The sequence below is a fragment of the Mangifera indica genome, unplaced genomic scaffold, assembly GCF_011075055.1.
Source record: "Mangifera indica cultivar Alphonso unplaced genomic scaffold, CATAS_Mindica_2.1 Un_0020, whole genome shotgun sequence".
Classification (NCBI taxonomy): domain Eukaryota; kingdom Viridiplantae; phylum Streptophyta; class Magnoliopsida; order Sapindales; family Anacardiaceae; genus Mangifera; species Mangifera indica.
In genome coordinates, this window is record NW_025401112.1 from 275568 (window position 1) to 414114 (window position 138547).

At 32.6% G+C, this 138547-nt stretch overlaps 19 protein-coding genes, 4 long non-coding RNA genes and 2 pseudogenes across 33 annotated transcripts in view; 16 read left to right on the forward strand and 9 right to left on the reverse strand.

Annotated features, from left to right (window-relative positions):
* Nucleotides 1-2307: 2307 nt before the first annotated feature.
* Nucleotides 2308-4226, reverse strand: LOC123205958 (annotated as a pseudogene).
* Nucleotides 4227-5883: 1657 nt separating this feature from the next.
* LOC123205947 (stress-induced protein KIN2-like) lies at nucleotides 5884-6611 on the reverse strand. Its single transcript, XM_044623023.1, has 2 exons — nucleotides 6265-6611; nucleotides 5884-6180 (listed from the first exon to the last, which is right to left on the reverse strand). Exons 1-2 carry the CDS (start codon nucleotides 6391-6393, stop codon nucleotides 6106-6108), a joined length of 204 nt encoding a protein of 67 aa, XP_044478958.1. The 5' UTR covers nucleotides 6394-6611; the 3' UTR covers nucleotides 5884-6105.
* Nucleotides 6612-7064: 453 nt separating this feature from the next.
* LOC123205946 (pentatricopeptide repeat-containing protein At5g38730-like) lies at nucleotides 7065-9993 on the reverse strand. The gene has a single exon (XM_044623022.1). The coding sequence runs from the start codon at nucleotides 9869-9871 to the stop codon at nucleotides 8090-8092; it is 1782 nt and encodes a 593-aa protein (XP_044478957.1). The 5' UTR covers nucleotides 9872-9993; the 3' UTR covers nucleotides 7065-8089.
* A 124-nt stretch (nucleotides 9994-10117) lies between these two features.
* LOC123205952 (eukaryotic translation initiation factor 5B-like) lies at nucleotides 10118-14665 on the forward strand. Of its 2 annotated transcripts, none has more exons than XM_044623029.1 (7): nucleotides 10118-10340; nucleotides 11264-11368; nucleotides 11466-11600; nucleotides 11998-12147; nucleotides 12754-12851; nucleotides 13448-13658; nucleotides 14275-14665. In XM_044623029.1, exons 1-7 carry the CDS (start codon nucleotides 10268-10270, stop codon nucleotides 14358-14360), a joined length of 858 nt encoding a protein of 285 aa, XP_044478964.1. In that variant the 5' UTR covers nucleotides 10118-10267; the 3' UTR covers nucleotides 14361-14665. The 2 variants fall into 2 exon arrangements, with proteins under 2 accessions (XP_044478964.1, XP_044478965.1); XM_044623030.1 differs by having other exon boundaries at nucleotides 10120-10340; nucleotides 12001-12147.
* Nucleotides 14666-16086: 1421 nt separating this feature from the next.
* Nucleotides 16087-18769, reverse strand: LOC123205968 (S-adenosylmethionine decarboxylase proenzyme-like). The gene is made up of 3 exons (XM_044623047.1): nucleotides 18593-18769; nucleotides 17687-17843; nucleotides 16087-17595 (listed from the first exon to the last, which is right to left on the reverse strand). Exon 3 carries the CDS (start codon nucleotides 17395-17397, stop codon nucleotides 16306-16308), a length of 1092 nt encoding a protein of 363 aa, XP_044478982.1. The 5' UTR covers nucleotides 17398-17595; nucleotides 17687-17843; nucleotides 18593-18769; the 3' UTR covers nucleotides 16087-16305.
* A 3034-nt stretch (nucleotides 18770-21803) lies between these two features.
* On the reverse strand, nucleotides 21804-26509 carry LOC123205983 (EVI5-like protein). 3 transcript variants are annotated; one of them, XM_044623066.1, is made up of 10 exons: nucleotides 26311-26509; nucleotides 25252-25500; nucleotides 24921-25116; nucleotides 24117-24287; nucleotides 23914-24030; nucleotides 23425-23622; nucleotides 23241-23300; nucleotides 23064-23162; nucleotides 22555-22613; nucleotides 21804-22142 (listed from the first exon to the last, which is right to left on the reverse strand). In XM_044623066.1, the coding sequence occupies exons 2-9, from the start codon at nucleotides 25392-25394 to the stop codon at nucleotides 22581-22583; spliced, it is 1017 nt and encodes a 338-aa protein (XP_044479001.1). In that variant the 5' UTR covers nucleotides 25395-25500; nucleotides 26311-26509; the 3' UTR covers nucleotides 21804-22142; nucleotides 22555-22580. The 3 variants fall into 3 exon arrangements, with proteins under 3 accessions (XP_044479001.1, XP_044479000.1, XP_044478999.1); XM_044623065.1 differs by lacking the exon at nucleotides 22555-22613 and having other exon boundaries at nucleotides 25252-25491; nucleotides 26311-26507; XM_044623064.1 differs by lacking the exon at nucleotides 22555-22613 and having other exon boundaries at nucleotides 26311-26507.
* Nucleotides 26510-29253: 2744 nt separating this feature from the next.
* On the forward strand, nucleotides 29254-34811 carry LOC123205967 (probable inactive ATP-dependent zinc metalloprotease FTSHI 3, chloroplastic). Its single transcript, XM_044623046.1, has 4 exons — nucleotides 29254-30603; nucleotides 33313-33636; nucleotides 33937-34237; nucleotides 34391-34811. Exons 1-4 carry the CDS (start codon nucleotides 29500-29502, stop codon nucleotides 34588-34590), a joined length of 1929 nt encoding a protein of 642 aa, XP_044478981.1. The 5' UTR covers nucleotides 29254-29499; the 3' UTR covers nucleotides 34591-34811.
* A 2035-nt stretch (nucleotides 34812-36846) lies between these two features.
* On the forward strand, nucleotides 36847-38395 carry LOC123205981. Its single transcript, XR_006499929.1, has 3 exons — nucleotides 36847-37421; nucleotides 37724-37777; nucleotides 38151-38395. It is a non-coding gene; the product is annotated as an uncharacterized LOC123205981 (long non-coding RNA).
* Nucleotides 38396-45395: 7000 nt separating this feature from the next.
* Nucleotides 45396-47658, reverse strand: LOC123205945 (proline dehydrogenase 2, mitochondrial-like). Its single transcript, XM_044623021.1, has 3 exons — nucleotides 47011-47658; nucleotides 45678-46564; nucleotides 45396-45561 (listed from the first exon to the last, which is right to left on the reverse strand). The coding sequence occupies exons 1-3, from the start codon at nucleotides 47545-47547 to the stop codon at nucleotides 45522-45524; spliced, it is 1464 nt and encodes a 487-aa protein (XP_044478956.1). The 5' UTR covers nucleotides 47548-47658; the 3' UTR covers nucleotides 45396-45521.
* Nucleotides 47659-52613: 4955 nt separating this feature from the next.
* On the forward strand, nucleotides 52614-56864 carry LOC123205973 (probable 2,3-bisphosphoglycerate-independent phosphoglycerate mutase). Of its 3 annotated transcripts, none has more exons than XM_044623052.1 (6): nucleotides 52614-52837; nucleotides 53421-54036; nucleotides 54408-54553; nucleotides 54870-55146; nucleotides 55310-55582; nucleotides 56131-56864. In XM_044623052.1, the coding sequence occupies exons 2-6, from the start codon at nucleotides 53728-53730 to the stop codon at nucleotides 56611-56613; spliced, it is 1488 nt and encodes a 495-aa protein (XP_044478987.1). In that variant the 5' UTR covers nucleotides 52614-52837; nucleotides 53421-53727; the 3' UTR covers nucleotides 56614-56864. The 3 variants fall into 3 exon arrangements, with proteins under 3 accessions (XP_044478987.1, XP_044478985.1, XP_044478988.1); XM_044623050.1 differs by having other exon boundaries at nucleotides 53623-54036; XM_044623053.1 differs by having other exon boundaries at nucleotides 53697-54036.
* Nucleotides 56865-57684: 820 nt separating this feature from the next.
* Nucleotides 57685-59431, forward strand: LOC123205959. The gene is made up of 2 exons (XM_044623035.1): nucleotides 57685-58240; nucleotides 58321-59431. Exons 1-2 carry the CDS (start codon nucleotides 57924-57926, stop codon nucleotides 59171-59173), a joined length of 1170 nt encoding a protein of 389 aa, XP_044478970.1. The 5' UTR covers nucleotides 57685-57923; the 3' UTR covers nucleotides 59174-59431.
* Nucleotides 59432-61070: 1639 nt separating this feature from the next.
* LOC123205942 (protein FLX-like 2) lies at nucleotides 61071-70507 on the forward strand. The gene is made up of 5 exons (XM_044623018.1): nucleotides 61071-61170; nucleotides 61925-62500; nucleotides 62913-63058; nucleotides 63141-63238; nucleotides 69626-70507. The coding sequence occupies exons 2-5, from the start codon at nucleotides 61941-61943 to the stop codon at nucleotides 70175-70177; spliced, it is 1356 nt and encodes a 451-aa protein (XP_044478953.1). The 5' UTR covers nucleotides 61071-61170; nucleotides 61925-61940; the 3' UTR covers nucleotides 70178-70507.
* A 2016-nt stretch (nucleotides 70508-72523) lies between these two features.
* LOC123205974 (BRCT domain-containing protein At4g02110-like) lies at nucleotides 72524-77229 on the forward strand. 2 transcript variants are annotated; one of them, XM_044623054.1, is made up of 9 exons: nucleotides 72524-72605; nucleotides 72706-72845; nucleotides 72939-73072; nucleotides 73450-73618; nucleotides 74057-74203; nucleotides 74948-75508; nucleotides 75945-76124; nucleotides 76595-76787; nucleotides 76959-77229. In XM_044623054.1, exons 1-8 carry the CDS (start codon nucleotides 72557-72559, stop codon nucleotides 76769-76771), a joined length of 1557 nt encoding a protein of 518 aa, XP_044478989.1. In that variant the 5' UTR covers nucleotides 72524-72556; the 3' UTR covers nucleotides 76772-76787; nucleotides 76959-77229. The 2 variants fall into 2 exon arrangements, with proteins under 2 accessions (XP_044478989.1, XP_044478990.1); XM_044623055.1 differs by having other exon boundaries at nucleotides 74057-74191.
* A 1524-nt stretch (nucleotides 77230-78753) lies between these two features.
* LOC123205976 lies at nucleotides 78754-79486 on the reverse strand. The gene is made up of 2 exons (XR_006499928.1): nucleotides 79304-79486; nucleotides 78754-79227 (listed from the first exon to the last, which is right to left on the reverse strand). It is a non-coding gene; the product is annotated as an uncharacterized LOC123205976 (long non-coding RNA).
* A 4419-nt stretch (nucleotides 79487-83905) lies between these two features.
* On the forward strand, nucleotides 83906-89594 carry LOC123205957 (protein trichome birefringence-like 19). The gene is made up of 2 exons (XM_044623033.1): nucleotides 83906-84471; nucleotides 88594-89594. The coding sequence occupies exons 1-2, from the start codon at nucleotides 83953-83955 to the stop codon at nucleotides 89419-89421; spliced, it is 1347 nt and encodes a 448-aa protein (XP_044478968.1). The 5' UTR covers nucleotides 83906-83952; the 3' UTR covers nucleotides 89422-89594.
* A 703-nt stretch (nucleotides 89595-90297) lies between these two features.
* LOC123205953 (protein trichome birefringence-like 19) lies at nucleotides 90298-91996 on the forward strand. Its single transcript, XM_044623031.1, has 2 exons — nucleotides 90298-90989; nucleotides 91088-91996. The coding sequence occupies exons 1-2, from the start codon at nucleotides 90534-90536 to the stop codon at nucleotides 91850-91852; spliced, it is 1221 nt and encodes a 406-aa protein (XP_044478966.1). The 5' UTR covers nucleotides 90298-90533; the 3' UTR covers nucleotides 91853-91996.
* A 1168-nt stretch (nucleotides 91997-93164) lies between these two features.
* Nucleotides 93165-95108, forward strand: LOC123205936 (protein trichome birefringence-like 19). Its single transcript, XM_044623012.1, has 2 exons — nucleotides 93165-93865; nucleotides 94118-95108. The coding sequence occupies exons 1-2, from the start codon at nucleotides 93404-93406 to the stop codon at nucleotides 94901-94903; spliced, it is 1248 nt and encodes a 415-aa protein (XP_044478947.1). The 5' UTR covers nucleotides 93165-93403; the 3' UTR covers nucleotides 94904-95108.
* On the reverse strand, nucleotides 93586-99582 carry LOC123205937. Of its 2 annotated transcripts, XR_006499916.1 has the most exons (6): nucleotides 99259-99582; nucleotides 98489-98643; nucleotides 98092-98202; nucleotides 97842-97941; nucleotides 96720-96950; nucleotides 93586-93818 (listed from the first exon to the last, which is right to left on the reverse strand). It is a non-coding gene; the product is annotated as an uncharacterized LOC123205937 (long non-coding RNA). The 2 variants fall into 2 exon arrangements; XR_006499915.1 differs by lacking the exon at nucleotides 93586-93818 and having other exon boundaries at nucleotides 96487-96950.
* A 1700-nt stretch (nucleotides 99583-101282) lies between these two features.
* On the forward strand, nucleotides 101283-103929 carry LOC123205928 (probable endo-1,3(4)-beta-glucanase ARB_01444). The gene has a single exon (XM_044623005.1). The coding sequence runs from the start codon at nucleotides 101602-101604 to the stop codon at nucleotides 103834-103836; it is 2235 nt and encodes a 744-aa protein (XP_044478940.1). The 5' UTR covers nucleotides 101283-101601; the 3' UTR covers nucleotides 103837-103929.
* A 36-nt stretch (nucleotides 103930-103965) lies between these two features.
* Nucleotides 103966-105972, forward strand: LOC123205933 (annotated as a pseudogene).
* A 776-nt stretch (nucleotides 105973-106748) lies between these two features.
* On the reverse strand, nucleotides 106749-108608 carry LOC123205955. The gene is made up of 2 exons (XR_006499922.1): nucleotides 108496-108608; nucleotides 106749-107270 (listed from the first exon to the last, which is right to left on the reverse strand). It is a non-coding gene; the product is annotated as an uncharacterized LOC123205955 (long non-coding RNA).
* Nucleotides 108609-112701: 4093 nt separating this feature from the next.
* Nucleotides 112702-118317, forward strand: LOC123205965 (proline-rich receptor-like protein kinase PERK8). Its single transcript, XM_044623044.1, has 9 exons — nucleotides 112702-112919; nucleotides 113023-114252; nucleotides 114933-115343; nucleotides 115681-115767; nucleotides 116144-116214; nucleotides 116487-116569; nucleotides 116907-117054; nucleotides 117473-117634; nucleotides 117723-118317. The coding sequence occupies exons 2-9, from the start codon at nucleotides 113268-113270 to the stop codon at nucleotides 117951-117953; spliced, it is 2178 nt and encodes a 725-aa protein (XP_044478979.1). The 5' UTR covers nucleotides 112702-112919; nucleotides 113023-113267; the 3' UTR covers nucleotides 117954-118317.
* A 323-nt stretch (nucleotides 118318-118640) lies between these two features.
* On the forward strand, nucleotides 118641-120525 carry LOC123205966 (cinnamoyl-CoA reductase-like SNL6). The gene is made up of 5 exons (XM_044623045.1): nucleotides 118641-118963; nucleotides 119206-119378; nucleotides 119490-119675; nucleotides 119764-119917; nucleotides 119995-120525. The coding sequence occupies exons 1-5, from the start codon at nucleotides 118726-118728 to the stop codon at nucleotides 120285-120287; spliced, it is 1044 nt and encodes a 347-aa protein (XP_044478980.1). The 5' UTR covers nucleotides 118641-118725; the 3' UTR covers nucleotides 120288-120525.
* Nucleotides 120526-128176: 7651 nt separating this feature from the next.
* LOC123205980 (isoprenylcysteine alpha-carbonyl methylesterase ICME-like) lies at nucleotides 128177-133414 on the forward strand. 4 transcript variants are annotated; one of them, XM_044623059.1, is made up of 12 exons: nucleotides 128178-128413; nucleotides 128709-128905; nucleotides 129051-129122; nucleotides 129512-129581; nucleotides 130023-130103; nucleotides 130871-130945; nucleotides 131217-131318; nucleotides 131405-131542; nucleotides 131995-132060; nucleotides 132171-132314; nucleotides 132492-132582; nucleotides 132877-133414. In XM_044623059.1, exons 1-12 carry the CDS (start codon nucleotides 128355-128357, stop codon nucleotides 133036-133038), a joined length of 1257 nt encoding a protein of 418 aa, XP_044478994.1. In that variant the 5' UTR covers nucleotides 128178-128354; the 3' UTR covers nucleotides 133039-133414. The 4 variants fall into 4 exon arrangements, with proteins under 4 accessions (XP_044478997.1, XP_044478994.1, XP_044478996.1 ...); XM_044623061.1 differs by having other exon boundaries at nucleotides 128179-128371; nucleotides 129046-129122; XM_044623060.1 differs by having other exon boundaries at nucleotides 128179-128371.
* A 2883-nt stretch (nucleotides 133415-136297) lies between these two features.
* Nucleotides 136298-138547, forward strand: part of LOC123205934 (protein GAMETE EXPRESSED 3-like) — a 3144-nt gene continuing 894 nt past the window's right edge. The window contains exons 1-7 of the mRNA XM_044623009.1: nucleotides 136298-136480; nucleotides 136736-137059; nucleotides 137219-137465; nucleotides 137620-137967; nucleotides 138070-138195; nucleotides 138344-138376; nucleotides 138456-138515. Coding sequence (XP_044478944.1) covers nucleotides 136298-136480; nucleotides 136736-137059; nucleotides 137219-137465; nucleotides 137620-137967; nucleotides 138070-138195; nucleotides 138344-138376; nucleotides 138456-138515 — 1321 coding nt within the window. The remainder of the gene's footprint in view (nucleotides 136481-136735; nucleotides 137060-137218; nucleotides 137466-137619; nucleotides 137968-138069; nucleotides 138196-138343; nucleotides 138377-138455; nucleotides 138516-138547) is intronic.

A 138547-nucleotide genomic window follows, 5' to 3' on the forward strand; every position in this document is an offset into this window, starting at 1 on the left:
AATAAATTTTCTTCTTCCTCACAAAACTCACATAATAAAACATTAAGGAAGGAAGCCTAGGAAGTCCTTCAAGCAAGGGCAGTACAGCCGTACTTCACTGAGACAACACAAGCCTTATAATAAATGCTTGGAACTTGAACAATGTAAGACATCCTATGCAGAGGGCAAATATCAAAATAGAGTTAATGTTGCAACAACCCTCAGTTTTGTATACAAGTTTTAGTAAATATATATATGGAGACAAAACAGAGTGGCAGAGCTACTAATACTATTCATCAACCGGAATGAAAAGCAAGGTTACAAATATAACCTGGTCAATAAAATTAATGTCCCAGTGCTCTTCCACCTTGGATTATATTTCCAAGAAATGCAGACCAGAGGACTAAGTTGAAACCTCTTTATGATTGGAGCCCCATCCATTCTGGTCCAGCTTTGGATATACACCCAAGAATAGATCCAAGGAAGGTGGAAGCCTTATAGTACCAGAAAGCTCAAAGCTTTTTAGGCCTCACACAAGCCCATTTATAAAGTCTGATGAGTTTAGAAAATTATCCTGCTGCAAAGGAAACTAGATCATCTGATAGACCATCTCATGTCAACGTATTAAACACTGGCTTAGTGTCAACAATGCTGAGTAGCCAGGAAGTCCACATTTTCAGATCAGTTTGGTGTAACAGAGAAATAGGTTGGTAAAAATTTACATTCCTATATTGATTAGTAATAACACCAGGAATTTTCTTAAAAAATTAAAAGAATGAGTAACGTTTAAAGTACAATCTTAAGTTTTAGATGACAATGTTTATATCAATTACTCCGCAGATAGTAGATCTAAGCAACAAATTTGAAAAGGTAAGTTTGGATTTCCTTACTGATAAAGTATTACACATTCATATGCACAAGTTAACTACAAGTAGACGGCAAATAGAAAAGACCACCCAACAAAGATCATCAAACCAAAATAAAAAGATTCATGAGGTCCTAAAAGTTCTGCAATAACCAAACAATTCCCTACTGTGGTTCCATAAACTTTTTATTTCTATCTCCCAAATGTCTTATAAATTTGACAGTATCTCCCACTTAAATATCCCTAAGAACAACTCAATCTTAGATGGGGCTAGATTCGAACCGAGCTAGCTTGGCTCAGTTCAGTGTTCAATTTAATTTAAGTCAAATTCAAGGTAAATCTTCAGTTTGGTAGCTCGGCTCAAATTCCCCTTAACAATATTGTTTATCCTGCCAGAGACTATATATCCCACCCAGTGACACTATCCATTCTGCCGGGGACCTCCAATGACATCTCCAGTCAGTTCGAAAGAGCACAAACTTGAACTAGTCATTTAGAATTCGAGCTGAACTCAGACTAGCTCATGTTTGGGCTTAGCAAAGCTTGAATTCGGCCCTAACCTCAGATGAAGACCTTCAAAAACTGTCAAAAGAGTGAACAAAACAACCAGCAAAACAAAATGAATACAAGGAACAATAATTGTTATGATGATCCACCACCTTGAGCCCTTGTTGATACCGATCTCCCTCCAAATAACAATAATCTAATGGTAATTGTTCCAGCATTATCCCAATCCATCTAATATTATACTCTATTTTGTAAGGACCTTTCAGCCATGTGCCCTTGTAAGTTGTAACTGACTCTATCCAAAGGGTTTCGAGGCGATTAATGATTAAGACCAGTTTTTGGTTATAGAGCAGACACCAGAAATGTATAAATACATTTCTAATGCACTTCGGGGAAATATGGTCAAAGAAAGACATAAATTAAAACTAGTCACCCTAGAACTGACCTGGAAAGATCTAACCCTTATCATGTCTAATGCAGGTGCAAACAAACTGAGTTGACTAGTTCAACTTGTTAAATACAATCATTTTACCTCGTCCAAATGTTATTATGGTTCAATATCAAAAGCACCAAATAAACCTACTGATGAAGTACAACATAATCTAGAAAATAAATAAATTATTTAACTAAATTTAAACAAAGAGAACATGTCAGGGATTGTCACTTAAGAACATAGGCTCAGAAGTTAAATGCTGAATATAAACCTTGCAATAACATAGAAATTTCAAAGATGGTTCATGTAAGTTAAAACTTGAGGAAACATTACAGTTACACAAAAAAATAAAAACTTCACATCCATATTACAGATGAATTTGACAATTTAACTTCCATTAAACTATTGAATAAAATTGTAAGTATTGGGCTCTTGATTCAATTTAGTCATTCATAGATCATTGCGGAGTTCAGATACTATATGGGAGTAAAGGAACTGTAAGATAAATATCTAAAAAGCAGAATAAAACATGAAACTTGAACACCTTAAAATTTTGCCACTTAAAAAAAAAAATGCGGATGATGTGCCAAGCAGGAAACAGATGTGCTATGGAGTGTCAAAATTTTCATACCCAAAAAATTTTGAATAAATGCCATACTACATCAACCTCACAAAGTAAAAAGAAATACACAAAAGCCTAAGCAGCCACAGCAGCAGCAGAACCTCCACCAGATTTGCCGATGTAGAAGAGATTTAAAACATCAGCATGGTTGCGGATGTAACCTGGGCACTTATACAGGAAATCTTGTGCTTCACCATGCCTTCTGGCCTGGAAAAAGGCGTCAAACATGCGAAGAACCACAGATGTAGAAGGAAACGTCTTCGAGGTCATACTTTTAGGAAAGCAATAGCATCATCACCAGTTCCAGACTTTGATACATAATCAATAAATGGGTCAACAAAAGGTGGGAAACCATGACTCTTCATCAAACCCACAAGACTTAAAGCATCTTCAAACTGGCACTGAACCAATAACTTCTTTATCAATTCTCTGTATGTTGTATGTGAAGGCTGTAAATGATTTTCATCGACATGGTCACACACAAGCTTGCAAGCATCTGTTGCTCTGTTCTTCCTGCAATAAGCATTTACCAACAATTCAAATGCATGACCAGTGCAAGAGGCACCCTCTTTTCCAACCATTTTCTGGAAACAATCTGATGCCCTTTCAAGATCCCCAGCTACACAATGACCTCAATCAAAGACACCCACATCTTGTGGCCTGAATCACTCCCAGAAGTTTCTACATGATCCATAAACTCATTCTCCTTGTCCTTTTTACCACCACTGCTAAGTCTAAACACAATTTTGTTTTTTATAGTACCATTAGCTACAAACCCACCTCTTTCCATAGCCTGGAAGATCTTTTTGAACTCTTCCAACCTACAAACACTAGTCAAAGCCTTTAAAACTGCATTGAGCATTGAGTCTGTCAACATATTCCCATTTTCTGTAAAAATGCTTACAAACTTTGAGAAAAGACCCATATCTAACTGCTAACCGACCACTATTTTCCGCAATAAAAACGTGCAGCATTGTACAGAAGGCTAATTCTTACCAGCCATCGCAATCTCATACAAGTCCATGGCATCCTTAACCATCTTCCTCTTAGAAAGCCTCCCTAAAACCTTAATATATGTCTGCTCCTCCATCTCATACCCTCTACTCCTCAGCTCATCAACAACCTTCCAGAACCTATCAATGCAATCCTCCCTCCCCAAAACTCTTGCCATGGCATTGTAACTCTTCTCATCGTGCTTCGCCAAACCACTCCCCTCAGCCCATCTGAAATATATCAATGCTTTCATCGGATCATCACCAAGATTTTCCACTGCAAATTTAACCAAATCACTGGAAAATGTAACATTCAATTCTCGTATCGTAACCGCATCTCAACATCATCACCCCAAACCTCACTTTTGACAATCTTGCACACCCTAGAGCTAATCTTCTCTAGTGAATTATCAATCGACCCTGTAGCAAAGACCCCTTTTAACTTTTCTAAATCACTATCTAAACCCTCTTTCTCAAACTTTGCAGTCATTTTATTACGCACATGACCAGATACACCATAACCCTTTTTCTTCATAGAATCAATCAGAACCCAAAACTCGTCAATAAGCCCATTGGCACCCAGAATTTTTTAACATCAAATTATATGATTTCGAGCTCAATATCACAGTCTCTCTCTTCAAAACCCAATCAAAAAACCTCCGAGCCACGTCTGGGCTTGATTCCAGATTATTCAACACTTTCAACCCCAGTTCATGAGTAAAAAGAACACCACTCGATTCCAATTCTTTGCTAATATCTTTAACATCAGTATCATATTTGTAGTAGGGTTTCATATTCATAAAACTTAATGAAGAAATGTATTTTTCATAAAACTAACTTCTCATTTTATCTAGGGTTTCATATTTGTCCTCGTTAGTTAATTACAAAATTTTAAAATGTTTTATTTTTACCTTTATCTTTCACGATTTACAGAACATATTTTGACAACCTTTTTCCTTTGTCTCCAGTTGAAGGTTTAATCTATTGTTGGCATGCTCTCTCTCTCCAGTGATAATTTGGATATCTTTTTTTTTGGTTTTTGATTGTGACTTAGCAAGAGATTCGATGTTGTTAGGGTTTCGTTTTTCTGTTAACCAATGTTGTTGATCCATGATAAGTGGTTGTCGACCTTCCTCCTTCATTGGAGAGAAAAGCCACTTGATAAGGATGGTTGAAAAGAGAGGTGGTCAGACGTTACTAGCTTATACTAGTGGCCCATATGATTAGGCTTTGTGACTTGTTGTCGACAACCAAAAATGAGTCATCATGTCATTTTTTATTTTTTCACCATCCAACTACATGTTTCTATCACAACAACACCACAAGTAGAACCCTTACAACTAGGGGTAGATTCAAAGCGAGCTCGTTCGGGTTTAAAACGAGCTTTGCTTGAACGAGCCCAAATCCGAGCTTGCCTTGAACGAGCCCGAGCCCGAACACGAGCCTGAATTTTAAGCAAAAACGAATACGAGCCCAAACACAAACATTGGTTAAGCGAGCCGAGCTCGGCTCGCAAGCCGAACACTCAAATAAAAAAACATTTATTTCAAAGAAGAAACGACGTCGTTTTTCCTTGGAAATACGAGCCTAAAGCGAACCCGAGCCCGAACACTAAAATTATGAAACGAACCAAACACGAACATATGTTTAGCGAGCTCGTGCGAGCCCGAGCCCGAGCTTGGGCTCACTGAAAACGAGCCGAAAATGAGCTGGGCCCTGTTCGGGCTCGGCTCGGCTCGTATCCAGCCCTACTTACAACCAACAATTGTCGCCACAATGCAACAATATGACCACTCGGTTTGTTTCAACAATTATTTGTTGTATTAATTTGTGAAATGTTATTTGTATTTAATTATTCAGGCTCTTGAAATAAAAAAAAAAACACATATCCAGCGTGCCAACATCATCACCACAGTCTTTCTCAACTAAGATTCATACTTTCTCTTATTTCTTGTTTTTTTTTTTCAAATAATGTAAGATGATAAGAAAATGAAGTAAGAGAAGTAGAGAGGGTAGGAAATAATGAAAGGACGAAGACTAGACAAAAAGAGGTAAGTTTTCTACGAGTTGGTAGTGTTGGTTCTTTCTTTCCATGAAAATGAAAGAAAATGAGAGTAAAATAAAATCAAAGAAAATTGGGTGATTGTATTGTTTTTGTTTTAACTTTTAAGTATAACTAAACTTAGGAAGGGATAAAATTTTATTTTATCAATATTATTGAGTACAATGACAATCCAACCCTTATTTTCAATGGATTTTATAAACAGTAATAATTAATGAATGAGTATTCGAATTTTTTAAAATTAATAGGTGAAACTTTGTCCGTGAACTAAACAGGGTGGGAATAAGTCTTTTGGCCTTTCAAATTCTGTTAGAGTTAAAAAAAAAAAAAAACATGTTACCATAATTATGTTCATGCCTTGAATCTGCAAATCTTAACCACTCCATTTCTCATGGCAACAAGAAAATATTAGAAAGCAAGAAATATTAAAAGCTGCAGAATTGCATTAAACAAAGTACAAAACAAAAGTCATACTCTCTGGAAGTAACTCACTGACTAAAAACAGAAAGTGAGACAGAGCACTACACCATTAGAGCTCTCTTCTTTGTTTCTTAATTATAGACTAATATAATTATGGCCTAAACAAAATTATCTTCCATTCAGGCTTCTAATTTATTCCCTTGAACTGAAGCTTCAGCTGCTGCTTCATTTGTTCATGCCAGTGGCATTCTTCACAGCATCAGCTGCACCCTGTGCGGTGGCCTTCATTTGGCTACCAGCCTGCAAATGTACGCAACAAATACATCAATGAAATGAAACATCATCAATCAAACAGGCATATGAGTTAAGAGTAAAGATTTGAACCTCTTGCATTGATTCTTTTGCTGATTGAGCAGCATTGTTTGCCCTGTCCATCATGCCGCTGGCCTTCTCCTGAGCTTGGCCCTTGGCCTCACCGGCGTGGTAGCTCATCTTCTGGGAGTTGTCTGCCATTTTTGGGTTGTTTTGGGAAGTTGTAAAATACCCAGATAAAGCTTTTGCTGAGGATGATGAATGAAGTGTTTAAAGCTTGGTGATGATGGAGTGATGAAAGTAGGCAACATTTATAGGCTCTGGAGCCAGTCCTATGCTTGAAATGTGTAATGCTTTGTGGAAACCAAGCTTGACAGGTGTGTGATTTACCTCTCTTCTTGGGGTCCTTTTGACTAGGAGTTTTTTGAGCTGTTCCATGCAATGCAATGCATAGACAGTTATGGAATTCAGGGCTTTTGAAGACTTCTTTTAAATTTTTATAATAATTACAATTTTTTATTTTAAAAAATTAATTTATAAATTTTGAAGTTGTCAACAGATATTTTCAGCTTAAAAAGAAATTTAATGGGACTTAAATAACATTTTCTCCAAATTGTTTCATATCTAATGGCAATTCATAATATGTATAAATTTAGCAGAAGATAAGGAAGAAATGAAGCAGTTAATAATTATTCAAGTTGTTTGAAACTCTTTTCTACCGTATAAGCTGAAGATCATCTTCTTCTTTATACCCATCAAACCATATTCAGAACTGGACAATCAAATTCCATGAAACAGGCTCTCATTAAAGAGAATCCAGTCCATAACAGGCTGCATATATTCTCAAACAACACCAGTAACTCATTGAAAAATGTAAAAAGGAAAGGCCATTTAAATTAATTTCCCTTAAATAAACTTCCCTCTAGCATATTCTGTCACTTCAATGGAACAATGGTAAATTAAAAAAAAAAACCTCGTCACTCTGAATTAGTCCCCTCAACATCTTAGCATATTCTGTAATACCATCCCCTGAAGTCAATCTCTCCATTTCTTTGAATAACATTTATTTTTAAGAAATAATTAGAGAATCACATCTAAGATTCTCAAGTCTAGACCAGACAATTACTAGGTTGAACTTCCATCTGATTCCAATTGCAGCAATGACATTGCTGGGAAAGTATTCTGCAGAACACTAGTACATACAAGCAGGAAGGCCAAGGCTCCAACGAAGTTTAAGGTTCAAAGCTAAACAGCCACATTCCTGAAGCTTTGCCTTTTAGGCTATGCTGCCTTCTCTAATTCCATTATTGTCTTATCTTTAACATCGTGAGATAGCTAATTGCTGACTCTGTTATAAGTATTTTAAGGTGTACAATTCAGAACCAGAGGATGTCACAACAAATATATTTATCTAAAACTAATTGGGCCAGAGTTTATCACTGCTTCTTCACTGCATTTGTTGCAGCAACCATCAACTCTGGGAAAACTGGCACAAACAGGTCAAATGCGAGCTCTTTAGCACTGTCCATCTTCCACACCTTACAGAACCCATGGATCAGTACCTTACAATATACAGTCACCTTTTCACTGCCTGTTCCTCATCACTTGTTAAGATGATTCCATGACCCACTGAAAAATCCATACTCTTAAAAATTGACCCCCAAATATCAGCTATAAATCAATCCACATTTGCCAGATTACAATTCACCTTATCAGAACTTGCATGTCACTTGATTTTGGACAGAAAAGAACTGTAATTGGAACATTCCACCATCTGCTGGTTCCAATCCATGCTAACTAATGACTTATTGTAACAAAGAGGCTGTGCATGCTTGATCACCTTTTCAATGCATTGAAATTATAAGACTCCAACTTTGTTGACATTCCCAGATTTCCTTCATGTGTATAAATTCATCTGCTGCATTTCCTTTACAATATTTTTTGACATTAGGCCTCTTTCAACAACATGATTCCAAAAGAGACCCAAAATATTGTTGTCATTAGCATAAGAAGCATTGAAACACTTGTAAAGTTTCAGAGTTATCATTAACCTTCTCCTATACATTTCCTCTAACATATCTAAAGTGGCATTTGCTTTTCCAGCTCTCCAGTACACATATGCCAAACTAATATAAATAACACTATCCCCAGCTATACCATTTTTTTGCATAAGACTGAATACATGTTGAGCACAATCAAGCTTTTCTATCTTACAAAACCTCCTTATTAGTGCTCTATACACGGAGATGTCAACACAAACACCTCTTCCCACAAATTCATCCAGAAGTTTAATTACTGCCCCATCATTGCACTTTTTGCAATAACCATCAACAAGCCAACTGTAGGTGCAATAACTAGGAGCAAACCCAGCATCAAGCATGCCAAATAAGAGTTCCTTAGCACTGTCCATATCCTGAGCCTTGCAGAATCCATGGATCAATGCCTTGTAAGTAAATTGGTCTAGCTTCAATCCAGCCTCAAGCATCTTGTTCTTCACTTTCAATGCAGACCCCATATCGCCTATCTTACAATAAGCATTAATAAGAGTGTTACATGTGACATTATCTGGTTCAACATTCTTATCACTCATCTCATTTAAGAGTCTGTTTGCATCTCTTATCCTACCTTCTTCACACAACTTGCGCAAAATAGAATTATAAGTAACAACGCCAGGATACAATCCTTTAACCACCATTTCCTCCTGTAGTTTCAAAGCTTCTTCCAGATCATTCACTCTGCAATAACCATCAATCAAAGTAGTATAAGTGACCTGGTTAGGAGTAGCACCATTAATATCCCTAAACAGCCTCACAGCCTCTCTCATTCTACCCTCTCTAGAAAACCCATGAATAAGAGAATTATACGTGACAATATCCGGAGTCACCCCTTCTCTTTCCATCCTATCTTGAACACACAAAGCCTCATAATGCATACTCTTTTTACAATACAAAGCAATCAACGTATTATACGTAAACAAATCAGGTTTCACACACTTAAATTCCATCTCACTCAACAACTTCTCCACTTTCTCAACATCACCTGACTTGCAACAAGCATGAACCAAAACATTATACACATGAATATTAGCAACAACTCCAAGTTTAACCATCTTCTTATACACTTTCCATACCTTATCAGTCAACCTATCTTTCACCAGAGAACTCAACAACACAGTACAAGCATGCAAATGAGGCCTTAAACCATGAACCCTCATTTGGTCAAACACCTGTACAGCCTCAGTAGTCATCTTCGTATTAGCATAAATTATCACCAACCAACTCAAAACATGAGAATTCCCATCTGGGTCATCACGAACTTTCACTAAAGCATTCAAAACCGACGGACTGGATAAAAAGTCTCTATAAGCAATTTTCTCAAGCAGGTTCTGTGCAGTCTTGAAGTGTTTATGTTTTGTTAATAAATGAATCATAATCCAAGAAGACTGCAAAGAGTGTTTGTAATTGGGCAATGCTGATTCAATCCATTTGAAGAATGACCACGAGATGGAAGGAGCGTTAGTGTACAGAGAGAGATCTAGAAGGACCTTGTGAATGGCTGGTGTAGAGAGAGATGAAACGATATTGGGTTTCAAGAGTTTAGCCCAGTGACCCTTGAGTACAATTGCAGAAATGGTTTGAATGAACTTGGTGTCAGTGTTTAAAGAGACTGAGTTAGCCATTTGCAGAGATTGTTCGAGGGAATCGAATCACATAATATTATATTTTACGGTTCAAAAGAGCTCCGTCATTCTTCGTTCATGTGGAACTCTGTCACTCTCCAGCAGTAGACGAAAATATATAACCGGGCCAAAGTCAGTTTGAGTGTACAAGGGGTTAATAAAAAATATATATATCATGACAATTATAACCTCCACTATGTAGTTTGATATCATCAAGTAATTTAAAAAAAAAATAGAAGAGAAAAGCTTGAACCGGGTCAAAGGAAAAAATTGGACCGGGTTGGATTCATCAAAAGAGGCGTCGGCGTGGCGCCCTAAGCTGCTTGCTCTCTCGTATTAGCTCAGGGCTCTTAACTGCTCCAAAACTTCTTCGCGGCAACTGTTCAGTGTAAAAGCATGGGAAGCAACGAGAGGAAGAAGAAGAAGGTTAAGCCTAAGAAGAAAAGCAAACTAGAACTCTCTGAAAACGGCAAGTTGTTTTTCTCTTCCTTTTTTCTTATTGATTTATTTTTCTGGACGGGCTATAACTTAATCTTGTGTATTCTATCGTTGAAAAATCAATAAATTCCATCTGGGTTTGTTGTGTTTGGACTCTTTTTAAGTAAAAATTGAACCTTTTTATTTTCTTTGCTTGGTATTATTCTATTATTCGTTGTATAAAGGCTACTAGCTTCCGTGAAAAAAGCAGAGACACAACTGAAAAATATGTTAGATTATAATTTGAAAGAGGAAAAAAAATTATATGACCAGAAAAAAACGAAATTTATCTATGGTAAGTGAAGTTCGGAACATAGCCTAATTAAGTTCATGTAGTCTAAAGAGGACATGGTAAGTAACTTTGTTCTTCTTCTTTTTTTTTTTTTCCTTATTAGTTTAATTAGATTTTCACTAATAAAACAAATTATAGATTGTATTATGTGGGATTTTCAAGTGATTTTCTTGAAAATTCAATTAATATGCAATGTTCAAAAGTCTCAGCATAATTTGAGTAGTGTTTTGGAATTTTTCATTGAAGAATTGTGTAGTAGGACAATTTCATCTTGTTTCAACCATTTGCAATGACTGTTCGGAATTCTTAGTATAGTCTGTGTGATGTTCTGGAATTTTTCATTGAGGAATTGAGTAGTAGGAAAATTTTGTTTTGTTTGAACTATTTGCAAGGACTGTTTGGTAAAGTAGAATTAACATTTATTTTCTGTCCTGATAGTTTATTATATAGTAAACCACGTGTGTAATACTTAATACAAAACTTCTACTTTTTTTATTTTTATCTTTGTGGTTCAATAATTGTTCTAGTGAGATATTGTTGGTGTCATATGTATGATTATTGACTGTTTGAAGTTTATCACCTCTGATAGAAAATGCCTTTTCTGTTTTTTTTTTTTTCTGCAGATGAAATGATAAATCCACTGGAAGAAGAGACTGAGAAGGGTATACCTTCTATAAAGAAGAAAAGGAAAAGGGATAAAGGAAACACTGTTGATGTTAAAATGCAAGGTTGTAATTGAGTAAATCTACTTGAATTTACATTAGAATTACCTTAGATTTGAAATATATTTCTCTTATTGTTATGCTGCTTCTATTGGTTGTGCAGATCATTCAGTCAAAGAGATTGGAGGGGAAAAGAGGTACAAAACAAAGAAGAAGATTCCAAAAAGTGGCAATGCTTCAAACTACAAATTTGGTCAGCTTGGTGCTGAGGATGAAGATGGTATCAAGAAATTAAATGGTGTGTGAAAGTAAGCCCAAGTCATTTGGTTATTTTATTGTTTTTATTATTATTATTTATGCTGTCTTCCATCTATTGTTCTTCTTGCATGCATGCCTGGGGACAGCTTGTGGTCCTGGTGGATAGATTTCAATTAAGAGTGCCAAATTCCCTTTGGTGATCTTATCTTGTTATCCATTATTTAATTTGGTGGAGTAATTGCCTTTTTCTTGAAATGGAGCTTGCTACTCTCCTTTACTTACTCTGTCTAAAGAAATAAGGAAATTTGTAAATGTAGTTAGGTGTAAGTGATACTGCTCTTTTCTCTATTGAAAATTTTAACAAATGGATTTTAATAATCATCTGGTTATTGATACACAAAATATAATTTAATTGAGGCTTATTCTTTTGGTTGAAGTAGGTAACTCTAAGAAAGCTAAGAAGAAGGAGAAGGATCATGATGCATTGAAGAATGATGAAGTTTTAATGGAAAAGAGTAAAGAAGCTGATCAGAATGAAGTTTATTTTATTTCTTCAGGGGATGATGACAGCTCAAAAGGAATGAAAAGTATGAACCATTGAACTGGCGATATTTATTTGTTTTTTTAAGTGCCTGTGATCTACTGCTAAACTTGTTGACTGTCGTAGATTGTTAGATGGGCAAAATGTTGTGTTAGATGGTAAATAGTCCAAACCGTTAGGAGTTTGTATAACATCTGATTATGCCTTTCTCTCTTATATGTATATATAACAAACTCTCTATTTGTGGCTGTTAAACCCAATTTGTGCATGTATATAATCCTCCAATATCTATCCCTCATTTTTTCAGTATCTGTTTTCTTGGTGGGGTTTTGGAGTAGTTAGCTCGGTCATCTATGAGTTATATATGACTTGCAAGTTGCCTGAAAGAGCTTTAATTAATTTGTACCACTTTCTATTAACTTAGCCAAGAGGTCATACTATATCAGCTGCTCTAACCCCCTATTCTCCTTCCTGAGTTCTTAGTAATAAAGTTCTTAGTTCTGTTTTATGAAAAGGTTAACATTTATTTTTGGCTTTGCTTTTACAATAAAACTATGTGCACTTATAATGAGTACCAATGATGATGTGTGTCACAATGTGATGGGTGTGCTTTATTATTTAGTTTTCTTACTGGTGACTTCTTAAACTGCAGAATGGGTTACAGAATACCATCAAAGTAGACCAGGTTTGAAGGTCTTACAACAAAGAATTGATGAATTTATTACTGCTCATGAAGCAAAACTTGAACAGGTATATTTTCCATTTTGTTTAGTTATCATGACTGTTCACTGACTTTCAAGTGGAAGTTTTTTTGAAATTTTTTGTCTCTGCAATCCTTATACCTTTCCCCTTGAGATGGTCTTGTATTGACACACAAACTGTATATGTTAAGAAAGACAAGGGATCATGTTTTCATGTAGAAATAAGGACTTTTTGATAATTTTTCCCTTGTATCAAAACTTAAATTTTGGAGACAACTATGTTTCTTCATTATGCATGCAAAGTTTCTTTGAACATAGGTAAATGTGTTTTATCTGAAGTTAAACTGATTGACATACATATTTCAGCATCTGCTTTTTGTTTGTCTTGTCAAATGTTCAGTCATGTACATTGAATATGATGTCTTCATGCGCGCATAATTTGGTTTGTTGCACATGAAAATTAAATGTTTATGTATAAACCTATATTCATCAACTAAGTCTATTTTTATTTTTGTAATTAAAAAAAGCATTTCCACATTTCCATTTATCTTTCTAGATCTTTATTCTTCTTTTTTGGTTAGCAAACATGCAGGCGTGTTGTCTGCATCTAGCCCATAGTTTCTTATTCAGTTATGGTACTTGCAGGAAAGAAAAGAAAGAGAAGCTCTTGCTGCAGAAGCGGGATGGACAGTTGTTGTACATCATAAAGGAAGGAAAAAAACCACAGATTCTGAAAGTGGAACTACTGTGGGTTCTGTAGCACAAGCTGCTGTGGAGGATAAGCTTGCCAAGAAGAAGAAAAAAGAGGTTGGGCTAGATTTCTATCGTTTCCAAAGAAGAGAGGCCCAGAGGAATGGTATGACAAAATCTTATTTATAATTTATATCGTTTTCTTTCCCCAAATCGCCACTAGCATTATATGCTAGCCATGTTGGTTGGAAATATATTTTGGTTTCAACCCTTGGTTTTAAGTAAAAAGTTTCAGGTCCATACCCTCCTGGGCTAACTGAACTGCTGAGGGTGTTTGGTCTAAAAGCAAATGAGTTATTTGTAACACCTAATACCAACTACCAAGTGTAAAGCAAACCTAAGTATGTTCTTTTTAAACAAAAAGAAAAAGAACAGGGGAGGGGGATGTACACAATCACGTGTTTCAGTGATGCAAGCTAATTTAGCTTTTAGTCTAAGTTACAAATAAAATCTCACATATACTGTGAAGGATGGAATAATTAGAGTTCTTTTTCCAGTTGTGTGGCCCAGCTGATTGGCCAGGACATGGAAATAAAAGTTGCAAATGCCCATATCCGTTTTATTCACATATGAAATTGCTGTGGCTTACTACCTATGGATTTTCTCTTCATATTTTTGTAATTAAGATATATTGGATGATTTTATTGTGATTTGATCTCTGTATTATTGAATCATTGATATTGATGCATAATGCAAAATTTTGGTACTTTGTTTTCTTGCAGAAATTATGATGCTTCAGAGCAAATTTGAGCAGGACAGAAAGCGAATACAACAATTAAGAGCTGCTAGAAAGTTTCGACCTTACTGAATTTTTCTGAATCATCATCAAGGCATCGGACTTGAAACAACTCTTACAATTTCCTCAACATTACAATGTCGGAATCAGAGGGCACAACTGCAGAGGAACCTGCACTGTTCAATTTTTTGTGCTGCTTAAGTTTGTTAAGATATTATAAGTGTATCAATATATACTAATTATTCATGAAATGTACAACCTCTGCACAATCAGAATTAGAAATTTTGTGCTATTGCAGAGGAATCCATGATTCTCTTATGCATAGTTGTATGTTGGTTTTGAGAATGAATATATAATCAACCCATTTAAGATTCACAGCTCTTCTGACTTCTGAGCGCATTATCGGATTCTTCATGGATGTTGGCACAACTCTTATTGATTGCCATTTCCAGATTCACATATTATGCCCATTTCTTGCTGCCATGAGTCAGAAATCTGATATGCTCCTCAAAAGTCATTGAGAATATCACATGCTGGAAGGAAATTGACGCCAAAGAAAAAAGTGTAAAGTGGCAGGATTTATTTTACTTTATTGCACAACTTTCCTGCAGTCGGCAACAAAATATTGGGCAGAGTTTCCAAACCAAGTTGAATAGCCAAGTTGAATATGTAAATACAGTCAATAAAATTATATGTATTCAATTTTAGATATCTAATTAGATATTTAAATAATGTATCATTATATAATTCAATAATTTTTAAATTATTTTAAATTAAAAATAAAATAATATTTAATTATATAATAATATATAAATTAATTACTCAAAATTAGATAAGCATAACATTGCTCAACAACAATTCACAAGAACCTTTCCTTTCCTCCTTTCCTGGTGAAGTTGGTCATTCAGAATTTTGTTTTTCTATTAAGTGCTGAATGGTATTTATTCTTCATTCCCCATTGCAAGCTGTGAAAGCTCTGGCCCACCACTGGTTCTTTTCTTCCAGCACACGGTCCTGTCTTTTAGCTAAATTAAGTTTTCTTCCTTCTTTATGGTCAAGATTGGCAGCTGGGTCGACTTGCTTTTATTTATTTTCAGCATTACTATTCCCTCTTCCGTCTACCATATCAGGATGGACTTAAGAGTTAGCGGTAAACATGAGCCCACCAAAAAGGATGGCTCTCCTCACCACAAGTTTTTTTCTTAAAAAAGTAAAAATACCGCTCAAAGATTCTATTCATATAGAACGATTTAGTGAATTTGATGGAGATGGCATCGGAGCGGAAAAGGAAACAAATACTTTAATCTCTATTTCTGTCTCATTCCCAATGTGTAAATGATGAAGAATCTTGTTCCTTCTTCACAAGAACAAGTTATCTCTTTTTACTTGTGTCATCCTCACAGGAAAAATTTATATGTTATAACTAATTTATAATAATTCAAAATTTCAATATTTAAGAATTTAAAGAATATATACGAGAGGATTATCACCAATTGCAAAAATTTTAGTGGTTTCCTTCTCATCATTTTTGTTAATCCTATTGAAAAATCCTCACACTGAATATCAAACTGAATTGTCATCTCTATTTATTTGAAAACTATTTTCTTTTGTATTTGATATACTATTGTAAAGGCTTTAAGTGAGTACGTAGTTACACTTTTGGCGATGAAAGTATGCTCTAACAAGGTAAACTTGACTTCAAATTTTCCTAGTATATCATGCAGCTTTTGACATTAAGAAAAAACTTTTGAACATAATAAAAACAGCTGCAATGAAGGTCATCAAGAAACCAGAAAAGTGTAAGCAACAGAAATCTTTTATTTAGATAGGTAATGATTTAACAGCACTATGTCTGCAAATCTAAGAACAGAAATCCTTTTCAGAATGTCTAAAACAGTCGCCAATTGGCAAGCAAAGTTGCTAAAACCCTACAATTACTACATAACCCCAGAAAACATCATTTTATTTTATTGAAAGCAATAAAAGAAAAAAAGAGACAACAACATCAAATCAGGGACTATTTCCCTTCAACTTCCTCGTCCTTCTCGTCCTCACTCCAGCAGCATTTCAGAATGGACCTGGGAGACGATGAATCGTGAGCTCTGATAAAGCTGTAGTAGACCAGCGAGCCACCATTACCAAGCACTTCAAAACTCTGTTCTCCAATAGCATATCCCTTCAAGTCCACAGGGAACTTTGCTGCAAGTTCTTCACCAACAACGTTAGAATGCAAAGAGATGGAAAACTCAGCTGGCTCGAAGCAGGCCAGGACCCTCTCCAACATGGGTACCAATTTGACAACCTCAAAATCATATCCAACAGACTCGAAACTGGCATAACTGAAACCATCTTCAGGTGTGACATGTATGGTGGATATAGCATCCCCTTCAATACTATTCATGGAGTAGCCACAAGGATCAAACTCAAAATCACATATCTCAGATTTCGGAAAAATCTTCCTGATACCAGAATCATCAGTCATCAGAGCAGCTGAGCTTGCCTCAGTTTTATAGAAGACAGATGCCCTCTTCTTGTCTAAGCTAGTCATGCACATTTCAAGAGTGTAAACTGGGTCTAAGCGTTTCCCCAGTTCAGCAGAAGCAGAGTAAACATGCCATTTCTTGGTGTTATCAGGATCAGGTTTACCCATCACATAAGCTGTGCTGTCCAAACCAAACTTGCTGAAGTAACCATCCAGGACAGCTACTTCTTCAGAGAAGCTACGATGTGGAAATGGCTGAGCTCCAGGAAATATGAAGCTTCCGCGAGTGTACCTCACAGATTGAACCTTGAGGGAGAGTGAATCAGCCAATTTAAGTATGGCAGGGATTGAGAGAAGCAACTTTGTTGTACCACAAGTTTTGATGATAACTTTGTAAGGGTACACAAAGAGGCTAGATTCCGAAAGCACATATGAATCAAGAAACTCATTAGACAATGAGGAAACAATAGTGCATGCAGCTGATTTCAGTATCTCATCCAATTGATCTCTGGAGAATGAGCGGAAACCGGCACCTTCAGGATCAGCAAAGACACCAGGCTCGAAAAATGAAACCTCAAGCCTCTTTTCAAAACCTTCAAATCCAATTGCAGAGACTGGCAATTCCATCTTCCTTTACAGAGAGCAGCAAACGAACAACAATTGCAAAGAAAGAGCGAGAACAAGAGAACGAGGGAAGCAGAAAAGAAACAGGCCTTGTAAATTGCAGAATTGATGAGAAAAACAAAAAATTAAATTGCACAGAATGAAAAAGCCTAATGGGATTATGTCAAAACTTCGGGAATCTCAGGATGGCTTTCGGACGCACTGCATAAAGAAAATACAAGAAATAGTGTCAACTTCACAATCCCTTCATGTTAAATGTGTAGAATGAACAAAATCATGGGATGAAACTTACGTTGGAGTATGCAGCAGATCTGAATTTCTTGATTCCACCGTGAGGCCTAACGTCTTCAATGCTGTAACCGAGGGGAGCTTCATAAATCAAGGATTTACTACTACTACTACTAGACTTCTTTTTACCACCTTTGGTTTCCATTAGCTCATTCAAACTCCTGTGGTAAACCATCACAATATAAATTAGCACGATATCCAACACAGTAAATATATTGAAAAACATCCACAGAATGGTTAAGCCCATGTCAATAACATCAAAACACAAAAAGAAAATATTTTTTCTACAAGAATAAAACCGAAAAAACATGATGAACAGAAAAAGAGTCAACACCTACACAACAACAGCAACAACAAATCAACTAAATCAGATCCCCAAAATAAATTGAAGAATAATATATTTCGAACAAAAACTTAATATTCGATAACCCAGTTTCAGATTTAAAAAACTGAAACGTTTGAAAGATTCGCATGAAAACATGTCGGCTAAGAGAAAGCAAACATCAAAATCGAAAACTCAGAATAAAAACGTTTATACAAGAATTTAACAGAAAATTTGTAAACATAATAAAAAGGAAGATATAGGAAACAAATACGTGCGAAAATATACAATCGCTCAATTGGATCTTCAGAAATATGAAAAGACTGAATCGTTCATCCAAAAAGTCCAAAAACTATCATCTTTCGTCCAGAAACATTAAAAACAATTCACCAAAACAAATCTCTCTCAAACACAAACCGTTCTTTTCATCACCACATAAACCCACACAAAGATCTATGAAAAAAAACCCAACAAACCCCCCAAAATAAAAAACCATTACATGAAATCCGCTAACAGGCCAAATCATAAACAGCAAAAACCACACCAAAGGCAAAAACACGCAAAAATAAAAAACTTTCACGAACTCACAATATTAAAAAGAAGCCGCAGAAGAAACCCGTGAAGCGACTAAAAAAAACCCCTACAAAATATCAGAAGAAAGAGGGGATTTCAACTAAAAGCAAGAAAGCCGGAGGTGTTTAATTTTATATTGAGAGAGAGAGATTTGTTGAGATACGGTGGCTGAGTTTAACAACAATTTCTTCTCCTTCCGGCTTGAGGAGACGAGATCCTTTATATAAGGACTTGTCAATAATTGCCACCGATTTTCGAGATTATTACGGCCAGCTTTTATTATTTTTTATTATTATTTTGAAAATTAAATTTTAAATTTTTAGCTGTACCTGAATTTCCTCGAAGTCTTCAATACGTTACGATTTGTTGTGGAATTCTGAAAAGACATTTTTACCCTTCTAGAAAGTATCGACAGCCACACTTCTATGGGAATGTTAGGTCTTTTAGGGAGACCAGACAAGAGAAGAATCTTTGTGAAAGGTCGGACACGTGGAGGGAGAATAGCGGTTGAAAAGCAAAGAGGCAAGCAAACAATGATTTAGGCCAATCAAGCACCCATCCTAATAATTTTGTTTATGATTTTTTTTTTTTTTATTCTAGCCAAAATTTATTATAACTTTCGTTGGATTATATCAAATAAAATAGATTCTAAATTTAATAAATTATTTAAATTAAAAATTTAATATTAATATATCTTTATAAACTTAAACACATAATTTTTTATACATAAAATTTTATTTTTTATCATTTAAATTATTTTTTAAAAATATATAAATTTAATATTTTTAAAACTAAATCAATCTAGTGAAAGAGATGTTCTTGTTTAACTCATGGTTGACTTGTTTAATCAATAATTAAAAAAGTTAATTATTTATAAATAATATTTAAAATAATTTTATATAATTTAATATTAAAGATATTATTTTATTTTATCACCTAATATATATTCAAAATTAATAAATAAAATTTGAAATTTAAGTTTTAATAATAAATTTTTAAAATAGTTAATTTTTAATACAAATTAGCTTAAAGATGATTTTTTTAATTACGAAAATTATTTTAATACAAACCAAAGTCGTTTTGTGTGGTGGTGACTTTGTGACAGCCTGGTTTTTAAAATCAAATTATAAAAATATAAAAAGTGTAAAGCCAAAGGACTATTTTCCACCCACATTTTAATAGAAAAATAAATATATATTTACAAAATTTTAAAAATTCAAATATTTATTTATAAATCAAGTGTTTTGGTTAAAAATAAAGGTAAAATTATTATTTTATTAATAATATTAAAATATATATTTTATCTTATTTTTTCCATTGGGTTTTAAAAACATAAATTTAACTGTAGTATTAACTTTGAAAAGTTAATTTTTCTCCCCTAAATTCTTAGGATTTTCTCCTTTCTCTAGCGATGGCAATGGTAGCTACCACAGTCTCCACCTTTAGTCAAATTATCTCTCCTAGACAGACAACGTCAATAAAGGAGAAAAAGTTTGTCTTTGTCAATGAAGACAAAAGACTAAACAACTTCGTCTTATCTCTGTCGATGTCACCTATCAAAGAAGGAGATTATTAAGCTAAAGGTAGAGACAATGATCATTGCCAAAGAAAGGAGAAAACTCTAAAAATTTAGAAGAGAAAAAATAACTTGTAAAAGTTAACGTTAAGGGATAAAATATGAGTTTTCAAAACTTAAAAGAGAAAATACGATAAAATTATATTTTTTAATATTATTAATAAAATAATAATTTTATCTTTAATTTTAACAAAAAAATTTGATAATTAATTTATAGATAAATTTAAAATTTTTGAAATTTTGTGAATATATATTTATATTTATATTAAAACTTAGATAAAAAATTATTATTTAATCAAAGATTTTTATATAAATATTTAAATAATAATATGGGACGGTGAATAAGAATAAAAGTGAGAAGAGATTATAATGATTTTGGAGATGAGGATCACAGAGAGGATAAGATGGCGGTGTGGATGGAATAAATAATGACGCAAATATGTGATCTGGGGTTATTTTTGTCTTTTCATCAATCTTCTTTTGTCTTCAATCTCTCACATGGGTCCACAACATCAAACAAATTTAAAAATGACATTCGCGTGAGTTTCTGAGAAGGGGTTTAGCCGAATCAAACTGGCCGACGGATTTATTCCCGTCAAAAGATTTGTGCTTTTTTAAGTTTTTGCTCATCAATTTTGAAAAATTTAACTATTCACTTGTCCATTAACTCTTAAAATTAGTATTAATGGTCAAATGTTTAATTAATAAAAATATTTAAAAAATAAAATTTTAATTGTATTTTTTTAATTTAAAAACTAATAATTTCTCTTTACTCTATTCCAAGGTTTTGATGATAATCTCTTTTTCAATCGTCAATATTTTCCCTCTCCCTGTTGACTTTGTAAGAGACGAAGATGAAAACAATTTTGTCTTTGTGAGAAAAAGAAAATTATATTTTTGTCAGATTAAGGGAGGGTGGCAACAAGACCAAGAGGGTGAGAGAAGCTAACTGGAAGAGAGAACGTCAATAACTAGAAAGGAACGGTTCATCGGAGAGAGGAAAAAAAAACCTAGAGGGAAATGATAATTTTTTCAACCCTTGGGTGAGACGAAATTATTAAATTTTTAAATCTAAAAAGAAAATTGTGATAAATTTTTTACTAAATAATAATTTTACCCCTGATAATAACTCTAAAATTTAATAGATAAGTAAGTGTTTAGGTTTTTTAAAGTTAAAGGGAGTAAGCTTGAAAAAAGAATATTTTTTGGGTGTAAATAAGTACTTTGGTCGATCAAATTTGAATGTCCTCTAATTGGGGTTGATTCAAAGCGAGTTTATTCAAATTCGATTCAAGTTTTACTCGAACAACTCCAAACCTAAGTTTGACATATATAAACTCAAGCTCGAACTTGAGCTAAAATATTTTTGAAAATCAATCACAAACCCAAACTTAAGTCGAATACAAACTCCTGATCTATGAAAAAAATGGAACACAAATAAATATTCTCTAGGCTTAGTAAACCCAAACTAAGCCCTTATGAAAACAAGTTTCACTATGTTCGAGTCCGGTTTAACTCAAATCTAATCTACTTATAACTTTAATTCAATTTGATTTAAAAAATAATTCTGAGTCTTTTGATATGAATTTGCTTGGAATTTAAACAAAATAAATTTAAACCAAATAGAATTAACTTTTGAAACTGAACAACTTAATTCGGAATTATTCTCTTTTATCAGCTCCTTTCAACCCAGAAAAATAAATTCTTTTTCATATGAACAATACTGGATACAGAACCTTTTTCATACAAATTGACTTGATAAAAAGTGAATAAATAAATTTAAATACAGGATCAACTCAACAAATGCTAATTGAAAATAATGATGGTAAAAAAGTTAGATTGCGCAGATTGATCAGATCGATTGTCGTGAGCTTAATCTGAGAGATGATCCTTCATTGCAGCTCTTTTCCATTAGTTTCTGCTGATTGAGCTAATTTTTTCGTTCTTCTTATCATACTCAAGCTTCAGTTCCTCCAACCGTCTCGAGACCTAATGTTCCGCAACACATTTATAAGTCAAGCACAAAATCTAACTTAAACAACTATCAGTCGAAGAAGAAAGATGAAGAAACAATCTTGTTATCAGGAGAGTCTGCCTTAGGTGTCAAGATTCATGACTAAAATTCTACTACATGGGTTACAGGGAGAAAAGGAAAATTTTGGCACAATATTTGAACTGCTCTTATGATTTTCACCTTAAGATAGAGGTGGACTGGAATCTTAACCACAAGGGTACAATACTACCATTGCACTACAAATATATTGGGATTGCATAAACAAGTTAATCATCTCCAAAACTTAATGCATCAGTTGTGATCTGTCTATGACGACAGGAGAAAACAGATCAAAGAAGCATAAAACTTCAAACAAACAAGGAAATCCTATCTATGAAATAATCATACCTATGAAAAGCCCTACACATCCATTTCTAGTGTCCATAAAAGATGGTCAAGGATTCTACCCGAAGGGGATTAATAACTTTTATAAGAAAAAAAAAAGAAGAAAAGAAGGTTTATCCATTAGTGGATCAAGTTAATATAGATGATTTGCATTCATAAAATATGCTTAGTTGCAGATGCGATGAGAAGAACTCCTTGAAAGCAACTGGAAGTGTAGCTTCTGAACATAAATTTGAAGGGTCATAAATGTGTTTGCAATTGCCATTCAAGGCACATGTTAAAGAGATGGTAAATTGTGAGTTTCAGACAGCAAGCAGAATTAGCTTGAATTAACTCTTTATTCTCATAGGGGTAAAGCACTGAAAGGTATGCATTGAAAGGCATAGCAAATTAATATTATGTTTTAACCTTTCCCAGCATGTTGAAAGTTCTCAAAATACACATCTAACAATGGAACATAATGTGATTTGGCATTTAAGGATTCTCACAAACACAAGAACAAGAGAGAGAACCTTAATCGAGTAAGCCATTGGCAATAGTGTATCTGGATCCATGGAGTGCTCAGGGAAGTTACGCAAAGCATGTATGAGTTTCTCAAAGGGTAATTTTACCTGAAATAAAAAAATATCTATAAGCATAATATCCCTTTTTTCAGATCTGAAGTAGATTTTAGGCAATTAGTTATTCACCAAGTCATCATGGCAGTATTTTAAGAGGGCCAAACCAATTTTGAAAACAATCTTAACACCCTGTGGGGAGGAAAAAAAAAAGTAAGAAAACGTATTAATATATGCTAATATAACATTATTCAAAAAAAACAAACAAAATGAGCTTCTAAACAATTCATAAAATACTATAATAATGATCACTGACCTCAAAAAGGAAGACATCCCAAATTCGGAGAGCCAAATGGAATGGAAAAGAGTATGAGAAAACAGTTATGAACCACTGACTTGCATACATACTAGGATTTATCATTTCTTTAGTAAAATGCTCTCCAAGCTTTGGTAAGTGCTCCCGCACCAAGTGGTCAAACTGATACAAGTACTGTTGCACAAGAGGTAACCCCACCTATTTCATGGGCATAACATAAAGCTCTCAGGAAACTGTAGAATACTTCATCCCACTTTTGTGTTTAAATATATGTGTATATATAAAAGCTAACCCCAGATAGAAATGAATCTTACTAAGGTAAACAATAATAACAAGAAGTCAGTTTCTTCCAAGATTCTTTTTCAGATGATCAACTTGTAAGATTTAAGTTCAACTCCCACAAATCTTCAGTTATCAGCTAATTGATGGTTTTATCTGAATGCAAAACCTCAGAATAATTCAAAGAAGCACTTAATAGTAAGGAATTACCTGATACAATCCTTCCATAGGGGCATGTACAGCTCCTTTCAATAATGCAACCATTAACCAAAACACATCCTCTTCACTCATGTAAAGAAGTAAAAGACCAGCTAGAAACCCCATTCCCTGCAAGTCAAAATCTGAATTATCAATCGGTATCTTGTCAAAGTGAATGCAAAATTCATTAAAGCATTAGAGTATCTCAGTCAAACCTGAACATATCCAACATCTCTGTCATATACAGAATATGCCTTCAAAACATTATAAAGAGACCTTTGACCAGGTCCATGTCTCTGGCGGAAGAAAACATGAGAAGGGAATGTACGTGAAATATCCCGAATTATATCCAGTTCTGAAGCTGATGTCTCATATATAACTAGTTGCTGCCACAAAAAAGATTTCATCAGCTGCATAATATCAATCAAATTGCGAGAAACAAAGGAAGAAAAATATCAATTGACAAAATATTTGAAGATCAACGAAAGAGAAAACTGTGTATATGTGAAAAAAAAAAAACATTTCCATATATGAAACCCATAGCATCAACACAAAATACAAACAAAAAGCTGACAATGGCCATTTGATTGCTTAATATGTTAGAATAAGTTTATTCAGGATCATAAAACAACAGCAGAAAGGTTGTCCCTAGATTATGAATAAACACTAAGCTTTTTAAGGATTAGGAATGAAATTGATATAAATTCTCAACAAAACCCATTTGGTAATCCAATAAGACAGATAGATAAAAGAATGATCATACAAGGAATCAGGTGTAATTATTAAGGAAGCAGAGCAAAACATCATCACTATTACTTCAAATTTATGGAGGGGGATGAAATAGCAATTGAAGAAAGAAAGCAGGTAACTTTGCCTATGACTACTAGCAAGTTATATGCAGATTCAAGAACAAAAAGATATGGCAAGCAAATTCCATGGCATATAAGAAATAAAAAAGTATTTATCGAAAAGTGAGGACAATTTTCAATGCCATATATCAAAAAGAAGAATACGTGTACCTCATAAACACCAGGGTTCATCAGCAAAAGATCCCGACTTCCAGAGATCAACTGCCAAACAAGACCCCTTAAACAATCAGGAATTCCTTTCCTTACACGCCTTTTGACCACATGAGGTTTACGCCTAACATAATGCTTCCAATCACTCCCTCCAACCCCAATCATTTTTCTCCATTTTCTAACTCGTCTTTCCTCCCTGAAAATTGTTAATATCCACAGCAAACAAGAAATAGTAAAAGTTAATCAACTCAGCAGAAACACTTAACTGCCGTTCTTTACAATCATTCTAACCAAAAAAGCTTCAAATTTTGGCACTAAACAGAGTACATACCTCTCAAATTCAATGGCTGACCTGCTCTTAATTGCAATCTCAGGATAACTAGTTTGTTCCTGCTTCACAAAACCAAATCTATCTACTGCTCGAGGTGAAGGAGCTGGACCCGGTTCATGATCATCTATTCTTCTCCTTTCCATTCCACTATCCCCAACAAGCTATAGCATGTGACCAGGCAAATAACTATGCTTTACTTTACTTGACATGGTGATTCCCTAACCAATGTTGTATCAAAAACTGCAATATCTGACAGAGAGTGAATAAAGTATATGATATTATTTCTGAAGTCACACAACTGGGTTAGCAAATTTATCAATTGCAAATGCTATAGATATTGAAATAACCAATTAGTTGTTGTGATGAAAAATAAACTATAATCTGCAACCACAACATAATATTGATAAATCACCAGGAGTACTTCCTTCTGAGATGAAAGTACCAAGTACAAAGAAAAACCGAAGCACATCAATGACAACTTATATTAGTCAGAGAATTTCGAGACCAACAATGTTACTGTTAACTCATTATATAATAAACCTATAGCATAATAAAGATTACCAGAAACAACTAGCAACAATCCAATACCTCAAATCCCTCAAATTATAGTAAACAGCTAGGGAAGTAAAATCCAAGAACAAAAAACAACAAACAGGAGAAAATTTCAATACTGAAAAGGAAATGTCAATTTACTACAAGACAAGAAAATGAATATCATTCTTTAAGATACCCAAATACAACCTTCAAGCAAATCTCTTACAACAAAACGAATAATCATATATCTTCAACACAGTTATTGCAAGCAAAAACACGAATAAGAAACCAGTAAACGACGTTATTGCAGGCCTATCTTAGAGAAATAAACCAAACCCCAAGTGAGAAATCAAACAAACAGCTCCAATATCAAAAAAAAATTCAAACAAAACAAAGCAGCAAAAACACGAAGAAACCATGGAAACAACGAGCCAAAAATTGAACCACAGAAATGATCTCCATGAACATCAAATAGGTATCGCCTAAACATTGAATTGCCAAAAAAAAATTAAAAAAAAAAACAACCTGGGTAAGTATTATCTTCGGGTTTATCTGAGCCTATGAATGATTGATCCCTGTTCTTCTTTGGTTTGTTATAGATATCATACTAAAAAAAAAAAGAAAACTCTAAAAATGGTAGCTTTGATGTAATATAACCAAGCCAATAGAAGACCGAAGCGACGCCATGTGAAAGCGAACGATTTGACCAGAGTGAAACGTTCTCGAGAAAATGCGTGCGTATTTAACAGGGCACTAACAAAGCAACCGATGCGACGTCGTTTATGTGATCTTGCTATCAAATCGAATTACAGTTAAAAGTTACAAAATTGGAAAAACATAACAAATTATTGGGGCAGCTAAGCTTTCTTAGCCCCAAAATTTTCTCTTTTTTTCTTTTTTCAATAAATAAATATTTTCCACTAATGAAATTGAAGTTAAATTCCGGTAAGACATGCAACTGAATCAGGGTCTGCAATGGCTTCCGCGAGCTCAGACTTAACAACACAACCTTACTGGCCTCCCTCAACAACAGGCGCCAACGGGGAAAACAGAGAACCCCATGAGTCTCAAGAATATAAAAGAATGTTGCACCCAAGAAAACAACTTTCGGAGAGTGCCTGCCAGAGTCAATATTTCTTTCTTCATAAACGCCATGCATGAAGAAGAGAAAACCTGAAGTATAATGTACTTGGATTTTTCAGATTTTATTTCCTAATATTGTAATTTCATATTAGGAAACTGAAAATGATTACAAGTTTTTTGTCTTTCTTTCCATTAGGAATGTTTAAGCTTTTGTTCAAATTATTATCATAATTTCTAATGAGAATGATTCAATTACCATAAATCACCCCAAGTTGTAATTAGTTGGTCTGTTAATCAAGCTGGCAGGGTTGAAGCTGAAAAAAAAAAGGGGGGTGGGTGGCGTGGTAATAAACGAGGGTAGTCAAACTGCACATTGGATCATGTATCAAAAAATTAATTTTTTATGTCGTGTATCAAGTATTGTATCAATAATACAATTTTTAAAAAATAAAATATCAATAAAAAAAGAAATACTTTAATTAACACATCATCATTTTGAAAAATATCATTATTACCATTGAAAATTTAAACGTTTTTATATACGTTTTTTTTATATCATCATTTTTTTTTAAAAAGAATATAAATTTTTATTGATAATATCTATCGTATTGTAAGATACATATATATGATATGTCTATTATATTGTATTAATTTATTCCACCTCATGATATATATTATTTTATACTTGTATTGTATCATATCGTATCGTATATTATAAGATACTGGTAATTATGAAGTAAACAAAATTAAAGTTTGAATCAAATTATAGATGTTCAAAATTATTTTCGAGTTTTGACTAACAGTCTTTATTCAAGCACGACGCTTTAGGGGACGTTTAGTTAGAGGAATGTTTTATTACCAAAATTTGAAGAATACTTTGAAAGTGGATTACTTTGAACATTTATAAATATAAATTATTACTATATTTGATAAAATTAAATAGATATAAATAACTATTGTATTTGATTGGAGGTAATAAACTAATACCGTATAATATTTTATTTAAATTATCTTGAGTTTAATTATTATAAAATATTTTTATATTATTTGTTATATTAATTAAAAATAAAAGTATTTTTACTCTAAAAAAATAAATAAATAAAAATTTAATTATAATAAAAATTAAGATTATTTTAATATTTAAAATAAATGTGGTAATCAAATTAGTCTATATATTATTTATCGCATCATTATCGATAATAAAATATTACGGAAATGTATTATTACTTATAAATGAAATAAAATCATATATAATAGATTTATCAATCAACCCCATTTTATTGGATTGATCAATTTCATAGTAATCCTGAACATAAATTTCTTTCATTTAGCTCCTGCTCCTCCAATTGTTTACTCTCAACCACCCTTCTTCTTCGTCTTCGCCGCATCATCACTCTTGTCTATGCTCGGTGGAGGTCGACAAGTAAGCTTTCATTCGCAACCCTAACATGACAATCAGAGGTAGTGTCACTGTTTTCATTGGTAACTATTACCACATTGCTTGTTTCACTCACCTTCATTAGCAATCGAGATAATTCTAATTTCGAAATTGCTTCAAGTAATTTATGGGCTAGAGCTGAGGAAAAAATGTTCAAATAAGGGAGATATATCTGATAAATGGAGATTTTCTTTTTATTAGGATCAATCTAATAAAATCTCAAGCCAAAGATAAAAAATTTTTTATTTTGCTCTTGCAAATAAATTATATAGTAAATTTATTTTTACTGAATATTCACTATTAGGTTTTTAGGAATGTTGAAATATTATATGTGAACCGGTGATGAACTTTTTTATTAGTGGTAGTAACATAAGAGAGTTAAATGACTTTAATACCCTCTCTGTCCAAGTCTAGTAGCCCTAACCTTTCTCTTTGCTCGACCATTGTGAAAGTCTCACCGAAGACCAAATTAGTTCAACCTAAATCAATCTTTCCTCTTTTTATCTTCAATCAAATATCTTTACAGTCATCTTGAACTATCAAACTTCGAATTAATTAAACACCCTCACGTTGGGGAATGGGATGGGGTTTGCGCTAGTCGTGTGGTGGATTTTAACATATTTATTAATAATTACAACATTTATTATTTTTTTGCCCTTATTGCCAGTTAAAATTAACGATCTAGGACTAACAGCAGGGGGTAGGGGGTCCCTTGCTGTAAGTGATTCTTGAGGGGTTTTATCTGATTTTTGGCTATACCTTATAGAGTTTAGAAACTACCTCTTTTTTTTGTTTTTTTTTGGAATAAAAACTCCATATTCCTAAGTTTATTTTACTATTAAATGTATTCGTGTGCAACCAGGAACAGAGTTGAGAATCTGATTAACCCATTGACAGCGTGCCACGTAGACAAACTCCAGTGGACTGACTTTGATAAGATCTTTTACGCTTTCCCCCAACCGTGTCTCCTATCTATCTTCCTTCTCTTCGCAAACTCATTTCTCTGTTTCCACCAAAGCCAACAAGGCAACAACCCGCCTGGTAATCATTTTCATGTTCGTTTCATTTCTTTAACAATATTACTTTGTTCCAATCATTTAATGACGTTCTTTTTGTTTCTGGCTATTGCTTAAATTTTGTTTTGTTGATGAGTAGTATGACTATATAGTAATTGGTGTAGTTGTACAGAAGAGATGGCTTGTTTTTCTGTTGTTTGCAATAATGGGTTTCTGTCTACTCAAGATAACTTTGGACTTTATGGTGGAAAGACAAAGTCTTTGAGGAGATATACTAGTGCCTGTTATAATTCTTCTGTGGGATTTTATAATTGTTACTGGAAATCTTCACATTTGTTGCTTCGTAACGATAGGTTTAGGTTTCTTAACATTGGCAAAGGTGGAGTTTCTTTGTTGGGATTTTATGATTGTTGTAAGTCTCAACATGGGGTAAGTTGTAGCAATGGAATTAGGCCATTAGTGAAAGGAAGCATTGAAGATAACGGAACCCATGTGGAGAATAGAGGAAATGGGAAATTGAGAAGGAGACTTTCGTTAAGATTGCGTCCAAGGTTGCGTTTGTTGACAGTGAGATTGAAGAGGGTTTCCCTTAGGTTGGTGTTGAATGATATTGGGCTGTTTTTGAGGAAGAATATTAGGAGGGTGACTTTGTTTACTTTGATACCTCTCGCTCTTGGGCTGTGCTATTTGCTTGTCAAATTAACGACATTGCCATCACCGAAGATTGTTCCATATTCGGACTTGATAACAAGCCTTCAAAACGGGTCTGTTACAAAAGTATTACTTGAAGAGGGGTCTCGTCGGATATATTATAACACAGACATTAAGACTTCTGAAAATATTGAGATTACAGAAGAAAAATTACCAGTAGTAAATGATTCAACTGAGAATGTGGATCATACAACTGCCAGAAATGACGGTGTGAGAGTGGAACTGCCAGTGAATTTTAACATTTTGAAAAAGTTTTCAGGGAATCAATCTTCTACTCCTGAGTGGGAGTTTTCCGCTAGAAAAATAGATCATGATGAGAAATTTCTTCTTAGTTTGATGAGAGAAAAGGGAACAACTTATAGCTCAGCTCCTCAGTCACCATTAATGTCAATGAGAAATATTTTAATTACAGTGATATCTTTGTGGATTCCCTTAACCCCTTTGATGTGGCTTCTTTATCGTCAACTTTCTGCTGCTAATAGCCCGGCAAAACGTCGGCGACCCAATAAAAACATGGTTAACTTTGATGATGTGGAGGGTGTTGACACTGCTAAAGTAGAGCTTATGGAGGTATGATCTCTTCCTTTGAAATAGCATTGGATAGATAAGCTTATGTTCACTGGCTATGTTGAGGAATAGATTTATCATGTTCTTTCATTTTTCCTTAATAATATTGAGATATTTTGGTCTAGTTCAAATGATTATGAGTTCTATGCATGCCGGAAAGCCATTGATATTTTTATTTTTTGATAGTTAAGCAACTAGTATGTAGATATATAAAGTTTACAATGGTGGACCAGTTGTGCACTGCAAGAGTGCCAGATGTTTTGAAAATAAAATCTCAAAAGCATCAAATGCTTTAGTATTGGTCTTACAGTTATCTAGTATTCTCATATACTGTTATACTTCCTATGTATATATCCAAACAGTGATGTGGCTTTACTTTTGAATTACATGTTGATATTGCTTGAGATGCAAAAGTTGGGATATAAATTTGGGACGCGTAGTTGTATTCTTCTAAAGAATATAATCATGAATATGAGCTGGTATCCAAGTGAAAATCCTTTGTAAGAAATAGAAGTTTATGACAACAATGTAAGCCTATAGGAGCATCAGTGGTTTCATAAAATGAAAATGTCATAAATATAGTCATGAAGCATGTATTAAGCGTAATGGTAGCCACTTTTGCTGCTTGCAAATGATAAATTTGATTTATTCTGGGTTTGAAGAGACAACAGGGAAGGAACCTGATTTTGTTTACTGCCAAATTCTTCTTGTTCAGGATGTATTTTCTTTTGTATATGTTAGGAATCAAGCCTGTCTTCACCCAAAACAGGCAACAACTCATAAATAAACAAAAGAAAACATCTTATTCAGTAAAAGAATATTTACATGGATAAATTTGACACTTTGAGGAATCTAGGGCCTCCCATTTTCGACTATTTGAGAGGCCCTGAAGTCCTCCCATTATCATCTCTAAAGCTGCCCACAACAACTATTTTCCAAAACCCTAATTTTTTCTTCCTTTTTCTCTCCTTTAGATAACCCTAATTATCCTTTTTTATAATAAACCTAACCTATAAGATAGGGACAAGTGTCCCCTATCCTATCATTATCCACTCTTTTAAAAACCGCTTTGTCCTAAAGGTGGTAAAATTTGGATTTTTTCTTACACATATATATATATCAATTTTTTTCTCTCTTTTTTCATTTTTTTTTTTGCTGGATTTATTTTGGAATAAAATATTTCCTTATTTTTTGTTTTTTTCTTTCCCTTTCGTCACCTATGTTACAGAGTCTAAACTGGTGGGAAACTTTGTTGACGCAGAAGAAGAAAAACAACGTTGAGGCAATTTGATAAAGAATTAATACGGTGTTGTTAGTGTTAAAATCATATGGTGTCGTTTGATAGTTACTTTGTTAATTTTGTTTTGTTTAATACAGTGTCATTCTCTGTTTTTACAAATAAACTGTGATTGGCTGTTGGAGAGGCACGTAGTTAAATGCATGAAGGGCGTATTGAAATTTGAATTTTCGAATGCCAAACTTATGTGACTCTCTCTCTTGACTCTGACTGTTTCCTTTCTTTCTTCTTCTGTGCTTAACTTGACTTCCTATTTTTTGCACTTCTGATGATCACTTGCATCAACCTATCCAGATGAGGTTTTTTTTTTTTTTTTTTGTTTTAATTTATTTGGATCTTTACAACAATCCCTTTTTTTCTTTTAAAATTTTTTCCTCACTTCTCTTCTCATGTTTCTTCCTCCCCACGTTCTCTTCTTCTTATTCTTTTAGTTCTTTTTTTGGCTTTTTCTATGTTTGGCCTGATTTCCACCAAACCTGTCAACACTGCACTCACCTTCGCCATGAATCCCACCAGATTTGCCCATACTCTGCTTGATTCCGCTGTTACACATCAATCTCACCCAGACTTTAACTTTTCCTCCATCTTCTGATCATTTTTCACCTTCCACTACTCTTTTTCAACAACGATTGACCTTTCTTTTGTGATTCAGCGTACCATCACTATCCTGAGCTGATTTCATTCTGACAGCACATTCCAGCGTTTGCTCACCTTTAACCATAGACTATACGACTTCCTCACCAGTTCTGATCTCTTCTTTCGCCGTAATCGCAACAGGAACCCTGATCAAACCGCTCTCATACCATTTTGTTGGGAATCTAGCCTTATTTTCACCCAAAACAGCCAACAACCCACAAATTTAAAAAAAAAAAACTTTTTATTCATTAAATAGATTTTTGCATGGATAACGTAACAATTCAAGCAGTCTGGGGCCTCTTATTTTCAGCCATTTGAGGCATCAAAGACCTTCCAAAATCAGCCCTAAGGCTGCCCACAACCCTAATTTTTTTCTTCCTTTTTCTGCCTTTTAATAATCCTAACTATCCCTTTTTATAATAAAAATTTAACCTATAAGATAAGGACAAGTGTCCCCTATTGTATTAGTAAATATTGTAACTATTTTCAAAATTTTTATGTGGTAGTGTTAGTATTTCTAAGTTCGAATTTTTCCAGTTACCCTTGTTTCCTAGAGCATGTAGCAGTCTCCTTAAACAGGCTGCTGGGCCTGTGACTGATCTGTTTTTGATCTTTTTTCTGCTAAGACTTGTTTCTTTTTAACATTTTTGTGTAAAGTCGTTGAAGATGTAGTGTTTACTTGTGTTCATGTTTACATAATATGTTAACTGATCTCCTTTGTGGTTAGCCAAGTAAAGTTATTTTCTTCTATTTATCTTTATTGACATACTTGTATATAGATAGTTTCATGCCTTCAAGGAGCAATAAACTACCAAAAACTAGGGGCAAAGTTACCTAGAGGTGTGTTGTTGGTGGGCCCTCCTGGAACTGGGAAAACATTGCTTGCTCGTGCAGTGGCTGGTGAAGCAGGAGTGCCATTTTTCACTGTTTCTGCCAGTGAATTCGTGGAGTTGTTTGTTGGAAGGGGGGCAGCTCGCATTAGAGACCTCTTTAGTGCAGCAAGGAAATGTGCACCAGCAATCATATTTATTGATGAACTTGATGCAGTTGGAGGAAAGCGTGGTAGAAGTTTCAATGATGAACGTGACCAAACACTGAATCAGGCAAGCTAACATTGAAGTCTGTCCATCTTTCTTGTAATTTTCTTATTTATTTGAATTAATACTACTGATATTTCAATTTAATTCTGTTGAGTAATACTTTTCTTTACAAGTACTAACCTAATCCAGAAGAGCATTAACTAGTAAGTTCATTGAGTTATTTCAAAAATTTCTTACTGAGTTATATTTTGTGCTTCAGAATTATAATAAAAACTTATTTAACCTTGTTTTCCAAGTCAAACTTTATGTCCTCAAAATCAATTTCCTACTTTGAAATGGCTTTTGACCAATTTTCCCTTACAGTTGCTGACAGAAATGGATGGATTTGAGTCAGACATGAAAGTGGTTGTCATTGCAGCAACTAATAGGCCAGAGGCATTGGATCCAGCCCTTTGTCGCCCTGGTCGCTTCTCCAGAAAAATTCTTGTGGGAGAACCCGACCAGGAAGGAAGAAGAAAGATCTTGTCTGTGCATTTAAGGGGTGTTCCTCTCGAAGAAGATACGCATCTTATTGGTGATCTTGTTGCTTCTCTTACCCCAGGCTTTGTCGGTGCTGATCTAGCAAACATTGTGAATGAAGCTGCTTTACTTGCTGCTCGTAGAGGTAAGGTTGAAGCTTGTTTTTGTTGAAGTTTTTTTTTTTTCATTTTGTGGCCAACAAAGGAAATTTTTTAAATTAAGATTACTTTATGAAGATTACTATTTTGAGTTTCTGACCAGTTAATTGGAATATCACATCTTGATTTTGGGTTTGCAGGCAGTGAAACTGTGACAAGGGAAGATATAATGGAAGCTATAGAGCGAGCAAAGTTTGGGATCAATGATAGACAGCTAAAGCCTAGTACAATAAGCAAAGAGCTTGGGAAAATTTTCCCATGGATGCCATCTCTCGTGGGAAGAAATGACACAAAACCGGATAATTTGCAAGGGCCTTTAGGCTATCAAACTCTAAGCTGATGAGTATGTGTGCTTTCTCAGTGATTTTACTGTGATTCATCAGTTTCACTATTCACGAGGTTTTTCTAAGAAGCAATTTTGATTACTCTTTACAATCTTTTGCTCAAGAGATGTACCCATTGAAATCAGCAAGTTGTGTTCTTTCGCTTTTAGTTGTAGGAATTATGATCTTTCGTTCTGAGTAGGGCTTCAGTAATTTGAAATGGGCTATTGGTCCCCAACCTAATTGATGTCCAGATATCCAATGGCCATTTGTAGATTGAGAAGGTCATCATATGGGTGACAGAGGTTGCTACCATAATGACGGAGAAATGGGTGGCCTGTGGTTTATTATCCTGTGCTTATACCCATCTCTAACATTAGGGTCATAAATTATATATAGCATTTTAGATCAATACCAAATTAGTGCTACCCGGTAGATTAGATCGATATAATATAAGCCTGTGAATGTGTCAAGGATATTTCCCATAGAAGATCCAACTGTTCCATTGTTACTGTTTAAGCATATCATATATGATTTGAGTTTGATCATATATATTAGCGTAGTTATACATATAAGATTGTTTGACTTGCAAATAAAAATTCATAAAATTAGCTTATCATTATATACCAGTAGGTGGCTCAGTAAATTCCCTCTTCTGGATGTAGAATGTGTTTCTGATATTGAGGTATGTTATAACAACATGAGTTCACCAATTCCAACTTTCAAAAATACATCTTGCTGAATACGATTGGAGCTTGGCTGGTTTCTTCATTTTGTTTTTCCTTAAGTTTGTTAAAATATATTGGAAATGGAATCAGACTTTGACAGCAATACTGGAAAGCAGTGCACAAATGCTACTACTCTCTGAGTCCATTTTCACATACTTTATTACCCTCTTCCATTTTATTCTGGAAAAGGTTTCCATAAGGCAACATCACGGAATGTTTTGTTTCCTGCTGAATCTATCTCCACTTCTAATCTATATCTGATTGGCTGCTTTTCTTCATCCTCTTCCCTTTTCCCTGTATAATATTTTTTCCACATTTGAAAAAGTTAATCATTCCTTGAAGCTGGTTGGTTCATTCAATGAACACTTTGATTCCATGCTTTAATATGGGTGCGTGATGCCTCTGCGGGTTGTCATTTTCTGGAACATAATGCTACTTTTCTTGTCAACAGACATAGAGATTCTATCCTGACAAAACCAGTCATCTTACACTCCCAGCTGTAGTCATTTTAGACCAGAGCTTGACTGGGAAAATGTTAAAAGAACTTTCTTTCTGTTATGAATTTAATACGTAAGTATAAAAAGATAAATGATTAAAGAAGAATAGAGAAGGGAAGAGAGGAAGAGCAAAAGCAATTGAAGAAAAATGATGTCCGGATGAAGAAATATATATATATATAATGAAGTGAGGAGGGGCCTATTTATAGAAATCTTGGCCGCCCCTCCAGGCAAGCAAATTGCCAATTTTCAAACCAAATTTCCAAGGCTATCAATGCATTCACACTCTCTTGGCCAAAATTTCTTCTCCTGCGTCAGCTTTACTAATTTCTTCTTGCAACAATAAATATTTCCTACCACTTTTCTTGACTTGCTTTGGTGGAAAGTCACCTGCATCTGTAACACTTTCACCTTATTATGTATATTTATATTTTGTTTCTAAAGAAACCAGCGATATTAAAATTTTAATTGTATAAAAATAAAATAATAATTTTTATATTATTAATTAAAAAATAAGAAATTTTTGTAAAATGTATCCGTTTTAAATATAATAATGTAATCTTTAAAAATATAATTATATTGGCTTCAAATTTATTAAAATATAATTATTATTTTTAAAATTATTATAGTAAAAATAATATGTCAAAAAGTTTTGAAGACCCGAGACTTTTTAAAAATTTTTAATTACTCTTAAAAATTTTCATAAAAACATGATATTTCAAAAATTATAAAGATAAAAATATTTTTATTTAAAAAAAGATAAATAAAAAATGAGAGTAAAAAAAATAAATAAATAATTTATTATATAATTTAGGTATTTAAAATATTATTTTTAATTTTTAAATATATAATAAATTTTTAAAAATAAAATAATATAAATAAAATAATAATTTTATTTTTTAAAACTATTATTTTATTAACCAATCTTAATTCTAAATAAAAAATTTTGAAAAAAAAATTATTTCTATTAATTAAAGATGAAAAAAAAAATATTATAAGGCTAAACCTTGTCTGAGAAAATGTCATTCACTCTCTTATAAAACAATAAAAATTACAAACAAACAAAGTGCCTCCCGCAAAAGCTTGTACAACAATTACATGAAGAACTGCTCCCCTTGATTCAAAGGATTACGTAAACAACCGCAATTCCAGGAAACATACAATTGTGAACGTGACTTTGAAGATGAATGTGTGGGTTCCAGCTGTTTAAAGTGATAGCAGCTGTAGTGGAGTACTTTTTCAGCTTTGACAAAGACAATTGCTCGGAGACTTTCAGCAGCCAGCTGGGGAAACTTGGGGAACATTGCCAAACAGATCCCTCCACGCACCCAGCTGAATATCGTTCACATGAATTCATTGTTCATAGTCAGAAATCCGAACAATGAATTTCATCAGCATATTACGTTGACGAAGTTTATTTTACAGTAATAATTGTTCTATAGGAACAGCTGGAGCCAACTTTTTACATAATTGATATTCACTAGCTGTCTTTGCACTCCATCTTTGTCTAGAATCATTGGCTTTCCTCTCGTTTCTCTGTGTCTCCTAAACTTATTCATTTGTTGATGTCTGGAAGAACTGTAATGGTTATCTGGTTCTGAGTTATCCTTCAATCTTTTTCAGGTACTTCTAACTCTTTCTTTCTTTTTTTTTTTTTTACATAAATAGATGTCTGGAAGAACTGTAATGGTTATTTTGTTCTGGGTTACCCTTCAAAATTTTTATGTATGGGCTGCATGCAGGCTTGTATGTATTGTACTTAGTTCTTTAAGCATCTAACAAAATCAGTAAGGCTAATCATGCACATGAAATTATAAATATGAAAACTTTAAGAAAGTTTGAATGATTTACAGGGATTAGCTGCTGCATGACATCTTGTCCTCTGTGGCTAAGGAGATAACTAACCTTGAATACAATAATTTCAGATATGCTTGTTCGAACAATTAATTTTGGAATGGGAGGAGTTGGCAAGAATTCAGGTAATATGATGCTAATTTTGAATTATGTTTATTTATTCCCTTCTTGTATAACAGTCTAGAAACTGCAAATGGTATATCAAACGGATCTGCATAATGAAGGTCTCTTCTTGAAAGAATTTTCATTTTTTCCTTCAACAAGAATTTGGGTATTTCAAAAGAGGTTTTGGAACTAAGTTTTAGGATTTATTATTATTTGCTTATATACAATACCTGTATTGATTAAAATTGTTTAATATTTATAAGTTTTTATTTCTATAAATTTTGATTGTCGAAGTCTTGAATTTTTGTGGTTGATTTATCATAGCATATAATTTCAATATAATTTACACAGGTAAATATGATGGATTTACTTGATATTGTATCTTATCATTAGGTGTACATCACAAATGGAGCATTTGGTATTGTGTCAAGCAGACGGTGTCACCTAATTAGGTGAGGGTTTTGACGATTGCAGTATTTTTATGTTACGTTTTTTAAAGTATGACGGTTTCACAAAGTTTGGATTTTCTTTGCAAGTCATCCACTTCAATACGTTAGCATTCGGTCTTAAATTGTATTTTCACTATATTGAGTAGATTATAGATGTATATTTGTATTTATTATAAGTTATTTATATGATTTATGAGTTATGTATATATTTATTTATGATGGATTATAAGTTGTCATATTTTTTTAGATTTTTTTTTCAATTTTATTGTAACTTATTTGATAAAATATGAATCTATATTTAAATAATATGGACATATATTTGAAACATAAATAGTATTCATTCTAATAATTGGGTTAAGTAAAAATTATTTACACTAAATAAATTACATGGAATATAAATAAGTATTTAAATGAAACATTAATCAAATTATATTAATTATATTTTATTTTAATAAATACATAAATCATATATTGATCATGATAAATAGAAGATTGTAAAGATTTTTTTCTTTTATTTCTTCTAGATGACTCTGATGAGATGGTGCTTGACTTTTGCATTATGTTTGGATATATCTTAGTTGATTATACCGATTACAAACCTTGGGTGTAAAAATCTCACCTTGTAAAGAACATTGATTTTTATTTCAAGGAGACCTAATCGATAAGGATTAAGAGCAGGGGTAGGATAATTTTTTTTTTTCAGTTGGTAACCATTCAAATCGGTTTCATAGTAAATTAACAAGTACTTTGTATATTACACAGTGGTAATCGGTGGTGTAGAAAGGATGGCCTTATGTATAGACATTTGTGAGTCTTATATCTTATAATAGCAACAATACATTGGTGTAGAATACGTGAAAACTATATCTTTTTACATGTATAAACCATTTCATGAAAGTTTACAATGCTTATATATTTACCATTGTTTATAACTTGATATTGAACATTTGTAATTAGGTGAATCTCGAGACACATAACTTTAAACACGTGGTGACTGAGTTTCTCTTTTGTCCATGGGATAACATAATATAAGTATTCATCTGGAATTTGAAAAACATTGGTACATTTGTTAATAAACAAACATAAAGATAAAAACTCATTGTTAATTAGATCATTGTTATTAACTCTATATATTTACATGGTTTTTTCTCTCATAAAATTATTGTTACAATGTGTCTGGAATGAACTCGATAAACATTATAATTGACAAATCTTGTGCATGTCTAATGAGCGTATTAAATGATTATGTAATATTAATTGTTATTATATTGTACATATACTTTAAAAAATTTATCCTGTTTCATTGGTGAAACTTCACCTCATTTAGGTAAGTCCCAATTTAAAGATGTACCTCGTCAATAGAGTTTATCATAGATGCAAAATTTGTCTCTATATATGACTTGGAGGCTTTGTAGTATATATATGTAACTTGTGAATTTGTAAATAATACGAGAACTTCATTATCAAAATTTATAAAATTTTCATAAATATAAAAATTTTATAAATGCATAAACATGTTACTTATGAATTGCACTTGTACTTTGATTATAAGTTATAAAAAAAAGGAGATGACAAAAATATTCATGATGTATATCTGGAATGACTTCACTTATTGAAGAGTATATAACATAATGTTGATCTATGATTATTGTCAACTATGATATTTAAATGATGCAATTTTTAAGTTTTGTTAGAAACCAATACCACGTTTTATGATCTTCTTTTTCATCAATGTAGAAAGTAATTGAGTAAATTTAGTTATTATCGTTAAGGGTTATTGCTAAAAATAAATGTCTCAAATATCAAACTTTAAAAAAAGCAAAGTCAATACAAATAACAAGTCAAAGATATTGTTTAAATACACAGATAAAACAATTTAATGACATGAAAAATATATAAACTAATGTTCATCGTCTGATTCTACAACTATAATAGTTTCCAAATTAACACATTTTAAATTATAGTAATAATTGAGTAATAGCATAAATGACTCTTCTGATTAGCTGTTTAATGTATGTAATACTGAATTTCTTGTTTGTCAGGGCTATGAGTATGAAATATCGATTTTATAATTGTCAGCAATATCTATAATAATCTCTTTAGACCGATAAATATAATCGATCAATATAAACTTTGATTTTATTAATTAACCTAAAACTTAGACCTTAACTTGTCTGTGATATAAGTTTATCTAATCTACTAAGTATGTGTTTTAAAATTTTATAAAGATATGATATTTCAAAAATCATAATTTATACTTAATATGCGATTATAAAATAAAAATATCTCTATGTATAAAAAAAATTAGAGAAATAAAAGAGAAGAGTTAACAAAATAATTTTTAATATAATTTAGATATTTAAAATATTATTTTTAATTTTTGGTTATATAATAATTATAAAAAATAAAATTATATATATATATATATAATAATAAATTTTTTAAGACCGAGGGACTATTTTTCATCTAAAGTATTTTTTTATCTTAAGTTTTCACATATTAAATTAAAGATAAAATAATAATCAATTGTATGTGATAAATCATCTGTATATTTATTTTGTGTATACATAATTTTATTAATTTGCATATTACTCCACCCCATCATAATCAACTTCGAATATTGTTGCACGTAGTCAGTCTCTTCAACTCCATGTTGCTCTTACCATTCAAAAACAATACAATACTACATAAGCATCAATTCAAGCAATAAAATTATTGTGTATTTAATTTTGAGTATCTAATTAGGTATGTAAATAATATATTATCATATGATTAGAAATAAATATAGATTAGATCGAGTTTAAACATCCTTTGACTTGAGTTTTGTTAAAATAGAAAATTATTCGGTTCGAGTTTGTTGGCTTGGATGAATGAGGTTTGACATAAGTACAATCAGGTTCGACAGTGGCCCCTATAATAAAGAAATTTTATTAAAATTTTTAAAAGTTATTTTCCCTAACATTATTTTATGTGAATGAATGAGGTTAATAATAGGAATAATAAATATATAGCTCTTATGAAAATGAGGGTCGACTTGAGTCGGGTTTGAGTTTAAATTTAGGTTTGTTTGAGTGTAACTTAATTAAAAGGAGTCAATAGAGAAAGCAAAGTTTGGGATTGATGACGGACAGCTAAAGCCTAATACAAAAAGCAAAAAGCTTGGGAAATTTTTCCCATGGAAGCCATCTCTCATGGGAAAAAATGACCCAAAACAGAATGGTTTGCCAGGGCCTTTAGGCTATCAGGCTCTAAGCTGGCCGGTATGTATATATGCTTTCTCAGTTATTTTACTGTGATTCATTAATTTCACTACTCTTGAAGTTTTTCTTAGATCAAAAGGCTTAAGCGATTACCTCCGAGAGATAGTTTGAGTGACAATAGAGAAGACTCTATGCATAAAAAAGCATAGGTATGCTTAAGCAATTTTGATTTATCTTTACATTCTTTTGCTCAAGAGATATACCCATTGAAACAAGTGAAACCAATCTATTCTTTCACATTTAGCTACAGGAATTATGATCTTTCTTTGCTCAAAATTATGATATATCTCTACTTTGAGTCAGATCACTCTTCTATAGTTGAACCGATTATACCAAATAAGTAAAATTTTAGGAGTCATCAATTTTACGCTCAAGAGTTTAATTTTTGTATGAATTTTTACTTATATATATATTTTTTTATCATTTAAATTACTTTTAAGAGTGCATACTTAAATAATTTTGAAATATGCTGTTGACTCCAAAGCTAATAGATATGCAGTTAGTGCTTATAATGATGTTACATCAAATCAATATCATGGAATCTTGTTTCATGCTGAATCTATCTCCACTTTGATATCTGGTTGGCTGCATTTCCTCTTCATCTCCCTTTTTCCCTTTATATTATTTCTTCCACGCCTGAAAAAGTTAATATCATTCAAGCAAGTGGGCAACACTTTGATTTCATGCTTTAAAATGGGTGGATGATTCTTCGTCTGCTTGTCGTTTTCATGGACATAAAGTTGCAGGTCTTGTCAGCATACTTACAGATTCTATCCTGACAAAACCAGTCATCATACACTCCCAGCTGGTTTGGATTTCACTGGCTGATTCCGACTCCCACTGTCGTGGAGCTAGTTATTAGATTTACAATTTTATTTATTTAATATGGGTGATTTCATCTAAAAAAATAATTTTACAATTATATGAATAAAAGCTTTTTTAATAAATACAATCATATTCAACCCATAAATAATTATTATTATATAAATGGTTCTGATAATTATTTTATATATTATTAAATTTATTATATCATATTAAAATAATAGGATTTAATTTAGACTAAAATAAAATTATACTTAATAATAATAATAATAAGATATGTTATTAATACTGTCAAACTATAGGTTGTTGATGACATTTTTTATTATAAACTAATATAAACAATTCGAAATTTTGCACAAGATATATATGATAGTAATGATTGGAGTTTGAAAAGATTCAATAAATCTGTTACAATTGTCTGAAACTTAATATGAATATGAGTGTGAAAGTTGAGTAAATAAGAAATAATAATACCAAAACTTTTTATGTTGTTCAATCAAACGATTGAAATGTCTACATTTACAGTGTTCTCACTAGTCTATAATGTTATATAAGGATCATTATTTTTAATTTTTCTCTTTTTATATACATATTTTTTTTTTAGGGAAAAGACCTTTCCGGAATTTGTTGAGGCATTGATACTCTAAAACCAATCAGTTTAGCAATATGCACACGGCAAGATCCATATATATATATATATATATATATATATATATGTATGTATGTATGTATGTATGTATGTATATATAAAAAAAATTGTGAGTCATACATGTATATTTATAGTTATTTTATAAATATTTGTATCTTCAGTATTTTCTTAATCTAAGACACAAATAATACAACAAAATTATTATTATATTAAATAAGTATATCAAAAGGTAATGACAAATCCCACATATCAAGAGTATTTACCACAATCTGATACAACATACGAGTGTATATTAATTAGATATTTATTGTCTGACATGAGATTTCTAGAATATTTAGAATGCGAATAAATCAATCCTTGATCTTGAGATTTCAAAATAATCCCATTGTATATAAAATTTGACCCCTATATGATGTTGTAAAGTTCTAAATCGAGCTCCAAAGATCCTTACATAATTTTTGTTCTCCTCTAAAACTTCACAATATTACATTTATGCGAATGTTAACGTTAGCATAAGATCCTTCCCACAACCATGCTTTGATATTCAAGATAGTAGTTTAGTTTTTAACCATATAATTGCTTTCGCAAGATTCTTAATATACATAGATGGATAAGAGTGCAAGTGGGGAGTGGAATCCATGTCGTATACGATTTCAATTCAATGCACCTAAATTTTTTAAAATCATCTTATTATTTTGGTCAAAGGACTTTTTCCTACCCAATGTTTAATTTATTTTCAAATGCTTACTATAAAATTTTAAAAACTCAAATACCTATCTTTTTGTTAAAATTATTTGTTAGAGTTAAAAATAAAATCGTCATTTAATAAAATATTTTTAAAAAACTAAAATTTTATCTTATTTTCTCATTTAGTTTAAAAAATTAACTTTTTTTTATACAAAAGTTTGAAAAGTTTACTTTTTTCTTAGAGTCTTTTTCTTTTTTCTCCAATAATTGAAATTTGTTCTTGTTGTTGACCAACATTTCCACCATCTTTTTCTCCTATCATCAAACTTCCCACCATCTCATTTTCGTCACATCTTTGTCTGATGAATCATCTTTCTTTGGTTGACAATTAACATCTCTATAATCGTTTGATGTCGTTCTTTAATTACGAAGATGAATTATTTTTGTTTGGCTAAAAAGACAAAGATGATAAATCGTCTTCGTCTCTTCGTCGAACAAAAGTGACTTGTCTTTGTTTGAAGAAAATGAGATGTTGGAAAGGTCAATGATAAGAGAAGAAGATAGTGGAAAGATTGGCTAACAAAGGGAATGGATTCTGATCATCAGAAAAAAGAAAAAAAAACTATAGAGGGAAAAGTGAATTTTTTAAATTTTTGGATAGAGAAAAATTATTAATTTTTTAAACTAAACAGGAGAAATAAGATAAAATTTTAATTTTTAAATATTTTTTTATTACATAACGAATTTATTCTTAATTATAATAAAAAATTTTAATAAAAAGGTACATATTTAAATTTTTTAAAATTTTACATATGTGAGTGGAGCGTTTGTCAAACCTTGGGTGGGAATAAGTCTTTTGGCTTATTTTATATATATAAAATATATGGCACATGGGTGGCTGTTCTCCATTTCTTTTATTTTAATTTATAGGATTTGGCCTCCACATCATGTCTCATTCGGCATTCCATCCTTTTAGGAGGATGACAATTCCAATGTACAGTTCTACAAGGCGTGCCCATTCTTCCGCCACATGCAATTCTGTTAATTATATGTAGCGGCCACTGGCCATCCAAAAATAGGATAACGTAATTGATTAGATAAACAATATTTTCAAAAAGAATATCAAACTTAATTTATGTTGAGTTTCCAAATTCAAATTTAAATTTAAATTCAAATTCAACTTACTTAAAACCTAACATAACTTCGAGCCCGGACAAAAATGAACCTCTAACTATTGCGTCAACTCTAGTTAGTAAAAATATATATTATTTATGTATTAAATACGTTATTTTAAATTTTTAAAATTAAAATATATTAAACATATATTTTACACATTTTTTTTTGTATAAAACAAGTATTTTTGCTGTTTTAAATATTTTTTTATGAATTTTTAAAGTACAAAAATATCTATGATATTTTTAATTAATTACTATAATATCATAATTATATATAATAAAAAAAACTTAATTTTTTGTTATTTAAATCATTAATGCGTATTTTATACTTTCAATGGTTTTATGAACACAATCTACGGATCTCTTATATACGTTAATGATCTTAATTCAAATATTAATAAATTATAATATTTTAATGATGATTTGATAAAAAATTTATAAAATAATAATTTAAAGTTTATTTAATAGTTATTTATATTTTTTATATTTTATAAAAAAATTTATAAAATAATATTATTTTAAGGAGGTTGAATTTTTTATTATATATTATATTATATTATATTATATTTAATTGGCAACTTTTAGGCTAATAATCATAAAATAAAATAAGAAAATATTATTAAAAATAGCAAATTGCTACAAAGTCTGTTCTAACTTATTCATTTACAAAGATTTCCATTTTCCTAAGCTTAAATTACTCCACCACCACCTCCATCTTCAACTTAGAATATTGAAGCGGTCAGTCTTCTCTTCAACTCCTTGCTGCAATCACATTAAAAAACAACACAATACTACATCAACATCATTTCATATGCATTTGAAAATTTTTTCGAAAAGTATTCAATTGAATATTTAGATAATACGGAAATTTTCGTTACCTCATTAGTTGCCTATCAAGGCTTGAAGCTGACAAAAATCCTCTGTTCTCTTCAGCTCTTCTCAGAAGATAAGGCATAACCGTGTCAATTGGTCCATAAGGCATATATTTGCTCACTTTAAACCCTGCATTTCTCAGTCCAAACGACAACGCATCCGACATTCCATACAGCTGAGCGAATTCAACTCTCGAGTTTCTCTTATCGATCCCCAGATCCCTCGCCTTCGCCACCGCCATTTGCCCTGATTTAACATTGTGGGTTGCAAGAACAACGCCGCCGGAGCCATCGGCGATCTTATCAAGCATGAAGGAAGCACAGTCATTGAAACACGCATGAGTCTCCTCTATGCTGTTGTGAATCGGCGATTCAAACCCTAAAGAAGATGCGATCTTACTTTCGCTTGACATGTAGGCTCCTCTCACCAGCTTATACCCCATCGGAATTCCCATTTTCCTGGCGGCTTCCGTCGCAAGTAACAGTCTTTCTTTCGCATCCTTCAAATACGTTTGAATTGTGTTATATACAATCAAATTATCACCTTTATTATACGTAAGCGCCGACGCGTATGTTGAATAATCAATGGCGGGTTGCACCGCCGTGTCCTCCGCGTCCACCACCAACGGAATATTCCCTTCCTCGCACGCTCGACAGAGTTTTATTATTCTTTCATAACTCTGTTGGAGTTCGTTTTCTTCTTCTTGCGTCAACGGCTCTGGTTTTTCAAGTGTGTGATATAACGGGCTGTTGTCCGCGAAAATGGGAAAATCGTGGAGCTTCCATGGGAGATTGAAAGAAGAATCCTTCTGTTGCCATCTCAATAAATCGCTGACTCGCTTCAATAAACTCATTGGGCAAATCGCCGAGACTTTCAGTACCACAAAGCTCACCTGTTAAATTGAAAATTCAATTTCAGACATGACAATTCAAAGATTTCGTCGCGATTAAAGCTTTGACTAACAGATGTACAGAAATTTCTGCCATTATTTTAAAAATGCTGGTCTTATCCTGCCATGTCGGCCTCAAAATATTCAGTCTTAAATTGTACACGTCATTTTGAAAAATCTTGTTGACGGCGTTAATGGCGGGCTGTTTCTTTACTTTTCTTATCTGGAGATGACAGGAAGAAATCTGTCCGCTTTTTCAGCTCTCTAACCGCCGTCTGCCGGCGGAGCAAATAGCCTAATTGACTCAAGTTTCCAGAAATTTTTCTTGGATTAATTGGATAATCATTGATAATTAAGAAGTCAAAAAAACTAAAGATTATAACAATATATATATATATATATATATATATATATATATACTGAAATTGAAAGAAAAATGAGAATCTTACCGCAGATGGATCAAGAGACTTTGCAGATTCAGCTGTCTGTAGAAACCCCCGCAAATTTTTATCGCATTCATTTTTATCATCCGTATGTTCCACTGAATAAAACAGCATCCCTCTCAAACCGGTCTCGTTTATTTTCTCGATGCAACGTTCAGCCTCAGCGGCGGATTCGCCGGCGCAGAAATGTTCGTAAAAGGTGTGTCTAACGAGGCCAGTGATGATTTCGCGGGAGATATCAATGTCCATTAGCCTGGAATTCATAACCCACAAGCCGAGATCAACGACGGGCCCGACGGCTGCGATGTTGAGGTTCAACAAGGAACGTAGCAACTTGGCCGAGGAAATCGTTCGGAAAAGCTTCTGATGGTCGTGAGTGTTAAGCGTTGAGGAACATGGGTCGTGTTTTTCGATGGTCGGGTTGGGTTTCTCCGCAAAATTCAGTGGGGAGACGGAGGTTAGGGAGGAAGAAGCAGAGCTGAGCGGCCTTGTAAAGGAGCGGGCGTTGTGGAGGAGCTTTGGTTGGAGAAAACGAATGGCCATAGACGTTTGAGATCAAGCCTTTTCCTCCTCTGCTTTGGGGGTCTCTTTAGCTTTGGGAAACTGGAATTTCTCCGTCCGATTCTGCTTCTCTTTTTATAAATGTGAAAAAAAAGCAGAATGAGTTAAACGTTCGCAGACGGAGGGTTTATGTAGGGAAATTAAAGGTTTGCTGACGTGTAAATTGATATATATTTATAGTAAAAATAAAATAAAAATATGCTGGCTTATTGATTTCCTTTGGGTCCTTAAGGTTTGACTTAAGTACCTTAGGTCCAATAGATTTGAAATAGCATTTATCAAATCAAAATATAAATATATAGATGCTAGCCGAAAATTCTCGGAAAATCATTATTTCAATCTTTTACAAAATTATCTCATATTAATAATAGAGATGAATTTGAACCAACTTATCTTGAGGTCAATTGTTAGCTCGATTCATTTGAACTCAAACCATAAATTAAATTCAGGTTCAATACAATATTATTAAGCTTGAGCCATGTGAGTGTACAATTCGATAGACTCGTAAATAACTTAGGAATGTAGAAAAAACGAAGTTATTTAACAAATTCAAAATGATGTTGTTTCTGTATTAATGTTACGTTATATAAGCAACACAAAATGATATTATTTATTATATTTTTGTTCTAAATATATAGAGTCAAGTTTGAACATTACTTGTTGTATCGTGCTCAATTTATATCCTTCAAAACTTTTCAAAATTTAGCTTAGACTCAAGCCCAACTCCCCCTTTGCCAAGCCAAGTTTGAGCAAAGTTAAATTTGAGTATATCCTAATTAAGAGGGATCTAAATGTAATTATTAGATTATACTGGACCGGAAATACCTAAGTCAAACTTTAAGGACCCAAAAGATCCCTTATCATTATATAGAGTCTTGTAATTTTATTTTATTGTTGTTTCTATTTTTGTTTTTTCCGTTGGAGGTTCGCGCCTATTTCTTCTTGTTAAAGGACAAAATAGAACTACTTTCCCTCTTTTTCACAAATAATAAAATTATAAAATAATTTTAAAAATAAAAGCAATATTTGGAAAATTATAAATTACGGTTTGGGATTTTTGTTCCAAATTGAAAACTCATTTATTAGGCTTCATAAAATATAATAATGATAATATTTTTGAATATTTAATTATATAATAATATATATATTTAATTAAATATTTAAAGTTAATTAATATGATACTTAATAATATTATGTTTTTCATTAAGTATTCATATGCTATTAATTAATGTGACTTCCTTAAATAATGAGACCTTAATTGCCCAACATTTCCATTTTAAGATTAATATTTTTAATATATTTCCTTAAAAAAATTTAAAAAGATACTTGAAATTCAGTTGACATGTGTGTACCATAAAAAATTAATAAAATTATGTAAACAAATAATATATATAATTTTATATATAAACAATAATATATTATCATATGATCAAATATTTAGTTAATAAAAATAGAAATTATTCATATTTTCATTTAATTTACATTTATATACACCGCTTTGAATTTTTAAATCTAAAATATATTAAATGTGTATTTTATATGTTTTTCATATTAAACGCATATTTTTTTCTCTTTTTATGTTTTTTGTCTTTTATAAATTTTTTAAAGTATGAAAATATTCCTTACGTTTTCAATTAATTACTATAATATCATAATTATATAAAAAATTTAAACTTTTATCATTCAAATCCCTAATCTCTTCTAATAATTTTTTTTTTGCGATAATTGAATCTTGTTAATATATTATGTTATATTAAATTTAATAATTAATTAGATACTTTACATTTAAATTGTCAACTAAAATATCTATAAAAGGTGTTAAAATTATAATTAATATTATCATTTTTTTTAAGCATATTAAACCCGTATATATACGTTTCGTATCTTTTTTTATTTGAATTTTATGACCATTTTCGATAAACTATTTTTGACCATTTATTGTATTATACCTATATAATTTTCATACCATTTTTTCTGTATTTACTAACTAGGATTTAATGTTATTTTATTTTTAATTTAAAATTATCCAATCATATTATGATACGTCACTGTTTGTACACATAACACCGCTCTTCTTAAAAATGGTTGTTGCTGACTCATGCTTAGGTGGAGTTGCATCATTTGATAACTTTGAGATTAAAATTAGAATTTAGTTTCTGTAATTTTTTCCCAAATTGATAATTTACTAATTTGCCCTAAATTAAATTTTATTAATTGTAAGCTCTGGAATGGGGTAAATTCTAGACACAAAGACAAGTAGATGGTGGGCTTGCTGAACCACCCCATGTTCAACGTTGCTTCTTCTGGATTCATCTTTTTATTTTGATAATAAATTGAAGATAAGGTTTTCGATAACAAGATTCAAGTATGGCAGTTGGGGGGATTTGGTTGTTGGGATTGAATGAATGATTTCGTTTTCATTTCAGAAAGCTCCATTAATCATATACAAATTCATTTGGCCGATGGGAACAGCCTAATTTCGTATGTTTACAAATGAAGAGTACAAACAAGTTAATTTCAAATTAGAGTTTTAGTTTAATAGTTAGATTCAAGATTAATTTGTTGTTTCATTTTATAATACTATTTATTTTATCGATGATATTTTTATCCCTCCATTGATACTATACATCATATTGTTAACCCTCTAATGATATTATATATCGACTTAAACAAGTTCATACTAGAGATGATAAGTTTTACTCGAGTTTGAATTAGCCAGACTTAGATTAAACCTCCATGGAAGAGGAACAACAAGAAGAATTTAACATATCCACCCACTATATAGTTAAAGAGGATTTCTTTATAATCATCTGTGATTTGCTTTTATTGCCACAACTTAATTTGGGGTTTTAATATATATTAGGCATCTTGCACCATGGATAACTAAATATTGTGGCAAAAATAAGAATCATTTGACAAGTGATGCAGGCAACAATCAGACAGACCATCTCTCATCAGCCAAAAGAATCAGATAGACAAAATTGCCAAACATGTGTGGCAGGAAATGGAGATGTCTTAATTTACATCTTGACAGGTGCCCATCTTTTTCCAAGTCCAACAAAGAAAAGAGTACAGAAGAGCAGCAGGGGAGGCAATTTGGTTGCTTTGCTTTAAAGAGGATTGCAGTGACAATGAATATAGATAAGAAGTTGTGTTAGCAAAAGAGAGATTATTTTTATGCATACACATCGTGTTGATCAATATATATTACTGGACAAAGATAAAAAACATGTCTAAGCCTGATAGCAATGAAATTACATCATAAAATACCATACACAATCTGGCCACAGGCAATTTGAGGTAGAGAATTTGATAACTTCCCTCGGATTTCCTTTTACGATTATAGTTCTTATACTGTCCTAAACTCATAGAACTACAAGCAAAAAATCTTATACCATTGCAGTCACTCCAGCCATTGCACTCTTTAGAGAACCAGGTGAAGGCGGATCTCCTGCAGTTCAAAAGCAAGACAGTGTTAGACCTGATCAACAAGTTGTAAAAAAAATTCCTAATAAACTCCGGCCTTGATGCCAGATAACACTGTTAGTCCAAGAATCTTGATAAGATGGCCTCCCAGACCTATGAACAATAGCAGCAACAAAGTGCACAAACTGTTGAACATTTTTTAATAAATATACAAGTGTAGCTACAAGGGAGTGTCCTTCTAAATACTACTGGTTAGTATTTTTGCTCTGGGTGGAAATCTTATCTTTGTACAAATAATAAAATTATGCTGTCCACTTAGAATATACAAATGGCTACACATTTGATATATGTTATTAAATGATTTGGTGATTTTAAATTAAAGATAAAATAATACCCAATCAAATGATGACATATTATATATGTACTCAACTATACACAAAAATAGGTATGCACAACATTGCTCTTGTACAAAAGTGCAAATGTATCAAACATTACTAGCTAAGTTTACACAACTGTCCAGATTTCAGGTAGAAATATTTCTTGAAACAAACACTTTCATGAGGTGTGAATTCAAAGGCTTTACGGATTATACAGATTACCAGTTACAAGAATAGAATACCTGCTAAGACTATGTACAGTCAGACCACGCTCAGTCACTTCTATACATGTATGTGAGCCAACAAAGCCATTTCCACCAAATACAGGTATCTAAACAAAAAGAACGGCCAGTTATAGTTAGAAGGAGAAGCATTTGTAGTATGGCTCAAACGGAGAAACAAAATTCAAGAAAGCCCTTCAGTACAGATTACCTTGTCCATTGAAGGCTGCTGGTCCCCTAGTGCCCCATCTACCTTGTTTGAACCGGTTGACAACAATCTCCCGTTTTTAGACGCAGCCATTTTACTGTCTCAAATTATTGAGAAGATCACATTCTTTTTTCCACGCTCTAATCTAATGGGGTCAATATCACACTCATTAAAGATAATTTCACAACCTAAAACCGGATATTTCAAGCACATTTTCATCTAGCGTTACGAAAAGAAGCCAAACAGTTAAAGAAAAGAAAAAATATATAAAAACCCAGATGACAAACAAGCGTACACTAAAGAAAACAAAAGCAAATTCACAAAAAGACAAAAGGGTCACAAAACTCGGCCAAGTTATTTAGAAAAGAACCAAAAAAACAGTTAAAACAAGTAGCATAAGAGCATTTACAACAAGATTCTAGGAAGCGAAGAGTGTGAATCAATCAAACGTGAACTGAGAATCGATTTCATATTGTGGGATTTACTCTCTTTGTTGTTTCTTGGTATAGAATTGCGTTTTTAAGCAAAGAATTTATTAGCTGTAGTGCTTTTGTAACGGAGCAGCTTCTAAACTTGCAACGTAACGGAGCAGAGAGACAACACATGGCGCGTAACAGAGCAGGGACCGGACAAGTGTTCGATCAGATGTTTGGTTTAAGTCCATCTAGGTTGTTTTGTTTTTGCTACTTCCAAATTTCCGTTTGTTTTACAAAAATATTTTCTGAAAGTATTTACTTTTTATAACTCCAATGTAAATTAGTAAAAATACTCATCTCCTCATATAAATTAAGAAACTGAATTGATTCTGTTTAATATTAAAAGTTTATTCTGTGAAAAACAAAAACTTTTTTTTTCTATTTCCAACCTCTTTTTGGTCTTCAATTAATAAGAAAAAAGTGAACGGTGAGGTTTAAAGATTCTTTTTTAAGAATAATCAGAACCCAGAAACTGTAACCAGCTTAAACACAGTTTTCTCTTCTCTTTTCGACTCTAAACAAGCTTCAAATATTTAAACTTGAATCTATTCTTTATTTTTTGAGGTGAGTTTTCTTATTAATCACCTTATAACTTCACGCTTTTTGTTCATTTCTTAGTCTGGATCGAGATTTCCATTTTTCTTTTTTAGAGCCTTTGCTTGATTTCTTTGAGTTGATGTTGATGAGGGTTTCATGTTGATATATAGTTTTAGTTGTTCATTCATCCAATTTTACCTGATAATGCGATTACCCATTTGGATTTTGCTGTTAATATTGAGAATATCATCCTTTTCATCTTATCTTCATTAAATTTATTCAGAATTTTTTCTTTGCTTTCTTTATATTTAGTGGTTAAAAGAAGAAAAATGGATGCTTTATTCTTGTAATTGGATGTATTCTGTAGGTTAAGTGAATGCCAGCTTTTATTTCATTTTGTTTAATATTAATCTAAAGCTTGTGTGGGGTTCTTTGGCTTGGTTCTCTGTTAGTTTTGATGGCTATGTTGCATGCCCAATTGATTTTAATACTCTGAGTTTTTGTCTAAACTTCTAATCAAATGAATTGGATAGTTAAAATCTAGGAAAAGTTCTTTTGCATCTTTTATTTTGTGCCTGAATTTCACTTGTATGTGTCTCTTGGTGTTTAGGTCGCTGAAATGAATTTCACAGAACAGTCAAGATAAATTATCAAATTTTGAAACTATATATGACACCCATGTTATTGTGATCTGAGTTACAGTTTAGGTATTTTTACTTGTAACTATGTATAAATTCCAATTCTCCAAGTGTAGGGCAGAATTTCTTTAGTTACTTTTTTGTATTCTTAGGTTTTCTTTTCCTTGGCTGTAGCTGCTGTATCTGGTAATAGCTGTAATTATTGAAGTTGGTAATTCAAGACACTTCGATTTTCTATTCATTTTGGGTACTACGCTGAAGAAAGATACCTATATAACCATGAGTGGTCACCAGCAGCCCAAGAGAAGAGTGGCACTTGTGTTGATTGATGGGTTGGGGGATGTATCTCTACCAAGATTTGGATATAAGACTCCGTTGCAAGCAGCCAATGTGCCCAATCTAGATGCCATTGCATCTGCAGGAGTTAATGGTCTCATGGATCCTGTTGAAGTAGGCTTGGGTTGTGGAAGTGACACAGCACACCTTTCTTTATTAGGTTATGACCCACGAGTATACTACAGGGGACGAGGCGCTTTTGAGTCCATGGGAGCTGGATTGGCCATGTCACCTGGGGATATTGCATTCAAGGTGGGCATAAAATGAAAGCATGTAGTTCTGATAGATCTCGCATGATTTTAATTAGTAAATTTTTCTGTAATTCAGCAAGCAACTGTTTTTTAATAGCATGGCAGTATCTAGATTTTCACTTTTCTGATGTTTTCATTTTTATATGGAACCTCCTTTCTGGGTTTTCCCCTAAACATTCACCATGCTTTGCACCATACCAAGTTAGATCAGTCATTTTGAAGTGACAAACATAAATGTTGATATATTTTCTTTTAAAATTTCTTTATTCTTACAGTCTCTTCTATTGTCGTTTTTATCATTTGGTCCATTTTTTTTGTATAATTTGGTAATATATTGGTGTTGAAATTCCATCACAATTGTTCAACCTCCAGTCAAATTTTGCTACATTGGATGAGAAGACTGGAATAGTTACCAGTAGGAGGGCCGACCGGCATTTTGAAGAGGAAGGACCAGTCCTCTGTGCTGCATTGGATAGAATGAAGCTACCATCTTTTCCGCAGTATGAAGTTAGAGTCAGGTGCTTATGTTTCCACTATGATTATCAATTTATATGCATGTGTTTTGCAGTGCAGACGGATGATTTAAGAAATTTATCGTACTCAACAAAAAAATTCTAGAAACTTTAAAATATATTCTGGTCTTTGAACATAATTATTTATTTAAAAGTTCCTATGATTCAGAATTAATCATAATGTCTCTCCTATTAATCAAGTTGGATAAAATTCTCAAATTTTAAGGTACATCAAATACCTTAGTTTCTGGCTTGATGCCGTATGCTTCTAAATTTCAGATTTCATTTATAGACAAATTTAGCACATGGTTGTCTTTTGTAGGTATGCAACAGAACACAGGTGTGGGGTGGTTGTAAAGGGACCAAAATTAAGTGGAAATATATCAGGAACTGATCCTTTGAAAGACAATCGCCTACTACTGCAAGCTGAGCCACTAGATGATACTGATGAAGCAAAGCACACAGCGGCAGTTGTTAATGAGTTATCCAAGGAGATTTCAAAAATTCTTGTTTCTCACCCATTAAATGCAAAACGAGCAGCAGAAGGGAAGAACATTGCCAATGTTGTTCTTTTGCGGGGCTGTGGTATTCGAATTGAGGTGTGCTCTAATCTTGAATAATCTGTCATCATGTTATAATCTACATCTCTTTCTTTCTTCCTTTTTTCCATTGGGTCGGAGGGGAAAGGGCTAAGGAATGGTATTGTTTATAGTCTATATCTTGGGAAGAATCTGTTTAATTATACATATATCTTTTCAACAGGTTCCTCCGTTTCAAAAGAAACATGGGCTGTCGCCATGCATGGTAGCTCCTACTAAAATAATTGCTGGTTTGGGCCTATCACTTGATATTGATATCCTGGAGGCTCCTGGTGCCACTGGAGATTATCGAACACTTTTAACTTCCAAAACCAATGCTATAGCTAAGGCACTCTCAGCTCCTTTGAATACATGCCCTAATGTATTTGTACCAGGGGAGGATGAGCACAAACCAGGGCGACCAGACGGCTATGATTTTGGATTTCTCCACATTAAGGTCTTAACATTCTGACTGCTGGGTATAATTTTGTCTTTTTGTGTTTCCATGTGCCCTTTGCTTTACCACTTCAAACACTTGCATTTTATACCAGGGTGTCATTTTTGTTATTTATTTTTTTTAGTTTCTTCCCTTTCTATGAGCTTCTGTAATCATTGCTAGCCAAAAATCTTGTGAGAAACCTAAATTGGATTTGTGTCTTACCAAAGATGAACTCTTTTGCAACACCACCTGCAATGATGCCAAATGTCATATGTTATTGATTTTGGAACCTCTGAACTGAAGACCTTTGGGCATTATCTCATTGTCTTTCATAACAAGCTGTATTGACAGTCAAAAATCATTTCATTTTCTTGATTTTCGATGCTGATTTGTTTCTTCTTAGATGCTTAAGATGTCATTTTACCTTACCATTTCCTTTTTTCCCCTTTCTTTTATGGCATCAGATAATGGAAATCATATAGTTATTATGCTTATGAGCTTAAAGCTTGGATCAGAGAATTACCATGTCATGATGTTAAAGATTTTTTTCACAATTTGTATTTCAGGCAGTTGATGATGCAGGCCATGATAAGGCCAGTGTTTTCAAAGTCAAAGCATTGGAAGCTATCGATCAAGCAATAGGTCAGCTGGCCAGACTCCTCTGGCAGGCAGAGGGAACCAGGGATTTCCAATACTTCCTTTGTGTCACTGGAGACCACTCAACCCCAGTTGAATATGGAGACCACAGCTTTGAATCAGTTCCCTTCACAATGAGCCGGTTAAAAGACTTTGTGGGGGCAGTAGGAGGGGAGTCTACTGTCATGAAAACTTCCCTTGACCCATTTCCTCTTCCAGCCATAAAGGCTGGTGAGGACCTAACAGAAGATACAGAAACAGAGAAAGATAGAAGTAGCCATCAGCTTCAAGCTTTCAGTGGTGATTCAGTATGTGAGTTCAATGAGATAGCGGCAGCAAGGGGTTGTCTTGGACGTTTTCCGGGAGGTGAGATGATGGGAATTATAAAGAACTATCTTAAACTAAGCGCATAAACTTCTTTTCTGGAACTCAGAGATACCTCCTGATGACACATCGATCAATGCCTATGCTGGCTCTTAAGTTATCTCTCTTAAATAAAGATGATTTGAAACTGAAAATAACTGTGATCTTGTTAGTCATTGTCATCAAAATTTCGGCATCATTTTCTGACATTGTAGGATAACCGGATCTTTCAGTTTTTTGTCATAAAGATGTATAGAACTGCTTTGGTGAATTTATCTGGCATCAAATGTGCTTTACAGAATTGTTTTCAAATTCTAAGAACCTGCTTAGTATAGAATTGGCAAAAGAAAATTTATGAGAAGGAAAAATTTTCCTGATTGCGGAATGGAATATAAAGCTAGAAATGGGGTGGATACGAACTAAATTGAACTTAAACACCCTTTGTTCGAGTTCAATTTAAATAAAATGTAGTTTGGTTTTAGTTCGATTTGAGTTTGTCGAGTCAAAATTAGAGGTGATTAGAGTTCGGTTTGAATAAAAAATGATTTGGTTTGATTTAAATTTATAGTTCAAATTTGTGATTTGGTTTGGTTTGAATTCATGGTTCAATGTGGTGCATTGACAAATGATATTGTTTTGTTTTATTTAAATAATAGACAAAACTATCGATTCGAACAATAAATTTAAGTTGAATTAAGTTATAAAATTGAACCATTGATTCAAGTTATAAATTCAAGCTGAATTGAACCATGAATTTGAATTATTGATTTGAATAATAAATTTAAGTTGAATTTGAGTTAGATCAAATTGAACATTTCTTTAACTCAAGTTTGATTTGGTTTAAATGAATCGAATCTTCTAGTTTAAATTCGATTTGAATTTGAAATAAATGAATTTGATTTGAATTTAAATTAAATAAATTTGAATTAAATCAATTAAATTGAATCGATTTTTAAAATCGAGTCAATTTAGTTTGGATCTAACTCTAGTTAGAAGTGGATAAAAGCAACGCAAAAGAATATTACATAGTGGTAGAAAAAGTGGAAGCACCATAACAAATTTGTCTGTCCAATGTGCTCTACTTTAATTTTCTTCTAAATTGAATCTTCGGTTGCCAATTGTTTAACTCGACGATTTCATATCTTACTCTCTCTCTCTCTGCTGAAAGGTTGAAAAATCAGGCCCGCTTTGAGCATTCAAATTCAATCATTCATACGATCATTTACATAAAGTATACAGATCATGTCACCGCACCCAGGATTCCCTTTCTTAATTCTTAAGCAAAATTATCGCATAAACCCACTTTCCCCCTCTTCTCCCCTGCATCCACGCACACACAGAAAGGATAAGCTGAGCAGCCATGTATGTTACAAGGCCTTTATCCATGTACAGAAATTTCCCAAGTGCTCTTTCGGTAGAGCCACGGGAGGGCCCATATTCAGGTTTTCTAGTAATTACAGATGAAGAAGCAGAAGCAGAAGATTCTTTTTGCTGGGGTGCCTGTAAATTCAGAAGTGTTAAAAGGTTACCATTTCCTCAAGACAAGTTACTAACAGTTGTTCATTCATCAGATTACCAAGAGATTAGCAAGACTAAAGTTTTGTTTATCCCAGTTCTCGACCAACCTCTCTCGTCTAATCGCTACTATGTTATCAGAGCTAAAGGCAAATACAAAGGGTACTTATGCTCTTTACTGAACTTCTGTTCATATGGTTTTTTATTCAGAAAGCTAAATTTTTTTTTTTTTTAATTTGCAGGCAAGCTTGCAAAAGTTCAAGGGAGAATGACATGGGGATTTGCTGCTTCAACAATATCATAAATGATGAGAAACCAAAGCCATTTGATCATAGAAACATATACCAGCAATTCAAGATCCACCGTTATCAATGGCACAATTTCTTTGCCAAGTCCGCTGCTACTGATGGCCTTCCTCCAAGATTCCTGAGAAAGAAAGGCTGGGAAGTTCGCAACTCAAGATTAGTTCGTTCTCGACTAAGTGAAGCTCTAGGCCTTGATAATTCTCTCAGAGCACTGCTTCCAAGCTTCGACTTCTCTATAAGTAGCAAGCGTTCGAATTCAAATGTTGTAGGCACATGGTACTGCCCCTTCATATTTGTAAGAGAGAAAGCCAGACTTAGACACCAAATGAAGAGGTCAGTGTTCTATAAAATGACTCTTGAGCAACGGTGGGAAGAGATCGTTTCATGCCAGAATAATGGAAGCAATGTTGTGAATGTGAATACAATGGTGAAAAGGGAAGCGAGTTCAGTGTTTGGTATGGAAGCTTTAAGGGATAATAGAGAAAACCATGCTGGATTTGTGTGGTTTATAGTCTATGACAGAAATAGAGTGAAAAGGGCAAGTGTGGGATTGAGTGTAGCCATTGTTGAGAAAATGAGATGGGTGGAAGAGGAAGGAGGGTGGGTTGGTGGTGGCAGAGAAAAGGAAGTGAGAGTGCAGAGAGTTGAAGAGAATACAAGTGAAAGTGGCTGGCAGAGATTTGGCTGCTATGTGTTGGTGGAGAGCTTTGCTTTGAGGAGAATGGATGAAACTTTGGTATTAAGGTGTAAATTTATACATACCCAGCACATCAAATGCAAATGGGAATGAGGTTTTACACCATCCTCAACATCCGTGGCAAAGACTGTGAAGCTTGAATTTCTGTTGAGCTGTTTAGAAAAGTGCTTATAATGCTGCTGTAATTGTTTTCTGTTAGAATTTTCAGTTGTATCAAATGGTGCTGAACTCCATTGGCATGGTGTACAGTCTGACTAAAAATCACTGATACCTCTGTAAATTCAGCTGCAGGATGCTAAGATGAGGCATCGGCTAAGAGAAAAACTATAAACCAGAAAATCTATCTTCTCGGAAGCAAAACTTGCTTTGATTGATGGAAGCCCTGCTTCTCAATCGACAATTTCCTACCATCCCATCAACATAACACTTTCGCTGTGTAAATAACTCATGCCAAAAGTGTAAAGAAGTCGCAGGCCACCTAGATGCATGTTGTCACAAAACGCGAATGTGCAAGCTCCTACCTTGAAGCAACGTGGAGGGAAAATCTCCCTCAAATAAGAAATATAAGCCAATGGATCGAGAACACATGTTTAACATCAAATTGTTAGAATATGTAATTAGGTATAATCATCATTATACTAATTAAGCGGTTTATATAATATATAATAGAAGGTGATTGTATTATTTTAACAACACATTAAATATAAAGTGATTGAGTCGATCAAGTGACATGAATCATATTAAACGTAAATAGTGATATCACACTCAACAACCTTTAATGTGCATCAATTGACCATTCATGTCACCCAAATTATATGAACACGCAAACTTCTAAAAGCATCCAGGCTCCACGTGTCTCCAAACCATCACAGTGCCCTCACCTTTTGGCGATAAAACAAAGAGAGGAGGGGCAAGGAGGGATCTTTTGATCTAGGGTATATCTTTGGATCTTCTTCAAAAACCATTTCACAATCTTTTTGGTTCAAGAAACTCCTGAAAAGAGAGACGAGCTAATAACTCAAAAAAACTCTTTTGTATATTAGGGTTTTTGCTTAAAAACATCAAGGTGTTTACAGCATATGTTTAAAATTTTATTAAATATTGCACAAAATACTAACCTGAAGACCAGTGGTATGAATCGATGCAAAAACAAAACTTAAAGAATGAACAATTACAAATCAACATTGTTGATTCCTTATCTTTGTGATTCTTTGGTAAAATGCTTCAACAATCTTTTTAAGGGTAAAAACATCTCTACTCATCCACAAAACACCTGAGTTATCATTAATAACTATAGAGAAAGGGTGCGAGTACTTGGTAAGTGTTAATAGTCCAATGAAGTGAGAGAGAGTTTGTAATAAGAATAATATTATACATATTTACTTCGAATATATAAATAGATATACACTTATATGTGTCATCATATGAATAAATGTTAATTTTTCTTAATTCAAAATTATCTAATCATATAATAACACAATTAAAATATATATTCATTTACATACTCAAAATACGTATATATATATAATTTTATTATTTTTATAAATACATATGTGAAACAAAGATAAAGAAATGTCATTTTATTTATTCATATTGAAAACTAAAGTCTCACATCTAATAAATATAATATAAGTGAGTGATATATAAGTGTAAGAGATTAAACTTTAACATAAATAATTAATTTTGTATAATATAAATTTCAGTCTCCGCACTTATAATCTAATATATATTTCGACAATTCATAAACATAAAGCATCTAACTAAATTAGTAGGCAATATGAATAGAAATGGTAAAATCACTTTTCTCTAGCTCAAAACAAACTTCAATGACAAATGATTGAACTCTTTAATTGTGGACAAAAAAGTGGGAAAATCCCAGTCTCCAATACGGCGTCGTATTGGAACTTTTTAATCATAGTTTTAGTTTTTTCATTTTGGTCCACCTTTTTTTTGTGTATGCCAATTCCAATTGCCTTTTTGTAGGGTTTTACTGATATTTTAGTTTTTCACGGTGAGTTTAGCTTGCTTCTTCTTCTCTCTCTCAACTCTGGTCATTCTCTTGACGATTTTCCTCCTCTATCTCCGCCGAGGTAAGCGAAAACGGCGTCATTTCATCTTTTTCTCCTTTTCACTTTCCTCCTGAATTAGGGTTATCATGGAAACATCGATATGCTCATCTTATCTTTGTTATGTTTCTTGTATAATGTCTTTCACACCATTTGATTGCCATCATGTTGTTTCTGAAATTTTTTCAAATTTTATTTTCTGGGTTTGTAAATTTTAATAAATTTCACCTGTAGCTGATTTTTTTTTTTAATTTCTTTTGCTTGCTTGTGTAATAAAGAATATGAGTTTGTAATTTCACATTCTGGCTGAGTCATGTCGATATACATAATGTGACCCATTTTGGTCTATGATAAATTTCTCACTCAGGGTTTTGTTCTGCTTTAGGGTGTTTCTGTATTATATAGATTAGAGATGTCATGATTAAAATTTTAGTTTTCAAATGTTGTGCCGTCAAATTCTACTGTAATATTGAGGCAATGTGTGTGAATGAACTATTTTATGATTGGTTGAAGGAATATTTGTCTAACTGTTTGTATATTTTTAAATATTTTTTCTCAATGAGCTTCATCCTAAAGAGTTAAATGCATTACTTTTACATTGATATTATCTCAAATTTTGTATCCTTTTTCTCTGTATTAAATTATTGCTTGTTACTGTGTACAGTTTACGCCAGCATTTACTTTTTAAGCTCTTAGCAGCTAGTTTTGACTTTGATGCTGTGCATGTACCACATTAACTGTGATTCTGTATTCTCATAGGTTATATATCTTATTTCAGGTTATAACTTCTTGACATGGGAAGTAAAGGTCGGGTGCCACCCCCTCATCTAAGGCGGCCTCTTCCAGGCCCTGGCATAATGCATCCTGACTCATTTGGCCCTGGAAAATGTCCAATGCCAGGTGCCTTCCCTCCTTTTGACATGTTGCCACCTCTAGAAGTTATGGAACAGAAAATTGTTGCGCAACATGTGGAGATGCAGAAGCTTGTAACAGAGAACCAGCGGCTTGCTGCTACTCATGGAACATTGAGACAAGAACTTGCTGCAGCACAGCATGAGTTGCAAATATTGCATGCTCAGATAGGAGCTATGAATTCTGAGAGAGAGCAGCAAATGAGAAGCCTTACTGACAAGATTGCCAAGATGGAAGCTGATCTACAAGCTGCAGAACCTGCTAAGTTGGAGTTACAGCAGGCAAAGACAGATGCTCAGAATTTGGTTGTAGCAAGGGAGGAACTTATCACTAAAGTTCGTCAACTGACTCAGGATCTTCAGAGGGCCCATGCAGATGTACAGCAGATGCCAGCTCTGATGTCAGAACTTGATAGCCTTAGACAAGAATATCATCATTGCAGGTTTCTTTTGATATCTTATTTCTGATTGTCCCAGGTGTAACTTCGGTAGAAATTATCTCGAGATTTTTGACATTTTGAAAATAAATATTAATTTTAGCAGCTTAGGTGCATATCTTTTACACAAATTTCATTTTTCACACATTCTATTACTATTTCTTGATAATTGTGTGCCTGTATTTGTTGCTTGAAGTTGTAAACCTGGAATTAAAAGGTATTTTTATTTGCACCAATGATTTTATTTGGAGAAAATTGGATCCAAGTAATTAATTTCTGAACATCCCTGGTTCTGTAACATTTAATAATGTATCATTCCTTCTTGGAGTCATTTTTACAGATGCCTATTGTTATATTTTCTTCTTAATTAGCCTCTAGTTATGGACATCCAACGACCTTTTATCATATGATCATGCAGGGCTACTTATGAATATGAAAAGAAATTTTACAATGATCACCTTGAGTCACTTCAGGTGATGGACAAGAACTATATTACTATGGCAAGGGAAGTGGAAAAGCTTCGGGCAGAGTTGACAAATGCCTCTAATGTTGATAGAAGAGCTGGTATTTTTATTGTTTCTTTACTTCTTCCCTTTTGGATTAACTTTTTTGTTTCTTGGTCATGTATTTTATTGAACAAACATAGGTGGGCCTTATGGCACTGAAACTGGAAACAGTGAGAATGGTGCCTCTGGTCGTCCTGTGGGACAAAATGCTTATGAAGATGGTTATGGTGTTCCCCAGGTATGCTACTTTCCTTAGTTTTGGTTTACTTTCGCTGTTATTGAAAGGAATGGTGATTAAGCTATTTGAAAAGATAGTTCCTTTTTATCTCTATTTGATTAGATTTTTTTTATTATCATTTTTTTTTGGGCATTTTTTTAGTTGTCACTTCTGAGTAGAGGAAACAATTGAAATAATGTATCACAAATAGACACGTTAATTAGGTCGAATTGAATGGAGGTTTGGCCGAAAACACAAAAAAAGAACTTGACATGATAAGATTTGGTTTGACACTATAGAGTGTCAGGCAGACCTATGAGCCTGTTGGGCCTAGAGGTGTCAATAAGTCTGATCAAACTTGAAACCCAAACAATAATAGGTTGTCAGGTTGAGTTGACTTATTGATATATAAAGCTCTAAGGTCCGACCCATATAATAATAGGTTAGGTTGGATCGGGTTTTAATGTGGGTGAATTAGGCTTTAATTGGGTTCTGTCGGGGTTCGGTCGGATCGACCCATTTAATCAATATTTTTAAAAAAATTTTAAACACAAATTATTTTTTAATTATTAAAATCGAAGACAGTATCTCGAATATTTTATTTATAATCCCTCACTTGTGGTGGAGGAACATCATAGTTATATGATGAAAAATATTATAAATTTGATAACATAGTATAAATAAATTAATTTACATATTGTATAAATTACAAAATATAAATAAAATATATCTACTATATAACATTTATTTATTCATCTTTTACATCCAAATCTCTCAATTCTTCAAAGATATCTTTTCTCACACGATTCTGTAATTTGAAATCAATTTTGACCTAATCTTTCATGTATATTATCGCTTCAATCGTATTTGGATGTAAATTGGATTCTCTATCATCTAACACGCATCCATTGGTATTAAAAGTGGATTTCGATGTTACAATTGACATCGGAGATATTAGTAGATCTCCACCCATAGTTGCAAGAACAAAAAAAGTTTCTACCTTGTCTTTTCACTATGCTAAAATATCTAGTTTTTCAGCATTATATTTTCGAACAATTTCTGGATAATGGTCAATATTTATATAATTATAAAATTGACTATAATTTGTATTTTAGCTAACAGTTTGTTTACTGTTGCGCAACAGAGATCATATACGTGACTTTTTTTTATCTGAACTACTAAAACTTATCTCTGGTGTAGAATTTTGTTCAATTTTTTCATTTTTTTATTTATAAATATTATATATATCAAGTAAAAAATTTTGAACATATTCAACAGAATTAATATTACTATTAATTGATAAATTTTCATTAATAACATCAAATAAATTTTGTAATCCATTAGTTTTTGTCCTAAGATCTAAAACAGTAGTTACAGAATAAAGTAAAAGAATTTTACTGCAATATTTTTAAAATTTTTGTTCCATTTGCATACATATTTTGAAAAGTATGATGAGAGTGATGAGACTTATATTTTTTAAAAATATCATTTATTTTTTCCATACTATATATTATAGAATAAGTTAGATAATACACACTTGAACAATGATCTGCGGTTGTCTTCAATGCCTTTAACAAGTTTATTAAACCCGTAGCTATTTTTCAATATTGATTTGTCAAAAAAATAGGATTCGTCAAATCTTTTGATTGGGTATTGAAGTATCGTATTATAAGACCCTCATACCCTTCACACACTTTCAATATGATATATGTTGAATTCTATCTAGTTTTAATATCTATTTTAAATTTTGTTTCTTCTCAACCCATTAATCTATATAATTAATGATATGTTTGTACCCGTGACGGGGATGATAAAATGTATGCAATGACATGTGTAATTACTTCTAAATATTTTTTAACCAAGCTCAAGTATTCTTGAGCGATTAAATTAATAATGCGATATGCACATCTAATATGAAATAATTTTTCTTTAAATGAAGGAAATAAATGATTATACATATATTCAATAACTTTTCATTATCAAAAGTAATTGAAAAAATAGAATTATTAATTTTATATTCTTAAAAAATATTTGCTAATGCACGATAAATTGTAAGAGTATTATGCAAATATTTTAAATTTTTAAATGTAATAATTTTTTTACATAATTCTCACTCAGAATTAATATAATTGACAGTTGCACAAAGATACCTTATATTTTAATTTGTAGCAGTCCATAAATTAAAAGTTATTGAAATAACACTATTAAAATTACTTAATTTTTTAATAATTTTTATTTTCATTAATTAATAATTTCTCAATATATCTGATCAAAAAGTTGATCTAGGAATTATTCTAAATGTTGGTTGAATATTATTTTGCATAATCTATTCTAAAATTTTATCTTCTGCATAACTAAAAGGTTAATCAGAAGTAACTATGTACCTGTTTATATACTCTTACATCTTTATTTGATCGTATGTAAAAGTTGATATTTCTCTCATATATTCGGAATTTTTCGGCCTCTTGTTGAAGTGGCACCTAGACCAACGAATCGTGATATGGGGAATGCAATTTGTTTTTGTGTTTTGAGTTCATGTGAAATTTTTTTACAGTAATCAGTAATATATCGGTTAAGATGTCCCATACCACTTGTACTTACACATGTTAAACAAAAACCATAATGTTTACATACTGTTAGACGAATTAATTTTTCATCTATTGTTTTTTCTATTCTATTTAAATGCTCCTGTACTATTGACCTACGAATTCATTTGTAATGATAAAATAAAAATAAAAATAATTATAAAATTATAAACACAAATTATTATTATTTGTGAATTCAGATATTTTTTGAAAGAGAGTTAATGAAAGAAAATGAGATTGAAAATATAAAAAAATAATTGAGATTGAAAGTTTGAGAAATTTGTATTTGTAAATGAAAGTGAAAATAAAAAATTGAATAGTTTTTTATAGAAAAAAAAAAAGCAACGGTTGGCCAGTAGCCATTGAAGAGCCAATGACTTCTGCCGCAACGTAGAAGTTGTTGCTTTTATTATTTGGGAGAAACATCTTCTGTCGAGTGGCAAAAGAAGATTTGACAGAAGTAGAAAAAAATATATTTTTAAATTTTATTTTGTAAACAATATTGGGTCAGGTCGGTCCATCAGGCTAATACTAAATCTTGAAGCTGGATCCAACAGGTCATAGGTTAGTTCGACACTCAACAGTGTCGGACAAGGTCTTATGGTGTCAGATTCTTTTTTCATGTTTTGGGTATGCCGTGCATTCGGTCTGACCGAATTGACGTGTCTAATTAGAGCAGGGTTCGGTTTTAATATTAAAGTCATAGGTTGCCTCAATTTAACCCAAAACTGTATACAAAATAAAATTTAAAAAATATTTTTTTTTTCTACTTCTAACAAATCTTATTTTGCCATTTCACAGAAGATATTTTTGCCAAGTGGCAAAAGCAAAATCTGCCAAATGGTAGAAGCAACGACTTTTGTCTTGTAGCAAAAGTCGTTCGCTCTTCAACGACTACTGGCACCAACCAGTAGCAGTTGCTTAATTTTTTAAAAAAAAATTATTTATTTTTTTCTATAAAAACTTATTCAAATTTTTATTTTCACTTTCATTTGTAGCTACAAATCTCTTAATCTCAATTATTTCATTATATTTTCAATCTCATTTTCTTTCATTAATTCTCTTTGGAAAAATATCTGAATTCACAAGTAATAATAATTTATGTTTATAATTTTATTTTTATTTTTATTTTATTATTACAAATGTATCTAATGTCAAATGAATTTAATCTATTTAAATATTATTATATGGTGTTGATGATACACAAAGTGGAATAGGGGAGTACTAACGGGGGAAAGTGGTACAGGTACAAATTCATATTATTTGACAGAGAAAAAAAGAAAACAAATGTCAATGATATAAGAATACTTAAATAGAATAGAGGAAACAATAAATGAAAAACTAATTCCTCTAATAGTATGTAAACATTGTGGTTTTTGTTTAACATACGCAAGTATAAATGAGACGGGACATCTTTGTCGATATGTTACTAATTATTGTAAAAAAATTTCACGTGAACTCATAAGACAAAACAAATTGTATTTACCAGATTGAGATCTGTCGGTCTAGGTGCCATTTCAGCAGGAGTTTCGAGTAGTTTCGAACATATGGGAGAAATGTCAACTTTTACATACAATCAAATAAAGATGCGAGATTATATGACATGTACGTAGTTGCAGAAGATGAAATTTTAGAATGAATGATGTAAAATAATATTCAACCAGTATTTAGAAAAATTCCTCCAACAACTATTAGATCAGATATATTGAGAAATTATAAATTAATAAAAATAAAAATTATTGGAGAATTAAATAATTCTAATGGTGTTATTTCAATAATTTATGATTTATGGATTGTTATAAATTAAGATATAAAGTATTTTTGTGCAACCATCATTATATTTATTCTGATTGACAACTATGTAAAAAAATTATTGTATTTAGAAATTTAGAATATTCGTATGATGGTTACAATTTATCGTATATTAACAAACATTTTTGAGGAATATAAAATTAATAATTCTATTTTTTCAATTTTTTCTGATAATGATAAAGTTATTGAATATATATATAATTGTTTATCTTCTCTATTTAATGAACAATTATTTCATATTAGATGTATATGTCATATTATTAATTTAATTGCTCAAAAAGGCTTGAACTTGGCTAAAAAACCTTTAGAAGTAATCAGACAAGTCATTGCATACATTTAATCATTCCTATTACGGGTACAAATATATCATCAATTATGTAGATCAATGAGGTTGAAAAAAAAAAATAAAAATAAATGTTAAAACTAGGTAAAATTCAACATATCTCATATTGAAAGCGTGCGAAGGGTATGAAGTTCCTATAACACGACAATTTAATACACAACTAAAAGATTCGACGGATCATATTTTTTTGACAAATCAAGATTGAGAAATAACTATTGTTTTAATGAACTTGTTAGAGCTATTGAAAACACTCACAGATCATTGTTCAAGTGTGTATTATTCAACAACTTATTTTATAATATATAGTATGATAGAAATAAGTGATATTTTTAAAGAACATAAGTATCATCATTCTCATCATGTTTTTTAGAATATATGTATGCAAATAAAACAAAAATTTTAAAAATATTACAGTAAAATTCTTTAAAATTTCTGTTTTAGATCTTAGGGTAAAAACTAATGGATTACAAAATTTATTTAATGTTATTAATGAAAATTTGTCAATTAATAGCAATGTTATTTCTGTTGAATATGTTCAAGATTTTTTACTTGATATGTATATGAACAAAAATATAAAAAAACTGGACAAAGTTCTGCACCAGAGGTAAGTTCTAGTAGTACAAGTAAAAAAAAGTCACACATATGATCTCTGTTGCGCAAAGGTAAACAAATTGCTAGTCAAAGTATAAATTATAGTCAATTTTATAATTATATCAATATTGACCATTATCCAAAAATTGTTCAAAGATATAATGCTGAAAAACTAGATGTTTTAGCATGGTGGAAAGACAACACAAAAACTTTTCTTGTGTTTACAGCTATACCCGAGATCAACTAATACCTCCGATGTCAATTGTAGCATCAAAATCCGCTTTTAGTACAGGTGGATGCGTGCTAGATGATAAAAGATCTAATTTACATCCAAATATGATCGAAGCGATAATGCGTATAAAAGATTGAGTCGCAGCTGATTTCAAATTACAGAATCGTGTTACAAAAGATGTTTTTAAAGAATTTAGAGATTTTGATATAGAAGATGAGTAGATAAATGTTATATAGTAGATATTTTTATTTATGTTTGGTAATGTAAACAGTATGTAAATTAATTTATTTATACTATGTTATCAATTTATAATTTTTTTATTATATAATCACAGTATTATTCCGTCACAAGTGAGAGATTATAAATAAAATATTTAGGGTATTGTCCTCAATTTTAATAATTAAAAAATAATTTATGTTTAAAAATTTTAATTAAAAATATTGATTAAATGGACCAATCTGACCCAATTAAAGCTGACCCGACCTATTATTATATGGGTCAGCCCTTGGAGCTTTATATATCAATAGGCCGATCACTGTTTGGGTCTCGGACCGGACCTATTGACAACTCTGCTCACAAGCATGAAAAATATCAAAGTTACTTTGCATAAAATTGTGTGCATAGAACGTGAAGCTAGACCGATTTTACATATTGACGTACATAATATATGTTGAACAGGAGTATTTGAACTTGAAATTGGTAGGTGGCATTTTATGACTAAAACAGGAGGCCAATTCGTAACTTGGCTGAACCTGCCGGATGGGAAGTCTTGGTATTATAAGGTTTATTGTTGATTTTGGATGGAACTTAAAGACTGATGTCACCCTTCAAATTTTGTCTTATAGGGGCATGGCTCTCTCCTTCCTGCTAGTGCAGGTACTAGTACTGGTGTCAATGCGAGTGTTAGTGCTCCTGCTTTTGTTGGATCTCAATCTGGGCATCCTCCTCCAAGGGCTGGTTATGATGCACCTAGAGCACCTGGTTATGAGCCGTCAAAAGGACCCGGTTATGACGCACACACGGGATCTAATTACGATGCACAGAGGGGGCATGGGTATGATATTCATAGAGGTCCTGGTTATGATGCACAGAGAGGGCCTGGCTACGACCCACAAAGAGTAGCTGGGTATGATCCACAAAGAGTAGTTGGTTATGATCTGCAAAGAGCGCATGGTTATGATGCGCAAAGAGGACAAGCTTATGATATGCAAAGGGGACCTGGATATGATTCGTCTGGGGGTGCTAGCTATGGTGGACCAGCAAGAGGTGCCACTGCTCCAAATGGACAAATAGCTCTGAATAATGCACCTTACGGTTCTGCAACACCACCTGCCCGATCTGGAAGTGGGCATGACATACCACCTCGAGGTGGACATCCTTCTCAGAGATGGGCATGAGATACCTGCACTAGTATCAATATAAATATTGTGCATTATCATTTCTTCTATGGTACAACCATCACATTCACAATCTGCGGCATAGTGCTGAGTATATTGCCATATTTGGAGAATATTTGAGGCAGACTGCTGCCACTTTGAGACTGCTGACTTCCGAGCCATTTTTGTGATGTTTTACTTTATTTTTAACTTTTATGATCGAGTAGAAATTTACAGGCAGCCGGCAATGGTTTCCATCATTGTAGTGGATGTATCTGAAATATGAATACACATAAAATGGTATACGTTCTTAATTGTAATAATTTCAAATCTACCGTTTGGATGGGATCAGATGTTTTGTTATTGTACTCTTTTAAGTTAAATATTATAGGATGGTTTTGGTGCAATGGGTAGAGTAATATTATATATATTAATTTTAAATGTATAATTGATTATATATTTTTGTGTGTTATCATGTGATTAAATATTATTTTATTTTTAATTTAAAATTATTTAATCATATAATGATATTCATCATAACTTTCAAAGTCATATTAAAAGTAAAAAATAGGTTGTACTATTTTAAAGCTTATATAAAAGCAAGTTTGGTTAGATCGTGTCAACCTACAAAAATTTGAAAGTCGGGAACAAGGCACATTATGGTATCTTGTGGGAAAAAAAATTATTTATTTTATTATTTTTGTTTGTAAGGTTATCTCATAAACTTTTTTATGAAATTTTAGCCCCACTTGTTTTGTTTGCAAGTTGTGCCAAAAAAAAGTGGATCATATGGGCGGGCACAACACAACACTAGGGCTGGACTTGAGTCAAGCCAGCTCGAGCTCAGCTCGGTTGTATCGAGCTTGAGCTGACTTGGGTTGGCTCAGTAGATTTTTTTAAAAATTTTTTTATATAAAACGACGTCGTTTTGATCCATATATATTAAAAACGATGTCTTTTTGATAATGAAAAACGAGTCAAACCGAACAGAGAACGAGTCGAACTCGAGCCAAACCGAGTCAAGCTCGAATAGAACTCGAGTCGCCTATAAATAAACCGAGCCGAGCCCGAGCTTGGCTCGGCTCGAATCTAACCCTACACAACACAACACATTGTTAGAGCTAGTCACATTTTCAGGATGTATTATAATTTTTTTAATTATTGTTTAGGATGTATTATAATTGATTAAAATATTTTAATATTCACTTAATTTAATAAAAAAATAATTAAATTAACCGTTTTATGGGTTTGTACAATTTTATTTAGTCAACATGGTTACTCTCATATTTAACCCTTCAACACTAAGAAAAATTAGGGCTCTTTGATACTTGGCATGATATCTGATATATAATATTTTATATATTAAAAATTAAATAATATTCTATCATAAAAGGTTTTTAGATATTTAAAATTATAAGAAATTAAATAAAATTATCTAATTAGGGTTTTTGGTATGTTCGGTGTATTTTTAATTATATTATAATACTGTAATATATCCGGTGGGTTTTTTTAACCATACAAAAACATTTAATATTTGGTGACGCTTGAGAATAGAAAATATATGAGCTTCTATGACATTAAAGACAAAACATTGATTGCTTCTATGACATTTAATATTCCCTCATTTGTTTTCATAAAACCTCACGCGGGCCTTACCTTCTCCTATTCTACCCTTGGCCTTCCATTTCTCATTTCACATATTTATATTTCATGTTTCTCTTTTCAATTTTTAGTTTTTCAAAAACATTTACAACAAATACTAAAAACGTTTAAAATTACCTAATAATTAAATTGAATCGATTTTTAAATAAAAAAATCTAACTAAGAGATAGTTTATTTAAAAAATTGATTTAGATATTAATTTAAAAATATAAAAAAATCAATTTTTTGATTCGATTATCAGTTTATCTAATTTTTAACACCAGTTAATAGAAACGAATTAATTTTTAAAAAGTTAAATAAAAAATTAATAAAATAGTAAAAATATTTTTAAAAAATTAGAAAAATTGTAAAATATGATAATTTTTTAAAATTTGATTCAAAAACCGATAAATCAAAAATTCGATTAGTTTAGTTGGTATTTTTCATTTAATTTAAAATTGATTAATTTTTAAATCGGTTCAGTTTTGGTTTATAATTTTTTTCAAACTAAAAATTTGGTTCAGTTAAAAAAATTGATAAACTGATTTGGTTAATCGGTTTCGAACATTTTTAATGGATACAATGTTAAACAAGATGTGGTCAACTTGAGTCAAAATTTTCTTTATATTGGGGCAAATTCGTCCAAACGGTCATACAACTAGTCATTAGTGGTTTCGGGGAGATGATTTATAAGCGCGGCCCTAACCTTTTCCCCAAAACAAATTCAAAATTTTCGAATTCCCGGCATTTTCTTCAATAATGGAACTCTGTTCCGATTCTCAATTCTCTGGCCACAGCCAATCTGAAGGTAATTTCTAGTGTCTTTCACTCACTTATAGTACCTTTCACGCAGGCAAACAATCGGTTATTATTTTTTTTTTTAAATTTTCAATTGGATTCAAGAGCAGTTCGGTTCATCCGAGGAATGGATTCGGTGGTGGCGACGGTCAGTGGTTACAACGGCTCGGAGCGGTTCAACCTCATCAAGCTGATCTCTGAAACTGGTGCTAGTTATGTTGGTGCCATGTCAAGATCAACCACGCATTTGGTATGATTTGATTCCGAGAGAGCAAATTGTGTCTGTATGTGTTTAATTTTTTTTTTTTTTGAGTTCTGACAATGATTAGGGTTTGGTGATTAGGTGTGCTGGAAATTTGAAGGAAAGAAATTCGATCTTGCGAAGAAGTTTAAAACGATAATAGTTAATCATCGTTGGGTTGAAGATTGTATAAAGCAAAGAAAACGTGTCCCTGAAGCTCCTTATATGTTGCAATGGTGAGATTGGTGTTTGAAATTCAATTGAATTGAGATAAATTTGATGCTTCTTCTGAAGAGTTAGGACTTTAAATGGGATTTTTTGTTTTCTAGTAAAGGGGAGATAAAAGAAATTTAATGAAATGTGTTTGGTTAATATATCGAGGATAGTATTGTCGTATGTCTCATATTTATTCATTGTATCTTAATTTTTTGGTTGTGTTTATTTTCTTGGCAATGCTATTTTACTCTAGTATCTATAATTATCATGGTCAGTTTAGTAGGAGTTTTATGAGATAGTGATCGTTTGCAACTGTTGGATGTATTATAATAAGCTTGGCGCTTGCATTCAACCAAAAAAATTATGATTTGAAAGTTATGGTATTGAATCTTTTCAGTGGACGAGAGCTAGGGCCTTTGTCGTTGGAATTACCAATTGTAATTAAGAAGCATTCAGTATTTTCTGACAAATCCTACCATAGACTGGGAGACTATGAAAAAGAAGATGTTATGGATTCCGAAGGTGCTGACCTGGCTGCTTGGACTGATTCTTTTTTGTTGGATGAGGTAACTAGATATTCAGATGCTCTATGTGTGAGTTTTCTGTTTCAAGTGTCACTCAAACACTGAATTGATCTTCTTTTGGTTATCTGTAAGAACTTCAAGTGTTGATGTGGCATTATGGATGATTAAATGGAAATGAGTGGATGCTAACGTCACTCAATAATCAATAAATTGATATATCTGTCTGTTTTAAGCATAAAAGAATAAATTTGTTATTCAGACCGCAATTGATGTAATCTGATGAGCTATGGAGCACATTATTGATCAGTTTAGCTTGTGGCACTACATAAAGTGCAATGGTTTCATTTTTTCACTTATTGAATAACTCTGATTTTGAAGCTCCAATTATTTGCAGCTTCACTAGTTTCATAGTAGCTGTTTGGCATTTGATGGCATGACTGATGTTTTTATCCTTTGTCTTTTCTGTCATTTTTATTGCAGAACTTTTTACTGAAGTTTGAAAAAAGAAACGATAACTCTCAGAAATCAAAGGCAAAACCATTAAAAAGAACTTCAAGGAAGGAAAAGCAGTCAAGTGTCAGATATTGTTTTCAAGAGCCTCCTTTATCAGGATCGGTTAGTATGGAGGTCTGTTTAACCCTTATTTGCTTTGCATTTCTGAAACCTTAGTCAAATAGTTCCTATTTCTCTTCACAGTTTTAGCATATTAATTATGTTCTACTTTCTACAAACTTTGCCAGATGATATTTATAATAATGATATTGTAACTTTTAAATGTGTTGTGCTATTCTCTTTTTTCTGCTTAGTGCACCTGGGTCAGTCACTGCTTCAGAGATTTAATTTTCTCTGGCAACTCGAAGAGAAAGTATATTTTGAGTAGTTCATTAACATTTGCTAATTGTGGAATCAGTGTTGGAAGTAACCATAGACATTATTGGGACAAAATAGTTGAAGAGATTGGATACTTGGGATAGCTTTTCATTTAAGAAAACTCAGTTCTCCAATGATTAGCTAAGCGTGATGTTCATTGTTCCATTTTTGGGGTCAGCGGCATATGAACTTTAAAACATTTAAAACTTTGCATATCTTGCTAGTTATGGGATATCTAGCAGGTCATTTGATAATTTAGGAAACTTCAGAAACTTCCTGAATCTAAAACTGCTCAATTGAGTATGGTATTCTAAATCATGCTCTAGCTTTTCACTTATGAACCAAATTCTGCATTGCTAATTTTTGTATTTGCTCAATCCTCTGAAACTATCAGTTCGTCTACCAACAATATGCGCTGTTATTTCTTTCAATTCAGATGCATGATAACTTTGCTCATCATCTGTATTCTGTTCTCAATTTACATTGTAAAATTTTTTGAAGTATGGAGAGTCAAGTTCTGATTCTTCAATGCATTCTACGAGGGGGAAAAGGAAGATTTCAAAGCATCATGAGCCAAGTACTTCCTGTTTGCGTTCAGAAAGAGAGAAAAGGAAGATATCCATGGACATCAGCACCACTTTGGCTAAACCTTCTGGTAAAGGACGGAGACTTCTAAAGAAGAATATTGGTGAGAATTTTTTGGAGTCTACACTTTCAGATTCTGATCTAGAAGGGAATCTAATAATCAGAACTGGAGGAACATCTAATGATAGGTTCCATCAGCTTGGTGAAATAGATGAAGGTTTTCAAGATTCTCAGGACATACTGGAGAGAAATCATTCACATGGTCTGGACAGAATTTTAAGCAATGGGTGCTCTGATTTTGAAAACTTAAATGGACATGTCAAAGATGCCGATCAGACTGAACACGTTAATAGATTGCCTACTTCAATGGAATTATCATGTGTTATATGTTGGACAGAATTTAGTTCAACCAGAGGAATTCTGCCTTGTGGACATCGATTTTGTTATTCATGTATCCAAAACTGGGCCGATCATATGGTGTGCATTCTTGTCCTCCAAAATTCAGTCTATTTTTTCCCTTGGTTATTTGATTTTCATTCTATACTTATTAATTATATCCTTTTTATTACTTTTGTAAAACGCTTTCATTGTGTGCTTAAACAATCTAAAGTTATATTCTCATTTTGAACTTCAGATGGTACATTCTTTTTATCCCCTAGTTTGAACTTCTAATTTTTTATATTTTGTACTTGGCCTCCAACTGCAATCCTTATTCCTTTCCCCTGATTTTAAAGATTGTCTTAGAAAATAGATGTATGAGTTTGTCACAAGTTTCTCTTAACAATTTAGTAAGAGTTTTCTGGTTAGGAGCACTTAAATGGCACATTTTAAGGTTCTTTCTTTTATATGTACAATTTCTGCCCATGAAATGATTCCAGTTTGAAATTCTCATGCTGCTGATGAATGTATGCAGGCTTCAATGAGAAAAATTTCAACTTGTCCTTTGTGCAAGGCCAGTTTTGTGAGCATCACAAAGGTGGAGGATGCAGACACTTGTGATCAGAAAATTTATTCCCAAACGGTTCCATGTGCACAGCCTAGGATGGATATCTTCTTTGTCACAGATCAAGATAGAACCAGTATTGGTGCTCAGGTAATATTTTTACACATAATAGTAAACCTGTTCCCCTTGAGTTAATCTCTATTGATTCTGAATACCTCTGGTGAAGGGAAAACTTGAACATATATTCTTACTGTCTGACTGCATTATTTAATAGAAGTTCAGATTTCCCCTCAACTCAAGATTGTAAGCTTGAATGAAATACCGTAAATGGATTTCTTTCTTTGTCACAATTCTTACTAACTGACTGCATTGTTTCTTTTAGTATTATCACAATTGAAAATAGAAGAAAAGCATAGTTTTTTCTCCTTGATAGATGGCAAAAACATGTTGAAATGGGAACATGAAATATCAAATATGTTGTGTTCAACAAGTACTGCTGTTCAACTATAACATGGCTTCTCACGGTTGTGGTAGTACATATTATTGCCCTTGTGTGAATAAATTTTAGTATAAAGTTCATCTTTGTGCTAATCCTTCTCTTTGCTTTATGTGTCTAGCAGCCCTCTTTACTTCCATCATGTAGTGAATGCCGTTCACGGGAACCAGAGGAGCTTCTCGTCAGATGCCATCTATGCCAAATTCGTTGCATTCATTCTTACTGTCTGGATCCCCCTTTGTTTCCATGGACCTGCATTCATTGCAAGGATCTCCAGATGCTTTACCTTCACAGCTACTAATAACTTTTCACTCAAGGTTGAACCTTTATCTTTTCACTTCAAGAAACTGTGTGAATTTTGAGCTGTCTGCATCTTTTTAATTACACTCAATTTCATTGGATATGTTGAATTGAGAGCATGTTCAATAGTTTTTATTTTTTTTTTCTGAAAAAGTCCTGCACATTTTTTTGTTTTAATTCTTCCGTAGGCTTGCTGAAGCTTTGGATTTATTGAAGACGACGGAAATTTGGGCGTTTCTCTCCAAACGGCCCATATGGTAAAAGCAGTCTTTTGCGCCTCAAATGGTAAAAACAGTTCAATTTCTTTTCATATTAGATCATACTTGTTTAAATTGTGTCCCATCATTTAAAATAGTAGAATCAGTATAAAACAACCAGTGTATGCTCTGATATAATATTTGAAACTGAGATAAAGCAAATCTAGGCCGCCCCATCAAATATACAAATAAACCACTATCACCAAGGACAGAAACTCTTTAGTTCTCTTGAATCTCTTCATCAAACCAAATGTGTAAAACCCATATAATTTAAAGCTTCTGCTGACTGTAGAACAAGTAATCCAAGTCTAATCCATCTTTGTGCATGACGTGTTTCCACTTTTTATCTAATTCCGACGTCTAGATAGATAAAACCATTAGCACATCACTTATATATAGATTTCTGATTTGTATTCGCACCTTTGTTTTAGAATATTATTTAGATTATCCTAAAGCACCCTTGTCGCATTTGAAACTCGGTGAATATTCTTTGCTACAAAACATATAGTGGACTTCCTTTTCCTCTTTTGTGTCTTCAATTTCAGCCCCATATTGTCTATCTGTTCTTTCATTATACTTAAGCTTTACCTTTAGGTGTACCTACGTCAGGGGGTCGTTTTCCTTTTTCACTAGTTTCCAAATTGATTTATTGTTTTTGTTGTTAATGTATCATCTCTATTAGGTCTAGCAAACGAACGGCTAGGTGGGTATGGGTTGGATCAAATGGATATGAATTGAAATCAAATTACTAGCTTGTATCCAGTCTTATAAATACGGGTGGATCCATGGGTATTCGTATTAACCGACTGAATTTATTGCCGTTTTCCCCGTGTTCATATGCAAATTAAGCGTGCACTTCATTTGCTTTATTAATTACGTAAAGGAATTTTGGGTTTTGACTTGATTTGTACCTAGATTTTAGGTTGAGGAATAATGCAAAGCACTTATAGAAGCCTTTTCTCTGAATTTGGCTGTTTTATACTTCTATCATGATTAATATTATGTGCGTGATTTTTACATATAATTTTATATATAAATAATATCATACTATTTTATAATTGAATAATTAAAAATTAAAAATAAATTAATATTTAATTATAAAAAAATATTATTTATACACAAAAATGATATATATAGTTTTATTATTCCTCTCCTAATCAAGTAATTACATAGGGAGAGACAAGTCAATTTCGTCCTTCTGGAAGCATTTAAAATTCTATCCACCACTTTCATTTTGGTACCACAGTGTGCAACAAAACTAGTATCTTAGTCAAATAATTTAATATGTGTAGTTAATACTATGAGTGGTAGGTTTGCATTTAAATCAAATTGAGTTTGAACTCAATTTGATTTGAGTAAAATTAAGTTCGAATTTGAATCGAATTTTAACTTTGGTTCAATACTATGATTGATCCAAAAAGATTAATATGATATTATTTTGATCCTATTAATTAAAATAATATTGTTTTAATTAATTCGTATCAAAATTTTTTAAAGTTGTGAGTTTAACGAGTCGAATATTCCTAAATCTTGTGCTTAAAAATATTTAATGTTCAAACTCGTTTCCAATTTATTCCAATTGAGTTTATTTTTAAATTCAAACAAGCTTAGCTTGTATTCAACCTTAATTATTGCCCATAATAAAATTTTCTTTTAAGGTTTTAGAAATAAGAGAAACCTCCTAATTGTTGATTCTTAGATGTTAACATACATGGTAAAAGGGAAGTTCTATAAATATCTACTCATTTATTACTAATCACTACCATAGCCTAATAGATTGATACAAATCCAGTAAGGATTGGTTTAGAAAACAAAATTCAAATTGTGTACACGTAAACCAAGATAAAAGAAAACACCTAGACTGTAGTGACATTTCACAACTGCCAATTACTTGTTGAAGGATAGGGACCATATGTTAGTGATATGGCAATTGTAGATATGGACGTTTGAGATAACAGAGAGCAAGAATCAAATCTAAACACAAGTAACTGTGGAAATTAAGCAAAAGTTTTGGTCTTGGGAGAGTCAGCAATTTTGAGGGTGTTTTCTATGAGCCTCCTGGCCTTCCTGCTTCTGATTTCAACTCTCATGCTTTCACTCTTCTCAATCTTGTCGTAAACTTTCTTCATCTTCAAAGACCTTAGTTTAGACTTCAAGCTCACCATCAACCTCTCTAAGCCCATCGTCACCATGGCTAAACCTGTTAAAAGACTAACAATTAGTGAGAATTTTCTAATAGAGATGAAAAATGAAAGTAAATCAAGTTTAGAATTAACCTGAAGGAAGAAGCTTGAAAGTTGGAGAAATGGGATTTAGAGTTTAGGAGATTAATTGGCGTGTGGAGAGTTATATAAGAGAAAGGACTAAAGAGAGAAGAGTTAGGAGAAAGAGTGGAGGGTTTGAGGAGAAGAACAAGTGAAAGAGAAAATATGAATGAATATGTCGGTTGAAAAAGTGGTAGAAATATATATATATATATATATATATATATATATATATATATATATATATATATATATCCACCACTTTATATATTCTTGGTATTGTTCCTTCCTATGTTAATTTATCATCTAGGTACTAATATGTTAACAATAAGTAATGTTATATATATTTATTTTTAATAAGATAATTTAAATGATAAAAAAAAAATATTTTATATATAAAAAATCATAAATACGAGTGATAAAAGGAGCCCGGTTTCGGATTTTCGAAAGTCTAAAGATATAGGAGCCCAGTTTGCAGTTTTCACCATCACTTTGAACTTTGAAGTTAATGGACCAGGTGTGACACATAAATCCAGAATCCCGGGGAGGAATATGTAGTTTCACCTTATTGAGTTATTATATTCATTTAGCCCAATTGCAACCTGATTACCCACTTTCATAAGCCCATCTCTGAGTTCTTTTATCAAATCCATCTTGAGCAGCAATCAGCAATGGAGAATTTGTTCTTTCATCTAACCATGGATTCTTCACAATAGAATATTTAAGAGAGGATGAGGTTACACTAAAACTACAATAAAAACTGTGTATTCCGTTATGAATATATAATTAGATATTTTGATGATATATCGTTATATGATTTGATAATTTTAAATTAAAAATAAAATAATATTTAATTGTATGATGATATATTATTTGAGTATTTAAATGAGTACTTAAAATTAGGTAGACATAACATTATTACTAAAAATAACCGTCTCCAACTTGTATATCAAATGTGTTATATTGCAATTAATGTCATGGTTATAAGTTTATGTTCTAAATTAAATTAAATAATTATGTGTTTGTATAGAGGGCTAGATTTGAGTTCGAGTTTAAATGAGTCTGAAACAAGTTTAACTTAAGTGAGGTCAAACTCAAACTCAAGTTTGAAAGTTCAATATTTTTGAGCTCATAAAACTCACAAGCTTGAAAAAATTGATACAAATAGATTAAAATAATATTGTTTTTATCAATATATATCAAAACGACGTCATTTTAGCATTGAATTTAACTTAAAACTCAATTCAAGTTTAGTTTCTCTCGAATGAGTTGAACTAGAGTGAGCTCAAATTTAACTTTATAAAAATTGAGTTAAACTCAAATTTGGTTAGTTTTAAATCCAATCTTATATATATATATATATATATATATATATATATATATATATATTATGTTAGCGAAGATATAAGAAAAAAATGATATAAGTTGTAACATAACATATCTTAAATTCACAAATTACACAAAAATAGCAAAGATGTGTGAGAGAAATGTTTTATAAATTAAATTAGAAGTGCTTCTCTTGTGAAGAAATGCGTAGTTTAGTTTGCCTTCTAAAACTCTTAATAATGCTTATTTTGTGATCTCCAATTCCAACCCTTTGAAATTGTTCTATGTTTTTCATGCCAACCTCTAAGCACCGACACAACTGCTTTTTAAGTTATTTATCATAAAATTAATTTGGAGTATTCTACAAGAAACGAACAAAACATAACCACCAATAATATCCCCACCTTTTATTGATATCTCAAAATGATTGATGTGATTGCAAATGGGCATTATAACCAAGACATTCTAGTCAAATTTTTAAATGCTACAATAGAATTCTAATTATAATTATTAGAGCATATGTATTCAGTTTTATTTATTGAGAGATGATTTATCAAACATAATAAATAATAGAGATATCATATCATTTATGGGTATTAAAAAAATAAAAATAAAAGATATATTATCGTGATAACTATAGAAAATGAGTGATGGCAACACATCAAGAGTGTGAAAACAACGAAGAAGGCTTGAGACGTGTTAATTGCTTTTGACGTTACAATAAAACTGAATTATGAAAGGGGAATATGTTATATATTTATATTAGTATAAGGTAGTTGAATTAAACTAAAATGAGAAATAAAGGTTATATTATATGATGTTGTGGTCATATATAATATAAGATAATAAGACACATAAATGTCACTATATGTCTCAATCGTTAACATAAATGATCATTGACATATCATATTTGAAAAATGAATTTGCTGGTTATGACAATGAAAAGCCAGCCTATTTCTAGAGCTAAATCCATATTAAATTAATAAAGTATGACTGTAACGTAATACCAACTTATTATATTTATATATCAATAATATTATATATGTAATTTTTATATATAATTTTATATATAAATAATGATGTATTATCATATGATTGAATATTATTTTATCTTTAATTTTTAACTATTCAATCATATGATGACACGTTATTATTTGTATACATAATACTACTCTTTATATTTATATTAGATAGACAGTAGAAACAAATGTATTTTAGTTGGGTTATTGTTTTTATTTTAATCAAAATAAAAGCTTGATCAATGAGCAATCTTACATCATTTAATTTTTAATATTAAATTAGATATTCAGATAATATATCATTATGTAAATATGTTATTTTATTGTTAATTAAAAACTATCGAATTATCTGATAATACATAATTTAAATATTTAATTATATATTTAAAATTAGGTATATATAATTTTATTGTTAATAAATTTGACGGAATTATGTGTTAAAAAGGTAATTAAGGTTGGAAAATGATAGAAGAACGATATATTTATTTAATTATTTGATTTGCTCTTGTTAAAGTATTCTCATTTGTGACACATGTTTCTTACCATATGAATTAATTTGAAGATGTATATTAAGATAATTTATACTCAACTTTAAATATCTAATTAAATATTAAAATAATGTATGATCATGTGATTAAATATCATACCCAAGATGATTTATAGGTTTTCTGATTATTTTATCTTTAATTTAAATCCATTAAATCATATAATAACACATTATACATTATTTTACCAAAATAAATTATATTGCGGAGTTGTTGAGAGGCAACTCTCAATGATTTCATATAGGGTTACGTGCATTTTCAATTAATTTCTCTAATTAATCACATCATTCTTGACAATTTCAATATTCATGGCCATGACCATTTTGATTCTTAATTGATTTAAAACTTTTACTGCATATAGTATATGAAATATAATCCTTCTGTTCTTGTTGTAGAATGGACGGTCAATCCACTACCAACCAAATCGGCATTAAAAATTTCAAGGCCAAACGACTCATTTTCATCCAAGCTTTGGTAACCTAAATTCTTAAAAATTATTAAAATTATAATTAATTTTAAAATATTATATTTTTATATTTTTTAAGATATAATAATTATTATTTTTTCAACAATTGAGAGACACACTAACCTTTAAACACCGACACAATTGCTTTTTAATTTATTATTAAAACTAATTTTGAGTATTGGACAAGAAATGAATAAAACATCCAATAGTGTCACCACCTTTTATTAATATCTTAAAATGATTGATTTGACTGCAAATGGGCATTATTACCCAATCATTTTAGCAGAATTTTCAAGCTCAATCCATGGGATCCCATTATAATTATTAGAATGCCCGTATTCATAGAGTTAGATTTGAATTAAATTTATTTAAATTTGAATTTAAGTTTAATTTGAATAAGTTTGAAATGAGTTGATCTTATATGAGTTCGAATCAAACTTGAGCTCGAGTTTGAGCAACTTATCAAATTTTCTAATTAAATTTTTTGTTATAAAACGACGTTATTTTAACTAATATATATTAAAACAATATCGTTTTAATAACAAAAAACGAGTCAAATTAAATTTGAATCAAGTTTGAGTTTAACTTTCACAAATTCAAACTCGAGCTCAACTTTATGTAAATAGAGTCGAGTTTGAGCTTGACTCGATTTGAATCTAGTCCTACATATTCAATTTTATTTGTTAAGTTAAGATTTATAAGATATAATGAGTGACAAAAATATCAAATCACCATAGATGCTGAAGAACTAAGAGAGTAAAAGATTAAAACCAACAAGGGTTTGTACATTTTCGTGATGATCGTAAAAAATGAGTGGTTACAATACATTAAGAATGCGAAAGTATCTCATATAAGTTACATTTTTATTGTTTTAAAGGTATAATTGTTATTTTTAAAACTATTAATAGATATATTAATTATAAAATTTTCAAAAACATTCCTCGAATTTTCAAACAAAACTCATAAAAATTTTGTCAACATTTCTAATAATTTATAAATTATAATTTGCCCACTAAAGTTTTCAAACGGGCAAAAAATTAAAAAAAATGAAAAAATTTATGAAAATAATCTACCATCCTCATATTTAATGGACTTTATTAATGAAGTAAGATAAATGAAAATTTAATTTTTTAGAACTTAAATGACCGAACCTCAGTGGGAAATGGTCTTTCAGCCTAAATTAAATATGCATATCCCTTCCAACGTATTCCATAAATAGACTGTGATTTATTTTTCCTGGCTGCATGCCTACATATTCTCCTCCCCTCTCCTTCTCAATTTTCTTTTCCCTAACAATTTTTCTCCATGAAGCTTCATTTTCCCAGGAACCAAACAACCCAAAGAACCCCAAAAATAGTCCTTCTCATATCCTTCACCTTAGTTCTCCTCTCCATCATTTCCCTAAATTGCCCTTATCCAAAAAACATTTCTTTGCCATCCAAATCTTCTTCTTCCTCCTTCAGCAACAACATTTCTCCGTCGGACGATCAAAACGATGACCAGAAATCTGTGCCTGATCAAATCAAAGACTTTTTCAATTCTCGTAAATCCTGCGATATATTTTCCGGCGAATGGGTGCCGAACCCTGAAGCGCCGTATTACACAAACACAACGTGCTGGGCGATTCATGAACACCAGAACTGCATGAAATATGGGCGGCCGGATAGTGAGTTCTTGAAATGGAAATGGAAGCCATATGGCTGTGATCTTCCTGTTTTCAATCCTGCTCAGTTCCTGGAAATCATGAGAGGAAAATCTCTTGCCTTTGTTGGAGACTCCGTCGCCAGAAATCAAATGCAGTCTTTGATTTGCCTCATTTCCAGGGTAAGCCTCCTCCTACATCTACCTTTTATCTAAATTATACTAGTTGAAACTAAACTAATAAATAAATTATACAAAATTATTTATACAAATTGAATCAGAGAAGAAAACAATTACAATACTCAATTATAAGATGTCATCTTAGTTTGTACAAATGATTTTATACAATTTATTTATACATATAATTTTATAAAAAAATTATATGTACATACTTTTGATATATAATTTAGATATACAGATTATTAGATAATTTTGAGGTAATACTCAATTACATGATAACACATCATTTGTGTATCAAAATGTATACATATGACATTGCTCATATTTTTATTCGAGTAATACTATACATACCCAATTTTAGGTACACAAATAAGCCTACAAATTATGTGTGATTATGTGATTGAGTGTTACGTTAATTCAAAATCACTCAATCAGTTGATGACACACATCAAGTATATTTTTATTTATGTACTTCAAATAGATATACTTAATTTTATTGAAATTTATTCATACATTTAATTAATATAGTTGCATTAAATTTGGAGTAAGTGATTAAGTATGCCGATGATGATGAGTCTTCGTGTAATTGGTGTTATTTTATCATAAATTTAAAATCATCTAATAATATGATGATACATTATCTATATACCAAATTATGTACTTAAAATTAGAACCATATAATTTTATTTTATTTTTTTATTGTATTTAATATAGATGTCATGAATGATTTATTATCCTAATCTAATCATATAGAAGTTCAAAATTCTAAATTGAAAAAAATTATAATATTATGTTTTCAATAATTTTTTATCACAATTTATGGTAAAATACAGTTAGTAACTATGGGATTATTCATAAGATTAAGTTGGTATTACAAGAATATTGAGGCCTTTTATTTTATTTTATTTTATAGATTTTAGAATTGATTGATGTGCATGTATTTTACCTTAATAAATATATAAACTCAATAACTTGTATGGGGAGGTTAGTTGAACTAAACCATAAAGTGATTAAAAGATTAGGTGAAATAATGGAGTGCCACTCTGTCAATCTTTACTTACTCCTATGAAATTCATAGTTTTCACACATTTATTTAAGCCCAAATGGCTGTTTCCCACCCAAAGTTTAAGGCAAGCCCAACTTATTATCTATTAATTATCAAAAATCTAAATATTCATCTATCTGTTAAATCTTATTATTATTATAAGAGATAAAATTATTATTTAATAAAAATATTTTTAAAAAACTATAAATTCATCACATTTCCCTCTAGATTTAAAAATTAATAATTTTTTCTTAAACCAAAATTTAAAAAATGACTATTTTCCTCCCAAATAAACTTTGGGTTGGGGAAAATATTAGTTTTTAAACCCAGCGGGGGAATGTGATGAATTTATAATTTTTAAAAATATTTTTATTAAATAATAATTTTATCCCTGATAATAACAATAAAATTTAATAAACAGATGAATATTTAAATTTTTAATAGTTAGCAGATGAGAAATTAGGTTTGTATCAAACCTAGGGTGGGAAATAGTCATTTGGCCATTTTATTAATTATGTAACATCCTGATAATCCAAAACATTTCTTGGTTTTGATTTTAGATTTTATAATCCAAAATGTATCTTTATAATTTAAACAGTTTTCAAGTTATTTAACAAATAAATCTTATTAATTTATTCATATAAATTGATGTGATAATATATAATTATATAATTTTGAAATAAAAGAAAAAATTAAATAATCATTTAACTCAATTAAATATTATCACATCAATTTGTATAAATAAATCAGTAAGATTTATTTATGTATATAATATTACTCTTTGAAGTAGTCTTCTCTTAAAATCTTTAAACGATATGAAATATACATACAAACTCAATCTTTATTTCAAGTTTTATCAATATAAAATTTGTTTAAAAGTGTCACAAATTCTATTCTCAAGCCTCTCTTATTTTGTTGAACAAAAAAAAAAAAAAACCCATATTATAAATTTTATCAAAATTTAAATATGCGGAGAAAACCTCTCTTATTTTCTAATTTTTTACTCTTACCTAAAGGCCAAATAGGTCACACTTTCTCTATCTATCTTGAATAGTGAAGGCCAAAGGACTTACTCCCACCTAAGGTTTTTTGTCTTTTCAAATTAATACTCGTTAATTATTAAAAATTTAAACATTCATTTGTGAGTTGTTAAAAATTTCTCTCTTTTTCGACGTTGTTACTGATCGTTTCTCTTTTTCCCCTTTTTCGACGTCATCTCCAAACAAAGAACATCTTTGTTAGAGACTTGGTGATAACATTAATTGAGTCTATTAATTTTAATAACCCATATGTGGGTATTTAAATTTTTAATTGTTAATGGATACTAATTTAAAAATGCAATAAACTTGGGTGGGAATAAGTCCCTCAGCCATTAGAGAATTAAGATTGATAGATTCGGATTATGTCACACTTTCATTTGACATTCCAACCAATTTGCAAAATGCTAAGCATGATTAGTTAATAGTTTCCCACTTAACCATTATCATTATTACTAATCAAAAATTAATTAATTAATTAATATTAGGTTGTCCAAGTTTAGTGTCTAACATTATTAAAAACAATTTTTTTATATTGACTTAAAATTACTTAGATAGGACAAACTAATATACTAATTACATATAATAAAATATTTTACAATTGCTCTCTTTTTTATTCTATATTATAAAACTTTATTTTACATTAATTTTGAATGCACTTTTTACCAAATTTTGTCCTATTTGATTTTTTAATTGTTAAAACAAAATAAATGTGTTGTTTTTAAGAAGTTTCAATAGGAAAGTTAACAAAATTAATAAAATATTAAAATTTTTAGAAAAAATTTTGAGTTTAAACTTTTATCGCATTTATAAAAACTTCTAGTTAATTATTTAAAAAAATTAATTAATATGCCTAATATTAGTATTTTTTGATAAATAATTTAAATCATTTTATGCACCTCATATGTATACTGAAAAATTTTTGGTTGGCTAAAAAACAAAATTTGTTATCAAATTAGTTTTTTTTTTTTAAATTTTATATCAAAACAAGATTTTATAAAACCAAATACAAGTGATTGCAATTTAAATTAATCTTTAGAAAGTAAAGATCAATAAAGTATGAGATAAGTGTTAATATTTTATTTGAAAAGCATTAAATCTTAGAAATACATAGGGTTTATATATATATATAATTAAATTAAAACAATATAATTATGTGCATTAACCGTCTTTATGTGGTTATGGATCAGTGATGAAGTATCATTTAATCATATAATAACATATTATTATTACATAAATTAGTGTTTATTGTTAATGCATATAATTTTACTCATTTTAAAAGTTTTAGAGGTGGAATTGAATTCAACAAAAAAGTGGGGAACAAATAACATCACTCTAATTAATTGACGTCTAAATTATTACTACAAAAGATATCAATAAACTATATGCACTAGTTTTGAGTAGGGTTAAATTCGAATAGAACTAAGTCTGAATAGGGTAAAACTTATTTTTGACTCGTTTTTTAGGGGGTTCAACTCAGACTTACTAAACCTAGAGAATATCTCATTCATGTTTGGCTTGTTTCATGGATGAGGAGTCTGTGTTCGACTCACATAAGACTTGGGTTTGTGTTGAAGAGCCAAACTTAGCTCAGGCTCATTGAACTTATTCACTTGACTTGGGTTTTCTTGTTGCTTGTGCAATGTTGTTTAAAAATTTTTTTTAATATATTTTAGCTTAGGTTCGAGGTCGTGATCAATTTTCAAATATTTTTTAGCTCAAATTTGAACTCGAGTTCGTATATGTGAAGCTCAAGTTTGGGCTAGGGTTCATTCAAGCCCAAAACAAACTCATTTTAAATATATCTCTAGCTTTAAGTATCAAATTAGTATTCACAGAAGTACTATTATGTAATTAAGTGATTTTAAATTGAGAATATAATAACACTCAATCACATGGTAACACATCATTTAAATATCTAATTAAATATTCAAAATAGGTTGATATAGCATTGCTCAAACAATATTTGAAGAGTTATGAATGAATATTATATGAGTATTGAAGTTAGATTTGTAATTTAATTATTTGCATTGCAATTTTCAGATTGTATATCCTGAAGATGTTTCCTACACATCAAATGAAAATTTCAAACGTTGGCTGTACAAATCCCACAACTTCACACTGGCCATGTTTTGGACACCCCATTTGGTGAGGTCCAAGCAAGCAGACCACAATGGTCCAACTAACACAGGCCTCTTCAACCTCTACCTTGACGAATTCGATGAAGAATGGACAACCCAGATTGACGATTTCGACTATGTCATCCTCTCCTCCGGCCACTGGTTCTTCCGCCCAATGGTTTTCTATGAAGACGGCCAAGTAGTCGGCTGCAAATACTGCCTCCTGGAAAATGTCACAGACATGCCAATGTATTACGGATACAAAAAGGCCTTCAGGACGGCCTTTAAGGTCATCAACAGCCTGAAAAATTACAATGGCATCACTTATCTCAGGACTTTTGCCCCATCACATTTTGAAAATGGACTGTGGAATGAAGGGGGAAATTGTGTGAGAACAAGGCCATTTAGGAGCAGTGAGACTAGATTGGAGGATGTGAACTTGGAGCTCTATATGATTCAATTGGAGGAGTTGAAGATTGCTGAGGGAGAAGGGAGAAAAACTAGGAAAAAATTTAGGTTACTTGACACGACACAGGCTACATTATTGAGACCTGATGGTCATCCTAGTAGATATGGCCACTGGCCTCATGAAAATGTGACATTGTACAATGACTGTGTGCACTGGTGCCTGCCCGGACCGATCGATACGTGGAATGATTTTTTTCTGGAGATGTTGAAGATGGAGGGGATTGAATCATACCAGGAGAAGCTCTACCCTGTTGCCAATGACAGAAAAATGAAGTTCAGATAGGTTCAATTTATTTCCCTTTTTGTTTTTCAGCTCTGTGTTCTTGTGCTTTAGAGTTGTGTATTTGTGTCTAAAATTTGATCTAAAAAGTACTTAATTATATGAAATACAGTGGAAGAATATAGTGTATATACATTCAACAGAGATTATCCATTGCCAGGGCTCAAGTTGAAAATCAGTGAGATGATTCTTCTCCATGAAGCTTTATTGTCACCCAGCTGGCTGCTGCAATAATGTTTTGGCCAAAAGACTTGTTCCCACCCAAGATTTAGTGTATTGTCATACTCCTATCCACGAAGTTTCAAAGACCCAAATTCTTACCCTTTTGTTAAAATTCTTAGTTAAGATTAAAGGTAAAAGTGTTATTTAACAAAAAAATCAAAAAAACTAAATTTTATCACATTTTCTCCCCTTAATTTAAAAATCTAATAATTTTTCTCACTCAAAATTTGAAAAATGATCATTTTTCTCTAGGGTTTTTTTCCATCACCAAAGATGGTGAAGTTTGTGGTCTCCGATTGTCTGTGTGGCTCTCTCTCTTAGTCACTCAGCTTTTCCTCTTTGGTTGTTTTTATCTCAAATAAAGACAATCGAGGAGGGAAAGCTAGAGAGGGAGATAACGCGGTCAAAGACGACAAACTTCGCCTTCTTTGGTGATAAACATTGGATAAAAATCATTTATTAAAATTTTAAACTAAAAAAGAAAAATATGATAAAATTTTATTTTATTTTATATTTTTAGTTAAATAACATTTTTACCCTTAAAACTAATTGAAAATTTTAACAGAATGATGGGTATTTAAGTTTTTGAAATTTTGCATGTGAGAGTTTGGGAATAAACTATGCTTAGGTGAGAGAAAGTCCTTCACCCTTTTTGTTTCCTGATATTGCCCTTTAAATATTCCTTCGGGTTTCTTAACTATTTTCTGTTTTTGTTGATGTTTTCATTACGAAAGATAAACTATGTTTTGCTGTATAGAAAGTATCAATAACTGATTAAAAAAGTTGTGTGTTTGATTTAAAAGAATCTGTTAAAGAATTCTTTAAATTTTGCAAAAGTTGTGTGTTTGATTCACTGTACATGCAAGATTTTCTTCGAGGGTATCCCTGAAATTATGGTTCATGTCTCTGAGTTTCATCCTGGCAAAAATCTGTCACACAGCACCACAAGCAAAGTTCTTCTCCTTTGTCTCATTGTTTTTCTCCTTCCTGTAATCTATCTATTCTTCGCCAACAGTTCCTCGACGCCATGGCTGAACTTTAAATTCTATGTTGATAACATCAATCAAGGGAAAAAATGTAACATGTTTAAAGGAAAATGGATTCCTTCTCGTCAGGAACCTTACTACACTAATGCAACTTGCTTTGGAATTCATGACCAGCAGAATTGTATGAAGTTTGGGAGACCTGACAGGGAGTTTCTGAAATGGAGATGGAAACCTGATAACTGTGAGCTTCCTCCCTTCGATGCGAAGTGTTTCTTGGAGATTGCGAGGGGGAAGTCTCTGGCATTTGTTGGAGACTCACTGGGAAGAAACCAAATGGAGTCATTGTTCTGTCTCTTGTCAAGCGTAAGAAGAATTCAATGACCCTGGAAATATTTTCAATGATTTCTGTTTACAGTTGTCTTTGTTTCTCAAACTTTTTTCGCTGCATTGGTTGTTTCCAGGTGAGCAATCCTGAATATGTTTTCCACAAAACAAATAAGTTCATAAGCTGGCTGTTTAGAGACTACAACTTCACTCTGGCATCCTTCTGGGCGCCTCACTTGGTTAAAACCATCGATGCAGGTCCCAATGGCCCAACCTACAATCGCCTGATGAAGGTTTACTTGGACAAGGCTGATGACAGTTGGGAAACTGAGATTGAAACATTTGATTATGTGATCCTCTCAGCTGGAAGATGGTTCTATGGACCGCAGATTTTCTATGAAAATGATGAGGTTATTGGCTGCCATGAATGCAAAAGAGACAACATCGAAAAGCTGTCGATGTTTTATGGATACAGAAGGGTGTTCAGAACTACATTTGGTACTTTGATGAGGCTTGAAAGGTTTAAGGGTGTGATAATTTTGAACACATTGTCGCCGCCTCATTTCGAGAATGGAGAGTGGAACAAAGGGGGGAATTGCAACAGAACAAAACCCTTTTTGAAGAAAGTAAAAGGACTAGATGGAGGAGATTTGGAGATGTATTTGACTCAAATAGATGAACTGAGAATAGCTCAAAGGGAAGGGAGGAAGAAAGGAGTGAAATTCTGGCTGCTAGATGCAACTGCAGCCATGCTTATGAGGCCAGATGGACACCCCAACCATTATGGACATTGGCCACATGAAAATGTCACCATTGCTGATTGTGTTCACTGGTGCATGCCTGGCCCTGTTGATACATGGAATGAGTTCTTGCTTCAGATGTTAAGAATGTATGATAGTTAATGTAAACAAGAACATTTCTTAGTTAAGCTGAAGTTCTTTCTTTTTGTGCAAAAACCATTTGACACAAAAATAATGTAACATCCTGATTCAAGGAAAGATATTTCCTACTTTAAATACACAGATCATTATGATTTTGTTTTTTAAGATTTATAACTCAAAATATATTTTAACAATCGAAAGAATTTATATATTATTTAATCATTCATATTTTAATATCTTCAAATAATATAAATTATATATATAAATTTAATATTTCTTATATATTTTTTTAATATAAGATTTGTATAAAAATTTCATCAATCATTTTTATAAACACCCTTTATTTATAATTCTGATTGTGGAATCTTCTGACTCCGAAATACAGACTGGAACTCCTCGAGAGTGTTGCAAAGGAGAAAAAGGAATACAATGATGCCAAGATAATGTTTTGTTTTGTCCATTAACTCGTTGGTCGTGTTAAAGGACAAGGAAATGAAGATAACATCATCACAGTGCTCTCAAAAGTGGCCCTGTATAGGGCAAAGCTCTTTAATGGTGATAAGAACATACATTTAATATGGTAAAGTTTTAGTTATACCTTCTTTTGTATACATTAAACACAATTTGAGGCATAAGAGAACACCCAGATCCACCATTTCATTGTTTAATCAGAAAAACTAATCTGCCTGGCTGTCACACTTGAACAAACTTGGTGAAAGGTACAGATGAGACTTAGAAATGCTCACCAAGTGTAAGTGATAAGATAAAGAATACCAACATCAAAGCAAAAGAGAATCTTCCTTCTTTCTAGAAAAAAAGATGGCGTGTAAAACATGAACATGAGGAAATCCAATCGGAGTACAGGCTTTCAAGTTAAATAACTTCGCTGCTAATCCACTCCATTGTCACTTGGCGGTGATACAATTAATCATCAATGCCAATATTTGTATCCTTTCATCTCAAGACAGCTTAATACTAACAACCATGAGGTGACTTTTTGTCATACAATTAATCATCAATGCCAATATTATATCCTTTCATCTCAAGACAGCTTAATACTAACAACCATGAGGTGATTTTTTGTCTCACTCAACAAACTTATACTAGCTACCAGCCAGAAATAGTTGACAAGATTAAAAGGGAAATGTCCTAGCTTCTCTAGAAAAACCCTCCTGCACACTCACAAGACTAAATCAAACCAGATCACTTATGCAACAAGGAAAAAGAACATGGGAACTGATTTTTTCAAGAAGCCATCAAGAAACTTCAACTTGAAAATAAAATATTATGGCATAGTTTTCAACACGAAAGAAGCACTATAAAGCCTTAAATAATTAACATAATTACATCAGCATTTAGGGGAATAATAAAAACTGTGTTGCATCTTAATTGTGTATTATGATGCCTCAATTTAAAATAAAGTTGTTTCATGATGGTGGTTGGTGGTTGACCTCAAGAATATTTACCTCAAAGATAAGTTTCTAACCCAGATTTCATGTTCAAGAGAACAGATGAAACTGCATCAATATAAATCTAACCCCAAATGCAAAGTTTCTTACTTGACACTACACCATGAAGGCTTGTGCCACTGAGCTCAGTGGGAAGGTCTCACCTTACAACACTCAGAGAAAAGTTTTAGTACTGGTTCTTATCTTGATTCTCTTCGCGATTATCCATCTCCTTGCAAATAATTGTCAGTCACCTTTGCTATTTCTTTACTTCAAAACTAGAGATGTCGGAGCCGTCACACTGGAGAAGAAATGTGACATTTTCAGCGGAAGGTGGGTCCCTCACCCTGAAGGGCCTTACTACTCAAATGAAAGTTGCCATCTGATAATTGACCAGCATAACTGTATGAAGCTTGGAAGACCTGACAAGGAGTACATGAACTGGAGGTGGAAGCCTGATGAATGTGAGTTACCTCTGTTCAATCCAACTCAGTTCCTTGAGATTGTTAGAGGGAAGTCAATGGCATTTGTTGGGGATTCTGTGGGGAGGAACCAAATGCAATCACTGTTATGCCTCTTATCCGGTGTAAGAACTTCCATTACTCATTACATCATACATATGTATATAGAATGATCTCATTATGAGCCCCATAGCATACTGCCTACTTAATAGAACATTGAATTCCTCATAATTAACCCTATTGTAGGCCGGGGTTTATAGCAAGAATGCTACTAAAATGGCCGACACTATAAATATTCATCACTATTTGTCAGATAACAAGCACAATTTTCCATTCATATACCACGCAGGCTTATGATATTTCATGCAATTTTTCAGGTGGCATATCCAGAGGATATTTCTGACAAATACTCGTCAAACACGGATTATTTCAAACGATATTTCTATGCTGATTACAATTTTACTGTAGCAACACTCTGGTCTCCGTTCTTAGTTAAATCAGGTGATGCAGATCCTGATGGTCATTCCCTCAACAGCCTCATGAGCCTCTACTTGGATGAAGCTGATGAGGCATGGGCAAATGAAGTAGAAAATTTTGACTATGTGATTGTTTCAGCTGGACAATGGTTCTTCCGGCCTTTGATATACAATGAAAACAGTCAGCTTATTGGGTGCCATAAATGTTATATAAAGAACATGACAGCCATTCCCAAGTACTACGGATACAGAATGGCCTTTCGAACTGCCTTTAGAACTCTTCAGAGCCTGAAGAATTACAAGGGTATAACATTTCTAAGGACATTTTCTCCCTCTCACTTCGAAAATGGTGATTGGAACAAGGGAGGAAATTGTGCAAGAACAAGGCCATTTACAAGCCAAGAAATGAAGTTAGAAGGGTATGCAATGGAGTTCTACTTGACACAGGTGGAAGAACTAAGGGCTGCAGAGAAACAAGGGAAAAGTAGAGGCTTGAAATTTCTATTACTTGACGCTACTGAAATAATGCTGCTTAGGCCGGATGGGCATCCAAATAAGTATGGACAATCCCCACATAAGAATGTTTCAGTGAATGATTGTGTTCATTGGTGTTTGCCAGGCCCAGTTGACTCCTGGAATGAGTTTTTGCTTTATATGATGAAAGCTGAAGGTCAGAGTTCGGTTTAGGGGAAGCTTAATGAGAAATTCTTGATGTAAATTTGACACAGATTTATTTATTTGCATATATATTTGAAACCCTGCTTGGATTTTTTTACCTCTAAAACCATTTCTCCTTTTGTTTATAATTTGTAATGAAGAAGAAAGAGAAAGTTATAAAAGAAATATAGAGAATCAACTCTTAGAAATGTTATTGCAAATAATTGTGTTTCAATAGTGTCATACCTTGTATTTGGAATGTTAAACTATGGTGATGATTTTGATACCAATAATATGAACTTTAATCAAATCACAGTTCAAAAATTAGTTATTGAGATTGAAGAGTGTAAAATTATAGAACCCTCACACTAAAAGTTCATATTTTCTAATATGAGATTTAAATCTCATACTTTACACTTGATTTATCTATGTGCCAAGTACCATTGATGCATGGAATGAGGTTTTGCTTTACAGCCAATTAAAACTTGTAAGATTACAGCCTAATATAGGCTGAGAAAGACAACTTTTTTTTTTTAAAGAGGTGTTCAAAAATATTTGATAATTGAATTGAACTACTGTTTAAACCGAAAACTGAATTGAAAAATAAGTTATTTAAAAAACTAGTTCAATAATATAAAAAAACTGACTTTTCAATTCGGTTTTTGGCTTGTCTATTTTTTAAGACCGGTTAACTAAACTAAACTAGTTTTCAAAAAATTAAATAAAAAATTAATAAAATTTTGGAACCTATTTCCAAAAAAATTGAAAAAATAATAAAATAAGATAATCCTTTAAAATTTAGTTCGAAACCAGTTAACTAAAAATTCGGTTTAGTTAATTAGTATTTTCAATTCAATTCAAAATCGATTAATTTTTAAATCAGTTTAATTTCAATTTATGATTTTCTCCAAACCGAAAATTCGCTTTAGTTTGAAAATTTATCAAACCAGTTTGTTTAAACAGTTTTGAGCACCCCTAAGATGTTATGACATGATATGAGGCCATCCTTAATATTTAAATCATCTTAATATAAGATAGAGGACATTAATTCAACCTATCTACACTATGAAAGGCCATCGTTATTCATAACATATGACAACCAAAATTGATATATTTACCATTATTATTGTTGTTGATGTTCTTTTTCTCCAATTTAATTAATATGAAAGAGCCAGGGCACCTAACCCATATGGGTCAACCATCAAATTGTCTGTAATTGAGAGATTCCTCTCTTTCTCTCTCTTCAATACAAAATTTCCTGTATGTTTTAAGATTGATAGACTTGAATATGTCACACTTTCATGGTAAAAATTTTAAATTATAAAATATTTTATAATTATTTACAAAAGAAAAACTTTTAATATCATTAATGAATGAATTTTGTTGTTCTTTTATGAGGGAGAATTTGTTTTGCTCTAAAACTTGAATTTGTCTTTGTCTAAACTTGATCAGCAGGTTATAAGTTTGTATTATTTTTTTAAATAATTATTGGATTATTTTATTATAAATCAAACGGTCTTGTCATTTCTTCCTATACTCTGATAATCATCAGATAAATTAGCATCAATTCTTCATTATCTTAGAGACACTGCAAAATTATTGTTAGAAATTAATACATTCTAAAAGAATGATTTATTTTTCTTTTCTTCTAGGAATTACATTAATGTACAGAACTTTTTTAAACAATTTTGAGTATAGTACATTTAGAAAAAAAAAATTGCATCACTTTTACACTAACAGATTATTGCTATGATCTTTTAGCATGTATACTAGGTATGTTCTTCAAAAGGAAATCTTGATGAAGGTAGCAATGAGCAAAGCTAAAATGTAGAGTACAAAAGCTGACCTGAGTAGCATGAGCTTCTGCTGGCTCTGACTCTGGCTGCAGGTGTAATAAGGAAGTTTGTTATGAGCATCATCAGTAAAATCTACAGAAGAAGATCCACTCTCAGAGTTGGTCCTTCCAAACTGGTTTCATGCTTCTACATTGCTGCTTTCAATTCTCCTCGACAAACCGTTCAATCTATCTAGTTCCATCTCTTTCAAATGAATTTCACTGACCAGCTTCTGCTTGTGCCTACGAATAACATGGTATAGTTTAAATATTTCTTCTCACAAATAACAATAGTGTCAAAAGAAAATTTAAAACCGTATAGAAATTTAAATGACTTGTTTCACTGCCAGTTGTTGAATGAGGCTGTGATGCTGTTTATATACATCTTTTCTCTCTGAGCTACAAATAGTATTTGTTTAAAATCCAAATACTATACATAAGTTATAACAGCTAAAATTGTGTGGCAAAATTTACAGCGATTACAACTAAAATGTCTGTTTAATTCCACAATATTGAAGAAAATTAATAAAATTGATTCATTAGGAAGAAGTTAAACAAACAAATAAAAAAATGAAAAGTATAGCGGCACCTAAGCAAAAGTCCCAAAAGACTAACGAGGTGAGAAACAATTTCCAGGTAATCAATTTTTATAAGGTTGCTGAACAAAAGATTAGGGAAAGGAAGGTACTAACAACATGCAAAGTCACAAGTGATGGTATGAACATTTTTTTTATTTTCTATTTTATTTTTGGGAATGGAAAGTGATCGTACAAATGTTTACTGGTGCAATATTTTTCAGTCCTTGACCTCCTGCTGAGGTTAGAAGAACAAAAAATCTTCCCTAGAACTGCATTCAACCAGCTTCATACATTAATTACAAAACCTACTTTGCACATAAAAGCAATAGCGATCAACACATGCAGACTTTGACTGAACATATACTGCTAATCCTTGACTTAAACACCCACGTTAATCTATCAATAAGCATAAGCTTTTCCTTGAGTCTAACAATAGTTATCAATGAGACATGAAATATTGAAGAAATGCTATATACCAAGTTAGAATGTCAGCAAACAACCAAATTATCACAGTTCAGTATTAAGGGCTCTAAAATAAATCAATAATAGAAAATACCTGGGGAAGGCTGCTTCAGTGCGTTATGCTGAACTGAGCCCACTTTTTCTCCGATTTTTGAACTACCTCTTCCATCGAACTCTAAGGGCATCATACAATTCTTAAGCATCAAAAGCAGCAACAACAACCCATTTCAATGAGACACAAATGAAAACTAAGTTAGAAAACTGACTAATTCCATTTTCTTTTCTTCAAGTTTTTTTGTTACAGAAGACTTTTGAATTTCTGCATCTTCTCCAGTTTCATCTACCTTTTTGGATTCTGCTGCAGATTCAACTGGCCTTCCCGGTTTGCTGGCAAGTGATGCAGTTTGCCTGCTTTCCAGCTCAGCTGCCAATTTTTTTTCAATTTCATCCATTCCCTATAAGCACAATAAATCAACTGAAACTTATGAAGTCAAAAGCAATAAATTCGGTTTTCACTTTTTCTTTAACCCACACCATCAGCAATGTGAGCAAAATCATTTCAGAAAATAGCAAAATAACCCAAATAGATTTCTCAAAAAGAAAAATGCTGATATATTTCCATGAGTTAAAGGAAAAATTATAACTGAATTGGTATGACAGTAATGGGATAAGCCCATGGAATCATGAACATCATTTATGAGAGCGTCAAGTCAAGCTAAACTTTGGAAAGTCAGTCCAGACCTTTAACTTTCTTCAAAGTGAATTTGGTTCCTGAAATTTCTCCTGTATTTTGCTTTTGGAATTTGATATAGCCTTTTCATATGCAGCGTTTTCTTCCTCTAATGCTGCCTCCCTCAATTGGGCCCGGTCACAAGTATCTCTTTGAGTACCTAATCCTTCAATGACAAAACTAATACTATTAGAGAATACTGTTGTAATTTGCTAACTTTTCTTTCTCCTATAGTCAAAAGGATGATATGTGTTTTACACATAATAAAAATCAGAAAAAGGCTATAAACGGCCCTAGTTGAGTAGTTGAGGCAGGCTCAGAATATTTAATCTTAGCACCACATAACATTGAACTCAAACCAAAACTCAAGGTTGATTCACACAAACCATGCTTTTTCATAAGCCCGATCAAGTAAGCCAAGTACACCCACCCACCATTGTTACCGCAAGGAGATCAGCATTACCGTTTACCACTTGAAGTAATCCACATAGATTCATTCACAAGATCAATGAAACAAAAAGACCAAACAACAAAAACAACCCAATCCAATATATCTACACGACAAGCAATTTAACGGCGCACCCGGTTTCGTTTTTCAAATTTATTAACAAAGCAGAATTCTTTCAAAATCAAAAAGCAAATCACAGGCCCGCATGAGAAATAGGGTCAAGTTTATGAAATATAATATATTGGGGCCAATGACACAAGAATAAGAAACCAAAGCTAAAGATCCAGGTAATAAAGTCAAAAACTTTAACTGACAAAATTTTCAAAGAAAAACCTGTTCACGAGTGGCAGAGTGAGAGTTGAGATGGAGTGCAAGAGCGGCATTGGAGGCAATGGAGTGAGCGGAAATGTGAGGGAGGCGTTGGGCAACATCAGGAGGAGGTAATCTGAGGCGTAGATCTTGGATTGAACGTTTGAGAAAGGCGGCCTTTCGGTCAAGTTGTTGAACGTAGTTCTGTTGTTCTGGTGTGAGGAGATTAGGAATTGAGTAATTAGCGGTTGCTGCTCAGCGCCCTTGTGGGCTCCCACTATATCGTCTGCCCGTGCCAGTCATCCCGCCCTATCTTGCCCTTAGTGAGCATCCTAATTGACCAATCCTATACCGAATTATTTCAAACATGATTAGGTATATTCAATCCTTTGCAACCTTCACAAAGGCATACATAACTTTTTTATTGTCCTATTTTCTTATTCATTAATCATTTTTGCATATAAAGTAAATTAGATAATGGTTGACATGTTCTTTCATTTAAGGCAAAAATGCACTTTGGAGAAATTGTTTAATGTTAAATATTGTTTATGCAAACTGGGTTATGTTCCATAAACTATGAGACCGTCATGTTTGATGTCACTAAACTTATCCCATTTAAGTAACTTTATTTATAACTAGTTAAATGACTGGATAGACTTGATAGTATTCTTGAATTTCATTTAGTCTTCTAAAGACTATCTTGTTGCTCCTAATGCATCGACCGATTTGTATAAATGGTTTTTATGTGATGTAATTACTTCGAAGTATAAATTTATCTTGAATACAATAATATGACCAACATGATCTATTTACTTAATATAAAATGAATGGTTAACGACTCTAAGAATAGGGGGCAATCAAGAAGTTTTAGATAGACACTATCCAAGATACAAAACACTTTTTATCTAAAATTATGAAAAAATTTTAAAATACAATTGATAGAAACTCTATATTTAGTCCCAATTCAGCTAAAGTACAACCATAAAATTATCAAAATTTTAGTTGAAAGGTGTTGTCAACAAAATTAGTAAAATTTGACAACCGTACTATTTAACTAATTTGGTCTAAACTGGTTCATCCATTACCACCCTTTGGGCCAAACTTCTTCTCACTTGTGTTCTTTGGCCAAAACTTATGGAATCCGTTAAAATTTTGACTCTAAATTTAAGATATAATTTTATTAATTTTAAAATAAAATGAGTTAATAATAAAATTATATGTATTTATTTTAAATATATAAATTATATATATATTATATTATTATATAATTAAATAATTTTAAATTAAAAATAAAATAATATATAATTATATAATAATATATTATTTATATACTTAAATTGTTGAATATGTTATAGAAGTCCCATTCAAACATCATAAAGTCTACGTAGTCTTAATGTCGCAAGGAATGGGCCTATGGGCTACGAATCCAAGCATTATTTTGATTCCTCTGCTAGCTAAGTCATACTCTTCCTCTTGTTGGCATGGCCTTTTAGCCCAACTTATGAAAATTTTATACTTTTGCAAATGGCGAAATTCAAATTTGCCATCAATCAATCATGGGCAAACCATCAATCATGTTTCCTTTCTATCTAAATACCTACCAACCATTATATATGGACAGATTTTAATTTGGGTTGAATAATTCTTTTTAGATTAAGTTGTGAGTTACTCTTTTTTATTTACTTGGTTTTGAATTGATTATATTAAATAGGTGAAAACTATGGATTCAATTTTCAATTTGTTTAATAATGTAAACTCTAATTTATATTTTAATGGAGTTGGGTTGAAATGAATTTGTCTTTAATGATGGTCAAATCATCACTACTTCTGTAGTTATATCGCGAATATTTACTTGAGTTGAATAATCTTTTTAAAATTGAGTTGGAAGTAACATTTTTTTATTTAATTGGGTCTGAATTAATCACATTAAATAAGTGAAAACCTTAGATTAAGTGTTCATCTTACTTAATATGGTGAACTCTAATTTAAATCTTAATGGAGTTACTCTTATCATCTTCAAGCCCAAAATCAAGCAACCTTTCTTACCTCTTAAGCATTCTGAAAAACCCACTTGAAAGTGCTTGTCTTTCCTTCAGAGTTTCCACATTCTGATTCAACGTTACTTGGCATATCTTGCAATCCTCAAATTCCCACTTCCTCATTCTTCTCATCTTCACTCCAAATCCAACCCTTTTCCCTCTTCACATTTCTGTTTCTTCAACAAAACCCCCAAGTCAAGTCCCCCTACCTGTCATTCAAGTCAAATTTATCAACCTGCAACATAAAAAATATTCAACCGTACCCACTTCCTCCTACTTTTTCTCCACCAAATCCCAACAAACTTAATCAAGTTACAACAAAACAACCATGTTGAAAAAGCTGAGAAGGAGAGTTTCCAGGATACTCACAAAGCCCTTTAAGAAGCCCAAGAAACCCTTTAGACCCTCCTCTTCAATTTCTCCTTCACCGCCTGCCATTGAATCTGAACCCCAACCAGAGCTAGATTCAGAACCCGAAACTCCGGCTATGGAGTCTCAACATTACAGAAAGCGACCAACTTCACCGTTCCTGTTCCCTAAGGCAGAATCCTCTGTGCTCCCTGATCCTTCCCTTTTCTTCTCTCGGAGTCTTCTGTCATCCCCTCTCCCCACAAACTCTTTCTTCCAAAACTTCACGCTTAAAGCTGGCGATCAGCCCGAATACATCCACCCGTACCTTATTAAATCATCTCAGTCTTCACTTTCTATCTCCTACCCATCTCAGTTCCACAACTCTTCTTTCATATACCAAGTTTTCAATGCTGATTTGATCATCTCAGGACCGAATAAAACCTGCCTGGATTCGCTACAAAGTCATATAATTTCTTCTTACTGTGATCTCAGTGTCACTCTTGATATCCCCTCTTCATATTTTCGTTTCTTTCTTGTAAGGGGAAGCCCTTATGTGACCTGCAGTGTGATCAGTAATATTCCTATCATGATATCAACCATTCATGCTATTATCTCACTTGATGCCAGTATTTCACTCAACAAGTACACCATTAAACTTAACAACAACCAAACCTGGGTTTTATATTCGTCCTCTCCGATCAATTTGAGTCAAAATGGTGTTTCTTCAATCATTTCTGGAGGGTTTACAGGCATTATTCGGATTGCGGTGTTGCCAGATTCTAATATTCAATATCAGTCACTTCTTGATCGGTTCAGTTCGTGCTATCCGCTTTCAGGTCTTGCTGTTTTCACTAAGCCATTTTGTTTAGAGTATAAATTTGAGAAGAAAGGTTGGGGTGATTTACTTATGTTAGCGCATCCTTTGCATCTTAAACTTTTATCTAGGGATGATTGCGATGTCACTGTTTTAGAGGATTTTAAGTATAATAGTATAGATGGTGATCTTGTTGGTATTGTTGGTGATTCTTGGGTATTGAAACCGGATTCAGTTTCAGTAACTTGGCATTCGATTAATGGAATTGCTGAAGAATCATATGCTGAAATAGTGTCAGCTCTTTCTAAGGATGTTGATGCCTTGAATTCAAGTCCTATAACTACGGCATCGTCGTATTTTTATGGGAAATTGATTGCTAGAGCAGCGAGATTGGCTTTGATTGCTGAAGAGGTGTGTTACCTTGATGTGATACCAGTAATAAGGAAGTTCTTGAAGGATTCAATTGAGCCCTGGTTAGATGGGACTTTTAGTGCAAATGGTTTTCTATATGATGGAAAATGGGGTGGAATAGTGACAAAACAAGGTTCAGTAGATAGTGGAGCAGATTTTGGATTTGGAGTGTACAATGACCACCATTACCACTTGGGATACTTTGTTTATGCAATTGCAGTACTTGCAAAGATTGATCCAGCTTGGGGGAGGAAGTATAGGCCTCAAGCTTATTCACTTATGGCTGATTTTATGAACTTGGGTCGAAACGAAAATTCGAATTATCCTCGTTTGAGATGCTTTGACTTGTATAAGTTGCATTCTTGGGCTGGAGGGCTAACTGAATTTGCGGATGGAAGGAATCAGGAGAGCACGAGTGAGGCTGTGAATGCATACTATTCAGCAGCCTTGATGGGGCTAGCATATGGAGATACCCACCTTGTGGCCACTGGATCAGTGCTAGCTTCAATGGAGATTCAGGCAGCACAGACATGGTGGCATGTAAGAGAACAAGATACTCTGTATAGCCAAGATTTCACCCGAGAGAATAGAGTTGTAGGTGTTCTTTGGGCTAACAAGAGAGATAGTGGACTTTGGTTTGCTCCTCCTGATTGGAGAGAATGCAGACTTGGCATTCAGCTGCTCCCACTATTGCCGATCACTGAGGTTTTGTTTTCTGATATCAGATTCGCAAGAGAACTTGTGAAGTGGACATTGCCAGCTTTAGGAAGAGAGGGAGTTGGAGAAGGATGGAAGGGTTTTGTTTATGCTTTGGAAGGGACCTATGATAAAGAAAATGCGTTGCAGAAGATTAGAAACTTGAACGGTTATGATGATGGGAACTCACTTACTAATCTCTTATGGTGGATTCACAGTAGGGGTGATGAAGAGGAAGAGGGATGCGGTGGAGTCGGGAAATTCTGCTGGTTTCGTCACTACAGTCACTAACATTGTTTCTGAAACTTTGTTCATGGGGATTTAATCTAGGTGTCATCAGGCTTTGATTAGTGTTTATAATTGATATATGTTGCCTTTGGTTTACATGCTTGTGCATACATTTTAAAATAAGAGCAATACATGCCCATTGCTAAATTTCTGGTGCTGGTTTTGAGCTTTCAATTTATCGATATATCCCTGAGATTATCCAGAGCTTTTGCTAGACTTCAATTTTATCTTGATTAGTTTAGAAGTGAAGTGAATCTGTCTTGTTTTTAGGGAAAGCCTCTTAAATTTGAAAGGGGAAAATAAATGCAAATCGAACTTACAGTACGAAGCCCTTTAAAATTCCCAACAAACCCTATAAACCCTCCAGTTCCATTTTCTCCATCAGCAGCGCCTGAACGTGAAGTTAAACCGGCTATGGAGCCTTGACATTCCGAAAAGCTACGAACTTCACTGTTTCTGTTCCCTAAAACAAACTCAACTGCGCTCCTTGATCCTCTACGTTTCTTCTGACGGACTCTTCATCACATCTGCTCTCCACAGAAACTCTTTCTTCCAGAACTTCACTCTGAAAGCTGGTGATCAGGACGAATATGTCCACCCGTATCTCATTAAATTATCTCTCTCTTCACTTTCTGTCTCTTGCCCATCTCGGTTCTACAACTCTTCTTTCGTATACAAAGTTTTCAAAGCTGATTTGATCATCTCAGAGTCAAAAAAAGCCAACGGTAATTTGAAAGAAAATCACATAATTTCCTCTTTCTCAGTGTCACTCTTGATATCCTCTCTTCTCATCTTCGGTTCTTTCTGGTTAGAGGGAGCCCTTTATGGCTTGTTCTGTGACAATTAACCTTCCCATTTTGATATCAGCAGTTCATTTTATTCTCTCACTTGATGCCAATAATGCACTCATTAAGTACACCATTAAACTTAAGAATAACCAAACTGGGGTTTTGAATTCGTCTTCCCTGACCAATTTCCCGTGGGCTAGGGGCATTATTAGGATTGCAGTGTTGCTGGTTTCTGTTTCTTAACATCAATCAATTCTTGATCAGTTAAGTTTTTGTTATCCGCTGTAAGGTGACTGTGTCTTCACCAGGCCATTTTGTTTAGAGTATAAATTTGAAAAGACAGGTTGGTATATTACTTGTGTTAGTGCATTCTTTGCATCTTAAAGTTTTATCCAGGGATTATTGTGATGTTACTGTTTAGAGGATTTAAGTATAAAAGTATAGACGGTGATCTTCTATGTACTGTTGGTGATTCTTGGATATGGTAACTGAATCCGGTTTCAGTAATCTGGCATTCAATCAATGGAATCAAAGAAGAATCATAAGCTGATATAGTTTCAGCTCTTTGGAAGGATGTTGATGCCTTGAATTCAAGTACTATAACCCCAAGATATTCATATTTTTATGGGAAACTGATTGCTAGAGCAGCTAGATGGCTTTGATAGCTAAGAGGTGGGCTTTCTTGATGTGATGCCATGATAAGGAAGTGTTTGAAAGATACTACTGAGCCCTGGTTAGATGGGACTTTCATGGAAAATGGTTCTGTATGATGGAAATGGGGTAGAATTGTGAAGAAACAAGGCTCAAAACATTCTGTAGCAGATTTTGGATTTGGAGTGTACAATGATCACCGTTACCGTTTGGGATACTTTGCCACGCAATTGCACTACTTGCGAAGATTGATCCAGCTTGGGAAGTATAGGTCGACAACTCTCTTAGAGTTCCCTCATATGGGATCTCTAGAGAAGAGGATCAAGTGAGTCTTTGCGAACGGCTTGATGCCATTTAAGCGAAGTGCGACAGAAGGAAGGAAAATCGATGGACCAACATGGTGGAATGAAAAAAAGCAAGATACCGTGTATGTGGAGAATTAGGTTTTCTGTCGGCAAGCAAAAGAGCTAGTGGCCTCTGCTTTGGTCCTCCCGCTTGGGAGAGTGTAGGCTTGGCATTCACCTGCTCCCCCTATTGCCAATCACTGAGGATTGTTGTGACTTTTCTAGTACAGAGCCACATATGACTCCAAAGCTTGAGAATATTATTGATAAGTTACAGTGATTGGTTAGGGGGCGTTGTTTATTTTTTTCATTTGCTTAATTCGATAATAATTTTCTCGTCTGTCAGATTATCTTCAGTATTGGAGGCAATCAATCTTTTATCCTGTCTGACAGATAGATTTTAAGACATTCACTTGAAAAAAAATTCATTTCTCTATTGTTAAATCAAGATGCATCTGTAGCTTCAAATCAAACAGTGTGCTACAGAAGATCAGAACTGACTCCTAGTGCCACCAAATTCATCAAAGACGCAAGAAAGTGGCTTATTCCTTCACTCGAGAGCCACTTTAATCAATGATAAGGTTGAATTTCCATGCTAATTCATGAGAGAAAACACCTGGAAAATCAGACAATACTAAGTTTGAATTTCCTAGAGGTGCTACATCAACAAGCACAATTTATACCGGCTCAACATCTCCTATCTAGCCATATGAATGAGTCTATGCCCCTGCTAAAGCGTAACAAATATCCTAGTAGAGATTTGTCTCATTTTTCTGACAACCCACCTAATAGTGATATTGTCTACTTTGGGATTGGATCCTCACAGATTTAGAATGTGTAATTAAGGGTTAAGACATATACACAAATATATGGCATCTCTCTTATAGTTTGTTCATATGAGATTTGCCAAGGGTACTACACATTATAAACTGTCATATTTGGCCCCCACAACTCTTGCTATTGTTTAAAAAATAACACACATGTAGGGCTTCATGTGTTATTTTGTCTTTTCATTCGAGCAGGGGGACTTCACCTACCATTAAAGACATTAACATTGTCAAGTTTCAAGAATGGAGTGAGATGCCAGTGGAGAATGAAACCATGATAAGATACACCATTTAAGTATGCAAACAAAACCAAACAACTATTACAAATTTGATATAACTATGAAAGTCAGAAAGAAAAGCAAAATCCAAACACAAAAACAACATTCAGTAATAAGGTGTTTAGTCCACTCAATGTAAGTAAACCTGTACAAGCAGACATCACGCAATTTCTTTCAACTCGATCTTCAGCACTTCTTCATGTTAAACGTACATAGAGAAAATATTTTAGCCCCTCTAAAATACATAAGACAAACAAGAATGCACATAAAAAATAGTTTATCCTTTTTAAACGTTTATTGATTTCTTTAATGCTATCTATCATTTCTCTCAACTCATTCATGCACTCCTCCAGCTGGTGAAGAAAATCAGTAGCCTCATTTCTATGTTCTTCAAGGCTTTGCTCGTAGATTTCACTTCCAGGTATGTTGTCATCCCAAACCTGATACCGGCACATTTTGGTTGATTGTGACGTCTTCACAACAACACACAAGAGGGGGACAGGTAAAGAACTTTACCAAGCAAGCTCACAAAAATGGAAGTTTGTACATCTAAAATAATAAACCAATGCACAAACATATTATATCATGTTTTATACTACAAAACTTGGAAATTCAATGGAGCAATGGCAATAAAGATTGCATCAAGTAGCTCAACATCAAAGGAAACAGAACTCAGTACATTATCCACTTCCATCAAATAGAGGCCAACGAGGCAGAAGAAGTTAAGATCAAATAGTTATAATTACATCTGAAGTCCCTTTATATGCCATACTAAAAGAATCCATGATCTCAACCCTGTCTCTGTATACATATATAAACAAATTTGTGTAACAATACCCAATTAGACTAATCATCATACTAAAAATCATAGGGGCTCAACTCAAATGTCCCAATGCTAAATTCAGTGCCAATATTCTAAGCAGCTTTCTAATAACTAGCACTTTCTACAGCTTTTTGGTTCACTCATTAGCCGTATATCATGCATGTAGTGCTACATATAAGTTGGATGAGTAGATTTATTTATTTTCAAGAAAAAAGAAAGAAAAGTTGAATGCAAAAAACCTACAGCTTCCAGTAGAGCTAAGGGTTCAAAACCGCTTCAACCAGGATAAAATAAAGTGAAGGTTTCAAACTCAGTGAATTCATCAGCTAAGAGAACTTCTACGTATCCCAAAAGACTATTTTCATACTCTCATCACCGCAAAGGAATGAGTTTCCACCCAAAATTTAAAGCTGCTTGATCATTTCTAAATTATTTCAAGGCTAGAGAACAATGCACAGAGCTCTATTTTTACATCACCTAGTAACACTTTTTTTTAAAGAGGTTCAGCACCACATTAAAGTTACTATTGAGCAAAGCAAACTAGGCAATCGATGCATCAACTCTCCAAGGAGGTCTGTAGACAAAGAACTTATTTATCTGTACATGAACTGCCATAATTCGCACCATATATACATAGCAATTACTAACCCTGATACTACATTGTACAAGCCCTTGTTTGTTTCCCGGTACAATGGCAAAACAATCTCTTTTCCAAGAAAAAAAAATGAAAACCCTTTTCAGCAAATTCGTCCAATGTTTAATTAAGTTCGTTAGCTCTTGAGACCAGATGATTCAACTGTAAATTATCTCCACTTTATTCTCTACCATTTTCTCTGAAATCAAGCAAGGGCTCACACGAAAAACAACAGAAGAAACAAGCAGTTCTATTTTATATAAAATAAGCGTAAATTACGGTTCCCTGAGGTGGGATTTTGTTGCGGTGGCGCGTACCTGCACGACAGGAGCGAAATAGCGTGAATTTGAGGCCTCAAGGTCGACAGAGTCGGAGACAGTGGGTACAGAGTAGTGACTGAAAATTCTATAAATTTGGGGGCTCCAAATTATAAATATAAATAGGAAAATATATATAATATTATTTATATAAACACATATAATTATAATAAAATTATATATTTATATTTTTAATATATTATTTAGAAAAGCTACTTGGGTGTTCATAAAAACTTAAAAAAATTAAACTTATTTTTTAAAAATTATTGAATGAAAAAAAAGAGAATTTGTTAATTGGTATTATCAATTTGATTTAAAGTTAATTATTCTTTTAATTGATTTTGGTTTGATTCAGGATTTCCTTTGAATAAATATTTTTAAAATTAGATTAGATATCAATTCAATAGAAAGAGTGTCTTGATTCAATTGATAGTCAAATCGGTTAATTATTAAAAATAATATTAAAATTTTTTTATATAATTTATAATTAAATATATAATTTAACTTATTTAATATTAAAATAAATTTAATTTGATAGTATATATATTCAAATATAATAAATAAAGTTTTGATTCAAGTTTTCATAATAAATTTTAAAAAAAAAAATAATTTTTTATATTGATTGAATAAAACCTGATTTTATATATAATTCAATTAGTTTGATTAATAATTGATGATTCAACTAATCGAATCACCTAATTTGATTCAATTTTTAAAACCGTAATTTCATACTACAACTACAGTTTTGAACACCCGTGACGCCAATACTGGAAATCCGGGGTGGTGTGGGTGGGGAACCAAACTGTACGTTCTTGGAATGAAGCTTCTGCCTTATCCCTTATGGGACAATTTTACTTCAAAAACCAGTCGGCCAATTTTCAGATGAACTTGTCTTGTCTGATCATGTTGGTCTGCTCTCTCGCTCTTTTTTGGAATCCATTATCAATATCTGAGATTAGAACATGCTTTAGGGACAAAAATGTTACACAGAGAATCTAAATACAGTTTCTTATTACATACAAAAGAACATTTTGACATTATCATCTCCATCACTAGACATGACCATGGTCATGTTACACCAAATTTAATGTAACCCATCATACCTATGAACCATGTTACGTTAAGACCTGGTAAAGGACAAGTCGTGCCACTTGTGGCATAGCAAGAAAAAAATTAGCTCAACCAACCACAAAGAAAGTTTCCCACAGACCATTCGCCAAAGAAATTTTAGTGGGTTGGAATTTAATGTAACCTAGATCCACAATTTTATTTGGCGTATTGTATAATTATCATTAAATTTAAAATTAATAAAATTCATTAAATTTAAAAGTATAATTATCATTTAACCAAAATAATTTTTATATATATATATATATATAATTTCATTTCTTCACTTTAGTTTTAAAAATTCATAATTTTCTTTTAACCTAAGTTTTTAAAAGTTAACATTTTTTCTCATAGGGTTTATTTTTCTTTGGCCACTAGTTTTCCCACCACCGAAATTTGTCTTCGGTTGCCTTTTTCAACTGAGTCTCTCTCTCTCGGTGCTAAGCGACGTTTTATCTCCCGAAAAATCAACCAATAGAGACAAAAGACAAAATAGAAGATGAAGCTTCATCTTCTCATTAACGACATCTAGTTCTTGAACGATTGGGTGATGGAGTCTTGGTTTGGAATGATTGAAGCTTCTAGAATGATAAAAATGACAATTGAAGCTTCTGGTAACATAGCTTTCAAATACGAATGTCATCAATGAAGAACTCGAGAGAAGAGATAACAAGTCGTGACATTGTAAGCTTGGTCTTAAGCAAATGAGGAGGCTAAAGACAAAGATAGAGGACAACTTTTCGACGATCTGTAAACTAACTTGGTCAATTGGGGGTGAAATTATAGTTTTTAAAAGTCTTAGAAGGCAATTTAAATTAAAAAAAATGTGAAAATCCTAAAATCATGAAATAATATATTTACCTTTAATTATAATAAAAAATTATAATATAAATTAGATAATAAATAAATACTTAAGCTTTTAAAACTGCCTTCCAAGACTTTTAAACATTGGCATGGGAATAAGTCTTTTGGCTGAAATTTACTATTCAGCGCTGACTAAATCGGAATATGAACCCCATACGCGGTGTTGATATTATAAAACAAAAATAATTACAATTGACTTGTTAATACAATAAGATATTGCCATTGCCATTGCCATTGCCAATGCCAACTATTACAAATTTATGCTTGGAATGCGCCTGTATTTGCACTCCCATGTTTTTGCATTTACCTTGGACTCATCATTTTATATGGTTACACGTTACTAAATCCAAATCGAGAGCAATGTCATAGACACTCAATCTCTTTAAGTGATAAAATATAAGATTTTAAGTATAAGAGAGTATGAGTTTAAATCTTTTTTAACAATATCTCAATATCAAACTTTTGACTTAATTCAGTGGTTATATAGTCTGTCATTAGACTCATAGTTTATCATATTCGGTGTAGTTAGTTTTGATCTTAAAAGTGACGATCCGATTAGAATGAGATTCTTCGTTACAAAAAAAATCATAGACACTAAATTTTGAATAATTAATTAGGTATATAAATTATGTGATGTTATGTTATTAAATAATTTTAAATTAAGATAAAGTAATATCCAATCACATGATAACAGATAATTTAAATATCAAATGGAATATTTAAAACCCAATAAAATTATGTGTACAAATAATAATATCTCACCATATGATTGGTTTAAGTGATAAAATATAAGATTTTATGTATAAGAGAGTATGAGTTCAAATATATTTTGACGATATCTCAATATCAAATTCTTGACTTAGTTTAGTGGTTATGTAGTCTATCACTAGACCTAGAGTTTATCATATTCGATGTAATTGATTTGATCTTAAAAGTGATGATCCGATTAGAATGAGATTCCTCGTTACAAAAAAAATCATAAACACTTAATTTTGAATAATTAATTAGGTATATAAATTATGTGATGGTTATATTATTGCACAATTTTAAATTAAGATAAAATAATATCCAATCACATGATAACAAATAATTTGAATATCAAATGGAATATTTAAAACCCAATAAAAATATGTGTATAAATAATGATGTGTCACCATATAATTAAATATTATTTTATCTGTAATTTAAAACTATTCAATCACACAGTGACATATTAATGCTTGTGTATAAAATCATACACGTAATACTATTCTTTAAAACTAGTGTACATAGTTTTATTTAATATTAGATTTGAATCGAATCAAACTCAAGCTTGCCATAGCTTGACTTGATTTGATTTGTATGAAATTGAGCTCGAATCTAGCTTTTAGCTTAAGTCGTTACTAAAATGACGTCTTTTTAATGTATATTGATCAAAACGATATCATTTTGTATCAAAATTTTAAATCACAAGCTTGATGAGCCAAACACTCTAAAGTTTGTATTTGAAATTATTGAATTTTTAGACTCAAATTTGTTCAAACTGACTTTAAACTCGAATAAATTTGATTCAAATCTAATTCTAATTTTGTTAACCACAAAGACCAATTAATAGTTTTTTTTTTTTCAATTTAATGTAAACCTCATTTATAACTCCAACTCCCTAATCATCTTTAGAAAGAATAAAAATCCTTCATTTCTAATTTTTGGTAATTAAAAAAATATTTTTTCCAAAATTAATTAACTCTTTGAAACTTAATTATCTTTCTAATAAGTTATTTATGATTTAATCATAAAATATATATTAATAAAATATTATAAAAATAATTATATAATTAAATAATTTTAAATTAAATATAAAATAATAATCTATTGATGATTCAAAATTATCTATATATTTAATTATATATTTAAAATATTATATATAATATTATTTTTAATAAAATTCTGTTTTTATTTAAAATAAATAATATTATATATATAAATAATAATGTATTATTATATAATTAAATAATTAAAAATTAAAAATAAAATAATCTTGATATAATAATAATTTTATTGATATAATAATAATTTTATTGTAAAAAGAAGAACAAGACAACTTAGTTGGAGATGGTGGTTTGGTAGTTAACTGGTGATTGTCCTGTCTGAACATGGTGCGAATGATTTGCTGTACATGTGATGAGTAGACTCAACCCAAGTCGCCCCCACGTTTCGGTGCATATTTTATGGCTTCACTGTATCCCCCTTGTTCTCCTTTTTCCACGAAAAAAATTGCCTTTTCAATCTCCCCATTACCAAATAATTTAAAATAAAATTAAAAAAACTAAAACTTGCATTCCCCCAATTCAAATAATTTTTCCAATCTGTAAGACAACCGCATTGCTAACCTTTGCTTTGGTTTTCAGCTTCTGGGTTGTGCTGCATTTTCCCTTTGGCGTCAAGTTTTTGTCTTGGTGGCTGTTGAAGACCAGGTTAGGACTCTTTTTGATCTGTTTGTTGCTGTGAATTTGAATTTTTTTTTTATTTGGATTTTTGTTTTTTGAACTGGGTTCTGCTTCTTCTTTTTTGGAATAGGTTTCTTTGAAGGTTGATAGTCAGTGTTCAGGAGTTGGTCGATTAGCCTGGAGTGACATTTTGAAGCAGTGTTTTTAGGGTTCTTGATTGTAGATTCTTGGAGAATTTTGGCATTTCTGGTGAATTTTTCTGTAGATTTATGAATAGTTGTCTAATTTTGAGATAGGATTGGGTATTTTCTTGAGTAGATATGGATGTGTAGCTACACTGTACATTTTCTTTGAAATATTAAGTCACAGAAAAAAATGAGTTCAGTTTCGCCATCTTCGACAGCAGCATCACCCGATTCACCAACAACCACTTCACCACCACCTACAACATCAAAAACTAACCAGACCACTGACTCCCCACCGCCTTCAACGCCTGCAACTCCTTCTACCCCTTCAGCACCACCCCCTCTATCCCCTCCTCCAGCTGTCCCTGCTGCCCCTCCCCCATCGCCACCTGCATCGCCACCACCGTCAACAACTCCTCCTCCTTCTACTTCACCACCACCATCACCGCCGCCATCACCACCAATTGCTCCACCTCCCTCGCCACCAACAACACCCCCACCATCGCCTCCTGCTGTTGCTTCCCCTCCCCCCAAAAGTCCACCCCCTCCACCACCGGTGGTTGTTTCTGCTCCTCCTCCGCAGGCCAGCCCATCACCTCCAGCCGCTGCACCTCCAACCCCTACACCTCCTCAGACTATTGCACCATCTCCGCCTCCTCCAGCTAAAAACCCATCACCACCTTCCTCCAATTCTCCACCTCCACCTGTGTCAAACCCACCTAAAAGTGCTCCTTCACCTCCTGCAGTTTCAACTCCACCACCTGCATCTGGATCTGCTCCTCCACCGGTTACAAGATCACCCCCTCCATCCACATTGTCGCCACCAGCTCCTTCAGTTCCCTCATCCTCTTCTCCGCCTGCAGTTTCACCTCCTGCTCCTCCGAGTAATTCATCTACAACTGGAACTCCTAGTACTTCACCTTTACCAGCCATACCAACGGAGAAACCAACAGCAGAATCAACTAATCGTACTGGTGCTGCAGCGAATACTTCATCCAGCAATGCAGGGGCTTTAGGCCCTGCAGGTGCTGTAGCAATAGGCATCACAGTGGGGCTTTTGTTACTAAGTCTTCTTGTCATGGCTGTGTGGTTTTCACGGAAACAGAAGAGAAAGAGAGCTGGATCACACATTGGTTACAATATGCCTTCTCCTTTTGCATCCTCACAGAATTCAGGTTTTGTTTTGATCATTGCTCAAACATTTTCATTACAGCCTCGGGGTTGTGTGTACTCTAAATTTACAACTTGAAGCAATTTTATTTCGATACCTATTACTATATCACTAGAAACTCTATAATTTATTATTCTGTCTTTAATTGTATGAAATTGTACTTACTTGGTACAGAATTTTGATCTCAATACTGAAGTGCAATGACTATGGTTGAAAGCAAGAAATCAAAGTTTGTTTACTATTGGATTGTGTTAACGTTTCCTTTTGCCGGACTTGGATTTGAAAAAGTTGTAAAATATATTTGCTAATTGTCACTGCCTATAGAAAGTTTATGACTTGTCAAATGAGGCAATCATTGTTGTTAATCATTCTGGAAATTGTGTTTGAACATGGGTTTTTGAGGGTAATTTGTAGATGTTTAATGGATGCATTATGTATGATATATGCAATTAAATTTTGTAATGTTATAAATAGGCTGAAGTCCATTTAATGGCAAGTCATATACAGTTTCTGGTTTTGGATTCAATATCTGATCGTGTCTTTTCGTGGAATGACATGCTTAATCGCTACTGTTATTTGGATGATAGGATCCATTTTTTGTAAGTTGTTACTGAGCTAGCTTTAATTTAATATAGTGAAATGAGATCATTGAAGTTAATTATTTAAGTTGTATGCACTTTACAGATGCAGCGTTTCTGAGGCCATATTCTCCAACTCCCCTTGGAGGAATTGGTTCCCAAAGTGGTTTCATATATTCACCACCAGAGTCGAGTGGAGTAAACAATTCAAAGTCTGGGTTCACTTATGAAGAATTAGCTCAGGCCACAAATGGGTTTGCAGCACATAATGTTTTGGGTGAAGGTGGATTTGGTTGTGTATACAAAGGTGTCCTGACTGATGGAAGAGAAGTAGCTGTGAAACAGTTGAAGATAGGTGGTGGTCAGGGAGAGCGTGAATTCAAAGCAGAAGTTGAGATCATTAGCCGAGTACATCATCGTCATTTGGTTTCACTAGTGGGTTACTGTATATCTGAGCATCAAAGGTTGCTTGTCTATGAGTATGTCCCGAACAACACTCTTTACTACCATCTCCATGGTAAGGCATTCTTCTGATTTTAATTTTTTGAGTATGTTTTCCTCTATGAGAACGCAAATTTATGTGTAGAACTTGCAAATAAAGTTCAGGGTCAAAGAAGGTTCCACAAGAGATATCTGTATCACCCAAAACCACTTCATTCATTAATGTTGTACTGGAAAAAATGGTTCATCCTAGCTTAGTTCATTCTTTTTGCATTTTCATATGCCAATATACTTTTTCATACACAAGCCTAAGAATCCATGCACAATTTTATTTTATTTTATTTTTGCCAAAAATAGCACCCATATGAAAATAATCTGTCAACTTTTTTCTGTTTTGCTATGGAATTTTGCAGCTGAAGGCAGACCAGTGATGGATTGGGCAACCAGAGTCAAGGTTGCTGCCGGTTCAGCTCGTGGGATAGCTTATCTACATGAAGACTGTAATTTTCCAGTTACTCATTCTTCTGGATATATTTTGCTTTTAAATACAATTTATGATTTTCTTATGGACTTTTACTTGTAAATCAGAGACACTGCTACCAGGATCAGTATTAGCAACAAAACCATCATAAATTATAGGAATAAGAATGAGATTAGTATGGAAACCTTGTTCTATTGCTAACATTATGAAAAATGTTTATGAAACAGAAAACTTTATCAAGGATCATTATATGTACTGTCCTAATCCCATTAAGGAATTATGTATACTTGAGGTTGAGGTCATAACCTTGTGTGTTTTTCTTGTTTTCTTCTGGGCTTACTCTCATCTGCTTTTCCAATGTTGCTTTCTAAGACATTTCCCTTTTGGTTTACCAGGTCATCCTCGCATTATTCACAGAGATATTAAGTCCTCAAATATTCTTCTCAATAACAATTTTGAAGCTAAGGTATGAACCTAATTTTCTCTTGAAGATAAACAATCTGCTTTGAACTGGATTTAGTTTATTGCTCCTAATTATTAGTTATACCGTGCCTTGCAGAGTTGATGGAGTGTCAACTATATTTTGTTAGATAAAATTTATTTTGGCAGTATTAGAAAAATAAGAAAACTAGCGTGTCCTGTTAAATGCACTTGGCTACTGCAGCAGATTTATAACTTCACCAATGTAACTTTGTAGTTAACAATTCATGTTTCTAAACATTCTCTTTTCCGTCACAGGTCGCAGATTTTGGGCTTGCAAAGATAGCATTGGAACTGGATTCAAATACACATGTATCTACACGTGTAATGGGAACCTTTGGGTGGGTAATTTGATATGATGGATGATTCTTGGTGCCTCTTAAAGCATTAGCCAATGTTCATGGTTATGTAGATATTTGATTCCGTTTTTATCCGCATATCATGTGAGCATAATCAGATTCTGATTGGTGGTATTAGATGGGTAAATTAATAAAAATCGATATTTAGCGGTCTATGTTATAAATGTATATAACAGTGTGCCTAAAGGCTTTTCACATCAATTAGGCTTAGAGTGACACATGAAATGTTAAAAAGGTTGTGTGTATCATACATCCTTGATATATACTGTGCTTATATACTGTATCTTAATTTTTCTGATATTGGAGTTGTGTTTTCCAGATACATGGCTCCTGAATATGCAACAACTGGAAAGCTGACTGAAAAGTCTGATGTTTATTCATTTGGGGTTATGCTTTTGGAGCTAATTACAGGCCGCAAGCCTGTTGATGCCTCTCAGCCATTAGGTGATGAGAGCCTGGTTGAATGGGTAAGTAATATGACCCTCAAACCTGTGAATGCTACCCAAAAAGATAGAAGAAGATATACGGAAATAATATCTTATTTTCTTTGTTTTGTAACACAACAATTTAAATTAACTAGGGTAGAGAACTTCAATATAATCACTAAATAATGGCGCTAATTAAGTGAAAGATTGAAACAAATATATTGAAGAAATTTCCTTGTATGTAATCATTGTTTAATTATTGTTATAAGTAAACATTTAAGTAATACTTTTTCATTTTTTAGATTTAATGTAACTGAAAAAAAAAAAAAAAAAAAGACTTTGGATACTTCTCAAGCCCAACCCAGTCTAACTTTAGTACTTGTTGACAGAAGAAGAGTAGGAGAGATTGTCTGGCAAGTTTCTGTACTCTACTGTTTAACATAATTCATGTGTGCTTCAGGCTCGACCATTGCTTGCTAAAGCACTTGAACATGAGAATTTCGAAGAATTGGTGGATCTGAGGCTGGAAAAGAACTATGTTGCTAGTGAAATGTTTCGGATGATTGAGGCAGCTGCTGCTTGTGTTCGTCATTCAGCTGGAAAAAGACCAAAAATGAGTCAGGTATTCAAGTTTAATGAGTAACAGAAAGTTCTCTTTTCTTAACTACATCAGGCATAATCTTACAGATTTCCTTTCTTCGCCGCCTCAGGTTGTGAGGGCTTTAGACTCATTAGACGAGTCATCAGATCTCAGTAATGGAATGAAACCCGGCCAAAGTGAAATTTATAATTCAGCACAACATTCTGCACAAATCAGAATGTTTCAAAGGTTGGCATTTGGTAGTCAAGACTACAGTTCAGACTTTTACAACCAATTACAGAGTAGCTGGAGAAGTCGAGAATCTCGAGACTACGGGAGCCAGAGTACCTTTATACCTTAAATGCATCGAGAATATGTGGCAACAGAAACAACTTTAATGCTTCCCTTTGACTCCCCGTTACAAATTCCCAACACATGATTGGAAATCAGAAACACCTTGTTCCAGGAATAGGGTTCTGATATTCCTCAATTTTAGAATGAGATTTGAGCCCCAGGTAGACTGAGATCTTGACACTAGGGCCTCCTGCTCGTTTCTTGTACAATCTCATTTATGCATTTTTCTTCTAATTTTTGTTCTGACCTAATACGATCGAGTTGCAGGAATGTGCCTGATTTTGTATTCTTTGTTATAGTGCAGTTTCCATTCATATCTGTATTTGTTAATACGGTTATTAGTATAATATATATGTTTTTATTCTTTTAAATTTTCTCAAGTCTTTCACTCACGTATCCAGCTTTAGGGATGGTTGATCTTCAATAAATTCTCAGCTCAAGGCACATTAAATGATTCTAAAATTTGGAGCCACGATTAATTGACCAATTCTTGAAAACATCACGGGCAACCCATTTGGATAAAGATCTCATGATGAGAAGAATATCTGTTTTAAGCAGGATGTAATGGGGCCATCTCTGACGTTTTAACTTATGATAGAAAGATGACAGAAACTTTTGCGGTGGGACAGTTGGACTGCTAGGGACATTATACTTACAACACTCGTGCATTAAATTCCATCTAATGTTCTTCAACTACCGAAATTCTGCTGTTCTATATCACACTCTCTCTATTAATATTAGCCCATGAACGCTCTGGAAGAGTGAGGAGACTGAGAGAGATGGTGATGGAACCAGTAGTGGCTGGGTCCGAACTCCTAGAGTTGCATTTTGCAGCTTTGAGTGAAGGCCAGAAGAGTTGTAAAAATGTGAAAGGTTTTACTAGTCATGCAGGTTTGAAAGGAAGAAAGGGAAAACTTATGGTTTGTGTGACAGGTGGGAATTCTTACTTGGGGTCTTGTATTGTGAAGGAACTATTGGCTCATTCTTATCTTGTTAGAGTCATCATTCAAAACCCAGGTAGAGTACAAGTTTTTCTCTGAGGCGTCTATCATAACCAGGAAACTTGCTTGAGGAAGTAAATGAGTTTTTGACTTGTTTTTATAATATTTTATTTGGCAATTCCTCTAACTGGAGATTGATGCTTAATTCGTCTATCATAAGGCCATTTTGCTGATGCCAATGATGGTTGCAGTGGTAAAAAATCTGCATCCTTTTTACTTACAGATCAGTTTTTTCATTTGATTTTTGATATTGAGCAGTGGATTTTGAGGACGTGAAGAGGCTTTTCAGAGAAGAAGAGATGAACCAACTAGAGAGTGTTGTGGTAGCAAAGATGGGAGATTTAGTGGGTCTTTGTGAAGCTTTTAGGGGCTGCCATGCTGTCTTTCACACCTCCTCCTTTATTGACCCACATGGGGTCTCTGGCTATTCAGTAAGTTTACTATGCAATTTTTCCTGTCGATCTAGTTCAACATTCCAAAGTCTCTAAAGCCATTTAACACTGACTGTCCTCCGATCCTGCACTGCGCTTAATCATTTGCAGGAACAGACGGCATTTCTTGAAACTGAAGGAGCAAGGAATGTCATTGAAGCTTGTGGCAAGACAGCTTATGTGAAGAGATGCATTTTCACTTCCTCTCTTCTTGCCTCCATCTGGAATATCGATAAAGTAGACGCCATTGTCGACGAGAGTTGCTGGAGCAATGAGGACTTCTGCAGAGAAAACAAGGTACTAGATATGTCCAGGGCAGTATATTGAAACATTTACTAAGGATTATATTCAGAATTTTGCATTCATATATATGTTATGTTCACAGTTTTGGCTTGCATTGGGAAAGACAGAAGCAGAAAAGGTTTCTTGGAGCAAGTCAAGAGAAATGAAAGTGAAGCTTGTCACTGTGTGCCCTGGACTTCTCATGGCTCCATCATTCCCAAATGCTCACAAAGAAACCTCTCTTCCCTATCTTAAAGGTACAAAAATTGAGACATTTCAACTGACAATGACATATATTCTAAACTTCATGTGTTAATTATAAAGGCAAATGCAGGTGGGCAGTTGATGTTGCAAAAGGGGTTGCTAGCAACTTCAGATGTGAAGAAGGTAGCAGAGGCACATGTCCATTTGTATGAAGCCATGGATTTTGGAGCTTGTGGACGATATCATTGCTTCGAGAGAATTATACAGAGCTTGGAGGAAGCCGTTAAACTTGAAAGTGAGTTAAACATGCCTGGTTTGCTATCAGAAGCACACACAGATGAAGTAGACAGCAATAAGCTTAGCAATTCAAGACTAGCCAAATTGTTACATCAAACCTCTCAACGCTTATCCTGTAAACAATGAAATCCCAGTTGTAAAAAACAGTAGAAATTCTTTGAAGTAATGTTTTTTTTTTTTTTTTTTTCACTAGTTAAAGTAAATATTAACACAAAAACAAAGGACTAGGAAAGGTCCAAGAACAACCAAAGCTCATATTTCAAAAGCAAAGGATAGCAAGAGCAGTCCAAAGATCTGGAAAGCTTATCTTTGAAGTAATGTTGCTTAGCCATTCATTCATATAAAGATGATTTCTACTATAAAAGTCACATAGGATAGGAATATGATTATGAAGTATGGAGAAATTCCTTCAAGTGGCATCTTCACTTTCAAAAAGTTTCTTTCAACGGTAGCTATTGGATAAGATAATCAAAGACCTTTTTTATAATAGAGGTGGCTCACGGCATGGCGGCCATGCCTTTGGAGCCATCAACGGGCCGCCCATGTGTTTTTATTTTTTTATATTTAATTGTTTTTTAAAGCCCAAAAGATTTAATAATTAATTGATATTATCTCATAAGAACCCAAAAGGCATTAATAATTAATGCCTTTTGGCTTTCCTAAAAGTATAATTTTTTTTTTTCTAATATTTGTTGGATTTTTAACATATTGTCTTTTCCGTTTCTATAAATATATTATTAATTTTTATTTTTTTAAAAAATATTAATAATTTCATATTACATCATATTGTGAATCCGATTTTTATGCTTGGGCATGACCCAAAAGGCCATTGGCCTAGTACTTCTCGTTACATTGGCGAGTTATATCCCTATAGACTAAGAGAGTTTGGGGCAAGTTATGCACTAGATCAACTATTTTGTCATATCTAGATTAAATTTTTTTTGAATAAAATAAATCTAAAAGATTATCACACATATTATGGAATATTAAATTAAATATATTTAGGGTTGTAGTAATACCTTATGTGTCATACTTTTTGAATTTACGGAGTTCTTGAAATTTACTTGAATACTATGACTAGTTAATAAAAAAAGATTGTAATGTTAAAACAATAATTGGATGTTCACATATGTCTTTGTGTGTATACGTATTTATGTTCCCATGTCCTTTCTTTTGTTCGAGATTTATGGAAACAAAAGTTATGGGTACTAGTACAGTTGCCTTAGGCGATGCAGAGGTTGGTCGTTTGATAGACATTATTGTGTTCTTGATACGATAGGAGAGTAATTATACTTTAATTATGATTATCTAGATTGAGAGAAGTAATATATTGATAATAAAAAACAATTATTTAAAGTCTGATAAATTATTTAAGTCATGATAAATGCAAACCGTTATTTTTTGTAATCTAAAAATGAGATTATATCTTGTCAAAGGCTTCTCCTTCAAGTGGGGAGGTAGTCTTTCAACTTATGAATTGATGTAATATTTATCTACTAATTATTATTTATTTTTATAAACGTTGTTTCTATAAATTTGATTAGTGAAAAGTTTTTATAATCTAACTGGCCCAATGTGGGTATCAAATTCCTCCACTAAAATTTGCACTCAATGCACCTAATTCAAAATATAAAACAAATTTAATTTATAATTATAAAATTAAAATTAAAAATATATTAAAATATAACCATTTAACAGATAATTTTGAACATATAAATCTTTCCTAATGCTTACCAACCTAATTTAAGATTAAATATAGCCCAAAGGATTATTTTCCACGTAAGTTTTATTATTAAGACAAAGACACATTTATTAAATTTTAAAAATTTAAATATTTATTTATAAATTAACTATTATTAATTTTTTTTAAGAAATAAAAGTAAAATTATTATTTTACTACTAAATCTTAAATTTTTTAAAATTTATATTGATTTTTTTCTTTTAGTTTAAAAAACTAACAATTTCTCCTACGATTAAATTTTTTAAAAAATAACTTTTCCCTCAACTTTAGGATTTCATATTTTTCAAATTTTTTCTTTATAATTACTTCTACAAACTTTTTAAGACTTTGTTTCATCATTCATTTCAATTTATATCATCTCTGGTGGATCAACAGTGGCGATAAGATGGCAAGACAACGATTAGACAACAAAACGTCATCCAGAAGCATCGAACTGAATTCTTTCTGGTTAAAGAATCTCTCAATTTCCAGAGATTTAACTCCTTTTTTTCTTCTTTTATTCGATTCTATTTCGAATTCGAAATCTATAGAATATTCTTATTCTATTATGTATACTATATAATAGATAATAATAGAATAGATTAATAAAATATAGATTCATAAAATTATGTTAGAAAAAAACGTAATTTTATGAATCTATATTTTATTAATCTATTCTATTTCTTGATGCTTTTGGATGATAATTGGATGACGAAAGGGTTGACATCATTCTTTCGTTGACGCTCTAGCGTTTCGATATTGTCCTTTTATTGACACATATGGACAACGCTTTGTCGTCCAGTGACCATCCCATCGTAACCATTGCACGTAAAATCACCGAAGGTGATATAAATTGAAATTGGGGGGGGGGGGGGGGGGGGGGGGTTGTTGGGGTGAAACAAAGTTTGAAAAAGCTTGTGAGTGTGGTTGCAATTGAAAAAAATTTAAAAAAGTATGAAACCTTAGAACGTGAGGAAAAATAATTTTTTTAAAACTTAGTTTTGAGTAGACCTGGCCACGGTTCGTGAACCGTCGGTTTCAGTTCGAAACCGTCGATTCACGGTTCGAAAACATAAGGACCCTGAACCGAAACTGTAATAGAACGGTTCGTCCACGGTTCGAAACCGATGGTTCGAAACCGATGGTTTCGGTTCAAAATCGATATTGAACCGTCAATTCTAATACATGATCTTGATTTAATTTTTAAATTATTAATTACAATAATTGAAAATTAAAAGAAAAGTTTGGACTTAATTTTTCAATTAAGCTTCCTACGTATCTTCTTGGGGTCTATAAGTTGATTTTCATTCACATTTGATATATGTGAATATTGACCAAATCTTCTATTACCGGAAGAATTTTCACTACTTGCCATTTTTTGATAATAAATAAAATTAATTATATAAATAAATTATTTGATTCATTATAAAAGATAATAAAAAACTAAATAAAATTAATTATATAAATAAATTATATAATTAATTAGGAAAGATAATACAAAAATAATAAATAAAATTAATTATAGAAATAAATTCTATAATTAATTATGAATTGTATAATAAAAATAGAAATTAGAATTAATAAAAAATTAAGAAAGAATTTAATTAAATTTAAGAGAATTTGATTGAATTGAAAGATTGAGAGAGTATTAAGAGTTGAAAGAACGAGAATGAGAGTTTGAAGGATTGAGAGTGAGAGTAGTAGAGAGATTGAAATTTGAGAGAATGAAATTTGAATTGGTATATATATAGAAAAAAAAATTTTGCAAAAATTAAAAAATAGGGGGTAAAAAATTACAGGGGATCCCCTGAATTTCTATGAAAAATTTGTAGGGGACCACGCTGATAATTGCAGGGGACCGGTCCCTGCAATTTCCTCTTCTATTGCAAGCCAACGGTTTCCTGCACAGGGAACCGTTGGCTATTTAAATAAATTTTAAAAAAAGTTCTAAAAATTCAAAAAATTTCGGTTCAGTACAGTAAATCTCTGGTTTATATATCGGTTCATAAATCGGTGTGAATTGACAGTTTCACGGTTTCAATTTAGGTAAACTAGAATTGAACCGTCAAAATTCGATTTCAGTTCTAGTTCAGTCCGGTTCTGGGTTTATCGATTCTGGTTTCAGTTTCATCCGAGCCGATTTTGGTCTGATTCACGGGTCAAATCGGTCTGTGACCAGGTCTAGTTTTGAGAGAAAATTGTTAGCCTTCTAAACTAAAAAAAAAAAAAAATTAAAATTTTAGAATTTAATAATAAAACGATGATTTTATTTTTACCTCAAATATAAAATTTTAATATTAATTAATTCATAAATAAATATTTAATTTTTAAAAAACTCATGCACGTGTCTTTGTCTTTATATTAAAATTTAAGTGAAAGGTACTCCTTTGCCTTTAAATATATTGTAAAATTGGAAAAAAATAAAATGAACCAATCGGTGGACAGTTTGCAGATGGAAGTGTCATCCAGAGTTGTTTCTAAAGGAGAAAGGGACGTGGGAAGAGCGAGAAGATTGCTTATTACGATTGCGAGAACGACCCCAGATAGGCCTTCATGCCTCCTTGCATGGAGTTTAAGGTTGGAACTTGTTAATTTTCGTCTCGATTTTTTTCCTTTTTGGCATATGGGGTTTTTTTATCAGTTGTGTTTTTGTGGGACTCGCGCCTGGTCAACTTTGTGATTAGTTTCTTTTGATGATCTATGTTTGATTATTTTTATGGCTCTTTGTACTGCGAAGTAAGTTTATAAATGTAGTTTAGTTGAGCTTACCTACTAATTAATTTCTATACTTGTGATTTTCAATGGAAGTTGCGGAACACATGTTTGGTTTTGTTTAGAAAATTTGGAAATTTAGTGAGTTTATTGGCATTGTTCTCGCAAATGCAATCTCTTTTTTATATGTTCTTGCATTTGTTTAAATTTTTGTATAGGTATGTTAGTTTTCATGAGCTTTTGGCTTCTATATTTTTTTAAGTTTTGTATTAGGAATTCAGAGACTACTGTGATCAATAGAAAGAATAACACATGGATAAAATGATTATGCTTCCGATCTTTGTTTTAATAATGTATTCCCTTGGATCAAAGCTTTTAGTCCAGCAATTTAGATCCTGTAAAACAAAATTAATCTTCAAATTAATGTTTTGCAGTTTAAGCACAATGCAACATTTGGTGTAGATGTTTAGGATAAAAGCTTGTGCAATATAAATTAGTTTTTCTTTAAGCATTCTTTGGAATAGAAACAATGTGCATTCAGAATGATGAGTGTTGAATGTTTAAAAAGGGAGGTTGTTGTTGAATTAGGAATATGTAACTCATTGAGTTATGGAGTTAGTACTGCAGACTCTGCAAATAATGAAATATTGTTATGCCTTGAAAAGTCATTCATGCAATGTCAGTCTAAAAGGGCCTTTGCTTCATGATTTTACTTGCCATTAATTGTATCTTTTGCTGAGTTTCATTCTATGCTTTTCTTCTTCCAGGTTTTTGTGTTCACATTGGTTGCAATATTTCTTCTTTTCCAAGGCATCTCTCAAATAGAGCATATAGACGGTTATTTATGGGCACTGCTTGTTCCTCTCTATAGTCATTGAACTCACTTTATGGCATAACATTCTTATCTCCATCTGACTTTTTAATTCTTCACTTTAAGGTACACTGTTCTTTCTTTACATTGAGGAGTCTTATAGTGTTTGCAGAGACCCAGGGCATGGAACTTGCAAGCTTTTCAAATGTGCTTTCAATCAGGAATTGCGACCAAAGATTGTCTTTACTTCATTTACTGCCTTTTGTCACTTAACATCTTTGCCTTAAACAGTGAGCACTGGTTGGCCTCTAAAATTTTGTCACTGCATTAAATCTTTGATCGCTCTTGAATCTGTAATAGGTGTTGTCATTTTCCTAATATGATGAATTATTGATGTTCTCCTTTTCTGCAGTTGCTTTGATTCCCAGATTATGCCATGCTGTTGAATATTTGGCCGAGTTCTTAAGATGTAATTTAAGTCTTTTCTCCTTGTACAGGTGAAATAAATGTGAATTCTCCTCTGCAACAGATTAGCTGTTCATAAGTTTAAATTATCATCAGCATACCTTTTTCTAGCTATTATGTATATCTTCCACCTGTTATGGTTTTAGAACTTCTTAATCTTCGCTTAAGTATACTATTGTATTACTTGGTAATTTTAAGGTAGAATTTAAAATTCCACTTTTTATTGTTTTTTTTCCTTTATACAACAAATAGTTGAAATATACAGTAAGTAGAGTCTTCCATCCTACATTTCTGACTGTTATGAAAATTAGAGATATCTACCTTGTCTAATGTATTGAATATCCACAGATGTTTCCTAATTTTTTTGGCGATATCTTCAGCATCAAATTGTTTGTAAGTGCATCTATGCATGGACTTTTGTAGTCTAGTTTCTTGGTAATATCTGCATAGATGCGTGTTGCTCATTGTGCTTGTCTTGAAATTATGTAATCTTCAGTATGCATACATGAACATGCATGTAATAATTTCTAATCAGTAGAAGATGGTAGCTTTAATGAATCTTCATTTTTCAAAATTATTTAACATTCTATGATAATAGGGTTTAATAACTGAAACTGTTTCAAATGATTTGTTAATATACTTTTCAAATTGAATCGTCTGGACACATCCTTCACCTTGATTTTGGGAATCTCTATAAAAATTAACCTGATAAATCATGGTGGCCTTCTAGATGAAGCAGACAGCATTTCACGTTTGTGTCTAGCTTCCCTTTTTTGATGCAATAATTAAAACTATATGATCTGATTTTGTTGTATCTGTGCATGAACTTTTTCTAGTAGTTTCTTCTTTTGATGGACAGTAAGTACTTCAAAGATGCTTGTGTATGGGTAGAGTTGATTTCAACTACCCTGAGCATTCTTTCCACAAATGCTGAGATTGGTCTTGGCTTTCTTCTAATCGTCTCTTTGCTCTTGAAACTTACTCAAATCTTTTCTCTTTATGTCACCACCTCCATGGTCCCTTTGTCCATGACTTTGCAGAATCAACATATTCTAATACTTAATAATTATTTGTCCAGGTGGCAGCGCAATATAATACCAACTTTTATGTTTTGGCAGGTTAGGCATAGCGTTTAAGTCCATTTTATTCAATTTTTGTGTTGGACCTATACCCAATTATGTTATGTGGATGAGTCCATGGTTAAATTCGCCAGAGGACATTTGTGGTTGGAGCTGAAAAAGCCGTATCCATTTTAGCTATCACAGTATAATTTGATCTAACCTTGTTTTCTATCTTTTAAAAATTTCACGCAGCTGTAAAAGCTCATGTATCATGCCCCTGTGACTGTTGTCTATCATCAAAGTGTGTGGGCCAAGATCGGGAGGACTGTTAATCCACTTCTAGACCATTATGCACCATTTTTGAGCAGTCCAATTCCTGTATTCAATAGTGGTTGTTCAGATAGAATTTCCCTGGAATTTGAGTAGGTTGAAGATTTTACATGGGATTTGCCTAGTTTTTTTCTTTGGAAGAAAACCCAATATTGGATTTTTCAAATGTGATGAATCTGCCATCCGGACTCTAGATGGATCCTTCAACTAATGATGCAACTTTTCTTCCTTTGATATGTTTCAATCCTGGAAAATGCCTTTCCCAACAATTTTGTGGTCATAGTTTAACAATGATATTGATATCCCAAACAGAATTAGATATTCCTGCATCTCCTGCTTCTGTAAAGCTTTGGTTACTGTGTTCCCCTTCGCTTGTGAGCACAATTTCATGAATTTGGGCAGAGAACTTTCTACACAGGCTAGAATATGGATAGACGTGACAATCGGATTGGTTTGACTACATCATCATGACTTAACAACTGTCAGATACAAATCTAGATAATGAAGCCATGATTCCAATGCATTATGTGGACTGAACATGATATATTTGTACTGATTTAGCTTAACGCCAAACCAAACCCACCAACAGAATTGAGGCATTTTAAGTGATGCAATACATGGGATAGATGACCAACCCAAACCATAATGCATGCTGCTGATGCAGGCGGCTGTGGAAAAACCAAGTGAATGCGTGCAAATTTGACCATGAAAACAAAGTTTTCGGTTCGACCATACAAATCACCTCTCGAAAAGAATTAAAAGAAATGTACACCTTACGAGCAGAATTTGGGTGGCATAGTCGCCATCTAATCTTGAATATTTAATTCAAGCCTACGTTTTATATACTTTAATGCATCCAACTTTACAACGACTACATCAAAATGATATTAACTCACATTTGATTACGTCTCCAAACAACTACTGTTACAATCTACAGGCTTCATGGATTTGCTTCCACGACTCTAGTTCAAGACTTTGGTGACTTTTCAAAATGTTGAAGTTGAAGCCATCCTATCAATCAGCGGTGACATGAGGTCATGATTCACGGAGAAGAAGAATCTGGCGAAGCAGAGGAGGAGTAATACAAGCAAAGCATGAACCCAATCGAACGGTGGGTCCCCTATGTCTGTTTAGCCGCACGTTTGTCAACTGGGTAACTGCCACTTGTGGGTTTAGTTTCTGTTGTGTCGTGTAATAATATTATTACTGCAATTGACAACACAATCCTCCATTTCTCCACCTTGGTTTTCTGAAGAAGGCCAAAATCAGGCATTTTCATATTATTTATTCATTTAAAGTATCACTGCACATGCATTGTTTACATATACATACGCATGATATGTGTCTTATCAGAGCCACCCACTAATACAAAAACAATCTCCCAATCCAATCTTTTTGTTTCTCCTTGAAAGTGAATGTATATAATGAATAGGATAAATGGTATGCAGAGTAAAGCCATGCTTTCAAGAATTTGGGATGGTACGAGCAGTGGGGTTGATGGTAGTACCAACCACCAGAGGCGCCGTCGACAGGCCGGAAAACAGCCGCCAAGTCGCCAGAATTCTTTCACCCGCGATATTGGCCACGCTGCTTCTGAGACTTATCTTATCACTGGCCTTAGCTTCACTCTTCTCCGATATCTCGGGTAGTTCTTTCTTAATTGTTGTCACTTAAGTTGATGTTTATTCCTAGTCATTCAGTTTTAATGTCATTTTGCTTGTGATGGGTTGATGTAGAAATTCTGTTTGCCACATAATTTCTCTTTAATTATTTATTTTGATTCAGGATAGGTTACCGGTGGATGAATAGATTGTTTGCCCTTGCTTGTTATGCCATGCTACTTTTGCCCGGTTTTCTCCAAGGTATGATTTCTTTGAGCCTACTTCTTGTTGATTGTATGGTACACCGTTTCTTTATCTGTAGCTTTTGTTGTTTTACCAGCCATAAGTGACATGCACATTTTGAAATTATGCTCACAGCGACTTTTCCCTACACCTATTCTTTACTCATTTGCTTTCTTGATGCCTTTTGACATTAGTTTCTTTCTTGCCGAAAGGCCTCTTCTGAGTATCTGTCTTTAGAATTTATTCTGCTTTTGGCACGATTGTGTGGAAATCTTAAACCTTTAAGAAAAGTATGCATCTAAGCAAGCTTTTTGTCATTTGACATGTGGGATGGAATAATTATCTTTTAGGATTCCGTTAAATGGGTTCACATTAATTATGAAGCATCTGCCTTTAATCTTCTGCAGTGGGATATTATTATTTTTTTTCAAGTCAAGTCCGGCGGAGTATTGTTTATGGAGATCAACCAAGAAATAGGTAACAAATAATATTATGCGTATCCATTTTTTAGTGTATAAATAAATACATATATAATATATCATCATATAATTGAGTATTACTTTATCCTTAATTCAAAATCACTTAATTATTTGCATATCAAATATATACCTATTTATGTATACAAAGTAGGTACATATAGTTTTATTAATAGATAACGCATATATTTTGCTTATGAGCAATATCATGTGTATTTATTTTAGATATATAATTGTGTACACACTTATATATATCATCATATGATTGAGTGTTACTTTATCATCAATTCAAAATCATCTAATTATATGATGACACATATAAATATGTATATATTTATGTACTTAAAATAAATACACATAATTTTATTTTTTGCGTATAACGTATGAAATTACACTTGCCAATATCTCGCCTACTAATGCTACTTCTGCCATTAAATACTAGATTGGACCTATTTTTACCAACAAATAACGCTGAACAAGTACCAGTTGTGGTGTTTGTAACTGGAGGAGCATGGATCATTGGGTGAGAAATTTGGACTAGCTTCTCTTTTACTCAATTGTTCTTCATCAAATTGATGTATCAAACATTAATTCACAAATTTAAGTGGATCATGTACCCTGCCAAGGGCCAACACTTAAATGCTACAAACTCAGCCATTCCTATGTTCTGATTTGAAAATTGCTCGCCGGGCTTACATTCTGAATTCGGTAGACACAATATATCAAAGTCAATGCATCGCAATGATGGTAGCGAGGACATGATGCAATATGACTACTGTAACCTTTAGAATTACTTTTATGATTTTTGTTCCTTAAAATAACTGCAAGAGTTACATTTCAATAGGATCTGTTTCATGGTACCAATTGCAACTTATGGATGAGGACGGCCTGTGGACATTTGTTCAATGACAGGACAGATAAAAAGTTTTAATTAATTTGAGTCCTTTGATCATGAATTTACTTCTAATGTCTGAACCAACACATTTATGACATACTCAGAACTCAGAAGAGGTGCAATTGAGTTATTCCTCCTTTATTTTCTGACAAGAATTGGACATATTTGAAATAGAATGTTTTCTCTTTTATGTGCATCTGTGCATTTTTGAGATGCTTAAAAGCCACATTTATTTGTTTACATTATAATTAGTCTGCTATTTTAGCCTTTTGTCTTTAGCTGATTCGAAGCTTTTTTTGTGGCAATGTACTAATGTTGGTTCCATTTTCATTGTATATAGCTAGCTATGTATGTAGTCCTTTGACATTAAGTTTTCTAATTTCTTGCTGGTTTAGCTACAAAGCTTGGGGTTCGCTACTGGGAAGGCAGTTGGCTGAAAGAAATATCATAGTTGCATGCATTGATTACAGGTAGTTCATTAAGTTCAAGCTGTACTCGGAGTACATTATCCAGATATGTTTATTTTCGAAAAAGATGACGGAAACATTTCAAGAAATTGATTGGATTTGATAATGTTTGTGCAGATAATAATATTAATTTCCGAAGCTCTTTAAATTCTTGGTTCAGTCTTAACAGTTACTCTTCTTAATAAACATACTGAAATTTTATAGGATAATTATTTACAAGAGATTCTGGCGTTCTACAATCCAAATAATTACTTAAATCTATATGTGCTTGCAGAAATTTTCCCCAGGGAACTATTAGTGACATGGTGAACGATGTTTCTGAGGGGATCTCATTTGTCTGCAACAACATTGCTGATTATGGAGGTGATCCTAAGAGGTTAAATGCTGACATCCCTTTTTCCAGCATTCACAGTCTGATGTTCAAATTATGGCACTAATTTCTTCACGCATATTTTTGAGTAGGATTTATCTAATGGGGCAATCAGCTGGTGCACATATATCTTCTTGTGCTCTTTTGGAACAAACAATCAAAGAATCTAGGGGAGAGAGCACCTCATGGAGTGTTTCCCAGTTAAAAGCTTATTTTGGTTTATCTGGAGGGTGACCTTTTTACCTTTTACCTTGTTGTGATTCTGTGAATCTTAAGGATTGCTGAACTTAAGGAAATCATTTTTTTTCTTCTGTGATATCAAAACATCCTATGATAATTGTTAATAATCAGGAGAGTTGCTAATGTTTAACGAAATACTTCCTAGTTGAGACCCATCTAGTTAGCTGCTATTACGTACAATGACAGTGTCAGGCTCAAGTTGAAAAAGTAATCTTTCAAATGTTAATAGAAGGCCGACAGGCGAATTTCATCAGTGGTGTCACCTGAAAAGGAGATTTACTTCTTACACGGGAAATTTTTTTAAATGTGAAAAAATGAGAAACATGTTTTTAGGCTTGATGGTGTTTTGAAGGTGCAAACAAGTAATAGCTGTAATTTGCTTCTATATGTGTTGATTGTTGTGTTGAACCTAATATATTTCCCTTTCAAATTCTGCAAACAGGTACAATTTATTTAATTTAGTGGAGCACTTCCACAATCGTGGCCTCTATCGTTCCATCTTTTTAAGGTATCCTATGAATGATATTTTTGCAGATTATGGAACAGTATATTGTTGCAATATTTTCCCTTTTCATATTTGTTGCCTCATATAAGGTTTATATTCATATGTAATTACAGCATCATGGAAGGAGAAGAATCCTTTGAACAATTTTCGCCTGAAGTTAGAATAAAGGATCCGTGCATTAGAGATGCCGTTTCTTTCTTGCCTCCTATTATACTTTTTCATGGAACCGCGGATTACTCTATACCATCAGATGCCAGGTTAGTATGGTCTTCCTGAAATTCATATGGGATGTAATTTTTAGAATGAATGTATCAACAATATGGAAAGTGTGCATAAAAAGAAACTTTTATGTATGAATTTTCGAAGACCAGAAAAAAAGGGAAATTATAACACAATCTAATCCATCTTGCTCCTGGCATCTGAATTGTGCACAGCAAAACTTTTGTGGATGCTCTTCACGCAGTGGGTGCCAAAGCTGAGCTAATTTTATACGAAGGGAAAACTCATACAGATTTGTTTCTGCAAGTGAGTTACAGTTTTGATGTTGAATTTCATACATATCAGTTACCTAACTATTATTCCCGTCAAAATGTATTTTGTGACTTGTCATTGCTGTCTTGTGGTTTTGGGGATTTCCTATCTCAAAATTTGCTAATCTATGAATCAGAAAGGAACTCAAAGGCTGGTTTTAAGAACTGGTTTCCGAGTTCCACCATCAAAGTACTTATGTTCCCAATGATGCACTATATTTTGTGATACTGCCTGCCTTCTGGTGTTGAGAAACATGTTTGCCTGACTTTTTTCGGCGATGCAATGCAGGATCCTCTTAGAGGCGGTAAGGATGATCTATTCGACCATATTGTTTCTGTGATACATGCTGATGATAAGGAAGCTCTTGCCAATGATGCTATGGCACCACCAAGAAAACGTCTTGTTCCTGAAATTTTGTTAAGAATGGCCGGCCATATCAGCCCGTTTTAGGCCTTACGTTTCTCAAGGTCAATCACCATGCCATGGAGTGTTTCCAAGAGCTCTCATGCCAGGCAGTTGTATTACACCCTTGTCCTGCACCTTTATCATTTAGTCATCAATTTTCGACTACTTAGCTGATTAATTTACTCCATTTGGTGGTACCATTTTGAGAGATGCAAGCTTACCAAGTGCTTTAAACCATGGTGAGAAAATGAAAAGTTGTACTTTATCCAACTCTATTAGGTCTACCCACAAGCCAAGATAGGCTTCTTAATTAGAGGAAACTACATCTTCAACCTTATGTTATGGATGAACCATTTCTTCATCTGTTGTTACAGGCTTAGTTAACTTATTTTCAGGAAATGAAAGTTATTGCATTTATGAATTCTTTCCCATCTCTAATCTTACCCAACCTAGTCTATCTCTTATTTTGCTCATTTTTCTGACTATACCAATTCTTGCCACTTTCATCTTCCCTTCAATGTGGTCCTCTCTTTCTTTGTGTGTTTGTGACATTTGTGCTCTCAAAGTGTTGCTCTATGCTTATGCTACTTGTGTGGTCCTAGATCTTATACACAAGTCCTAACATTATCTTGTCCATCGAAAAAGCCATTTTAGTGAAGATAAGAAAAATTACACATTAATTGTGTCGATCCTAACCAGATATATATCTCTTTTTAGTTCTATTTTTTTCCTTAACTATTGTCGGAAATATATATTGGGCTTACAAGTGTGAAGATTGAAACCCATGTTATACAAAACCAATTGACTTTTTGTCAAGGTCCAATCCACACACTTATATACCACTCTCTTATGTTTTATTTATTAGATGTGAGACTCTTTCTTTATTTTTTATTTGAGTCTCCAACACCCCTGCTTAAGTGCAAGCACCTAGGCTGTTAAACCTATCTTTCGGCTCAGCCGATTCTTGGCTGGGTGCATTGTCACTTGTATCCAGGAACACTTAGGGTGTTAAACCCGCCGTTTGGCTCGTGCTCTGATATCATATCGGAAATATAAATTGGGCTTACAAATGTGAAGATTGAAACCTATGTTACACAAAAGCCAATTGGTTTTGTATGATATGAGTTTTAATCTTCACACTTGTAAGCGCAATATATATTTCCGACAACTATTAAGAACAAAAAATGAAGTAGCATTTTATTGTATTTTATATATACACAAATGAATAATTTCAACTATTTGAGAGGTTAATGCTTTCTATTTTGGCTATGGAGAAACCAATTTTTTTTTTAATTTGTCAAACTTTTGATACGCTAGATTCTCTTTCCTATTTAACCAAATGTTGTTTAGATAAACTCTAACTGTTCTCCCCTCTCTCCTTTCCAAAATTTCTTTTATGTTTGCTCATTTCATAAGTATGCTATCCCACTTTATAACTTCTCATACATGTTTCATAATAGTCTAATCCTATTTCATGAATGTACATACATATTTAATAAAATATTAGTTTTAACATTACTCGTTTTTTTTGAAAATCACTTTATTTTCACGGTGGAAAAAATTAAAAATTTCTCTTTTTCCATAAATTGTCAAAAAAATATTTATTACTCAATCGCATTTATCACTAAATTGATCTTTTTTATCCTTAGAAATCGTAGTTACTTTAAAATCACTTTGTTAGAACCCTAAAATGAAGTAACTCTTTATCATATTTATATATATTCTCAAATGGATTATTTTGGCTATTCGAGAGACCAAAACTCTCCCTAATTTCTCTAGCTTTCAAGTGGCTAGACTTTCTTCCTCCATTAACCGAAGGCGGCCCAAACAAGACTCAATTTTCCTCCCATCTATCCTTCCCCTACCTATCTTTAATGCTTGCTCATTAGCTGCTCATACATGATTTTTAATTGTCTAATACCATTTCAGTTTGTCAATAACTTCATCATTTTTATTGGATCTAATCCTACCATTGAGCCCAAATAAGAGTATGAATAATTCGATTTAGGCTATAAAATTAAAATTAAATTGTTTAAAAATTACAATTTGGTTTATAAAATAGTTCGGTTTGGATTGAAAAATTTTCAAACTGTTTTTTTAAGTTTGGATTATTATTCAAATCAAACTAAACCATTCAAATCATGGTAGTCAAATCGCATATAAAAAAACCTAATTTTTCATATAACGTATTGTATGTATTGTATTAATTCAATATATCTTATGATATGTATGATTTTTCACCTGTATTATATCGTATTTTAAGATACGTATCATATATCGTATGATATTGATAATTATGATTCAAATTGTTATTCAAACTGGAGTAAATCATATTTTTTTTAATTTCGTTTAGATTAAAAATTTTTAAATAATTTTTTTTAGCTTGGTTTGAAAAATATCTCAAACCAGACTATATACATTTCTAACCCCAAATTAGAACTCAATTCCAATTTCAATTGCAAGATAAAAGAAGTTTCTCAAAAACAAACAAACAAATAAATAAATAAATAAATAATTGGTCAAATACATTGTTGGATGGTCGTCAACAAATAAATAATAATATGACAGAATGAATAGAATTATTAACGAAATAAATAGTGTTATTGATAAATGACAGGATAATCAATATTATCGAAAGAGAATTCGAACTGAACTCAAACCAAAACTTTTACTTGAATTCATTTTAAATTAAATTGATTCAATTCGAATCTATCTCTATCATATTAACCGGGGTGACAAGTATTCCATAATCTTTGTTTCATTTAACAAAAAGAGAAGAATTTAAATAAAAATAAAAAGAAAAAAAGAAAAAAAAAATAATACCTATGTAATTGCTAAAATTGCGTGCCTATTTTAATCTTCTATGTTCCCACCAAATCCAAGCAGTTGAAAGCAACGGTTATTCTTTCAAAGATAACTGCCATGAACGAACCAAAAGCCTCCTCTTTCTCTGATTTTAGAAGTTCAGTCTGAGTAAAAACCTCTGCAATGCCGAAGATCCAATCTATTCTCCCCCTGCTTCTGATCCTTGCAACAGTTTCCGTGTTTTCTCAGCCGAATCAACCATGGAAGAAAATCACTTATCCACGCTTGTTTCCAGGTTTCTTTTATTTTTATCTGACGAAAAATTGAATCCTTTAAAGTTTGATGTAAAGGGTTCTCTTTTTTTGTTTTGTTGATGGCTCTGTTTGGTTCCCTAGAAAGTTTCAGTGTTATTTTCCCTTGATTGTTGAGAACTTATGAACATCTTAGCATCCGGAAGATAGTTCTGACTTTAGTATAATGTTTTTGGGTTTCAGCTAAAATGGCTTCTGGAAGAAGTGCTTTTAGGCTCTCAAAACCTCTGATTGGAGAAGATGGGAAGATTTATGCTTGTTCAGAGAAGACTTTGTTTGCATTTGAAAGTAATGGCTCCGTTGCTTGGTCCTTGGATTTAGATTTTAAATGCAACATTGGTATGGCTCCAGTTCATGGCGGAAAAGGAAAGGTAATTAATTCATTTATAATCAGGCAAATGGCAAACCTGCTTACAACTGTAATGCTTCTTGCTGTGTTTTGTGTTAGCACCACGAAGCTACAGGATTGTCTTGTTTATTGCATCTTGAAAGAACTTTTTCAAACTGGAGACATTTGGCACACAAAATCTAGTCTACTATCTATGGTCCTTATGATTTCCTAGACTTCTTTATGTAAAATTTTTTAGAAATCTTATATGATTATTGATTACAGAAGTTGTTGGCAGATATATTTGGTTGCAGAAGACAGGGTGATTAAGGTTAATTTTATGAAAATGGGAAATTCTGAATCTGCGCCACAAGTTTTTTTTGGTGAAGGACCAGGAGAAGAGGTAGCAGGTGAAATTAGTGGGCTTGCTGTGAGCACATTTGGTTCAACTGTTTTTATCAATGTTAAAAATAGGGGACTTTATGCATTCATGACTAGTGGAGAAGTACTTTGGAGTGCTGGGCCAAAGCAGTTTCAGTCAGACTATCATCAAGGTTGTAGAAAAAGTGTTGCAGATTGTTATTTTTCTTCACATCCTGTGATTGATGAATGTGAAGCTAATGTATATGTAAGGCCATTTCATCCCTAATCTTCCATTTTTTTTGCAATTTCCTCTAAATATAAGATGTGTTAGAATTTATCATGATTTACTTCGCACATAAGGAGCTTATTCGACATTGATTATTTGCTGATGGCATGTATAGATTCTGTGCATTTGCAGATATCAAACACTCAAGGTGAACTTTATTCAATTTCATTTCGTAGTCCTCATTACAATTGGGTCCAGGATTTTAGTTCCTTCGGCAAAATGTTAACAATCACCTCAGGAAACAACGGTTGCTTGTATGTAACTATACCTGTTAAGGCTTTAGTATTTGCGCTTGATGCTTCTTCAGGAAATGTTTTGTGGCAGAGAAGTATTGGCCCCATTAGTTCTGCAGAATATGCACCAGTTGTTGACTCTAATGGTAAATTTGTGTTCCATGATGTCCTCAACTCAGTCTCCTCTTAATGCATCCTTTTATGACTAAATAAGCTTTCCACCACCTTGATTGATTCCTTTTATTATTCTAACTCTTCATCATAATGGCAATAAATGGTTCCTCAATGTACATGCATCAGTATTCAATGAACATAGTGAACTTATTCACCATCAACTCGACCTTAAACTCATCGATGTAACAGGATGGATATCTGTTGGTTCATTGGATGGCTTCCTGTACTCATTTTCTCCAACCGGAAGTCTTCACAAATTTTCAAAATCAGATACAATGGATTCAGTGATCCAGGTTAGCCCACTTCTTGATTGTTCAGGATATGCCGTATATATATCCCAGACAAAGATGAGTGGAAAATTTATCCACACAAATGGTGAATATACATATGTCTCCACTATGAAACCTGAAAGTGTAGTCTTCTCCTTGATGGCTCCAGCAACGGGGTCTGTTTACTGGTCTGAAATCTATCCGGGTAATTGCAGCTTTTGATTTTTGATGTTCAAAGTTTGGTTTTATATGGTTGATTTCATTTGCCTTCTATGTTATCATCATACTAGTAGTTTTTGCTTTACAGACCCTAAGTCTAAATTCTCTCAGCGTTTGATGATTGCAGGCGAATTCTCATCCTTGTTATCCAAAAGTGACCTGCAGCGTTTTGATCCGGATGAGAGTCTTGTTCTTGCTTTTGTCACTGCTGCAAGTGAGGTTTACTACATTCATAAATGTTGAAAATCATATATTAACTTGCAATGAAAATTATCTGGCCATACTATTAGAAGAATAAGGAATTGTTGATTTTATGTTGTCGTATTGCTAAGCTTACATCTGGGTTCTTCTGAATAATGCAGAGACAGGCAACACACTGCAATGCCGAACGATTGGTAATCATTGATGTAATGACAAAATAAAAATTTCTTTACTTGATAATGTGCATTATGTTTGATTCTTCATCTGTTACAGGTCAGAAGGTTGCAGCTAGTTGTTCTCAAACAAGGCCTAAGAGGCCTGGTATCTACATAGGTAAGTAGGCGGTATTTAAGCAAGAAAGTTTA

What these genes read in the sequence shown, in the direction of transcription:
- LOC123205942 (XM_044623018.1), top strand. Translation starts at nt 61,941, where the DNA reads ATGGGAAGTAAAGGTCGGGTGCCACCCCCTCATCTAAGGCGGCCTCTT. An exon ending in TAATGTTGATAGAAGAGCTG is followed by an intron (nt 63,059 to 63,140) that starts GTATTTTTATTG and finishes GAACAAACATAG; the next exon opens with GTGGGCCTTATGGCACTGAA. An exon ending in ATGGTTATGGTGTTCCCCAG is followed by an intron (nt 63,239 to 69,625) that starts GTATGCTACTTT and finishes TTTGTCTTATAG; the next exon opens with GGGCATGGCTCTCTCCTTCC.
- LOC123205957 (XM_044623033.1), top strand. Translation starts at nt 83,953, where the DNA reads ATGAAGCTTCATTTTCCCAGGAACCAAACAACCCAAAGAACCCCAAAA. An exon ending in TGATTTGCCTCATTTCCAGG is followed by an intron (nt 84,472 to 88,593) that starts GTAAGCCTCCTC and finishes TGCAATTTTCAG; the next exon opens with ATTGTATATCCTGAAGATGT.
- LOC123205966 (XM_044623045.1), top strand. Translation starts at nt 118,726, where the DNA reads ATGGTGATGGAACCAGTAGTGGCTGGGTCCGAACTCCTAGAGTTGCAT. An exon ending in AGTCATCATTCAAAACCCAG is followed by an intron (nt 118,964 to 119,205) that starts GTAGAGTACAAG and finishes GATATTGAGCAG; the next exon opens with TGGATTTTGAGGACGTGAAG. An exon ending in ACTTCTGCAGAGAAAACAAG is followed by an intron (nt 119,676 to 119,763) that starts GTACTAGATATG and finishes TTATGTTCACAG; the next exon opens with TTTTGGCTTGCATTGGGAAA.
- LOC123205945 (XM_044623021.1), bottom strand. Translation starts at nt 47,547, where the DNA reads ATGGCCATTCGTTTTCTCCAACCAAAGCTCCTCCACAACGCCCGCTCC. An exon ending in AGTCTCTTGATCCATCTGCG is followed by an intron (nt 46,565 to 47,010) that starts GTAAGATTCTCA and finishes TCAATTTAACAG; the next exon opens with GTGAGCTTTGTGGTACTGAA. An exon ending in CTTGATAGGCAACTAATGAG is followed by an intron (nt 45,562 to 45,677) that starts GTAACGAAAATT and finishes ATGTGATTGCAG; the next exon opens with CAAGGAGTTGAAGAGAAGAC.
- LOC123205946 (XM_044623022.1), bottom strand. Translation starts at nt 9,871, where the DNA reads ATGGCTAACTCAGTCTCTTTAAACACTGACACCAAGTTCATTCAAACC.
- LOC123205959 (XM_044623035.1), top strand. Translation starts at nt 57,924, where the DNA reads ATGTATGTTACAAGGCCTTTATCCATGTACAGAAATTTCCCAAGTGCT. An exon ending in GCTAAAGGCAAATACAAAGG is followed by an intron (nt 58,241 to 58,320) that starts GTACTTATGCTC and finishes TTTAATTTGCAG; the next exon opens with GCAAGCTTGCAAAAGTTCAA.
- LOC123205952 (XM_044623029.1), top strand. Translation starts at nt 10,268, where the DNA reads ATGGGAAGCAACGAGAGGAAGAAGAAGAAGGTTAAGCCTAAGAAGAAA. An exon ending in ACTAGAACTCTCTGAAAACG is followed by an intron (nt 10,341 to 11,263) that starts GCAAGTTGTTTT and finishes TTTTTTCTGCAG; the next exon opens with ATGAAATGATAAATCCACTG. An exon ending in AAGAGAGGCCCAGAGGAATG is followed by an intron (nt 13,659 to 14,274) that starts GTATGACAAAAT and finishes GTTTTCTTGCAG; the next exon opens with AAATTATGATGCTTCAGAGC.
- LOC123205936 (XM_044623012.1), top strand. Translation starts at nt 93,404, where the DNA reads ATGAAGGCTTGTGCCACTGAGCTCAGTGGGAAGGTCTCACCTTACAAC. An exon ending in TGTTATGCCTCTTATCCGGT is followed by an intron (nt 93,866 to 94,117) that starts GTAAGAACTTCC and finishes GCAATTTTTCAG; the next exon opens with GTGGCATATCCAGAGGATAT.
- LOC123205974 (XM_044623054.1), top strand. Translation starts at nt 72,557, where the DNA reads ATGGAACTCTGTTCCGATTCTCAATTCTCTGGCCACAGCCAATCTGAA. An exon ending in ATTCTTTTTTGTTGGATGAG is followed by an intron (nt 73,619 to 74,056) that starts GTAACTAGATAT and finishes TTTTTATTGCAG; the next exon opens with AACTTTTTACTGAAGTTTGA. An exon ending in CAGGATCGGTTAGTATGGAG is followed by an intron (nt 74,204 to 74,947) that starts GTCTGTTTAACC and finishes AATTTTTTGAAG; the next exon opens with TATGGAGAGTCAAGTTCTGA.
- LOC123205968 (XM_044623047.1), bottom strand. Translation starts at nt 17,397, where the DNA reads ATGGAATTGCCAGTCTCTGCAATTGGATTTGAAGGTTTTGAAAAGAGG.
- LOC123205947 (XM_044623023.1), bottom strand. Translation starts at nt 6,393, where the DNA reads ATGGCAGACAACTCCCAGAAGATGAGCTACCACGCCGGTGAGGCCAAG. An exon ending in CAAAAGAATCAATGCAAGAG is followed by an intron (nt 6,181 to 6,264) that starts GTTCAAATCTTT and finishes GTACATTTGCAG; the next exon opens with GCTGGTAGCCAAATGAAGGC.
- LOC123205965 (XM_044623044.1), top strand. Translation starts at nt 113,268, where the DNA reads ATGAGTTCAGTTTCGCCATCTTCGACAGCAGCATCACCCGATTCACCA. An exon ending in TGCATCCTCACAGAATTCAG is followed by an intron (nt 114,253 to 114,932) that starts GTTTTGTTTTGA and finishes TGCACTTTACAG; the next exon opens with ATGCAGCGTTTCTGAGGCCA. An exon ending in AGCTTATCTACATGAAGACT is followed by an intron (nt 115,768 to 116,143) that starts GTAATTTTCCAG and finishes TTGGTTTACCAG; the next exon opens with GTCATCCTCGCATTATTCAC.
- LOC123205980 (XM_044623059.1), top strand. Translation starts at nt 128,355, where the DNA reads ATGAACCCAATCGAACGGTGGGTCCCCTATGTCTGTTTAGCCGCACGT. An exon ending in ACTCTTCTCCGATATCTCGG is followed by an intron (nt 128,906 to 129,050) that starts GTAGTTCTTTCT and finishes GATTCAGGATAG; the next exon opens with GTTACCGGTGGATGAATAGA. An exon ending in TCTATACCATCAGATGCCAG is followed by an intron (nt 132,315 to 132,491) that starts GTTAGTATGGTC and finishes AATTGTGCACAG; the next exon opens with CAAAACTTTTGTGGATGCTC.
- LOC123205983 (XM_044623065.1), bottom strand. Translation starts at nt 25,394, where the DNA reads ATGGAAAGGAGAAGAATAGATGATCATGAACCGGGTCCAGCTCCTTCA. An exon ending in GAGATGTTGGATATGTTCAG is followed by an intron (nt 24,031 to 24,116) that starts GTTTGACTGAGA and finishes TTTGACTTGCAG; the next exon opens with GGAATGGGGTTTCTAGCTGG. An exon ending in GGGATGTCTTCCTTTTTGAG is followed by an intron (nt 23,301 to 23,424) that starts GTCAGTGATCAT and finishes TCCTCCCCACAG; the next exon opens with GGTGTTAAGATTGTTTTCAA.
- LOC123205973 (XM_044623052.1), top strand. Translation starts at nt 53,728, where the DNA reads ATGAGTGGTCACCAGCAGCCCAAGAGAAGAGTGGCACTTGTGTTGATT. An exon ending in CTGGGGATATTGCATTCAAG is followed by an intron (nt 54,037 to 54,407) that starts GTGGGCATAAAA and finishes TTCAACCTCCAG; the next exon opens with TCAAATTTTGCTACATTGGA. An exon ending in GCTGTGGTATTCGAATTGAG is followed by an intron (nt 55,147 to 55,309) that starts GTGTGCTCTAAT and finishes TCTTTTCAACAG; the next exon opens with GTTCCTCCGTTTCAAAAGAA.
- LOC123205928 (XM_044623005.1), top strand. Translation starts at nt 101,602, where the DNA reads ATGTTGAAAAAGCTGAGAAGGAGAGTTTCCAGGATACTCACAAAGCCC.
- LOC123205953 (XM_044623031.1), top strand. Translation starts at nt 90,534, where the DNA reads ATGGTTCATGTCTCTGAGTTTCATCCTGGCAAAAATCTGTCACACAGC. An exon ending in TGTTCTGTCTCTTGTCAAGC is followed by an intron (nt 90,990 to 91,087) that starts GTAAGAAGAATT and finishes GGTTGTTTCCAG; the next exon opens with GTGAGCAATCCTGAATATGT.
- LOC123205967 (XM_044623046.1), top strand. Translation starts at nt 29,500, where the DNA reads ATGGCTTGTTTTTCTGTTGTTTGCAATAATGGGTTTCTGTCTACTCAA. An exon ending in CTAAAGTAGAGCTTATGGAG is followed by an intron (nt 30,604 to 33,312) that starts GTATGATCTCTT and finishes ACTTGTATATAG; the next exon opens with ATAGTTTCATGCCTTCAAGG. An exon ending in TTTACTTGCTGCTCGTAGAG is followed by an intron (nt 34,238 to 34,390) that starts GTAAGGTTGAAG and finishes TTGGGTTTGCAG; the next exon opens with GCAGTGAAACTGTGACAAGG.